This window comes from Lygodium microphyllum, chromosome 29, assembly GCF_053477565.2.
Source record: "Lygodium microphyllum isolate KBCC chromosome 29, Lygodium_microphyllum_v1.1.10, whole genome shotgun sequence".
In the NCBI taxonomy this organism is placed as follows: Eukaryota; Viridiplantae; Streptophyta; class Polypodiopsida; order Schizaeales; family Lygodiaceae; genus Lygodium; species Lygodium microphyllum.
The window spans coordinates 13,758,566-13,902,744 of NC_141163.1; the positions used below are offsets into that span (position 1 = coordinate 13,758,566).

General features: G+C 41.4%; 1 protein-coding gene across 5 annotated transcripts; it reads right to left on the reverse strand.

Moving 5' to 3' along the window:
- Window positions 1-18,821: 18,821 nt before the first annotated feature.
- Window positions 18,822-89,641, reverse strand: ABA4 (abscisic acid (aba)-deficient 4). 5 transcript variants are annotated; one of them, XM_087672079.1, is made up of 9 exons: window positions 89,429-89,641; window positions 89,289-89,346; window positions 71,213-71,414; window positions 67,599-67,711; window positions 19,670-19,798; window positions 19,458-19,546; window positions 19,262-19,367; window positions 19,099-19,179; window positions 18,822-18,970 (listed from the first exon to the last, which is right to left on the reverse strand). In XM_087672079.1, the coding sequence occupies exons 2-8, from the start codon at window positions 89,328-89,330 to the stop codon at window positions 19,123-19,125; spliced, it is 738 nt and encodes a 245-aa protein (XP_087528205.1). In that variant the 5' UTR covers window positions 89,331-89,346; window positions 89,429-89,641; the 3' UTR covers window positions 18,822-18,970; window positions 19,099-19,122. The 5 variants fall into 5 exon arrangements, with proteins under 5 accessions (XP_087528205.1, XP_087528203.1, XP_087528204.1 ...); XM_087672077.1 differs by having other exon boundaries at window positions 19,099-19,191; window positions 89,429-89,637; XM_087672078.1 differs by having other exon boundaries at window positions 18,822-19,179; window positions 89,429-89,639.
- Between the last annotated feature and the right edge of the window lie 54,538 nt (window positions 89,642-144,179).

Genomic DNA, 144,179 nt, shown 5'->3' on the forward strand with positions numbered 1-144,179 from the left:
AATATTGCCCTGTGTACCTCAATGACATGCTTAGATTGCTTATGCATTTTCTCCTCATAGAAAACAACATCATGACTACGAATAACCTTCCAAGCTTGTAGATTCCATAGGCGATAGCCCATCTCACTTGCATCTCCATAACCAAGAAAGATGTTTTTCACAAACTTAAGATTCAACTTATTGCGCTTGTCCTTGGGAACATAATAGAAAGCCTCATAACCAAAGACACAAATGAGCATGTGAGAGAGGTTTTCCAAGCCATACCTTCATTCCAACTTGATAGTCAAGAGTAGTATGTGGAGATTGATTAATCAAGTGTATGGTAGTAGTAACTCCCTTACCCCAAAAATATGATGGTAAGCTTTCCTGACTAAGCATACTATGGACTCGCTCCTAAATTGTTGTATTCATGCACTCAGCCATACCATTCTAGGGTGGGATTTACAGGGCGATCAACTGATACTTGATACCCCTCTCATCACAAAACTACTCAAAGGCTTTAGAGACATACTCACCCCCATTATCTAACCTTAGGCATTTCAACCTATACCCATACTGATTCTCAACCAAAGCAAGCCAATGTTGAAATGTACTCGACTTTCAATTTCTTCTTAATAGGGTATGCCTAGACCTTATGTGTATAGTCATCAATGAAGGCAATGAAATGCTTCGTGTCACCTAACAACTTGTAGGGCATGGGACCACATACATCCAAGTGAATAAGAGCCAAAGGCTCACCTATGCATGTCATACCATACTTTTTATGTCAATTATGTGTTTGCCTACCATATAAACAATGATCACAAGTCTCAAGACACTTATAGTCAAGGGACAAAAGATACTGCAAACAGGTAAGGATTTTCATTCCTTTTAAAGACATGTGCCTAAGGTTAGGATACCAAAGAGATGCATGTGGAATAGCATCCACTGCCAAAATATGATCAACTGATCTAGATACAAGCAAGGGGTAGAGAGTATTGGACTTAGCACCATGTGCAATGACAAAATTTCCACTGGTAATCTTCCATGAGGAATCACCATAGGACACAACATAGTTTGCATCATCCAAAGTGCCAACAAAGATAAGGCTTTTCATGAGAGTCATCACTACATGACAGACATCATGAAGAGTGAATGTGCTATTTGAACCAAAGACATCCCGAGAAGTATAACTTACCTCTAAACAATGAGTGAAGGGCTATCTAGAACTGTATTATAGAAAACTATCATAAACTATGAGTTGAACCCAGGAGCTCCAACTAATGCCCAAACTCATGCCAAAGGTATCGAGTACAATGCCAAGTGATTGCCCAAGGCCGGTTGCCCAAGGCCAAGAGCAATGCTAGGAGGTAGAGATGAGGTAGGATGAAGAAATCTGAGCACGAAGGAGAGCGACCCAGTCAATGAAAATTGCATCTATTGCCTTAGGAGCTTTGATGGTTGGGATGATGTTGTTGGGACTCAAGGGGAGCTCAATGAAGCTTTGTAACATGCCTAGATAGGTTGGGAAGTAAGTGAACCACAATACATACAACTTCAAGTTGAGCCATGGCTGCCATGAAAATTGTGAACTAAAGATATTCTCCACAAGCTTTGTGTGAAGGCAATCAACTGTCAAGACCTATGGACTGCTTATTGTTTCAAGCGTTCCAAGCTGAGCAGTAATGGCTACCTCTCACATAGCCAACGCGCTATCCATCTCCATGAGTATAGTGAGCTTACCTCCATGCCTAATCGAGCTGCTTCCTCTCTAGAGCACTCCGATAGCTCCACGATACAAGTGCAAGCTTCAAACAATCCTCAAGGTCCACACTCCAAGCTCCATTGCCGCGAGCAAGACAAGAGAAGAAAAGAGAAGAGAGGAGAAGATGGAGAGCTTCTCCACCCTCACCCTCACACACTCATGGTGGAGAAGATAGAAAGCTTCTCCACCACGGTCCCTCACCCTCACATACTCACTCTCTCACACTCTCACACTCCCTCTCTCAAGCACAAGCTCAAGCAAGCAAGCAAGCAAGAAGAAGAAGAAGAAGAAGAGAGCTACTTTTGGCCACACACAAGAATAAGCTTCTCATTCTCTTTTCAATTTTATATATAAAACCTTTCTTACATGACCTGGTTGTTGCCTAGACCCTTTTTCCCATTGTCCTCCTATCTTCCTAGCACCGCCCATCTACCTTTATAAATTGCATCGAGTCCGGTGCTCTTAAAATAAATCATGATGCGCCTTGCGCTCTTTTACAAAAGTGTTGACATGCGCTTTTTCTTATGCACCTTTGTCCTTGATTTAGGACTTTCCTGCACTTCTTGTGTTTCTAGATTCTTCTTGGCGTGCCTTCGTCTTCCGTTTCACTTTTATCTTGGCCTTGTCTTTTGTTTTAGATTTTTTGGATTTTCTACATTGTTTGTTTGAGGGTTAATATTACCCCCCTCCTAGAGGAGTGCTAGTCCCATGGCACTCACCGTTGTAGGTAGCAGGCTTGGGCATGCACTGAAGATGTGGGTGGAAGGGACTGTTGTGGTTTGCCTTGGAGGAGTTTTGGTGGTGGTGCGGATGAAGGTGGTTGGTGGAACTTTGTTGGTCTGATTGGTTGGTGATAGGGTTGTTAAAGTTGGTGATAGGGCTGGTTTTTATTGGGAGTTGCACTCATGAGTTGGCACAGGCGTTGATGTTCTAGGGATTCTGCGGGTGACGATTCTTTGATTGGCTTGCATGATGATAAAGGACAAGAGTTCAGAGTTGAGTGTTGATGAAGAGCTTAGGGTACTTTCGTTGGAGTCATCAATACATGCAATTAAAAGACCTCTCATATGTGGTCTCTCCATGGGGGTAGTGCTAGTCTTCATCGTGCACATGACATAGTTTGATTAGTTTGGGAGACAGGTCGACGAACTCGAGCTGAGCCGAGAGTAATATCCCGCACTTGAGGACCCAAACTGTGTATAGATTGTGGTGCAGATATTATGTGTGCACATGCATACTTAGATATTACGTAGTTAGAAGATTACTGGGCTGGTTCCTCGTAGCAATGTGTGGATGAAGCAAGGGTTCAATGGGGTGGAAAAATTTGGCGATGTTGAGGAGAAGTACACTCGGAGGCTTCTTAAAACACAATATTAGTGAGTTTGGGAATCTCCCAATTCCCATTTTTTAATACTAAAAAGGCGACACCCGGATAACATGCCCATAAGTTTCTCAAAACTATATGATATGACCTATCATTGGAAAGCGCTTAAAAAATGGAATCTATTGAGCTATAGAGCGCTTGATTTGGAGTTATAGTGTTCAAGTTATGACAAATCCAAAGATCTCACCACATGTCCCAAACTTATGGGAAATTCTCATATTCCCCAATATGGTGTTTTAAGACATTATTTGCAATTTTGACAACACGATGTAGCATAATTGAGCTCATTGATGCCTTAGCTTTTCATAGTTGGTGGCTACTTATATTGTTCGAAGAGTACGGTGTACTTTCCATGGTCTTTCGTGTCTTGCTTACCACTATTAATTGCAATTATACTACTAAGATGGAGTGCGAAAAAGAATTGTGCAAATAGTTCAAGGTGACAAGACTAACCATAGGTGAGACAAGATCCTTAGGTATGTCATGCCCTTGATGTGCCCTGAACCATTGTGGGGGATGTGTAAAGGGCTAGGAGCTCGGGACAGAGACAACTGACCAAGGTCAATGGACATACCTAACTTGATCGTGAGTGCTTTTTTTTTCTTTCTTTCTTTTCTGTTATTTTATTTTCTTTTTGTTTTTCTTTTTTTCTCTTGTTTTTTTTCTCTCTCTTTTTTTTGGATAAAATGAATAAAACCAATGCAACACATTGAGGCTATCAACCTTTCATTTGGACTAAGAAATGTCGAGATCCAAAGGCTGTGAAATATGGATATTACAAGGATGATTGTGTTACTAGCCTCGATGCAGAGGAACAGTTGTTGAGATGAAGAGATACATTTGAGATTTTGCAAACCTCTTTGTAACTTGTGAGACATCGGAACAATCGAGGTAGCAATTGCAATGAGCCGAATGTAGAGTCTCACTAAGAAAGGGAGAGTAGCCAATGACTATGCTTTGGGCCATGCTCAAATGCAATGTGTGTTTTTTGCAGGGGTGATTTTATCTTCCAATGGGGCTTCCTTCACAACTCTTTGTTTCTTTGTATTTCTATCGCTTTCTCCATAATGGTTCTGGTGGGGTTGGTGGTCTTGTGGTGACTTGGACATTGAACGCTTTCGTATAGAGACCTATGTCGTCTTACATTCACTTAGCAACTCATGAGAGTACGTGCTAGTCATATGCTTCGACCATAATGAATAGGTGCAGCTCAAAAAGACATCACTTATTTGAATCCCACAGTGTTGACTTCGATGCATATCACCTGCACTTGATTATCATTGCCTGTGTGTATGCTGGCTTTGTTTTTTTTTTTGGTATTATATATACATAGTCACAAAACACATTGTTTATTTATATACACGTTTATAAATCCATGTCACTTCATGAGGATAAAAACCAATTGTAGAACTCAGGATTGTACTAGAGTGTGGCACATGCATCTAGTACTCATGGTAGCCTACTTAAGAACAACAGATATTTTGCAACATTGAGTAGCATGGTACCTTGTCCGAGCCTACTAGCAACATGTAGCTCCTCCTTAGTGAGAATTTTATCAATCAGGGAGTTCTCTTGGCTAGCTCCTCCTTAGTGAGACCTTGCTAGCTCCGACTAAGTCTATACCCTGAACAGTAGTTAGTACTCGAAAGGAAGTTGGCGCCATATAGGTTGAGTCTCTTTGAGACCACCGTTTGGCCAATCGCTCCTCTGAGACTGTCATAATCTGGTGGGCTCCAAGTTCGGCCATTGTAGCATGGTTTTCAAACCAATGCTTTTCAAAATGAATTCGACCCTCTGATTGTTGCTTTAACTGCTCTATCTCAAAGAGATTTGGTTGGCAAAGCACTTCATTGAATGTCACAGTTAAGCGTAGTTCGTCAGCTTTCTCATCAAAGATGAGTTGCATGCGTTCATATAGAAGCTTGTCATAGTTCTCGTTAAGATATTCTTGCTCTTCCTAGGATAGCGGATATGGCAAATATTCCTCAAGCTACTCCCTAGGGAATGTGCCCATGTCCGCAAGGATGTAAGTATGTGCAAATAATTTGAATTTAGCCTCCAACTTGATCAAGCACTCCTCTGACACTTCTATGTTCTATGAAGGCTTTCTTGGTTGCTATCTCATGCAAGATTCTGGGAGTTTCCTAGGCTTTAGCATAGCTAGGGGCTCAGGCCCAGATGAGCAAGATTGGTCAATGCTAGGATTGCTTATGTCCTTAGAATTTTCATGTTTCTCTTAAGGCTTTGCTCCTATTGTGTCATGGTTCTCATCGGATGTGACTGGTATAGTTTTGTCAACCTGTTGTGACAATGTTGTATCCACTCTTGATTGGTCAATGTAAGTTCTGTTGTTGGTGGATTGAGTGTTACAGCAACCGTTGATGGTAATGGTTTCTTTGACTTATCAGAACACACGGATGTGTCTGAGGTTTCACCGTTGTTAGGAGAGATGGCAATGGGTTCATTCATTGGTGGACTCGATGCTTCATTCCTTAGCTCTTCAGCACTCTTGGTCTCAATCTTCTTGGTGTCTACAACCACTTGCAATTGCCATTGTTTTCGTTGTTTTCTCCTCTTTTTCTTGGGAAGTTGAGGTGTATCCTTTAAAGATTCAGGACTCTAAACTAGGTCAGCTGTTGATGTGCTTGGTCGATGGGCCTCAACATTCTCTGTTTCATGGAACATAGTCGGGATAGCCTCGCTAGGTTGTGAGGATACAACTGTCTCTCTTTTTGGAGAGACTAGCTCTTCAGCTAATTCCCCTGCATTTAGCCCCTCATCCAATTGCATTGGCAGTTGCTCCTGGTCAAGCATTTGCTTTAGACTCTTGTCCTTACTCATTGGAACATGCCTCCATTGCTTCTTATCAGAGTGGGGGTTGTGTTTAGAGCTGTTTTTCTCTTGCTCTGGAGGTTCGGGTGACTCTAGTGTAGAACCAAGAGACGGTTTAGGGTTTCTATCATGTAGGCTTGGACGAAGCCAACTGAAGAAGTCAGGGTTGTATTGATGGAAAGCATAGAGATCTAGGATTGCAGGGACTTGAGTGAGGCAAAAGACATATGCGCTGACATCAAGAACCATGCTCCCTACTCCTAGCCTGCTAGCCACATGTAAATCTTCTTCTAAAAGAAATTTATCATACAAGGGATGTTTTTAGACAGTAGTAGAAAGTTGGACCTCATGGACCACTGCCAAAACTTGTAATGAGGTTGGGGCCACATACGTGGGATCATATATTGATGTCCAAAGGGCTTTCCTTTGCTCAATGAATGTCATTATCCAGTGACCAATTTTGGCTGCCAAACTTTGATTGGAGTACCATTTTTGCACAAAGCCACCTTGTCCTTTCTCTTTTTGTTTGATTGCTTTGAGCTTTTCCTCGTTTGTCCCACATTGAGCAGTATAGAGTGAGGGTATCAAGAGCAAATCTCTAGCTGTGGCTTTTGGGATGTCCTTTATGACTTCTTTAGTGATACCTACATAGCGGGAGCAAACATGTTGTTGCTCATCCCAAGTTAGGGATTCGGCTATGAGCTTTATGTGCTCTGGTGTTGGCCTTCCGATATCCACATGGACATGCGCACGTGCGATGGCAATCAGCTTATGATCAAGCTTCATTAAGCACTTCATCTCTGGTTCATTGGTCAGATGTACCATCTACTTGGCCAAATCTTTGAGAGATTTCTCCTCAAGCCTAGGCTTTAGGTGCTTCAGAAGTGCTGGAGGTGTCAAGGATGTTGGTCATGACATCTCTTCTCTATAGTAGGTGAATTGCTAGGGACACGTTTTGCAAGGGGCATGGCTGTGACTACCGTGATTCCTAATTGGAAGTAATAGTGGATAGTTTAGTGGACTGGCTATTGTTGGTAGATTGTGGTGTCATGTCCTTCGGAAGATTGGAAGTGGTTGTGTCTTTTTTTGCCATTTGAGCATTTACTTGAGCTAGTCACGGTGGATTGCATAGGCATATCCTTAGGCTGAGAATTAGGGGTGGTGTTATGTCCCACCTCTTGGACATTTGGAAGCTTAGATGGAGATAGAGATTGGGATTGAGCAGTTGCACTTGACGACTATTGTTGTGCTTCATGTGTCCGTTTAGGGAAAGAGGGTGTAGGAGATTTGGGACTCCTATGTGGACTTGGCATTGGCTGGAAGATTTGCTCATGGTTGTTAGACGATTCTGCCATTTGCTTTGTTGAGCAATCGGCCTCATCATGAGCAGCATTGTGCCTGTGGTGCTCCTTACCCTCTTGGGAAGTCAAAGGCTCCTTGGGGACTAATGATCTTTGTGCACACCCGACAGTTACATCCGACATTTTCTTCTTAAGCATGCTAGGCTGAGGTTCTACCTTTTGAGCAGCCATGTTTGGTTTCTTGATTTCAATCATGAGAGGCTCAATCACTCCAATGTTGTTGAGTTGAGGCTTGGATTTTCATTTAGATTTCCTCATGCGCTTCTTCGCTTTTGATGCGATCTGGCCTTCAACTGATAGAGATGGTTTAGCAAGGGCCTTTGGTATCCAAATCCATTGGTTACCTACGTAATACCCTTGAGCACAGAGCAATACTTTGGATATCCATTGAGGCATTGTGCTGGCTCTCCATCGATACCTTCGTCTATAAGGCTTGGGCTTCTTTTGTGGTCTTCTACGATATTTGTAAGTCCAAAGCCTATCCTTGGTATTGTCTCTGGACCTTCTTGTTTCAAGCATGGCCTTGCTCACTGAATCTCTTTGTTCAACATGCGCTTCTATCAACTCTTTCAACAAGTCCTTGCTCTCATTGCTAGGCTTGCCTGGCATGTCAGAATGTTCCTTGTCTTTCCCCTAAGATACACTGAGGTCACCCTTACTAAAGGTTGTGATTATCCTCACACCTAACAGTGTCAAGTGTATCCTCTGAGCTACATAATCAGACTCACACTTCATCGCTCTTTTGAAGGGTCTTCCTAGGAGGGTTTTCTTTCCACAATTAGTACTATTTGGAGGAACATGGAAGAGGATAGGCAAGCTTTCCATTTTGATAGTTATAACGATTTTGCACTTCCCTATAAGTGCTTGTGAGTGTCCCCCATAAGGACTAAGAGTTGCATTAGTCTGTGTGAGCTCTGGTTGGCCTAATAGGGTCCATGATTCATAGGTAAAGATATTAAAATCAACTCCTTCATCAATGAGAGCATCGATAGTGTGCTCTATTTTTGCAGTGAGTTTGACCCTAAGATAAGCAAGCAGTACTATGTCTTCATCTTCCGAGTCTTGGCTTGTAAATTCAAGCCTTCTGATACATGCCTTTGAGTTCCCAATTGTACAACTAGATGTGGATTCTCTACTGATGTCTTGGGTCATCTGTGCAGTGTCGTTCAAGGTGCATCTATCTTCAGGATCGTCATGTCTAGTCATCCTCATAGTTGTAGCTTGATGTTATTCCATTCCGCTTTAACTAGATGCTATCCGAATGCAACCTATACATGTTTCTGTGATGTGGCCTTTTGCCCTTGTTGGCTAGATTGGCCCATTGAGGTTCTAGGGTCTCTGTTTGTGTCTTTGTTCAGGTATGGGCTTTTGATTGTTGTTTTGCAAGTGAGAATCTATGCTTGTGCAGAGCCATTACTACACTAGGATCTAATTTGGGGGACCTATCACAACGCGTGTTTTCTCTCAAGCCTACTTGGGGGAGGTGCGGAGGGTAGAGCCCCCTCTGCGGGGGTTTAGGGGGGCAGTCCCCCCCCCCTCCTCCCCGGCTCGCAAGGCCATTATACTAAATACCATGTGCGATTGGAAGGACCGTTCGTAGCCAAGTTTTGAACTACTTGCTCTAGACTTCATCCCAATGATAAGTCTATGATGTGTTTTCTTCTTGGCGTGCCTTCGTCTTCCATTTCACTTTTGACTTGGCCTTGTCTTGTGCTTTAGATTTTCTAGATTTTTCACCTTGTTCGTCTGAGGATTAACACTTGGGGTCAGGCTTGGAGCTCTCAAAGAAGATGGCTATGATACTAGTTGAAGGGAGTGATCCCTGAAGTGGAAGCAAAAGCTACAAGCAAGAGCGAGAGAGAGAGAGAGAGAGAGAGAGAGAGAGAGAGAGAGAGAGAGAGAGAGAGAGAGAGAGAGAGATGATATGGGAACTCCAACAGCCATAATGTGTGATTGGCCTTCCCTTTATTCAAATATTATTGAAAGAATGAAGGATGAAGTGACAGTGATAGGTATCTGCCACTTCTAGTGTATAGATGTGTGGGTAGCTAATACATGGTGCGGGTATTGTCAATGTAACTAATACAGGGGCAACTAGGCACATGCACCTTTACCCCCAACACCCTTCCACTCTATCAACAAATATTAGTTGTTCCATGCAGTTTTGTATTCTCTATTTCCTAAGTTTCCAACCATCACTTGTACATTCTTTTTTATGTATTCTCATGAAATCAACCACACTCTTGAAATGGAATCATGCATCCCTAAATTGCCTTATGAAGAATGGTGTGTCATATGAGCCAACTGCAATTCCTCAAATAGAGAGATCAGGATTGAGAGAGAGAGAGAGAGAGAGAGAGAGAGAGAGAGAGAGAGAGAGAGAGAGAGGAATATATAAGAGCATAAGAGCCAAAAGGAAGAATAAAGAGAGAGAAGACAAAGAAGATGTTCCTTCAATTAGCCAAAGTGATATACTATTATATTCTTTTGCAAATCAGGAGATATGATATACTATATATTCTTTTGCAAATCATGGGATATGATTGTATATATTGTGTTGTCAAAGAATTTGAGAAATATTAAATTAATAAAGCACTAGTAAACCCAAGGTTAAACTAGTTAATCATATGACACTCTTTGTTTGATACAACTAAATCTTTTGTCCCCCTTCCCCCCTCTTTGAAGGAGATAAATATTAAACCAATCACAAGAGAAATAGTTTTCAAATGACTTGAAACTCACATCCTTCAAGAGAGCGGGAAGCACAACAAAGCCCATCTATCCAAGATAAAGATGATCACATTGCACACATTTGTTATGGCATCTTTGATGCACAACAAACCCAAAACGAGGAACACATCAATCATAAGTCTTTCCAATTTACAAAAATTGATGGTAGGAAAGATGACAAGCTTTTATAGCTATAAAAGTGATGGTACAAGTATACACTCGCATCCAAAATGCCTTCCCTACTTCTCCCTTCATATTGCAACTAGCCAATCTATGGGTGAATCATTTCATCACTCTAATGATACACTCAATGAGTTTCCCTTACTCATACAATGAGAGATACACATCTATATAAACAACGCAAACATTGTGAGCTCTAAGTGCAAAACTAACCCTGGAAAACTTAGCATGGAATTTTGAGGACTCAAGTTATTCTGCATATGGATAAGGATTGCTCAACTTGGCTCTCAAGCACAAGCTCATTGTGCGTGTCAACATGTTGTATTGGAATATCCTTAATTATCATATTTTTGGCTTCACTCTTGAAGTCTTTTGCTCTTCCTTTCCATGATTTCTAAAATACATTCTTGTTGGTTGCATTTTTCTCTTTCCATTTGCATAAGGACTCAAGTGCCCTTCTTGATCTTTACTTCGATTCACTAATCATGCTCATTGATAGAGCTAGATATGACTATAGAAAAAAGTAATAAGTGTGGTATTTCCCCCCTCTAAATAGACTTGTTAATGGCTTCAATGTTGGGGTCAAATCCTCACATTAGGCACGTAGATAACATTCCTATATAAAAAAGGGTGCTTATTGGAGTATTCAAAATACAAAAGCTTCATGTAAATATAATGGTGCCCTCATTTTGCATTGGCTCCATTGGACTTTCTATCTCTTCTCGAAGTCCATCCAAATCACATTTGGCATCTCCTAATGTCACAAAGGGAGCACACTTCAAGGAGTTTGGATCATCTCCATCCATGAGGCAACTACCTTAGAAAGGGAAATACCAACTAAAGGAATATAACCCATCCCCCATGAATGAGCTTTATGATCATGGTTGGTAGAAGTTGTTGAATTGAATATAAATGAATCTCATATCCTCAAAATATGCCAAATGGTACTCCAACATATGAATGGAAGGACAAGAGGATGCTTTAGTTGCAAGCTAGCCACATTGATGACATTTCACCTAACCTAAAAGCATGATGGTGCACTCATGTCATCTACATAGAGGATCATACATGGAAAATAAGACCCCAAACTCTAGTTAAGAAATAAAAAGATGATCATATGTGGTGCGAACAACATATCTTACATGGGAAACCTTAGAGCATCACGCCATATTACATGTGGGAAGACCACTTATCAAGAACCTCTAGATAGACACTTATCAATAAAGGAATCTTTGAATTCCATTATTGAAGCAATATGTCATACTGATTAAGCTTTCTTCTCCTTCCATGATAGAAATTTCTTAGTTTTTGTTAGTCATAGACGACATTAATAGAGTATTTTATGAAGTCCTCAAAATGCACAAGAGTGCAATCTAACATTAAGATGAATCCTTTATTACTGGCATAGAGAATATTTTCCAATCCATACATAATCGAACTCACACAAACATGGTTTGTATGAACCTATCATTATTCTTGGCTGTGATGACTTTTTGGACATTCAATTGTGACCCAAGTGGATAATCTTTCTTGATCTAGGAGGTGATCATTCTCGTCTCAATTGAATGCTCCAATTGAAATGCACCTTGTGAAGGAATATGGTAGAGCTATTCAACAGTTGATGGCTTTCATGGGACTAGGCTGAGGGAGGAGTCAGAGTGTGTCATCCATTGGAGATGGATCTTGAGCGTTGTAACCACCAATTGTAGTCTCCAAATGACAATGCAACAGGTTGGAAATCAAAATATAGCAACTTGCAGAACTGGAATTGGAAAATATAGCAATGTATTGTTCATGAATGATGGCAACTGATCACTTGCAACAATTTGGAGCTGGGCAACAATTGGAAGAGGAGGATCTGACCAATGGCTAATGAGCTATAAAATGTAGAGCTGAATAGGTGTTTGATGACATTACCAAGCTAGGGCATGAAATGCAGACTATAGGGCACCTCTAAGACAAATGCAATGTGATAGATGACCTTGGCAACCACTTGGATGAAGATGATCAACAATTAGGGCAAAACCCGGGTTGTAAAGACCCCCAAAAAATGTAGGGGATAGCTGAGGATGGCCATTACAGAAGCTGGAGATGATGGTGGTAGCAAAGTAGAATGAAACATAGGCTGGAGGAGTTGTCCAACTGATGGGCACTAGTTGAGGATCACCATGGCAGCAATTGGAGGAGGTGCTTGATGGATTGAAGGTGTCAATTGATGGAAGTAATGTGCCTTTTTTAGCTTAACATGGAGCAGACCTTTTGATCATAGAGAAGGACCAAAGCCAAGAAATACCACTTGAAGGAGCAAGTAGAGGATGTGGCTATTCAGATTGAAAATTTTCAAGTTCTAGACTCTTTGAAGGTGACTTCTGTCCTCAAGGTCAAGGTGATCGTAGGGCATCCTAGGTTGTATGGTCATGTGGGTCTAGTGGATTATTATGATTTTTTAAATACAAATTTTTAAAGCAAATTGTGAGGCGAGCTGGTTATGCTAGCGTGGATGCATGAGTTTCTTGATATGCCTAAGTTCTATCCAAGGGACGACCCATGGTATTCACCTCCCGAGTATAGGGGGTCTGGTGGATTATTACTCACACTCAGTCCTTATCCATGATGCAATTTGGCACACGGTGTGGTCCTTGCACGACCTTGTTGCACCTTTGGTGGCTTTAGCTCAGCCTATGGTGGTCGATTCTAGGCCGTCTCAACAAGCTTACACCATCAAGAACAACATTCCCTTGCCACAGATAGTTGAGTTATTGGATCAGCTAGCTAGAGTGCAATGCACCAACTTTTGTAGGCTCATTGCATGGGCCTTGATCAGTGCTTGTAAAAAATCATCCTTTAGTGTATTTTTTCCACTGGGCAAGATTCTCAAAGGACTGGTTGAAATTGAAGCTCGTCTTGATGAAAATCGGCAATATTTTTAGCATATTAGTTATAAAACCAGTTATTTCCCTCGCAAAACCGGCTAAGGTTAAGCTTGTTTCTTTTTTCTAACATGTAGGGGAGTAAGTCCTCTGGAGTCTGACCTAGAGTGTGGCTGTCTGGATGTGTGACTACATTGTTGAAGAGAGATGGCTGTCTCTTCTCCTCTTCAACAAGCTGCGCGTAAGTGACAGCCTCTTGTCTTCAAGCTACGTGCAACTTATAAATGGTCTGAACAGACTGCTATCCAGGCTTTGATGATGGCTGCTGCAAATCTGGCCTCCACGGCTCTGCCAAATCCTATCACTCTGATCAAATAGAACACCATCTCATGATAGGCTTCCGAGGCCTCGCCAACTGCAGTGTAATCTGCTGCTATGTAGAGATGGAAAGCTTCTTCCAAAGCTTCCTTTATGGTAGAAGTCCTCAAGCAATGAGCTTCAACAGTAAGGCTTTGCTCTAGCAATCAGGATCTATAATTCTTTGTGCCAAGCCAGCATCAACTAGCCATGAGCAGGACCCCTCAATTGCAACATTTGGTGGCATTTGCTTTTTAGGTGGTGAACTCAGCCTGAATATTTTGAGCACAGCATATCCTCTACTTATATTGTTTAAAACCAGTTTCTTTTAGTACATTTCAGTCCTGTTGATCGTTTTGTTATTACGACAGCGAGCAACTGTCGTCGTCGCAAACTAATAGAATCAAATACCCAGAGTGGCATTCACAAGAAGGAACTGAAAATCCTTGCTTTCAGAAGTTTTTGTGTGCCCATTATGAAATTGATCCCTCCTGTGTCTGCAGGCTTTAGTTTGATTGCAGTCTTGGCTCCTTAGTGGCAAACTAGTTCATGATAATTTCAGACTCACATGGTTGTAAATGGTTGCTGTGATCAACAAGGACACCTTGGCTGTTGTGTTTTGTGTGATATCCAGAGAGCATCTTAGGTAACAAAACTATCTTGTCTGTGTCTGTATCAATAGTTCATTATTTAAGAATTGCTGAAATTGCTTGTAGTTGCTCTTTCCGTCCACATGTTTTCATTTAACATGGATCTTACTTGTCTCCTTCCAAATGACAAAGAACCACTTGTAAGTTTGGAAAAGTGTGCTCTTGCACTTATTAATTTGCTTTTTCTTATGCTTACATACATGCTGACCAGGAGAGATTAATTGACATAATCCCTGGTCTTGGGCCATTTCGTCTAGCTGATTACATGTATCACCTATTGCATCGTCCCATCACTAATCCAATTTTTCAATTTCTCCTACAACCTTCTGCATGTCCAAGCGAAGCTCAAACGGGGATTGTGCACCCAATATATGAGTTGGAGAAGAGTGTTGTTGATGCATTGCGAGTTGAGGGTCTCCCAATAGACCCCATAGGCTCCTTGCTATCTGTCAACCAAGGCTATATCAACAAGCCCACACATAAAAAGTTGACACCTACAAGTTTTCTTGATGAAGACACTGGTTGCTTGGAGTGGCTAGATTTGCAGACAAAATGCCTCTGTCATATATGCGTCTTTTGGGAGTCATACAGGAATATCTGCAGAGGAGATTCAAGAGCTAGCACTTGGTCTGGAGGACAGCCAGAAACCTTTTTTACTAGTTATACGGCCTGATTTTCCAGTCGGGGGTTCAAACACCAATGTTTTTGCCAGAGGGTTTTCAGAAGGGAACTGGCTACATTGCAACATGGGCACCACGGCTGGAAGTTCTAGCACATCCTGCAGTGGGAGGATTTCTCTCACATTGTGGTTGGAGCTCCACAGTGAGAGCCATGTGGATGGGTGTTCCTATAACAGGTTGCCCAGTCAATAGAAAGGGGGCAATCTCGGGCCAACTTGGAAAAACTCAGTGCAGACATAGTCAGCAAAATCAGCAAAGGCGTACAAGAAGCATTGCTTAGCATGCCAAAGCCCAATAAGCTCAAAATTCCGCTTGCCTTGATGCTCAAACATGCCCATGTAACTGTTTCTAGCAGGAGATGAGTTCTCTGAAATAGTACTTTCAACAGAGCAGACAGGCTTCTTCAATGGAATTCTTTGAATCACAATATAGAGAAGCAGCAAGCAGCCAACCTTGAAAACACTAGGTTCTTCCATATGAAATGATTCTCCAAGCAGGGTGTGAGCTCTTTCTGTGTGGCTTCTTCCTCCAGCGTTAAGTGGTCTCAAAATCAACATATTGGCCTTTTAATGATGCTTTGTTAGTGCTAAAACAAATGCCAGTAAGACAGACTTTTTAACGAATTGGATTAAATCAAAAGCAAGCACGTGTGCATGATGCATGTGCACACGCACATGCAAGTGTGAGATTGTGTGCGCACGCATGCGCACACGCACACGCACACGCACATGCACACAGAGAATTGGATTGCCTTGGCTCACTCAATCTTGGTTCATCCTATTGCAAAGAGTTTTTTTACAAGTGCAACTAATTCGTTGTGGAATGAAATTGAGCATAGAATGAAACTTCTCCCATATGAGGCTTTATGAGGCCATCTGACACAAAGGCATGTGTAGGTACACAAGTCAAGGTTATTCCCTTGCATGTAGCCTCACCTTGACATAATGATATTGTATCTAAATATGCTTTACAGATGCATAAAATATATTCAATTGCTAAAGCACTCTAATATATAATCGCAGGTGAAGAGTTGGGAGCCATGCTATGGTTAGAAAGGTGTCTTGCTCTCGTTGGAGTGGGCACATCTTTACAATGCTTGCTTTTGTACACATTACTTACACTGATATATTTTATATCTCGTTATGGTCTCTTCTTGTTATTTCCATCTCTACTGACCATCACTTACTATTTATAACTAATACTATTTTTCCTTACTCTTGAGAAGTATATAGCTTCTTACATATCTGCTAGTTTTTTTAATATTTTAAATTTCATCGATTGCTATTTTTTAATGATTGCTATTATTTATTGATCTTTTTTTAGTAGCCATAGAGATCTTTTTTTAGTAGTCATAGAGCTTGATAATGTTTGCCTCCTCTTACCCTAAACATGGTATACTGGGATTTAAGTGGTGGAGTTTGACAGAGAAGAAATGGTTGTTGATGTTAAGTAGTTTATGTTAAAAGACAAACAATGGACTTTCTTACTAGATGAAAGTCTTAAGGTCATGAAATTTTGAGAATGAGATATCCAACACTTCAACTAACTCACTTGAAAGGAGACAATAAGGAGATGACACGAGCAATTCATTGGAATGAGGTCACAATCAAGTAAATTGCAGTGAAAGCAAACAATCTAACAACAGTAAAAGTGATTGAGTATGTTCTAACAATTCATTTATTCAAGATCTATCCTATAAGTTATGTATCCTATATGTTCTTTGTGCATTTATATGTAAAATGGTAGATCGAGATGAAATATCCTATGCCATGTCATCTCATGATGATTTGGTCTCCATCAATAAGTAGTGATACTTTGCTGTCAAAGAGTTCCTATATATGTACTTTGTTCCTATACATAAGTACTTTATTCATGTGCAAGCACTTTGTTTGCATGCACATGTACTTTGATCTTCTACATAGTTACTTTATTTTTTGTCAAGAATTATTTAGAAGTACCTTATATAAGTACTTATTTTTTATCGACCATTATCAAGAACTACCTTTCATAGGTATTTTTATTTTGTCTAGAACTACCTACAAGGATAATTTTTTAACATCCATCTCCCCTCCCTCCCTCTTCTCCCCAAGTATAGAAGTGTACTTGCATTCACTAAGGTGGGCTCACTTCACTCACTACACCTAGGGTTTACACCTAGCCCCTCCCCCACTTCATGCTTAGGGCACATCAAGGGCAGAACTTCCACACCTGTCACCCTAAGTTTTGCACTGCACCTCCAACAACACACGAACTGGGTCCTCAACTGTAGGACATTACCAAGGGCTTACCCAAGGTTAGACCTATCTCCCAGTTCCACTACACATGCACTCACACCACACCGTGAGACAGACACACCCCTTAGGGAGTACACAACTTTCTCTTGTAGGCTATGATCGTGACTCAGTGAATGGCTACCAGCTAAAGAAGATCATCCATGACATCCGCTAATGATCGTGAATTTTTCCCTGAGTCGGACAGGACACCACTACAGTAGCTTTAGGAGCTTTAATCAATTTCTTGATTCAAGACTCTCCTGTGTGAAGTGATAGTGTATCTTGATGTGTTTGGTCTTGGCCTACAAGATAGACTGGTTAGTAAGATAGATACTTAAGAGATTACCACAAAAAACTTTAGTTGATTCTTCAAACTAGTGTAGTGATATATGTAAGCATTTTTCTCAACCATGTAATGTCACAAGTGACATTAGTTGCTCCTTTATATTCAACTTACAATTGTGGACTGCTTACTTGACCAACTAATCATGCCACTTCTCAATGAGTAGTAATATCCTAAAGTAGACCTTTCATCCTCAATATTCCCAACCCAATCAACATTTGTGTATCCAAATAACTTCAAGCCTAAAGTAGAGTCGTAATGCAATCCAAAATACGAGGTACCTTTGACATATCTAAGTATATACTTGGCTACAATGCAATGAGTTTGCTTTGGTTCATGCATGAACTGGTTAAGAACACTTGCAACAATTGCAAGGTCATGCCATGTTGTGGTTAGGTACATTAGGCAACCAACTAATTGCCTATATAGATTGGCATCTATAGGTTGAGATTCATCATCATTCACAAGCTTAAGAGGTTGACTTCCATTGGAGTAGAGGCTGGTTATTGCATGCTAAAGCTAATCAAGATATCATTAGCGTACTTATGTGACGAATAAAATTTTGATTTGTATCCCTTAAGACTTCAAGCCCAAGAAAATATTGTGATTGACCAAGCTCTTTTATAGCATATTCAATATACAATTATGTTTGATAGCATCTATACTTGCAAGACTACTACCAATAACTATGAGATCACGAATATAGAGAATGATTCATGAGGGATCCTTACCTTCCTACTTTATGTGGAGATTAGGATAAGGATTACTATTCCAAAATCCACGAGCTTGCAAGGAAACTGTCACCTACATTTGTTGCATGTAAACTTTATTTTTTGCAAATCTCCATTCAAGAGATCATTTTTTACATCCATTTGGTGTATGGGCCATCCATAACGACTAGCAAGGGTAACCACAGGTCTAACACTTATCTTTGCATTCAACTGAAGAAGAGGTTTCATCATAATCTTCACCATACATTTCAGTAAATCCTGTAGCACATAACCTCACTTTGTACCTATTGATCGTACCATTATCATTACGCTTAACTTTGTAAACCCACTTACATCCATAACCTTGCATGGTGGTAGCTTCTCCATGGATGAAGATCATTTGTTCCACTCCAATTGTGCCTCTTTGGTGAAGTGCCTTCTCTCTGATAGTAGGTTTGTGGCTTCTTAGGTTGCTTCCCAGCTGTCTCTTAGGAGTCAATCAGCCAGAAGGCAGTTTGTATCCTTCAATTTATCAATCCTCACGAAAACACACACACATATATATATATCCCACTCAGTATCCATTGAGTAAAACCTGAACAACCTGTTTCTAAAACATTGTAAGTACTTTTTTCTTTTGTTATATTTCCCTTAAAAAAAGTAAAAAATCACCACTAAGCCTATCCTTCAGCAGGCTAGACTGGATATATGTTAAACTTGTAAAAGGTTCTTTACTGGAGGATAGACGTGTAAAATTACAGTTTGTTTACACACAAAGAACTGTTTCACCTCTGCAATCCTTGCAGTAAGGGAGAGTGAGGCTGAAGCAGTCATGAATAACAGTAATATGATTTACCTTGGTTACACACAATGTGCATCGGTTCAGAAATTAAGACGAGCATGTTCACATTTACAGCATGCTCCTCACATTGCCTGATCAATAATGACATATTGACTAAGCGCATGAGAATCTGTAACACGTACAATGTGATCAACTGGCCTGCAAACTCAAGAGTAAATTGTTGCCACATCTGTCACATTCTCAGTGTTTGCTTTTCTCCAAATCTGCATTAGAACCTGAATACAACATATAAGAGCTGCGCTCTATTTTCATGCAAGACAACAATTTATAGAACAAATGCTTTACCTTGGTGATTGAATGACAGAGTATTCCAATTGGGCAGAAGAGGAGACACAAAACCAAGGAATGTCGTGTCTCCACTGCATTTTCCAAACCATCAAGAAAGACTTGTCTGTGCACATACAACATACATTGTTCAAGCATGATTGTAATGCAAATAACTGTCACTCAATCCATAAGAACCTGTGGTATAACAGTTTACCTGCCAGCAAACAGGTCAATTGCCAATAAATGTATCCATGCAGAAGCAATTGTGAATGTATTTGAAAACATTCTTGTGATACCAGGTAGCTGCAATATTTAAACTGTTAGCATCATTGATGGAAGCTCTAACCAGCCAGTTAATTCTTGCTGCAACATGCTGTCTTGAAACCTATTAAATATCTTGATGGAAAAACATCGAGCTTTATATACCTCAGGAAGCCAATGTTTGCTCGCAAACATAAGCTGTAGAGTCTCTGGGGACCATGATGCATAAAGAAGATACAGGTACACAAGCCCCAAGATCACGTATGGAATGCTGCTTTCTATGATTTTCCTAGTCTGCCCATTTGAGCAAAAGATATCAATAAAGTTTCTCAAAAGATCCAGTCATAATCAACTTCAGTTTTTGCAGCCATTTATACTTCAAGAACATTAGTAGAAAACTACCTTTTTTAACTGCAAGTCTCTCTCCTTTTTTCATGAATAAGTGTATATTAATGTATGGAAATATTTACACCCTCCTCTGCTAACTTTTCGCAGGGGTCAAGATATGACACTGAGGAGCCCCAGTAGCACGAGAGGAAGGGAGATGGAGGAGGAAAGTCCCCTTTTCACAAACCTCTCAGATGAGATTATACACTACTCTATAGATTCTCTTGGTAGGAGATTTTAACGCCAAGATGCAGAGCAGACAACGTGACACATTTTGAGCATCCAAGGAGGCTACAGGTGATGGAGGTAGAGGAGGCAAGCACAAGTAGGGTATTAGCTGATATTGGGGGAGATAGTACTCAATATTCCCAATAACTATTGGAGCTAGGGTCATGACACCATCTCATTATTTACAGCAAGATGAAGAAGTGGCCTGGATCCAGAGCACTGACTTGCTTCCAGCCCACTAGCTCTAGCACAGTCGATTATATACCAGGTCCCATTGAGATTATGGAACTAGTTAGATCCTTCCCCATCCCCCCTTGTTGATTAGAGTAGATCATACCTACTTTTCCCTCACCATATCCTCCTCCCCACACCCATAGGTACCAGCCACCGCTCATATCCAGCCCACCACTTTCTATTTCATGCATGACCTAGTTGACATATTAGCCATCACGCCTATGATGGGCTCACACAGTTCCAACATACTATCCCCCCTAGAAACACCCACCTCCCAGCTCACTTCCATCCTACATTCGGCTGTTATCTAGAGCTTCCCATACTCCACACACACTAGCAAACTCACACAACCTGAGAAAATGCCCCAAAACAGATGGTATGATAATGAGTGCAGGTAACTATACAGATACCTCTAGATCCAAAGAGGACTAGGGTCTATTACAAAGAGGGAGGCCTACAGATAGATGAGGACCTTGACTCACTGTAAATGGTCAGTATATGAGGAGGCATAGTATTGGGATCTATATCGTTCATTCATGAGCAGAGATGTAGCCATGGCATGGCATAGACTTTGAAAGCCACGCCACTCCACACCCATCAATGACCTGGAGATATATCACTCCCACACGAACCACCGATTCCTCCCCACCCAAGCCTCGCTCTACCAAATCCACCTTCTTCACATAATACGGTGAGGAGAGTGATAGAGCACCTACAACATGGATGATCAATGGATCACATAGGTATACAAGGTGAGCACTTCATTTATGCAGTGGATAATTTGACTCCTCTCCTTGGCTTTATGTTCCATGAGGCTCTAGTGGAAGGTTTCCCAGACGAGTGGACCATGCATACCATTGTACCCATCCATAAGTCCCGTGACCTCCTAGGGCTTGGTAACTACAAGACCATTATGATGGGCCACACATTGGCTAAGATATATGTAGTGATGGAGGCGGGGCTCACCGCATATGCAGAGAGGGAGATTGAGAACAGCAAGTCAGGCTAGATTCACACGGGGTTTCTCTACAATTGACTGCATCTCACCCTGAGATGCATGATTGAGCAGGTGAAAGTAAGGAAGAAGACACTCTATTGCTACTTTGTGCATTTCTACAAAAAGCCTTTGATACAGTTCCACTTTATGCATTATATGAGAGGGTGGTAGGGCGAGTGAGATGCCTAGGAGGACTCTCAAGCATGGTCTCTAGCAGCATTGGGGTGAAGTAAGGATGCACTACTTTGTGCATTTCTACAAAAAGCCTTTGATACAGTTCCACTTTATGCATTATATGAGAGGGTGGTAGGGGGAGTGAGATGCCTAGGAGGACTCTCAAGCATGGTCTCTAGCACCATTGGAGTGAAGCAAGGATGTACCCTCTCTGCTACACTCTTTGGACTCTACATAGACAAGATAAAAGACCACATCACATGAGGTGGCGGCGACGGAGTGGAGATAGCAAGTATATTGGTCTCTATTACGCTTTAACAATATTGTTCTGGTCTCTACACCATAGGAGGGTCTAGATCCATGCCCCTCATGACTTTTGCACATAGCGTGGATTAAAGGTTAATCTTGGGAAAACTAAGACCCTAATATTCCACACATCAGCCCCAATGAGGAGGAGATTAGTCTTCACCCTAGGAGTAGGACAAGTGGAGGTTGTAGACTCATATGTCTGCCCTAATGTTGGCTGGCTGGCCTCTTCAAATTCTCCCCATATTTCAGTTGGCCGTGAATTTTGAGCACTCTTCCAAGGGTGGCAGGTAAGCCCTAATTTCTGCTGTAAATTAGGGTTTAAAGCAGAAAATCTTCAATTTCAGGCAGCCTCTTGGGACTGCATTTGGCTGAGATCTCTTGAAGGAAGCTAGAAATTGGCTGAGAGAATGGAGAGGAAGCTGGAGAGAGAGATTTCAGAGCTTCATGGCCAAAATTGGCTGAAATTCAATGCTGCCCTGAAGTGAATGGCAAATTGACTGCAGCCCACCATCAACAGAAGCCCCACATGTAGTCACCTACCCTTGTGGGCCCCAAACTTGCTGTCACCTGCTTGTAGACAGCCTATAGGGGCCGTCACCTACCTACAATGGCCTCTAGATCAGCTGGGAGCAGCTTTTTGATAGTCTCCAATGGTTGGGCTGATAATGAATGACTGGAAAATTGCTACAGCAGCTCTCTCTCTTCCGCTCCTAACCTCCACCATGCTGGAATGAGGCTCCAACAGCCTTTAATAGCCCTTTCCCTCACTTGCACGGGCAAGTTTTGCTAAGTGGCAGCCTTCTAATTGCATTTTTCAACAATTTTCAGCCCAATTAAATTAATTTTTAGAATATTAACTTTGAAAAATTAATTTGATTATTAATTCTTGCACAAAAACTCAACTATACCAACCAACAATTAAATTGGCCAGGCCAATTTGCCTAGCCAATTTGACATCTAAGTATTCCTAAGCATTTATTAGCCATGAACTTGTATTAATTTAATAATTAATGCCTAGTTCCTAATGTCACCATTGACATTAATGGCTAATAAAATCTTCTAGGCCAAAATCTAACACTAGCTACCACCTAGTGCCTATCAACGATAACTTATTACAACTTTTGCCTTTGACACCCATTGATTTCTTAAGATCCTTGGATAATCATTGTGAAATAACTAACTTGCACATCACATGTGCACCTCACATTTGCACATTTGATTAACACTTAATCAAATGCTAAGTAAAGCATCAAGATTTCATGTCCTCGTCACAACCAGGCGATAGCCAAACGCCAGCTCCCAAGCAGGGAACAATCTGGCAAGTCACACAATAGTCAACGGGCAGGCGAGCAGCTGATTCATCACATTTTTTGACAGATTTTCATCAAATTTTTATAACCTTTTTTTTTTCAAGCAGCTCCCTTGCTTCTCTTACAAGCAGCCCCCTGCTCACTAACAGGGGGTTCGCACATGTAAGCACAGTTCTCAGATTTGTGAAGATTTGTGAAGATTTGTGTCCAAAAATTTGGGGCTTTTCCCAGATTTGATGTTGTTCATGCATAATGGTGACATTGGACCCAGAAATTGCAAAATTTGTGCACATTGGCTCTGAAATTTTTGGGGCATCTCATATATTAGTGAAATTTTGCTTAGCTGAGTTAGATTTTACTAACATTGGTGCACATTTGGACTTGAGAAATTTGGGGCTTTTGCAAATCTTACCCATTTTATGCTTTCGGGAACATGTATTAATGTAATCGAGGCAAGTTGGTCAGTGAAATTTTGGGGCTTTTGTCGAAATCTGTGGATTTTGGCAAAATTGATGTAACAAACGCACTTTGGAAACATTGCTGAAAGTCATCCGTTCTACTGCTATACATGTACTTGGACTGAATTTTGCTTTTACTTTCTGAAAATCTAGGTTTAAATCAGCTGAATATTCAGCTCATTGTTTGCTATCATAAATTACGGCATTGATTTTTGGTGCATTGCTGAAAAATGGCTGCAAATGCTTCTAATAGAAGTGACACTAAATCCCTCTTTGAAATCAAAAGGTCTGATGGCACTGGCTTTGATTTGTGGAAGGACAGGATGCAAAACATTCCGTTTCTCAAGGATTGTGAAGATGCTCTCTTGGAAACTAAGTTTGCAGCTATGACAGATGTGGATTGGGCTAGACCCAACAAGAAGACTATTGCATATATTACGATGGCCGTGTCTCATGATGTACTTACAAATATTAAGCGTCTTGATACAGGTTATGCTATATGGAAAATATTAGAGGACACTTATGAAAATACAACTCCAGTGAATCAAGTGTATCTTATGCGCAAGCTTGTGAACATGGAGTTGGATGAGTCTAAGCCAGCAGTTGAGCATTTGAGTACTTTCGCAGGGATTTTGAGTCAGTTACAGGACTCTGGTTTTTGCTTGCCTTCGATGATAAATTGAAGGCCATTTTCTTGTTGATGACTTTGCCTAATAGCTAGGAGTCTTTGATTGTTTCACTTAGCAACAACCCTGCTTTAACCTTTGGTGTTAGGGGCTCTATTCTCAATGAGGAGATCAGAAGAAATTTCAATGGAGAAAGCAGTGGTTCAGCCTACCACCTTAGAGGCAAGTCAAAAAAGAGGAGTAATGCAGCAAATAAAGGCAAAAGTAGGAGTAAAAGCAAGGGCAAAACAGAAGGATGTTACTTGCTACCAGTGTGGGTGTAAAGGGCATAAAAAGCCCGATTGGCGGTACTTTAAGAAAGAGCAAGAAAGAAAGAAACAGCAAGGTAAGAAAAAGAAGGATGATAGCTCTTCCTCAAAAGAAGTTGCAAAGGTAAATGTTGCATCAACTGTGGTCATTGAAGAGCTTCCTGACACTAAAGAGATACTTGTTGTAGCCTCATGTAATGTTGCAGATATTATGGCAACAGTAGGTGATATGCACATCACCAAAAGGGATGTAATTGATGCCTTACTTTCAGCTCATGATGGGCTGTCACAATCATGGATAGTGGACAACAGTGCTTCTTTTCATGTTACTCCCTCTTTGGAGTCATTTTTTGAATACACTGCAAGTTGCCTAGGCAAGGTTTACTTGGGCAACAACTGTCAGAAGTGGAGCAGCGGTGGAAGCATAAACATGTGCTGAAATAAACTGTTGAAACACAAGACAAAAAGAGAAAAGAAAAGAACACGATACAGATGAGAACTCAGATGTATGCACGGGAAATGGAATCCATATATCTGAACACGAGACAGTCGCATACAACAGTGAGTCACTGGCTGCATGGGCATTGGCACTGGCTCCTCTCTCCACAGAGTCTGCAGATGGTGAAGATGAAGTGACTGACTGAGGAGGAGCCACTGAGTATAAATAGGCTGAAAAAGTGGGGAGCAATAATGCTGGTCGGACAGCATTAAAGCTGGCCGACTGGTGCATAAAATGCTCCACTGGCACAAAATGCCACACCAGAAAAATACCTAAAATACCTAAAAAAAATGCCCAGCCCAGATCAAGCTCAGACTCACACATGAGCTGACAAATACTCTGCTAACACCCTCTCTCAGATCATGAGTAATCTGATACAATACAATAGTACAATGAAAAGGGATCAGAAACTATACAACATAGAACCACCAAGTAGAACCATGGATACCCAAGCAGTGGGTGATCAAGCCACCACCAAGGTGCCTCGGAGAGAACCTGATGTCAATGTCGATCGTACCAAACATCTGAAAATAGAGAAGATCATAGCATGTCTCTGTGTCCATCATCAATGTCTCGCAGTAGCATACAAGACCATCCTGTCAAAAATGCCTCTGAACATAGGTGACCATGGATTCCCCGCCTTTGGCCAGACCGCCAAAGTGTCCCCTCATGTGAGCTCCAGACGAAAGCCTCCCGCTCTCTGTCAGATAACCAGCTCAGCATGAACCTGGATGTCAATCCTAGCTCCAGGATTTGATTCCGCCAGACTGAAGTCGATGCGTCAGGGACGTCCCTCTCTGGAACCTATGCACCTGTATAAAAATATAGATGAGGCGTGGCTGCCCCATCTGAACACCCGCTCACACTCCCTCTCTGGCACAAGAGAGTCGTGAGGGATGACCTCATTACCACCACTATAAAGCCGCCGAGGAAGGGGCCACCAAGCCCTTCCCGCGATCCAAAGAAGAGGATCCCTTCCGCACCTTGGACTTCACTTTGGTCGGAGGATCGGAGTCGGAGTCTGATGAAGGAGAGGACTCATCGGTAGAGTCAACATCCCGCTTCGTCTTCTGCTCCTTCTTCCTGGAAGCCGCTAACTTCTTGCAGTCCTTCCGCAAATGTCCCTTCTTGCCATATTGGTAACACTGGGCCTTCGACTTCGCCTTCCCGTTACCCCTCTCTGAAGCTACATAAGCCTCACCTCCATAATGTGCTGGAAGCCGCCCTTGTAATCTCAAGGATGTCTCATGGTTGTCCTCATCAAAGTCTTCAGGAAGAGGAAAAGGACGGAGAGGAGGAGGAGTAGCTCCATAGACGATGTACCATAATTGCTTCTGCACAAACCAAGCTTTCATGACAGCACTCCATGTGAGATAATCAGGTCCACGTAACTTATCATCAATGGAAGTGCACGGAGGAGCCATATGGAGAGGATAAGAAGAGAAGTAGAGAAGAGATGGAATTTAGAGAGGAAACACAGCCAAAACACAAGCACAGACTACAGAAAATGAGAGTTCACATGCAATATAACCCAAAATCTGATCAATAGAAGACAAAATTTGCTGCAGAAAGTTAAAAAATCAGTCAAAAACTGCCAAAAACAGCAAAAACGGCCTGAAGTAACAGTCACCCAGCCACGAGAGACGTTGAATCAGCAAAACGCAGGCTGTAAACTGGAGAAAAACAGGTAGAAAACTGTCGCCAGCAGCTACAGATGAAAAATGCAGGCAGCAAAGGGTGCGTAGGCAGCAGAAGGTGCGGAGGCAGCAGGCGATGGCAAAACTGCAAAAAACGCAGGCTGAAAACAGCCCCAAAACAGGTCGCCTGGCTGCAACAGCAGTCGTCTGATCAGCAGGGGTACAAAAGAGTCCTGAAATCAGCAAGAAAACACAGCAGAAACACAAATCCTGAAAACTGATACCATGTCAGAAGTGGAGCAGCGGTGGAAGCATAAACATGTGCTGAAATAAACTGTTGAAACACAAGACAAAAAGAGAAAAGAAAAGAACACGATACAGATGAGAACTCAGATGTATGCACGGGAAATGGAATCCATATATCTGAACACGAGTCAGTCGCATACAACAGTGAGTCACTGGCTGCGTGGGCACTGGCACTGGCTCCTCTCTCCACAGAGTCTGCAGATGGTGAAGATAAAGTGACTGACTGAGGAGGAGCCACTGAGTATAAATAGGCTAAAAAAGTGGGGAGCAATAATGCTGGTCGGACAGCATTAAAGCTGGCCGACTGGTGCATAAAATGCTCCACTGGCACAAAATGCCACACCAGAAAAATACCTAAAATACCTTAAAAAAATGCCCAACCCAGATCAAGCTCAGACTCACACATGAGCTGACAAATACTCTGCTAACAACAACTATACATGTGAGATAGAGGATGTAGGTACCATTCACTGGGCTCTTGAAAATGGCGAAGAGCTGATTCTGCATTATGTTATCTCGCATAAAGAAAAGTCTACAGTCAGTTGGATAGCTTGATGCAAGAGGGTATTTTATTACCTTTGGTGGTGGATCTTGAAAGGTCCACAAAGGCTCTATGTTGATTGTTTAAGGCAGCAAAAGCGGGACTTTATATTATTTGCATTATAAATCATTACCTGGCAAGTTCTCGGCTGTGGCTGAAGTCCACTCACAAATGGAACTTTGGCACAAAAGACTTGGCCATATAAGCTAGAAAGGCCTTTAGGTTCTCTCCTCTTTAGGGAGATTTGATGTAAAAGGCTCTGGTCTCGAATTTTGTAATGATTGCATATATGGAAAACATGTGAAGTCTCCTTTTTACTCTGGTGTCATTAAGAATTCCAATGCTCTTGATTTAGTACACTCTGATGTGTGCACTAAGCCTGTTAATTCATACGGGGGTGCGTGTTACTTTGTTACATTTATTGATGATTTCGGTAGAAAGTCATGGGTGTATGTGTTAAAGAGCAAAAAGGAAGTGTTAGATGTTTTCAAAAAGTTTCATGCTTTTGTTACCACACAGAAAGGACTTAAGTTGAAAGCTATAAGAACGGATAATGGGAGTGGTTATGTCTCTAATGAAAAGATTTTGTGAGATGCATGGTATTAAGAGGGAGTTGACAGCCCCCTATAATCCTGCATCAAATGGCATGGCTAAAAGATATAATCGCACACTTTATGAGAGAGTTGGATATATGTTGTCCATAGCTAATCTCCCCACAACAATTCTAGGGAGAGGCTCTTAAAAATGCAGTTCATGTATGCAACCGCTTTCCCAATCATGCATTGGAAAATGGCATTCCTGAAGAGGTTTGGTCTGGCAAACCTGCTTCATATGCCATTTGCATGTCTTTGGTTGTAATGCCTTTGTGCATGTACCTGTAGATCAAAGGACCAAACTAGACATGAAATCCATCAAGGGCATCTTCATGGGATATGGAGATGAGGAAGAGATGGGTTATAGAGTTTGGCTCCCTCAGAGAAAGAAGATAGCATACAACCGAGACGTAGTATTTAATGAGGCAAAATTGCTGAAAAATGCTGCACATGGTGACCTTGACAAAAAGAAGGTCAAATTTCAGCATGAACAACCAGCCATTCAACGGCCATTAGCTGAAGATTCTGTTCCTTTTGATGTTGAAAATGAGCAGCAACCCATTGGGCTACAGCCAGAAGATAATGGACAACAAATAGATGCACATGATGGAATAGGACAGCAAGAAGAACATGCTGAAAACAGGTTACAACAGCAAGGAAATGCTGAAAACCAGCCACTGGGTAATGGTGTACACATACCTGAGGATGTAGGTCCATTGCCTAACAAGACAGATCACTACGCTCTGTGTTTTGTTTGCTCTCACTGCATCCTTGCATTTAGAGTTGGATCAAATGGATGTGAAGATTACTTTTCTTCATGGTGACCTGGATGAAGAGCTGTACATGAAACAGCCCGAAGGTTTTGAAATCCTGGGCAAAGAGCATTTGGTTTGTAAGCTGAAACACAGCTTATATGGGCTGAAACAAGCCCCTAGACAGTGGTACAGAAAGTTTGATACCTTCATGCTCAACCATGGATTTAAATGCAATCATGCAGATGATTTCTTATACACTAGAAAGGCTGATGATGGAAACCTTATTGTGCTGGTCTTATATGTGGATGACATGCTGATTGCAGGAAAGCATAAGAGTACTTTGAATGCTCTTAAAAGGCAGTTGAGTTCAGCCTTCTCAATGAAAGATTTGGGGGCAGCTGAACACATTTTGGGCATGTGCATTAAAAGAGATAGAGGGCAGCACTTGTTGTTTCTCTCATAGGATAAGTACATTAGCAAAGTACTTGACAAGTTTAATATGGTTGATGCTAAGCCTCTTGGTGTGCCTTTACCGCCACATACAAAGCTTAGCAAAGTTGATTTCCCAAAGGATGATGCAACTGCTAGTGCTATGAAGGGCATACCTCATGCATCAACTTGTGCATCTTTGATGTATACCATGGTTGCAACTCGCCCTGACATTGCTCATGTAGTGGGAGTTGTTAGTAGATTCATGTCTAACCCTGGCAAGCCACATTGGGAAGCGGTGAAATGTATCTTCAGATACTTAAAAGGTACACAAGAGAAGTGTATATGCTATGGAAAGGGTACACTAGAGTTGCAAGGATTTTGTGATTCAAACATGGCAGGAGATCTTGACACTCGGAAATCTACTAGTGGGTATGTCTTTGTTAGAGATCATAGCCTGTTTAGGCAGCTGCACAGTCAGCAGCAGCAGTCGGACCAGCAGCTGCAGTCGGACTGTGCAGTCGGACTGCCACGTGGCAGTCCGACTGCCTGCAGCCGTTTTTACCAGGCTGCGCCCTATTTCTGGCGCCCCGTTCTAGGTGGTTTTTCGCCTATTTATTGTTGACGACTTCAGCAGTCTACCTATTCTTCTCTGTCGCAGATTACAGACCGGTGCCGTGCAGATTTCTGTCTCTGTTCACAGATTTCAGACAGCAGACAGTGCAGACTGCAGCAGACTTCGAGGTGGACAGCAGGTCGCATCGTCGAGGTGGAGACACGCAGTCCAGCGCACTGCGCCCGTGTATATCTTTGTATTCAGCATTCTTTATACAGCAGATCTTCATTGTACACTGTCTCTTTCTCTCCCTTTTTCTCTCTGCGTTCTCTCTCTCTCAGTCCTACGCTTCCGCACCACTGCACTCTGACATGGTATCAGAGCAGTGTTTGAGGGCTGACTGAGCGCAGAATCAACCTGAAAAGGAGTTTCCATCGCGACACAAATTTGTGTTTTTTGCGTTTAAGGGCAGACAGGAGGGCTGCGCCTTGGAACAAGGCTGAAACGAGTGTGGGCGCACAGGAAAGGAGTACAGGTGGTGGATTTGCTGCTGTTTATTGCTGTTTGACGCGGAGGAAGTTTGAGTTTTCAACCTAAAAGTGCAGGTTTTGTTTTTTCATTGCCTCCGGCGGGTGAAGAAGCTTCGGGACGCGGAAGAGCCTTAGCAGGCTGAGTTTACTCAGTCAGAGGGGGCTGCTTTTGCGTTTGAGAAGGCATTGCAGGTGAAGATGTCTACAGAGATGGACTTGGAGTTCCAGGCGATTATGGACCGGAAGGTGCCTGTCTTACCGGCTCTTCCTACAGATCAGAAGCTCGACGGCGACAACTACCGCATTTGGCGTGTCATGATGTTGGCCATTCTTGAGTCATATGATTTGGCGGAGTTGGTACAGGAAGATATTGACCGGCCTTCGGTAAGAGATGAGTCCAAACTCTCTTCCGATGCTCGTGCGGAGTTGGCCAGGGCCCAGTCTCATTGGGACAAACTGAATGCCAGGATTCGATCCTTTCTCTTTCTATCATGCACTACAGCCGTGATCGCTCACATCGAGCACTTGACGGTGGCTCGTGAGATATGGCTGGAGCTTGATCAAATGTACAATCGGATGACCCTGATGAAGAGGGTTTCTTTGGAGGTACAGATGCGGACCTTGTCCGTCAATAAGTCTTCTTCGCTAAGGGAACACATTAACAAGCTAAGGCAGCTACAGATGCAGGTTCAGAATGCGGGGAAGCCAATTTCCTCCGAAGACATGGCGATCACACTCTTGTTCCAGTTGCCGCCACGATTCGGTACATTTTACTCTGCCCTTATTGCTTCGGGGCGAGAGTCTACTCTTCAGTGGGAAGAGTTGGTTCCTATGGTCTTGGACCAAGAGGAACAGGTAAAGGGACAGAATGCTTCCAAGACGGAGGCGTTGACAGGTCAAGCCTCTCAGAAGAAGGGGAAGGACCAAAAGAAGAAGAAGGGGGATAACAAGTCCAAGAAGGACAAGGAGAAGGACAAGGACAAAGACTCCACATGCCATATTTGTGGAAAGACTGGCCATTGGAAGAAGGATTGCCCTGACAAAGACTCGAAGGACACCAAGAAGAAGGAAACCAAGGATTCTGGAGTGGTGGCTGCACCCTCATCAGCTGCATTTCTACATTTAGTTGTCATTGAGGACGCTTCACCGAATGCTTCTGATGTTGCGATGGCGGCTCCCCAATCTCGAGAGTGGATTATTGATAGTGGTGCCTCACGGCACATGACTCCTTCATCAGATGGTGTTGCCTAGCTGCGACCTTCGCGTGGGCAGGTTCTCATTGGAGACAGCTCTTCAGTTTCTATTGCAGGTCGGGGTAAGATGCAGCTTATTCCAGATGGACGAGGTGGCACCCATACCTCAGAGGTTTTGCATGTACCAGGATTAGGGTACCATCTCCTTTCAGTTCATAAGATTTGCTCCCTTGGTCTTTTGGTGGAATTTGACAGTTCTACTGTGCGAGTCCTTGATCGTGAATCGAGGAAGGTTCTATCATCTGGATATGAGGAGAACGGCATTTACAAACTGAAGTCTTCCACTGCCCTCTCTTCTCTTCTTCTTACCTCACAGTCACAGTCTGAATTATGGCATGCTCGGTTTGGTCACCTGAACTATGACTATCTTCGGAAGGCGTCACGTGGACAGCTTGTTCGAGGGTTGCCGGATATAGTGGTGAGCCAGCATCCATGTGTCTCCTGCATACGGGGGAAGCAGCATCGGGATGCCATTCCCCACACAGCTTCGCGGCGGTCTACTTCACCGATGGAGCTAGTATCTACGGATCTATGTGGCCCTATGAGGAATGAGTCCCTGCGTGGGAGCTCTACTTCATGCTGATCGTGGATGACTATAGCAGGATGACATGGGCCTATTTTTTGACACTAAAATCAGAAGCTTTCTCGCACTTCAAGGATTGGCTTCTCTTTGAGGAGAACCGATCAGGCCGGAAGTTGAAGACCTTGCGATCCGACAAGGGAGGTGAATTTGTGTCTAATGAATTTGCTCGGTTTTATGCAGATAGAGGAATTCACCAGGAGTTTGCAAATACCAATACTCCTCAAGAAAATGGTATTCTAGAACGGAAGAACTGCAGTGTGATCGAGATGGCGCGCACCATGATGGAGCACCGACAGACCCCTCAGGTTCTGTGGGCCGAGGCTGTGGCTACTGCAGTCCACATCCTTAATCGATCCCCTACTTCAGCCGTGGAAGGGATGACTCCATTTGAGGCTTATTTTGGGACGAAGCCAGATGTTTCTTACTTTCGGGTCTTTGGGTGTGATGCCTATGTTCACATTCCCAAGGCTCACCGTGACAAATTTGAAGCGGCTTCCCGAAAACAGGTATTTGTTGGCTATAGCTCTCAGTCCCAAGGCTACCGACTGTATGATCCCGTCAAGCGGGATGTATATACTAGCCGTGATGTGCGGTTTGTGGAGGTTCCGACTTCTTCAACGGGTGGAGCATCCCGTTCTTGGAGATCCAGGGGAGAGTTTGGCTCCTTCTACAGTTCCACTGGAGCCTGTGCCGTTTGATTATGATTCTGTTTCTGACACAGAGTCTACTGTTCCACCGGATCCTTCTGAGGAGTTACCACCGGTGGACATTCCAGAGTCTTCTACTGATGGAGAACGACAAGGGGAGGTTCGGCCTCCTCCTCGCTGGGCCCGTGACACACTCCGTGATTCAGGGATCGAGGGGGTTCCTGAGGAGTGGGGACCGCAGGATGGTCCGCGGCGGTCACGGAGGCACCAGGCGCATTCTTCGGAGCTTGTTTGCTCCAATTATTGTTTGATGTCCCGAGTTATGCAGGATCGAGAGCCCACCTCCGTGAAGGAGGCTTTACAGTCCGCCCCATGGAAGAAAGCTATGGAAGCTGAGTTGGAGGCTATTGAGAGGAATGGCACTTGGTCACTTGTGCCACGCCCCCCGAAGAAGAAGGTGATTGGAGTCAAGTGGGTCTTCAAGACCAAATATCTCAGTGATGGTACTTTGGATAAGCACAAGGCTCGCCTTGTTGCTAAGGGTTTTGCCCAGCGCCCAGGGATTGACTGTCATGACACCTTTGCCCCTACAGCTCGTATGGCAACCATTAGAGCTGTTCTTGCTTTGGCTGGCCATAGGAGATGGCCTGTTTATCAGCTGGATGTGAAGTCGGCCTTCCTGAATGGTGATTTGAAGGAGGAGATCTACGTTGAGCAGCCTCCTGGTTTTGGTTCTTCAGATGGGAAAGTCTACAGGTTGAAGAAGGCCCTGTATGGTCTCAAGCAGGCCCCGCGAGCTTGGAACGAGAAGATTGATTCGTTCCTCCAGACTCAGTTGGGATATCGGCGGTCCAAGGCCGATCCGCAACTGTATGTTCACACTTCCGAGGATGGTTGTGTGCTGTTTGTATTATATGTTGATGATTTGATTGTCACAGGTGATGATGCACAGCAGGTCAAGGAGACAAAGTCAGCTTTACATCGGACGTTCGAGATGACGGATTTGGGGCTACTCCATTTCTTTTTAGGCCATGAGATTTATCAGTCTCAGAGGGGGATCTTTCTCTCCCAACAAAGATATGTACAGGAGCTCTTGGTGACTTTTGAGATGGAAGATTGTCGGACCCTCTCTACTCCTATGGATCCGAACTGGAAGGCCACTTCCCATTCAGCTTCTCCTTTGGCGGATGCTTCCCGCTATCGACAGTTGATAGGGTCTTTGATTTGGCTTCTCACCACGAGGGTTGATCTATGTTTTGCTGTTGGGCTCTTGGCAGGGTTCATGAGTGAACCTCAGACGGTGCATTGGCAGGCTGCTCAGAGGATACTTCGGTATCTAAGGGGGACGTCTGATTTGGGGATTCATTACCCCGCAGGGACAGATGGGTCAGATCTTGTACTTGCAGGTTGGAGCGACTCGGATTGGGCTGGTGACGTGGACCACAGACGGTCTACAACAGGTTACTGCTTTACTTTGGGTGCAGGTGTTATTTCATGGAGTAGCAAGAAGCAGCCCACGGTAGCCCTTTCGTCTACTGAGGCGGAGTATCGGGCTGCATCTTCCACCACATGCGAGGTTGTGTGGCTTCGGAGATTGTTGGAGGAGCTTGGGTGCCCCCAGACTCGTCCTACATTGCTGCGATGCGACAATGAGAGTTGCATTGCCTTGGCAAGGAATCCTGTTTTTCATGCCCGGACGAAGCACATTGAGATCCAGTACCACTTCATCCGAGAAAAGCTTCTGGATGAGACCATCACTGTGGAGTATTGCAAGACGGAGGATAATCTTGCGGATTTGTTTACGAAGGCGCTTCCTCAGGCTCTACTTCGGCAACATTCCCGATCCCTCAGGCTTCTGCCCTGTCCAGGCTCTGAGAGGGGGTGTTAGAGATCATAGCCTGTTCAGGCAGCTGCACAGTCAGCAGCAGCAGTCGGACCAGCAGCTGCAGTCGGACTGTGCAGTCGGACTGCCACGTGGCAGTCGGACTGCCTGGAGCCGTTTTTACCAGGCTGCGCCCTATTTCTGGCGCCCCGTTCTAGGTGGTTTTTCGCCTATTTATTGTCGACGACTTCAGCAGTCTACCTATTCTTCTCTGTCGCAGATTACAGACCGGTGCCGTGCAGATTTCTGTCTCTGTTCACAGATTTCAGACAGCAGACAGTGCAGACTCCAGCAGACTTCGAGGTGGACAGCAGGTCGCATCGTCGAGGTGGAGACACGCAGTCCAGCGCACTGCGCCCGTGTATATCTTTTGTATTCAGCATTCTTTATACAGCAGATCTTCATTGTACACTGTCTCTTTCTCTCCCTTTTTCTCTCTGCGTTCTCTCTCTCTCAGTCCTACGCTTCCACACCGCTGCACTCTGACAGTCTTTACATTGGCTGGTGGGGCTATCTCTTGGTGTTCAAGGTTGCAAAAAATTGTGGCACTAGTACTACAGAGGCTAAATATATTTCAGCCACTGAAGCTTCTAAGGAAGCTATTTTGGCTTGGCCGTCTGGTCAAGGATTTTGGTCTTTCTTCACGTACTCCAGTGCTTGCTTGTGATAGCCAGAGTGCAGTATGTCTAGCTAAAAATGACATGTTCCATGCATGTACCAAACACATAGATGTTTGGTACCACTTTATTCAACAGGTCTTGGATAATGGTCTAGTCATGCTGACTAAGGTCAAAACTCAAGATAACCCTGCAAATGTTCTCACTCAAATTCTTGCAAAGACTCAACATGAGCATTGCATCCGTTTAGTGGGAGTTGGTTAGCTTAAAGGTACCACTTCAAGCCTTTAAGTGGGAGGTTGTTGGGTGTAAAGTCCCTTCGTCTCTGTGTATAAAGATATATGGGTGTGAGCACAACCTTATTGTACCCTAACATATAAATACATTCTTTTATTCTTTGTGTACCATCATAATCTAGTACACCTATCTCTGCATTCACTCTCTCTCACTCTCAACACTACTGCTCTCGCTTCTATCTCGCACTCTCATTGCGCACTCTCCCCTTCACAGTACCACATGAGATCATTAGAGCTAATTTTGCTACACCCCCCATGATGATGAAGGCCCTTTTTCAGACCATCAGCTTCATACATAGAGTATATGAAATGCACCTAGATAGACTACCTGCGAGAGCCTTCAAGACCTAGGTAGCTAGCTCAGGCAGGACAGACTTCATGGTATGCACAAGTCGAGCAATGGCTCACAAGATACGGGGATCAGCATCAACCAGCTCCCCCCCCCCCCTTTTACTATGGACCGCACTTCCCCTTTAGACATCTCTTCCACACTGAGAGGAACTTGGTCATGCGACATGACCTTTGCTGCACATACGGCATACATGGACTTCACCTCAACAGCCCCTTTCCCTAAAGATGTCTTACTACAAGGATCACTTTATGAGAACTACAGTAAATGGTTTTAGCGAGAGACCTAGATACCTAGATATATACATGCCAGATGAGATGCGGGTACCAATTGGCCAACTCAGGATACTCTCTCATCAACTTGAGATCAAGACCAAGAGGGCAGCCCACATTCCCAGAGTTGAGAGCAAGCTATGCCAAGAGGAGATGGAGAGCGAGGAGCATTACATCTACAAATGCAACACCTAAAGCACAGTCTAAGGTAGATACCCCACGCTATTTGGAGGAGACGCCTCCTTCAGACTAGTCATAAGTCCTTGGACCAATGACACTTGGGCCAATTCCTATTTTAGATTCAGAAGCTCCACACATCATTACTACAAGCAGGCACTATATAGAGAGAGGGATGTCAATCACAGCTTACCGATTTCTTCTAGACAATGACCACACACACAGATCCTACATAGAAAGGGGTGACAGTCCAAAGAGTTGAGGAGATTAGAGCAACACCCAAACCATGGATGTGGGGGTACCAGACATAGATGCTACACCAGAGAGAGATGAGGAAGATCTGCCAATGATACAAGTAGCACCTGAAAGAGCTAAGGGACCAATCTAGATGCTACCCTTGTACTATTTCATCATGGATGTATGACATACTCTACCCATCAATCCTGCTTGGGTGGAACTAGATATTTGTGTATTATTCAACCACACAACTAGACATCATCCTCCTGTTGTATCTCTACATGGGCATTATTTTGTCTTGTACATCACCTTCGCTTCCTTTCATAATATATCACTGATCATCCTTTAGCACGTCACACTTTGATATCTAGCGATAATTAGAATTGTACATGGTTTTGTCTCATAGACCGATGTCAGCCTCAGAAGACATTAGTATATCTTTTTTATGGAGCTTGACGGAGCTAAGAGTGAACACGATGGATAACACACACAGAAACACACACACAAAGTAGAGAGCAGTAGAAAGGAGAGAGTGAGCACGACACCTCTGATATTTGGTACAAAAGACTAGTGTACCTATTTAGCTTTTAGATAGATACATATGAAAGTACAAATGTGCTAAGGGTGTGTTCACACCCGTGCATATATAAAAGGCACGATAGCCCTTTATTCCCCACAACCTCCCATCTAAAGGCAATGTGCCTTAAGAGGAGAAAAGAATCAACTAAGTCTAGGTATGTACAAAGCTGAAATACATATACCTATCCAACTCCCATCATCTGTCGGCAATGAGCAAACCCCTCTGCTGGAAGACCCTTCGTAAGAAGATTTGCAGGATTATCATCTATATGCACTTTGACAAGCTCAATGCTCTTGCTGTCAAGTACATCTCTAATGAAGTGATACTTCACCTGTATGTGCTTCATCTTTGCATGAAAGACAGGATTCCGTGCTAGCATGATAGCACTCTGACTATCACAATGGAGAACATGTAACTTTGTAATGCCAAGCTCTCCCACCAGATGTGAAAGCCATAAAGCCTCCTTGCATGCCTCAATGGCAGCCGCATACTCTGCCTCTGTAGTAGACAATGCAACACACTTTTGTAGCCTGGAGATCCAAGAGATTGCTCCTCTTGTGAAGGTAAACACATACCCAAAAGTGGACTTTCTGCAGTCTGCATGACCAGCATAGTCTGTATTTGTAAAGCCAACAACAGATGCCTTGTGCTTTCCAAAGAAAATGCACAAATCCTTTGTGCCTTTGAGGTATCTCATAATACCTTTCACTACTTCCCAATGCTTTTTAGAAGGGTTTGCCATGTATCTACTAACCACTCCCACTGCAAAGGCAATGTCAGGACGTGTGGCAACCATAGCATACATCAAACTGCCAATAGCTGAAGCATATGATATCTTGGCCATTTCAGCCTTCTCATCATTAGATGTAGGGCTGTCCTCTTGAGTTTCACATACGGAGGCAATGAAACCCCAATTGTTTTCCCCCCTCCATATTGAAACGTTGCAAAACCTTGGAGATATACTCCTGTTGAGATAGATAGAGTAACCCTTTTAACATATCTCTGAGAATTCACATGCCAAGAATGTGATTTGTATCACCAAGTTCCTTCATGTCAAAGCTGCCATGAAGACTTTGCTTCAGTGAGTCCAAGCCATGAGTATCCCTGCCAGCAATCACCATGTCATCAATATACAAAACCAAGATAATTAGGCTGCCATCTACTGCCTTCTTGGTGTACAAGCAGCGATCCACTTGACTTCTATGAAAACCTTGAGACTGCATAAATGTATGAAACTTATGATACCATTCTCTTAGTTTACATACCATCTTCTCTTTCCCTTTTGCCACAAACCCTTTAAGCTGCTACATATATATGTCTTCATGTAGATCACCATGTAAGAATACAATCTTTACATCCATCTGTATGAGCTCCATATCTTCAGCTGCAACCAAGCCCACAATGGTTCTCAATGTAGTAGATCTCATCAAAGTCAACTCCATGTTCCTGCTTGGACCCCTTCGAAACCAATCTTGCTTTATACTTTGGCGAGGAACCAGAAGTGACCTTCATCCTGTAAACCCATTTGCATGGAAGGGTTTTCTACCCTTTAGGCAACTGCACCAAGTCTCCAAGTGCCATTTTTCTCAAGAGATTCCATCTCCGACAACATGGCTTTATATTATTTCATGTTGTCCTATCTGTCCATTGCTTCCTTGAAGCAAGATGGTTCACCACAGTCTGTCCACATGACATAATCAACCACATTGTTTGTACCAAGAACGAATCTATTAGGTTGTCTAGTAACCCTAGTCGATCTCCTAACCCAATGATCATTGTTTGTTGGCTATTGAGCCTGCAAATTTCCATTTTCAGCTTGCTGTCCTAGCATTTCAGCCTGCAAATCAGCATTAACAGCTTGATATCCTGGCTGTTCCTATACATCCAATGGCTCATCATTATGGGCAATGGCTGACTGATCATTTCCAGCATTATTTTCTGCAATTGCAAGTTCATTTACAGCAGGTATTTGCTGTTGTACAGCGGGCATATTTTGTTGTCCAAAAGGTATTTCTTTCCGAAATACAACCCTACGGACCTCCTCAGTCTTTTTTGGCTGTTTATGCATGCGATCTTCCTACAAGATAACATCATTGCTGCGTACTATTTTCCTTTTCTTGGGATCCCATAATCTATACCCCATTTCACCCTCGTCACCATATCCTAGGGAAATGCATTTACAAGACTTTGGCTCAAGTTTGCTACGTTCTTCTTTACGAATGTGCACAAAAGCCTCATAGCCAAACACTTTTAGGTGAGCATATAAAGGTGGCTTGCCCGACCACGCTTCCTGAGGGATTCCCCCCCCCCCCCCCCAAAAGACCTGTTCGGTGACCGATTAATCAAATGAACAGCTGTCATAACAACCTCTTCCCAAAAGCCATGGGATAATGCAACATGAGATAGCATCATACGGACCTTATCCTATATGGTCCGATTCATACGCTCTGCAACTCCATTTTGGGGTGGATCATGAGGGGCAGTGAGCTCCCTCTTTATCCTTTGCTATCACAAAATGCCTGAAAGGCCTTGAACACATATTCCCCACCATTGTCAAAGCAAAGACACTTAAGTGTCTTATTAGTCTAATCTTCAACCAATGCCAAGAATTTTTTAAACTTGCACTTCGTTCTTGCTACGAATAGGATAAGCCCATACCTTCCGTGTAGCATCATTGACAAAGGTGACAAAGTATTCCCCCTAAAGATAATCCTGGCATCTAACATACATCGGAATGTACCAACTCTAGAGGAGAAAATTTTAGCAAAAGAGACTTCTTATGAGATGTCTGTGCATGTTTACCATAAACACAATGATCACAATGCTCAAAATCAGCATAACGAAGACAAGGTAAGTAACCCAAACGAGAAAGCACTTTCATTTCAGATCAACTCGTATGTCCCAACCGGCCATGCCACAAAGAAACACTTGGTTGCTCGGTCACGGCAACAACATGGTCATGCACACTAGATATATAGAGAGGATACAAGGTATCACTTTTACAACCTCTAGCAATCACTCTAGATCCCTTACAAATCTTCCATTTTCCATCACCAAAGGTGGTATGAAATCCATCGTCATCTAGCTGTCTTGTGCTAATCAAGCTCTTCTTGAGCTAAGGTACATGCCGTACATGCTGAAGTGTGAAGACAGAACCATGCTGAAATTGCAACTGCACACTGTCAATACCTACAATGTCACGTAATAGTTGTCCCCAAGATGGACAACACCATGTCAACCCCCTGTATAGTCAAAAAACCACTCATGATGAGGGATGATATGAAAGAAAGCACCTGAATCTAGAATCCAAGTATGCATGTCATCATCCGTATCTACAAGTAAAGCATGTGTACTAAAGTGTGAAGAGACAAAGAGTACGTTATTCCCACCATCACTGTCATAAGTGACTACATTCACTTCTTCAATTTGGACACTGCTCTTCTTAGGCTAACAGTCTTTCTTCTCTTCCTTGCTATCATCTGTCTTCTTGCCCTTTTCTTTCTCTTTCTTCCATTTGTAGCAATCACATTTAAAGTAACCGTTCTTGCCACAATGATGGCATTCAACATCTTTGCCACATGATTTACTGCGTCCCTTGCTATCAGATTTGCCTTTCTGCTGTGATCTGCCCCTAGTATACAAAGCACTAGAAAACTTACTAGATGCATTGTTCTGCCGATTCATTTCTTCCATGAGTAGAGCACTCTCTACATCAACATACAAAAGAATAGCATTGGAATTGCTCATAGCAGTCCTGAATGTATCCCAACTCTCTGGAAGAGCACAAAGCAAGAATGTAGCCTTAAATTCTTCATCAATCATGAACTTCAAGGAAACCAGCTGGCTGAAAATGGAGTTAAACTCGCTCAATTGAGTAGACATTGTTGTATCCTCTTTCATACACAAATCCATAAGCTTTTTCAGCCAATAAACTTTGCTTGCGGCACTCTTCTGGGCATACAGTTCTTCCAGTTGAGTCCAAATAGCATAGGCAAAATCCAAACCTTCAATGTTAAACAGCAAGGCGTCAGAAATCAAAAGCTCGATGGTTGAGCGTGCAAGTTGATTTAACTCATCTCAGTCTTCCTGTTTCATATCTACGGGCTTTGCCCCTTTGGTCTTAATCGGCCTTGCCTGCTTCTTCTGCAACTGGATATTATAGCACTGTTATTGCCAGACTGCAAAGTTATGTGCTCCTTCAAGCTTCTTAATGCGCATGAGATGACTGTTGTCACTGCTATCAGCCATGATTTTCAGCCCAAATGTGACCAAAAAATTCAGCAAATGCAAGCCCAAACTGTCACACAAGTGACCAAGGTACAAACAAGTACCAACCAGCAATAAATAACCATGTAAAAGCAGAAATTTCCAACCTGCAAATAAACTTTCAGAAGCACTGAACCTTGTGCTACAGCACTCCACAACTGATTACAGCTGTTCCAAGGACAAATACATCACATTACATGAGAAGTCCCAAAATTTAGCTGCAATTTCTGTTGTACATGTACCCACAGGCACAAAATTTGACACGCACGGTCAAAAGCCCCAAAATTTTTGTGCTCAAAGCATCAACCATACATCTCACTGTCTCTGACATGCATAGAATGGGCCAATTTTGCCAAAATAGAGCAATTTCAACAAAACCCCCAAATTTTTCCAAGTTCTAGATGTCCAAATTGCATGGAAAAAAACCCGCATGTACATAAAATGACCAAATGGCGCACAAATTTCGCCCAAACAGCAAAAGCCCCAAATTGCACAAGGTCCAATGTGCATCAATGTCGAGAAATTGGGTAAATTTCAGCCCAATTCTTGCATGTACATGAAAAGCCCCAAGATATCGGAGGCAAAATGTCACAAATTCCTGCAATTTCTGAGACAAATATCACTATTGTGTTTTGCTCGCATCAAATCTGGATAAATCCCCAAATTTTGGCTCAAATCTGCCCAAAATTCTGAACTATGCTTACACGCATGAACGCCCGCCAAGAGTAAGTGATGGCTGAAAGGATTAAGGTTGATTTTTTATCAAAAGAAAAAAAAAAACTTTGCGTGACCTGACGTGGGTCCATTGACCCGTCAGGCGCCGCATGTGCTATAGTCTCACGCGGCGCTTATCTGACTGCCCGCGCCTGTCTCACGCCGTCCTACCACACATTCCATGTGTTCAACATCACGAACATCAACCACATCAACACAGCACCCTACTGCCTTAGGCCCGGACACTCAACAACATGCCACCACATCTCCTAGTCACCGTCTCGTGTTGCCTGTAGCCTAGTCGCCTACGATTGTTTCCTACAGCCTATGACCTACCGACTACTGTTGAACCTACTGCTTGGTCTACGCGAGTTGTCGCCTGTCTGTCCAGTGAAAGAACAATGACGAGCTGACCTGCACGGACTCCGCGAAGCGTGAACACCTTAGCCACAGCTCTGATACCAGTTTGATGGAGCTTGACGGAGCTGAGAGTGAACGAGACAGATAACACACACACACAGTAGAGAGTAGTAGAAAGGAGAGAGTAAGCACAACACCTCTGATGTTCGGTACAAAAGACCAGTGTACCTCTTTAGGTTTTAGATAGATATATATGAAAGTACAAATGTGCTAAGGGTGTGTTCACACCCGTGCACATATAAAAGGCATGATGGCCCTTTATTCCCAATACTTTTTTTCTTTTATTCTCTCTTACTCACATACATTAGGCTTTAGTGCTCATGATTGTATCACTAGGACTTTCTTTTAGCTTTTAGCTCTTTATCTCTTAGCTTTCATTTATTGTTCATTTACATTTAGTGCTTTTTAAGTCAATTGTATCATCGCACAAATGGTTCTAACTCATTGTCTCATAGGTCACTTTGGCCTTTTGTAGACATTGATCTCTCTCTCTCTCTCTCTCTCTCTCTCTCTCTCTCTCTCTCTCTCTCTCTCTAAAAAATAAATAAATAAATAAAACAATGATAAAGTTTACCACTTGCAAGAAAAAGAGGAGAAAATAAAAAAGGAGGGGACCTCTTGGGTGGAAGTAATCAAGAAGACACAAAAGCAGGTAGAAGAAGATGAACAATGGATACAAGTAGCAAAGAAGCGAAAACAAGTGGCACATGCTTCCACCACTAACATCATGGGTGGAAGTACTCAAGAAGACACAAAAGCAGGTAGAAGAAGTTGAACAATGGATACAAGTAGCCAAGAAGCAAAAACAAGTGGCACATGCTTCCACCACTAACAACATTAATGACACTTTGGAGGAAGAAGAATATAGGAGAGCGCATGCTTTGTATGTGAGAGTGGTGGATCTAGACACTCATGGCACTATGGAGGAAGATGTCAAAGAAATCTATGCAAAGAAGGGTATTAAGAAAATAACACATACATCAACATGTAGGATAGGCAAGAGAGAAAATTAACAAAATGGAATAGGGGAAAGTTTGAAAGGGTCAACCCTCATCATATGCTTCCCCACACTAGAGGCTAGAAAGGATTTCCTTGCAAAACGCAGGACATTAAAGGAAACTAGAGTATTCTGAGGAGATGACCTTACCACCACCCAACTAGTCCACATCAAGGAGTGTATGCCCGAAATTCGAGCAGCTAGGGAGAAAGGTAAAATGGCTTTCTATAAGGGGTAGAATAGTGATTCTGGAGAGATGCACCAAATGATGGTGTGAGACCTATGGGACCAACCTCATAGTAGCAACCTAGAGCTATAATGGAGCTCTATGACTAGATGTGGGAGCATTTGAGGAGACATTCATAGGAAGAGACATAGCCTTCTATTTAGGGACCACATACTACACTTCCACGAGTAATAGCTTATAGATGGGAGTCTGCATACAAAGAGACATGCATAGACCAGAGTAGCAGCGGGTCAAGAGGAGAAGCAATGTCATGAGGACATCTATTTTTGAAACCTCACTTAACATGTGGATTAATTTTTAATCACATGGTTAAGTAAATGTTGCACATGTGAGGTGTAACTGGGGTTAGAGTAAATTTATGGTCTCGGGACCCAAGGAAATCATGGGATGTAAAAGACAAAAGTTGTTATCACTTATGCTACACAGGTGCTTGGTAGTATCTAGTGCCAGTTGTTGGCCTAGGTCATTTATTTGGCCGTAAGTGTTAGTTGGTGACCCTAGAGAAGTGGCGTTCAATGGTACCTAATGCTAATCTAATGGTCAAAGATGACGCAAAGACACTCGGGAATGGAAGTTACCCGGTCAATTTAATTATTGCCCAGTCTCAATATTTTTCTCAGCACCGAAATAATTATTAGATTAATTTTTAGTATAAAAGACCAAAAATAATATTTAATTATGGATAATGCTAGATAAACCATTTGGGAAGACTGCCACTTGTCAAAAATCCCCAAGCAAGACTGAAAAACGTCTTAGAGGCTAGAGAGAGGCATTTTAGTGCATTTAGCCTACAAGAGAGCGGGAGGAGATGCTATTGGTCTAATCTATAGCCATTGGAGGACCTTTCGAGGCAGCCAAGGGTAGGAAAGGACCAATCAACAATACAGGCGACAGCATCTAGAGGCTGTTGAGACAAGGCAACAGCAGTAAATGACTGATTTCCTTCAATTCTTCGCGAAGAAAGTCTGAATTTTCTCTCTCCTCAGCATTCTCTCTCATCTCCCAGCCTTTCTAGAGCCTCGCTCTGAATATTACAACATTGAGATCACCACACGCTAAGAACTTTCTGATTTCTTTGCTGCAAATCCTAATCTACAGTAAACATTAGGCTTTACCAATAGCCTCGGGAAGCCTGCCAAAATTTGGAAGCTCCAAGACTTGGATTCATCAGGGTTGAAGCTGTTTTCAGTCAAATTCAAGTGGAGGCACCAAAAAATCAATGATTTTGGATATTTTTCATCTTCATCAAAGCGAGTGAAGGTCAACTGACTGCCCGAATCAAGGGGCAAATCAGATTGAAGACTTGTCGGTCATTTTGGACAGCAAGGGGAGTTGGAATACCAAAAGGGATTGGAAAAATCCCATTGTACATCAACTTTTTCTTCAATTAAGTTAAATAAATACCGAAAGGGGTGCTAAGTTTGGGGCCAACAAGGTGACCATTGTCCAAGATTGTGAGTTAATTTGCATTTCTCAGTTTTGTAATAAATGTTGCTGTTGTAACTAAGTTGTAATCAAGGAATTACCACCCAACCACAGAAGGAAGACTAGTTTCATGGTTAAATTGTTGGGATACCATCAAATCCTTTGAAATGGTGGATCTGTGGCACTTAATTGCAGCTTGGGACTATTGCATAAGTGTTGAAATTGCACTCAACAATGAATTACAGCAAGCATGTCTTCGCATGGTGATATGGAATCAAGTGGAGAGAATGCATCACTCCTTGATCACTCACGTGATGAAGAGGGAAATGCAATGACCAATGCTGGGTATGGTTCTCACCATGGAAAGCAACCTAAAAATGCGGGAAATGACCCAAATGTTGGCCCTATAGCATAAAGAGGCTGATGACCAGCAACCGGCTCAAGAATTCAATGATAGCTTCAAGGATCGAATGCGCATGGCAACAAATCTTTTTGCTGAATTGGAAAATGATCCCCCATTTTCTTGATTTGTGAATGCCTCAAGGAAGGATGAAAAAGGCAAAGAGAAGAAAACACCTTCTATAGCTTTGGGACAACCACAAGAACCGAAGGAAATGCCTAAGCCTTCTTTGGAATAGCCCAAAATGCCTGATGAGCACAAACAATTGGTATCCGTGGGGTAGCAAGTGCAAATGCATGGCCAACTTGGTAGTACCAATCCATGGGAACATGGGCAGCAAGGTAATTATGCACATGCAAGCATGGGACAGCAAGGATACTTTGGTGATGGTATTGTTTTTCATGCTATGGTTGGACAAACACCGCATACGGGAATGTAAGGCTCAAATCCCTATGGTACGCAGCAGCCAATGCATGGCTCACAACACCCAATGTATCCGGGTAATGCAAGTGGAATGCCTAATCCCATGTATGGCAACATAGGCATGATACCTGGGGCACAAAGCGGGCCATATGGATATATATTTGCACACTCCAGGGGCTGTCGAAGCATAGGAATTTGGTGTTGGTCATGTAGGAGCATCTGATAGTGTTGGTTATCATATAAATACAGCAAATGCACCCTTCTTGCAGTAGCCTATTGACGATAACTTGACTCCCATAGGTCCACGAAGGACTATGATGAAGGTGGAAAAAGTGTAAAGTTTGAACCTTTTAGTGGTGCACAAGATAGGCTAAAAGCTCATGAGAAATAGACATGTCTCATGATAATCTGGCAATGTTTTTGGGATTCTTTGTGAGTCTTATGTTATGTTATGTTGGTAGGTAATTTTCAGCATGTGTTGGGCAACAGCGCGCAATGTTATGTTAACTATGATACCTTGTGCAAATTCTAATCTACTATTTTGCTTTTGATGCATTTGGCAATGCAATCGAGGATTGCAAGGATTTTAAGGGGAAGGGTTGTCATGAGGACATGTATTTTTGAAACCTCACTTAACATGTGGATTAGATTTTAATCGCATGGTTAAGTTAATGTTGCACATGTGAGGTGTAAACGGGTTAGAGTAAATTTACAATTCCGGGACCCGAGGAAATCACGAAATGTAAAAGGTAAAAGTTGCTATAAGTTATACTACACAAGGACTTAGTGGTATCTAGTGTCAGTTGTTGGCCTAGGTCATTCATTTGGTCGTAAGTCTCAGTTGGTGACACTAGAGAAGTGCCTTTAATGGTACCTAATGCCAATTTGATGGTTAGAGATGACATAGAGACACTCGAGAATGGAAGTTGCCCAGTCAATTTAATTATTGGCCAATCTTTTTTTTTTGCACCAAAATAATTATCAGATTAATTTTCAATATTTAAAGATCGAAAATAATATTTAATCATGGATAATGCTAGAGAAACCATTTGGGAAGGTTGCCACTTGTTGAAAATGCCCATGCAAGACTGAAAAACGTCTTTAGAGGCTGGAGAGAGGCATTTTAGTGTATATAGCCTACAAGAGAGCGGGAGGAGATGCTATTGGTTTGATCTATAGCCATTGGAGGATCTACTCAGGAAACTAGGGGTAGAAGAAGACCAATCAACAGCAGGCGACAACATCTAAAGGCTGTTGAGACAAGGTAGCAGCAGTAAATGACTGATTTTCTTCAGTTCTTCGCAAAGAAAGTCTGAATTTTCTCTCTCCTCACCATTCTCTCTCATCTCCCAATCTTTCTACAACCTTGCTCCGAAGATTACAGCATTGAGCTCACTAGAGGCTAAGAACTTTCGGATTTCTCTACTGTAAACCCTAATCTACAACAAAGATTAGGGTTTACCAACAGTCTTGAGAAGTGTGCCAGAATTTGAAAGCTCCAAGACTTGGATTCATTAGGTTTGAAGTTATTTTCAATCAAATTCAAGTGGAGGGCCTAGAAAATCAATTAAATTGGGGCATTTTCCATCTGCATCAAAGCGGGTGAAGGCCAATTGACTACCCGAATCAAGGGGCAAATCAAATTAAAGACTTGCCCGTCATTTTAGACACCAAGCAGAGTTGGAATACCGATAGGGATTGGGAAAATCCCATTGTACATCAACTTTTTCTTCAATTAAGTTAAAGAAATACCAAAAGGTGCTCCAATTTTGGAGCCAACAAGGTGTCCATTGTCCAGGATTGTGGTTCACAGAGATGAGCAAGCCAAATATATGTTGGTGAGAGTATGGGGTGAGGAGCGCGCTTTGTATATTGCTATATGTTATTTTTCCCCTATGACACCTTGCTACACCCCACCTAAGAGGTGATGACCGTATGTAGCTTTGGATGAGGATATTTGGGAGTTTTTAAGGGAGGGCAATGTCATCCTACTAGCGGAATCTAATGCTAAGACAACCTCCCATCAGGTGTCTTTCTTTGATAGATTTGAGGAGATATTACAGGAGCAAGATGTGGCAGAGTTACAAATGGAGAGGACCTCTCAAGACATGGGAGAAGTCATAGAACATGGGAGATATCTTGTGGAGATGGGCACAGCACATGGACTAGCCATCCTTGATGCCCTAGCTAGATACCCCTTATCAGGCTCCTTCACATGTTACCCCCATCGGCATGATGCTAGCATGGTAGATTATGTACTTGCTCTACCGACATTGATACCCTATATTCAAGATCTCTGTCTCACCATGTCTCCTCGAAGTTGCATAGCTTATGCTTATCTATCTTTTACTATGAATCTCCAGTTTACTAATATGCAGACCTAGTATACAATCCGCCAACACCCGAGGTACTTCTACAAGGAAGAGCTTATTGGACTATTACACGATACAAACTCTGACATTCCACTATAGGAGGTCACCCAGTAGTTTAGTGAGGCTCTACACACAACAGCAAACAGTAGCCTTTCCACAACCCAAGCCTACACAAAGAGCCTCCTTCAAGCAAATACCTTGAAATAGTTGGTATGATAAGGTGCCTCAAGACCAAAGCTCGCCTACAAAGAGAGGTAGCATTGGGATCCACTACACACACGCATGCACAATTAGTCGTTAGGTGCCTCATGTGACAAAAGAAGAGAGCATAAACTTATACCAATTGTTCTTGAATCAGGGTTCTAGAGAGACTTGGTGACGTTTTAGAGAGTATATCAGACTAGTATGGTTGGACACACATTGGCTAGGCTATATGCCTCCATTCTTGAGGAGGAGTTTAGAAGATGGACAAAGACGTGGGGACTCAGAGCACAAGGACAAGCTGGCTTTAGGAAAGGCTTCTCTACATTGGATCACATAATCATGCTCAAAGCAATCATTAAGGAGGGCAAGGTTCATGGCCAATGGATCTATTGCTGCTTTGTGGATTTTTGCAAAGCCTTTGGCACAGTGCCAAGCAATGGAAGATACACAAACTATATGCTATGGGAGTGCCTAAGAAACTCAATTGGGGAATTCTCGCACCATATGAGAGGGTTTTTGGCAGAGTATAGACCGGTCTTTTAGCTCCTGTTCACTCCACCATTGGGGTGAAGTAAGGATGTTGCCTTTCTTCGACACTATTCGGCCTATACATTGATGGGATTGCTGACTACATATTCTAGTGAGGAGATAGAGAAGCTCCACTAGCTAACACTCGGATACCTCTCCTCTTATATGCAAATGATATTGTATTGGCAATTGATTCCCCATAGGGACTATACAGACATTTGGATGCACATCACTCTTATGCATTAGATAGTGGACTCTCAATGAACCTTGATAAAACCAAGGTGATGGTGTTTAACACTACACCACAGTGGGTTAGGAGATCAAGCTTCAACACCTAAACTCACATATGGGTAGGAGGGGTTGGTGTATGTGGATTCATATACATATTTGGGGATACTATTTACATGCTCCACTTTCTCTCTATGAGAAATGCAACAGATACTAGACTGACATGAGGATATGCAACACCAAGTGGCTTGAAGAGGACGTGTTCACATGTGCAGTTTCAAGAACCGTGCACCAAGATGCGACTCTTAGATATATTGTTCATGTCCACATTACCTTACGGAGTACAAGTTGGGGCCCCTATGAAGAAATTGTGGAGTAGCTGCTAGGGTTTGCACTGAGAAAACACAAAGTGTATGACCAAGACAAAAACACAACGATACAAACACTGACGTGCAAAACTCAAACCCTAAATGCAAAATGCAAAACTCAAAACGCAAAAACACAAACACAAACAGGGAGAGAAGGAGAACTCTTGAGTGAATGAATCAATGTCGTAAATGAAGAATGTAAGAGTATACAAAATGCTCAAGGGCAGAGTAGTAGAGTGTCAAAGTGTGACATCCACCGAAGATGGCAAATCCTAAGTGCTGTAACCACTAATCAGGGATGAGAAATTGCTGAATAATAAAGGGCAGGCAGCAGGCTGGTCACCAAAACACAGCAGTTGGAGGCTGAAATTTGGAAAACACGGCAATGTATCACCAAAGAAGGCTGAAAACTAGTCCTCGGAGGCAAAGAACTGTCACGCGACAACAAGAGAGGTGTGTGCTTATGTAGGCAGCCAGCTGGACAGCAAAAACGCAGGTATTACGGTAGTCACCTAGTGGGAGAGATGGCAGCAACCTATTGTGTGGCACTAGAAGTTGAACACGCAGGCTAATCAGGTGCTATGATGATGATGCAACAAATGGAGACCTCCAAACAGCAAGACAATGGCTGAAAATAGGCCACCTAGGACTAGATAGCAATGGGTTGCAATCGTGGACAGTAAATGGTAGGTGGCTAATGGCTAAAATCTCTACAATAGAGTGAGAAACCTGCACAAAAGGATGAAGATTGAATGGGGCAGCCTATCTATTTATAAATGTGGATGGACCCTCCCAAATCAGGGTGTCACAAAAACTCTCTTGAACCGCGCACTGATGCATGTTTTGGGGATGTTTAAGAGGCTAATCAGTAGGGAATGCATTTCTTAGCTCAACACTCCCTCTCAAGCCCAAAACAAGGCTAGAAAGGAAGGCCAATCCAAGCTTACCAAAGGTGTCCCACCACAAAGTAGCCAAGGCATCGGACAAAGGGTGCACGGTGGCTCCCCAGTGGCCTACCAAGACTACAAAGGAAATGGATATCTTACCAAGGGAGTCCAAGTAGTCACCCCAAATAGGATAGGGAATCAAACAAAGGGTGCTCGTATACTGCCCACTAGCCTACCAAGTCCTGCAAAGATGAACCACAATGAATTGTGTGTTTTCTTTTTAATTTTAAATAAATAAATACAAGGGTGTTTGGAGAGATGGTTGGCAGTTGATTAAGTAATAGTATGATACGAGAGAATGAGAAGGAATGGTTAGGTGCAACCCATCACAAAACAAACAAGCTATCCATTCACTGGAGGGTATCGATAACAAGGGTGATGAAGCAGTGGTGGTGTGGTGTAAGAACCTCCAGTGGAGAGAGCTTAGGATCTGCTTGGGGGTGCTTTGCACAATGAGATACATAGTATGCTACATGCTGAGAATGCTCATGCAACAAGTGTCACTTGGACAGTGTCTCTCGTGGGGAAATCGTTCACTTACCCAAGCAGCCTTTACAAAGATGATGAAATCATGCAATGCAAGAAAAAGATACAACATGGGGGGGTTGGGGGGGGAGGCTGATATTGATGACAAGTGCCAAAACCTAGAGAATACCAAGAAGGGTAGTAACCCCCTCTCAATTGTGGATGTCGATGCCAAAGGAGAAAGAGGAGCCGGATGTCGGTCTTTGTGTGGTGCCGAGAACCATGATGTGAAAAAGCATCCCAACTGGAAAAACAAGATCGAAGTCACCACCATGATAGCATCAAGAGAGATGTTGCAAAATCCGTTGTGGGAGGGGAAGCCTCCATGCTAGTAAAAGAGCAAAACTCCTAGGATGATGAAACCTTGAATGGAATGGTGTGCATCCCAAGTCTCCGGCCTAGGCACAACCAGTGCAAATCTGCATGTTAGCCCTACACTAAAAACAAAACCTTGCAAAAGAGAGAAAGTTCTACAAGTATAGAGGTCGGTAGTGAGATGCTCCAAAAACAAAACAAAACTGAAGCGAAAAGCTAACTAAATGAACAATGCAATGATGCAAATGTATATGTGTGTGTGAGTAAATGCAACGGAAGTCTTACAAATGAAAATCTAAGAACAAAATCCTATGGGCCTAACTCAATAGCCTAAAGACCTAAGAGTATGAAAATGGAGTGAATCTAAGGATGTGGCCACCATCCCGTAAACCCACTAGCAAAGCTCTGCCAATGAAACGCCAAACAAAGTGGTGAGATAGTCCTAGATGGAGATGAATGTGAAGTGGATGCATAGAGTGCAATGGGATCGGTACTAGCAAATCAGTGAATACGTAGAGTGCAATGGGATCGGTACAAGCAAACCAATCAACTAATCCTTCACGAGTAGTGAAAGATATAGTTTGTTAAGGTTGTCCACGTGCCACATATCCAGTAGCTATTAGGGCAAATGGAGCAGATGGTGCAACAGTGGGAGGCATAGCCCCACTAGATTGGCCAACCACAGTGAAGATAGTCACAGCAATCTGTTGTGGTTTTCTAGGTGAAAGACCCTCAGCCTTGGTATGACACTCATTGTCCACATGGCCCGACCTCTCACAAGGTGTGCAAAACCTACTTTTCTTAAGGAGTTGTTGCCAGCAGATGGGCTTTATTTCTTTGGTTTCGTTTGAGGAAGAGGCATCACCCTTTGATTGCCTTGCCTTCACATCTTGCGAATTCTTGCCACTATTGGTTTTCCCTCTCGAAGAAGAGACAACCAACCCCCTCTGCTCACAATAAGGCTGTGTGGAGACTTTCTTGTGGACTTGATCATACAACTGTATATAATGCGAATTGATACTCAAACTCGTACAAGGTCAGCAATCTATGTAGTGAGATAATGTGTTGGATAAAGATGACACATCATAAGCAAAGGATGGAAATCCCTGCTTTTGAGAGGTTAAAAGAGGTGGGTGACTGGGAGTAGTGAGGGGGGTGCCCATCACAACCATCCCAACGGGAAATGATCTGCTCACTGATGAAAAGGGTGGAGGAAATTGTGGTAAAGGGTGGAATGCCCGATAATAAGGCCCCATGGTGCAAAGAGCCTTGAGGGTAAGTGGAGGGTACAGTGGTAAAGGGTGGCGTTCCCCCTGATGACATAGCATGATGTGAAGGGGTAGGAAAGTGTGAGTATGGAATGGAGAATGAGAATGTGCTAGGAACGGAAATGGAGGTTCCAACTCAAAGGGGTTATACAAACATGACACTAGGCCTGGCTGAAATGAAGAAGATGGGTCACCAGTTGTCCCAAATGCCGTATGTCCTCCATGATTGAAGAGGTAGCCAACCTCACCAAACAGTCCGGATGGTGTAGCAACACTAGTAGGAGGGGTATAAGATTGACATACGTGATGCGCAAGGGCTCTTTGAACTCCTCCTCTATCATGAGACTGAAATCTAGAATAGGAGAAAACAAAGAAGATGAAGGTGAAAGTAGGATGTCATCTTCCTTACAGAGTCCATAATGCCTCCTCAAAGCCACCAACGATGGAGAATCCTAGTAAGACGTCATGGGGTCCTGAGAAGAAGGTGAGTGAGAAATTGTGATTCAATTATCAATCATCCCTGTGCCTCGCACAAAACCTAGCACTCCACAATATCCATAGGATACTCTTTACAAAAGCACCGGCTCTTATACCGTGTGAAGAAACTATGGAGTAGCTACTAGGGTTTGCACTGAGGAAACATAGAGTGTACAACCACGACAAAAACATAGTGATACAGACATGCATGCAAAACTCAAACCCTAAATGCAAAACGCAAAACTCAAAAACTCAAAATGCAAAAACACAAACAAAAAGAGAGAGAGAAGGAGCACTCTAAAGTGAATGAATCAGTGCAATGAATGTAAAAGTGTACAAAATGCTCAAGAGCAAACAATAGTGTCGGAGTGTGATGTCCACCAAAGACAAATCCCAAGTGTTGTAACCACCAATCGAAGATGAGAGAGTAATGAATAATGAAGAACAGCAAGCTAGTCACCAAAACAGTTGGGAGACTAAAATCTAGTAAATGAAACAATGTACTACCAAAGAAGGCTAAAAACAAGTCACTAAAGGCAGAGAATTGTCAGGTGACAATAGGAGAGGTGTGTCCTGATGTAGGCAGCCAACTAGACAGCAAAAACGCAAGTACTGCAATAGTCGCCTTATAGGAGAGATGGCAACAGCCTGTTGCCTGACACCAAACCCTAAAAACACAAGCCAATCAGGTGTTATGATGACGCAACAAATGGAGATCTCCAAACAGCAGGGTGATGGCTGAACATAGGCAGCCTAGGGCTAGATAGTGATGGGCTGTAGTCGGTGATGGTTGGACAGCAAATGGTAGGTGGCTAATGGCTAAAATCTACACAGTAGAGTGAAAAACCTCCACAAAAGGATAAAGATTGAATGGGGGAAACCTATCTATTTATAGACATGGATGGATCCTCCCAAATTAGGATTTAACAAAAACTCTCTCGAACTGCGCATCGATTTTGCATTTTTCATTAAATAAGTATGTTTTGGGAATGTTTGAGAGGCTAATCAGCATGGGATGCATTTCTTAGCTCCAAAGCTCCAGCCTAAATCACTACAGTTGATCAAGTCGGGATGGAGATCGATAAAGAGGCCACTTGTATCCATGATTTCTAGGATGATCAATTGTAAGGCCTTAATACCACATGAGATTATCAAAGTTGAGCTAGTGGCCACACCAATTGCAGTAGAGACCCTTACCCAATCAATCACATACATACATAGTCTATGGGATCTACCCAAACATAGATATGCACAATTGGTGCTTGAGTCTTCTCAACCACTTCTTGTTGGAAATAAAGGCCCTTGTGCCCTTTAATATCGGGTGTGAACACACCCTTAGCACTTGTACTTACACATATATATCTATCTAAAAAACCTAAAGAGGTATACTCGTCATTGTACCCACTAATCGTACACACTCTCTACTCTGCTCTCTCTCTCTCACTCTCTACCTCGTTGCGCGTAACGAACACTGAATGCCTCAATCTTCGTGTCTCCCAGTCACTACAAACTAGTATCAAGTAACCCAAACAAGATAGCACTTTCATTCCAGTTTGACTCATGTGTCCCAACCGTCCATGCCACAAAGAAACACTTGGCTACTCAATCACGGCAACAACATGATCACTCACACTAGATACATGAAGAGGATAGTATCACTTTTACAATCTCTGGCAATCACTCTAGATCCCTTACAGATCTTCCATTTTCCATCACCAAAGGTGATATGAAAACCATCATTATCTAGCTACCCTGTGCTAATCAAGCTCTTCTTGAGCTGAGGTACATGCCGTACATGCTGAAGTGTGAAGACAAAGCCATGCTGAAATTCCAACTGCACACTGCCAATACTTGCAATGTCACATGCATAGTTGTTCCCAAGATGAACAACACCATGTCGACCTCCCGTATAGTCAGAAAACCACTCACGATGAGGGGTGACATGAAAGGAAGCACCTGAATCTAGAATCCAAGTATGCATGTCATCATCCGTATCTACAAGTAAAGCATGTGTACTAAAGTGTGAAGAGACAGAGAGTACGTCATTCCCACTATCACTGTCATAAGTGACTACATTCACTTCTTCAATTTTGACACTGCTCTTCTTAGGTTGACGCTCTTTCTTCTCTTCCTTGCTATCATCTGTCTTCTTGTCCTTTTCTTTCTCTTTCTTCCATTTATAGCAATAACGTTTAAAATGACCCTTCTTGCCACAATGATGGCATTCAACATCTTTGCCACGTGATTTACTGCGTCCCTTGCTACCAGATTTGCCTTTCTGTTGTGATCTGAGTATGCAAAGCACTAGAAGACTTACTGGATGCATTGTTCTACCGATTCATTTCTTCCATGAGTAGAACACTCTCTACATCAGCATATAAAAGAATGGCATTGGAATTGCTCATAGCAGTCCTGAATGTATCCCAACTCTCTGGAAGAGTGCAAAGCAAGAACGTAGCCTTAAATTCTTCATCAATCATGAACTTCAAGGCAACCAACTAGCTGAAAATGGAGTTAAACTCACTCAAGTGAGTAGACATTGCTATACCTTCTTTCATACGCAAATCCATAAGCTTTTTCAGCCAATAAACTTAGCTTGTGGCACTCTTCTGGGCATACAGATCTTCCAGTTGAGTCCAAATAGCATATGCAGAATCCAGACCTTCAATATTAAACAGCAAGGCATCAAAAATCAATTGCTCAATGGTTGAGCATGCAAGCTCATTTAACTCATCCCAATCTTCCTGTTCCATGTCTGCGGGCTTTGCTCCTTTGGTTTTAATTGGCTTTGCCTGCTTCTTTTGCAACAAGATATTGTAGCACTACATGTACATAAACAACTAGGACACCAAGCTGTTAATGCTGATTTGCAGGCTGAAATGCTAGGACAGCATGCTAAAAATGGAAATTTGCAAGAACAGCTAGCAAACAATGATCATTGGGTTAGGAGATCGTCTAGGGCTACTAGACAACCTGATAGATTTGTTCCTGGAGCAAACAATGTGGCTAATTATGTCATGTTGACAAACTGTGGTGAACCATCTTGCTTCAAGGAAGCAATGGACAGACAGGATAGCAAGAAATGGTATAAAGCCATGTTGTCAAAAATGGAATCTCTTGAGAAAAATGGCACTTGGGACTTGGTGCAATTGCCTAAAGGACAGAAAACCCTTCCATGCAAATGGGTTTACAAAATGAAGGTCATTTCTGGTTCCTCACCAAAGTACAAAGCAAGATTGGTTGCAAAGGGGTACAGACAGCAACATGGAATTGACTTTGATAAGATCTTCTCTCCTGTAGTCAAGATGACTACCTTGAGAACCATTTTAGGCTTGGTTGTAGCTAAAGATATGGAGCTCATATAGATGGATGTAAAGACTGCATTCTTACATGGTGATTTGCATGAAGACATATATATGCAGTAGCCTGAAGGGTTTGTGGAAAAAGGGAAAGAGAAGATAGTATGTAAACTCAAAAGGAATTTGTATGGGCTGAAATAAGCACCAAGAGAATCGTATCATAAGTTTGATACATTCATGCAATCTCAAGGTTTCCATAGAAGTCAAGTGGATCATTGCTTGTACACTAAGAAGGCAGCAGATGACATCCTAATTATCTTGGTTCTATATGTTGATGACATGCTAATTGCGGGCAGGGATACTCATGCCTTGGACTCACTGAAGCAAAGTCTTCATGGCAGCTTTAACATGAAGGATCTTGGTGATGCAAATCACATTCTTGGCATGCAAATACTTGGAGATAGGTCAAAAGGATTACTCTATCTATCTCAACAGGAGTATATCTCCAAAGTTTTGTAGCGTTTCAATATGGAGGGGGGGGAACAATTAGGGTTCCATTACCTCCATATGTGAAACTTAGTGCAGAAGACAACCCTACATCTCATGATGAGAAGGTTGAAATAGCCAAGATACCATATGCTTCAGCTCTGCTATTGGCAGTTTGATGTATGCTATGGTTGCTACACGTCCTGACATTGCCTTTGCAATGGGAGTGGTTAGCAGATACATGGCAAACCCTGGCAAAAAGCATTGGGAAGCAATGAAATGTATTATGAGATACCTCAAAGACACAAAGGAGTTGTGCATCTGCTTTGAAAAGCAGAAGGCATCTGTTGTTGCCTTTACGGATGCAAACTATGCTAGTCATGCGGATTGTAAAAAGTCCACTTCTGGGTATGTGTTTACTTTCACAGAAGTAGTCTCTTGGATCTCCAGGCTACAAAAGTGTGTTGCATTGTCTACTACAAAGGCAGAGTATGTGACTGCCACTGAGGCATGCAAGGAGGCTTTATGGCTTTCGCGTCTGGTAGGAGAGCTTGGCATCACAGAGCTACCTGTTCTCCATTGTGATAGTCAGAGTGTTATCATGTTAGCACGGAATCTTGTCTTTCATACAAAGACGAAGCACATACAGGTGAAGTACCACTTCATTAGAGATGTACTTGACAGCAAGAGCATTGAGCTTGTCCTACAGACCTTCTCACAAAGGGTCTTCCAGTGCAAAGTGGTTTGCTCTTTGCCGATAGATGATGGAAGTTGGATAGATATATTTATTTCAGCTTTGTACATACCTAGACTTAGCTGATTCTTTTCTCCTCTTAAGGCACATTGCCTTTAGGTGGGAGGTTGTTGGGAGTAAAGGCCCTCGTGCCTTTTTAATGTGCTCGGGGGTGTGAACACACCCTTAGCACTTATACTTACACATATATATCTATCTAAAAAACCTAAAGAGGTACACTCATCATTGTACCCACTAATCGTGCACACTCTCTACTATGCTCCCTCTCTCTCACTCTCTGTCTCGCTGCGCGTAACGGACACTAACTGCCTCGATCTTCGTGCTTCCCGGTCACTACACTTGCAAAAGAGAGTGACACTTTGTGCTGGTATGCACAAACGTCAACTCGATTTGACTTACATGGCTTTAGCATGGACAAGCTATCCCCCTTCCAATACTCCCTTGATGCATCATCACTTACCTTAAGCCACTCAGAGATTGGTAGGGTTATCAAGATGGATCTCACCCAACCGGATATCAAGAGGACATGACTGGCACTAGTACAAGAGCTAGGGATGAAGATGGCTTTCTATAAAGAGCATCTTCTCCATACTACAAAAGACGAATTTATTATCCACCCAAGATATATGGACACCCACCTTTCACATGGAATTAGATGTGCTATTGGTTAAGTTGTGCCTCTTCACACCAATTAGAGATTGAGACTCGCAAATACAAATCAATACCACCAAAAGAGTGCATATGTCACATATGTCAGCTAGAGCTAGAGACAGAAGAGCACCATGTCTACCGATGCCAAACATACTACGAGATCCGAGGCCACTTCCACTATTTATTCAAAGACGGATTTGGACCATTGTTTAGAGTCATGGATTTCATTGACTAGCAATGCCTTGGTCTCTTCCTCCTAGAGATATGATGGCTTCAAGAGTCGCTCCTTTGGAGAACACCATCCCTAGGACATCGACACTCCACTTATAGACAGCTTACAAACTTCTTCGTGAGAGAGACCCAGGAGGTTTCAGCATAGGCATAGCCTCAATCAGCTACACATACACGGGGGATATTGATTGATCGAGCAATCCAACTTGGCTGATCCCAACATCCCAGACCTCGATACACATATCAACAACACTTCCATAGGCAGTTACCCGGGCTAGAGCTAGGCTCTCTACATCACCATGAGATTGTATCACCTAGATCTCTTTATTTGTCAACTAGCTTTCTCCTTGCTTATAGCTCTTAGTCCTCTTGTACTATTTATTACATTTTCATTTATTGTTCTTTTTTTACAGTTGTACCGTCATATAGATTGCCAGTGTTAATGCATGTATATTATATATGTATGTGTGTGTGACACACATATACATACATACACATGTATGTATATGATGAGACATCATCATAGTTGTACTATATCCATCATCTCTGTTTGCTTCCATTATGTGTGTATTCTCACATTGCATTAATTAATGTGTTGCACATCAATGAATAGTATATAGAGTTTACCAGACAAAACCTTGGAGAAGGAGGAGAAGGACAACAATCCAAACAATTTTAAAACCCAGAACCTGGACTATGAGAAAGATGATTCTGATATTGATAAGATTGCTAAAGCCGCGATAAAAAAAAGTGCTAAGCAGGAGTAAGAGTTTGAGGTGCAAATGTGAAAGGTCATAAGAATGAAGGAAGATGAATTAGACACAGTGTTTCTTGGTCCCAAAAAATACTAAACCAATAAAGATCAGTGCCCAAATGGAGCTAGATTTCCACAAGCAACTCATCAGTTTACTAAGTTTAAGGATGTGTTTTCTTGGGAATCGTCAAAGATTAAAGGACTAGACCTAAGATTCTTTTAGCATCAAATTCCCTCAAAGCCAGATATTGTTCAAGTCTGGATATAGTGATACCAAATAAACCCTCCAAATCCCATGTTTTCTGCAGTGAGTTATACTCTAACTACATGGCCCTCTCCCACGAGTAACTATCACTTCTACGCATAGCCTCATCATAAGTAAGAGGCTCACTAGCATCTGCCACCATAATATAATCCAGAGGACTCAAACCGTGGAGGCTGTCGTCTATCTCTAGTCGACCATCTCAAAACAGGATATAGGGCACATACATCCTATGGAGCATCAAGGACCTGGGCCACTGGCGCATTAGCCACAGCTGCAGGTTGTCTAGCTGGTTGTATAATAGCAGAAGGCTCCTTCTGAAATATCACCATGCATACCTCAACAACATGCTCAAGCTGCTTATGCATTTTCTCCTCATGGAAAACATCATGGCTGTGGATAACCTTCCAAGCCTGCAAATCCCACAGGCGGTAGCCCATCTCACATGCATCTCCATAACCAATAAAGATGCATTTCCTAGACTCAAGATCCAGCTTATTGCACTTGCCCTTGGGAACATGGCAAAAAGCCTCACAACCAACAACGCGCAAATGAGCATATGAGGGAGGTTTTCTAGACCATACCTCCTTTGTAACTTGATAGTCGAGAGTAGTACATGGGAACCGATTTATCAAGTGTACGGCACTAGTAACTGCCTCAGCCCAAAAATGTTGTGGTAAGTCTACCTGGCTAAGCATATTGTGGACTTACTCCTAATTTGTCCTATTCATACGCTCAACCATACCATTCTAAGATGGGGTGTACAAGGCAGTCGACTAACACTTAATACCCCTCTTCTCACAAACCTGCTCAAAGACTTTAGAGAGATACTCACCCCCATTATCTTGGCCTTAGGCAATTTAGCCTATGCCCAGATTAGTTCTCAACCAAAGCAAGCCAACATTGAAATGTAGCCAAGACTTCTAATTTCTGCTGAATAGGGTATGCCCAAACCTTATGTGTATAGTCATCAATGAAGGTAACGAAATACTTTGTGCCACCTAATGACTTGTAGGGCATGGGACCGTATACATATCTGAATGAACAAGAGCCAAAGGCTCACCCATGCGTGTCATACCAAACTTTTTATATGTATTACGTGTCTGCCTACCATATAAACAATAATCACAAGACTGAAAGTACTTATAGCCAAGGGACAAAAGATACTCTAAACACATAAGCATTTTCATACCTTTCAAGGACATGTGCCAAAGGTGGCGATACCAAAGAGATACACAAGAAACTACATCCACTGCCAAAACATGGTGACCTAACCTAAATATGAGCAAGGAATAGAGAGTATTAGATTTAGCACCATATACAATTACCAAAAGAAACAACATAACCTACATCATCCAAAGTGCCAACAGAGATAAGGCTCTTCGTGAGAGCCAGTACATGACGTACATCATGAAGAGTGAGCACACTACCTAAACCAAACTACAACTGGACATCACCAATACCAATGATTTCTAATGCCAGATCATTATCCAAACAAACAAATTTAGTCGTACTGCGATAGGAGTGAAACCACTCTCTATGAGAGGTCACATGAAAGGAATCCCCTTAAATCTATCACTCAATATTAAGTATAAATTGGCATAGCATCCCCAAATGATCTAGCATCAAATAGACATCCTGGGAAGCGCAAGTAACCTCCAGACAATGAGTAAGTGCTGTCTTGAACTCTATGATAGCAAACTATCACAAACTGTGAGCCAATGGCTGATCCTGGGAGCTTCAAATGATGCCTAGAATCACAAGACCAATGCCAGGGAAGAGTCCACAAGGTTGTCAAGTGCCGAGAGCTTTTAAATCAAAGGCCACGATGTTAGACTACACAACATGAGAGAGAAGAAAACTCACAAGAGTAGAGGAACTATGCAAAGAGAAAACTCGCAAATATGCTCGGAAAATGGAATCCAAACACCAAACATACGTACAATAGTGAGTCAACAACTGCCTCGAGGCACAACAGACTCAGTCTCTAGCACGGTGGGCATAAAGCAAGGCTGTCCCCTCTCTCATTTGCTGTTTGGACTGTACATTGGCGAGATTTTTTATTACATGCAGAGATGGCATGGTATGGGAGCCAGCTTGGCTAGGGTACTCATACCAAATTTTGTTATATGCTGATGATATGGTGCTTATCTCAAATTCACTAGAGGGACTACAACGGCATCTAGATGCATTGCATGTGTTCTGTGAAGATAAAGGTCTCAAGGTTAATCTTGGAAAGACTAAAATCATGGTCTTTAACACCTCAACAACTTGGGTGACATGCTCAAAGCACCGCTTTATGTATGACAGTAAGTCTGTGGAAATGGTTAGACAATAGGTATACCTCGAGATCACTTTCAAGGGGCCATAGTTTTCATGTAAGGAGACTTCAGAGGCTAGGCTTGCATGGGCATATGCAGCTTTGGGTACTCTAGAGCGGCAGTATGCACACATACAATTTCAAGAGCCTCATACCAAATTGTGGCTTTTTGACACTTTAGTTATGCCCCACACTACTCTATGGGGCAGCCATTTGGGGCCCAAGCCTTTATCATACTAGACGGATGTCACTTATGGACTATGATGGACCAGAAGCACAACATTATGATGGTTGGGAACACATGGAAAGACCGTTGGTCATGATGATAGCACATTTGATAAGGGCAAAAGCCTCGATACCACAAGAGATCATCCAAGCAAAATTAGGCGTTGCACCCATGGTAGTTGAGGCATTATTCCAAGCAATTACTTTCCTCTAGAGGATATGGCAGCTCCCTAAAGACCGATATCCCAAAGTAGTGTTGGAGTCTTCAAGATAGCTTGCAGCAAAGGGAGATAGACAACGTTGGTATGCACATATGAGCACGTGGCTGAATTTACATGGCATGAGTACAGATAGACTGCCACCATTTGATTACAACCTTGATTGCCCTACTTTGAGCCTTAGTCGTGCAGAGCTGAATAGTGTGATCAGAGCAAACATCACTAAAGTGGAAACAGAAAGGACTTAGTCCGAGTCCCCCTTTTCCATTAGGCACGAAAACAACACAATACCAATGTCATTTCTTATAGCTTTCTCATGACAGTTTCATAGTGAGGCCGAGACACATGGATGCTCAACTTTCCCACAAACTCCGAGTTGCTATTGGTCAGATTCGTACCTCATCGCATCAGCTGATGATTGAGACAGGGCGATGGAGCCATATTGCAGCCATAGAGAGGATGTGCCAGCTTTGTGGATGGGAGCCAGAGACGGAGGAGCACTAAATTTGTAGATGTACTGTATACTATGATATCCGAGGCTGCTATCATTGCCTCTTTAAGAAGGGCTTTGGACCACTAAGACGGGTGATGGACTATGAGGACCAAAGATGTTTGGGCCTTTTCTTATTGGTGCTCCAACGACACAAAGCATTATTGTTACCGGATAGGAGGCGACCCCAACATCATCCACCCCTCCAGAGAGCAATTACACTCTACTTCAGCGTAGCTAAATCCCCACCCATAACCACCCCAAACACTACATCTCCTACTGATAAGCGTTGTCAAGATATAGCATCAAGAGGCATCACAGTTGTCAGAGCTTCAACGCTACGCAAAGCACGACGCCCTAGAGTACCTACTCGACAACATAGGCATGCCCATATGCACCACATTCGCATCATGATTGCTCGTTACAGAGGCAGATTGGTGCGGTGACTTAGGCGGAGGTAGTTTGCAGAGTCTTGGTGGATTCCATAGACTGAGAGGGAGATACTCTACACTCTTGATCTTTTTAAACTTAGTTTTTACCAACTTTTTCAATTTCCATACTTCTCATTCCAATCTACCATGTAAACTTACACATAAATTTTATCTCTTCTTATCTGATGAGAGATAATGACACTAGTTGTATTGGTTATGGTCTCATAGGCTACTCTGGCCTTTTCAAGACGTTAATAGATCTCTCTCTCTCTCTCGCAATACCTACTTTAGAAGACTTTGAGTGATGAATAACTGAGGAGGAGGACCCCACAAATAAATAGGTAAAATATGATGCCTAAAATACATCAGGTTGGTAAGCATCATGATGGCCTAAAAATAAAGTCAACCAACTAGAAAATGTCGGGAACCACAAAAATAGGCATTGGAAAAATGCCTAAAATAACCCACAAATACACATGCATAGACTCACTCATGAGCCAATTTACTAACACCAAACAACAAAACCTCACTAGGGGGTATGCCTCCAACTGGGAAGAGGTGGGATGAAGCTGGAAAAGAAGCAAGACAGCCAGGTGCAAATCACACTGGCTGTCCTTGCTGATGTGGCTGCTGTAGCTAATGGTATTGAAGCTCCAGAAGCACTCCGAGGTGCTCTAGTAGACCAAGCAATGCCCTGGAACAAGCCTCAAAGGGGGAGAAGAAGCCAAGTAAAAGATAGAGCTCAATGTATACCTCGAGGTGAAGAATCCATGGCTGCCCTAAATGAAGAGCCAAAGCTTTTCAAATCTGGGCTGAAGTAAGCTAAAGGTATGAGCTCCTCAAAGCTAGTGCAATGGCTCGAGCTCTCGGGAAAGATGGCTCTAATACCAGTTGAAGGGAGTGAGCCCTTAAGTGCAAGCATGGAGCGGAAGCAAGAGTTATGGTGGAAGGAGCAAGAGCAAGAGCAAGAGCAAGAGAGAGAGACACAAGATGTGGGAACTCCAACAATCACAATTTGTGACCGGATTTCCCTTTATTCAAATGTTACTGAAAGAATAAAGAATGAAGTGACAATGATGGGCACCTGCCACTTGTAGTGTACAAGTGTACGAGTAACTAATACACGGTGCGGGTACTATCAGTGTAACTAATACATGGGCAGCTAGGCACATGCACCTTCACTCCCCAACATGAACTTCGATGTTTTGACTTTGGTTTCAACTTGAGCATCAGGTCCCTTCAGGGGTGTTCTTGTATGCTAAGTCATTGTATTCAGCTTCGTGTTTGTCACGAGTGTATATGCACCATAACTTGATTGTACTTGGTTTGCATGTTGCATGTGTATTGTTTTGGCTAGTTCAAATGAGTGACAGTGTTTGTTGACATCATTTGCTCCCAAGATCCTCCCAGTGATCTAAGGTATCAATGTTTCACTACTTTCTTATTGCATATGGTCTTTATAGATGGCACTTCTATTCGATGATTTCGTGTATCATCTACCATGGCCTAATTTTGTTTCTTTGAGGTGCTCCTTGGGAGTTAAGTGTTTGCTTGAGAGAGCGCCGTCCATAGCTATAGATTTTCTTCTACCTTCTACTCCCACCACAACCTCGACTTTGCATATCTATTTTGTGTCCTTAGTGCTTTTTTGAGGTTTTCTTGGAGAACGGTGTGTTCCATTCACGGTTATTGAGGACTCTTGGTGACGCTTCTCCTATAGTGATAGTGGTGGTCTACCTATGTTATACTAATGAGGAGTTGTAGTGCTTACTCCATGATGATCATGCAACTATATCCGTGGTGGTGATCTCTTCAGAGGGGTCATTGGTTTCTCTATTGGCATGGTTAGTTCTAATTATGGATAGACTCCTATTACATCGAGCTATGACTTCTTGGCTTTGACTTGGATGCTTCTCGCTCATTGTCATTGTCTCGTGTCATGGTGGCTTTTGTGACACAGAGGTATAGCTGCTTCTCCTGTAGCATGTCTAAGTACATATGGGTTATGGAAGGTTGGTGGGACTTCAAGAGATTTTCTTTCTAGACTCTTCTATAGCAAGTTTCGACGGATTCTATGGTTAAAGGGAATGATCCTGTCCTATAGTATAGGAACACGAATCACCATCCCCTACAACCATGAGAGGGGGTGCTAGCATGGGGACGCAACTAGGATGGGAAGCTAGAAAATGGCCATCCCATGTTACTCTACCTATAGTAGTGGAGTGACACTGATGTGTTCTTAGACTAGACAAGGATATTGAGAATACTCTCAAATTCATTTAAGGCACTTTTGCCTATGGATTCATGTAGGTATCACTATCTGGCAAGTATGAAATTCTAGAGCTGGTTTGACTCTAGGTCCATGACAATCAATGACATAAGAGTGGATCTACTCATGTCTTGTATCCAAATGAGAGTACACTTTGAAAGGATGGCTCGAGGTGATGGATCTTTGCTTCATGGAAAACTGACAAGCTATGCCTGACAAGGCAGGATGAGGTTGAGCACTGCTGCTCTTCTATGATCAAAGTTGGAGTAGGATCAACATGATTTGGTGCTTATTCTGAGGCCTACCTGGCATTGGCCAATGCTCTGTTGAATATGGTGCATTTGTTGGCTTGTGTATCTATGATGTGGTCTTCTAGTGGGCATTGTGGTATGGGACATGGTGGACATTCTAGATATCTTTCTTACTTTGTTATATTAATCACCCACAATTTGAGAGGGTGTCAACATTGTGCACTATGCAAGGCTTGTATGACCCTGTACTTGGGATTGGGCTTGGGGTCTGCGTACTCACTTTGGTCACTTTTCTACATTAAGGCACCCTCTTTTCTCTCTCTATATATATGAGCCTCTCCTCTCCTGCATTAGTCACTCGTGTGGACGTTCTAGGAGAGCTTGGGGAGAGTGTGACCTTGCTTGGTATGTACTTGATATCTCTACACTTAGGATAGATTTGGTTCTCATATCTATTCTTGTTCTTGTTCATCATTCTTGTCTTGTTCATGCTCGCCTCTACTTTGCTCCCATGTCTAACGCATTTTCATAGGAGTACTAAGCAACCTGCATTAGCACTCTCTAATATACATGTAAAGTACAAAAAAGTAGCATTAGCTACACATGAGGTTTCTTGGTTCAAAAGCTCTTATAGGATTTGGGATTTCTTGTGGATAAACCAATCAAATTTTCCTATGATAACATGAACTATGCACAATTAGCAAATAATCTAGTGTACAATCCCAAGGCAAAGCACATTGAGGTACACTACAATTTACTCAAATAGATTATGTTGGCAAGCAATATTGATCTAATCCATGTGAAGCTGAAAGACCAAGCAGCAGATATCTTTACTAAAGTAACTTACTTGAGCTGAAGCAGAAGTATTAAGAGTCAAGCTCAATTTACTTGGGCATATGTAAATACACTGGGTTAACCTAACTCAGTATCAGTTAGTTGATTTCCTACTTGTATTGTTCTAATTTCATTTTCATGGCCTCTCCTATCTCTCCCAATTTTCTATCCCTTTTAAAGGTATATAGGTGGTGGAAGCTCATCTTAGTGCTATTAAGAGTCATGTTTATCTTCTAAACAAGGAAATTTTCTTTGGTATTGTTTGTCACTATTTGTTGGTGGCTACAATGGCAAGTCACAAAATCTCCACATTAGAATCTGCTGAAGATGTTTGGCTGCCAATGAGATGTGTGGTAATGTCAATTCATTTTGTCTCTAGGCTTCCAGAAAAGAGATGCAGTCATTGGGACTCTTTCTTGCAAAAAACTGCTTGAATTTTTCTGGTATGAATTTGACAACAGCCTTTTGGTAAAACTCAAAAGTAGGTGTGACTACATTTCACAAAAGTCTCAAGGTTTTTTCTGAACACTAGTAATGAAAACAAAAACCCATGTTGCTGATACATTAAAATTTAATATTTTAGGGAGATTAAGTCATGAAATTCAATGGATGGCAAGAGGCTATCATTTTATAATGCTTGCTGAATGTCCAAAAAAACACCACCATGAAGAAATTAGACCAAATCTTAATAGAGATATGACTTTTAATACGTAACACAAGCTTACCCATTTTGCATGTGGTGCGAGGATCATGACAGTGTAGAAAGGAACGACAAATGCTGTACCGAATGTAAATAATGTACCAGCAACTTGAATAGAAGGTCGTACAAGTGTATGAACTACAAAGAAAAAGTTTTGCTTAATCATTGGAAAGCCATCCATCTTTTACAAAAACATAATATTGAAGATATTTACATTTTAATTAAAGAAGGCATAATACATGGAATTTATGTTAATATAACATGGAAAAGACTCCAATCAATTAGACTCCTTATTTCTGATATATTTTTGCAATCCTATAAAGGGTGTATTTGTGATTTTAACTTGGGAAAGTTTTTTCCCTTAGTATTTAATAATAGAATTTTCTTTTCTATGATACAAAAAAGACTCAAATTGAACACACCACAAGAAACAGCCAATACTCAAACTCAGAAAAAACTGCCACATGTAGGGAATTTCACATTGGGACTGAAAAACGTTAAAGTGTTGTGGACCCACCAAAATAAAGCACAAAATGTATCATTGCATTCAATCCCTCGTGCACACATGGATTTGTGCATTTGAGGTCTTAAAATAAGTTATCAAGACCTTTAGGATTGGAGGCCTGCATTAACGGCTAAATTTGTCCACGGGGTTTATACTTATGCTGTGTCTAACATAGACAAGGTATCAGGATTTGAACAATTTGGTCTAGTTTTCATTATCTTGCAGCTTTTCATGTACAACTGTTTTTGGAAAGATGATGAGAGATGATCAAGGTGTAATATAGAAGAGGGTGGGATGGGAGGGAAGTGAGAAGTGTGTGTAATATGCTCAGATGAAACAGAAGCTGTAGATGTACCTGAATTTCGTCTACTTTATGAGCCCCTCTATTGAAGTTTACATACGCAAAGCCATCCGGATCCTGTACCTCAAAAGAAGAAACAGGCGAGGGTTTGGATTCATGCAACACAAAAGAATTGTACAAACCTAACATTGGACCTGGCGGAGCCAAATGTTCCGAATGCCGTATGTCCTCCATGATCGGAGAGGTGGTCAGCCTCACCAACTGGTCCAAATGTGGTAGCAAAACTGGTAGGAGGGGTGTAAACATCACCGTACTTGTTGCGATAGCTCCTCAAAGTCCTCCTCTGTCATGTTAGTGAAATCTGGTGAAGGTGGAGTGTCATCCTCCTCACCGAGTCCATAATGCCGTCTCAGGGCCTCCAATGATGGAGAAGCCTGATAAGACATCATAGGAACTGGAGAAGAAGGTGTCTAGGACATTGTGGTTTGGTTATGAGTCGTATTATGTGCCTTGCACAAAGACTAGCTCTCAACAATATCCGCAGGATAGTCTTTACAAGAGCACCGGCTCTGATACCATGTTAAGAAGACTGCTAGGGTTTGCACTGAGGACACACAGAGTGTACGACCACGACAGAAACACAAAGACACAGACACAGACACACAAGGAAAAACTCAAAACTCAAACACAAACAGAAGAAGGAAGAGAGAGAACACAACTCTGAAGTGAATGAATGTTGTAAATGAATGTAAGAGTGTAGAGTGTGCTCAAGGGCAGAGCAATGTCAGAGTGTGACGTCCACCGAAGACAGATCCCAAGTCTTTGACCACCAGTCGGAGTGTAGGAGTGCTGAATAGTGAATGGCAGCAGGCTGGTCACCAAAACGCAGCAGTCTGGAGGCTGGAAACTGGTAAACGCAGCAGTGTACCACCGATCGGGGGCTGGAAACTGTGCACAGTCTGCTATAAACAGCAGGCTGTAACAATGTCTGAGAGTGTCAGGGCCTGCAATGCTGAAAACACAAGCTGGCTGACCCTGGAGATGATGGACAGCAGGCTGAATAGCTATCTGGGACAGTTTGGAGCAGGCACCAGCAGCTGAGAGCTGTCGCCTACAGCAATGGACAGGCTGAAGATGATGTGGCTGCAGTCGATAATGGCTGGACAGCAGATGGAGGCGGGCTGCGGGCTAGAAACTGGGCGCCAACAGCAGCAGAGGCTGTGTGGGCTAGTGTAACCTACAAAACAAGGATAATGGCTGAATGGGGGCAACCTGTCTATTTATAGATGTGGAAGGGCGCCCCAAAAATTAGGGTTTCCACTAAACTTTCTCGAACCGCTCCCCGTTTTAGGGTTTCCACTGAACTCTCGAACCACTTCCCATTTTAGGGTTTTACTCCTAAAGAGCATTTTTAGTGTGTTTTGGGGCTGTTTAAGAGGCTAATCAGCAAGTAATGCATATTTTAGCTCAATAGCATGCAAGTACGCCATGCTGGGGAAGGCCGGAACCAATGTGCTGATGGCACTTGAAGTTGCTCGCTAGAGGAGAGGAATACATGGGAAGCCGAAGAGGGTCGGTAGAGATAGCAGTTCACAGCCAAGTAGGGCATTCTAGTCCAGAAAAGTGGAGTTCAACACGCCAGTGCCACAACAACAACATTTTGCAAAAGCAAGATGGAGTGAATGACAGTCAATACATGATTATAATGCTTATGAACATCCTTCTTTCAAGTTCAAGACTAGGAAGTACATGTATTCTGGTGGGAAAGGATAGTTCTTTTAAGAATGTTTCAAGCAGTAAAGTTATAAAAGCAAAGCTGAAGTTAATGACCCAATGAACAATCATGGGGCATCACACAATACTCATAGGTATCGCCAAAATCACAAACAAGGGATAGCTATGGAGTTTTTAATAGACTATCTCATTCAGCTCATTCTCATATTTCTTACTTCCAACGTGAAATTTGGAAGATTGCATTTAGATAGTGATTAAAGCAGATGGCTAATCCTTTTCCAGCGATATTTGGAAATCTAATAGAAGATTTCATAAGTTGTGTTGTTAAAATGGACCTATCCCAAATGCCCTCAACTGTATAACTCATAAGGAGCTCTCATGAGAATATTTGAGATAAGAGAACCTTTCAGGTCTTAGCTCACAGAGGAAATTCATAAATGTTCATAGAAGAAGTAATGCAAAAGGGTTGTCTTAACAAGATTAATGCTCTTCTTGAGAATTCTGATCATTTTTATTGCAGTCCTCATTACATTATCCCTAACAATCATTCCACAATTAACCTGTGTCATTACAAGATCAGCACTTTTCACAAGCATTCTAATCACACTCCTCTTCACCTTTAGATCAGAACATGCCTAAAGATAGTAATCCTTTTCAGATTGAAACAATTTTTAATTGTCCTATTAGTCTAACAAATCAAAGAAGACAGGAGATCTTAAATCAGAACATGCAAAAAGGTTGTACCCAACAAACAAAAGAAGAGAGAAAACCCTAACTAGCAGGCCTTGTGTGTTTGCCTCACTTTTTACTGCTTCAATGCTCAAAATGCCATCAACAAATGGTTCTTGAGTCTCCAAAAAAGTTGGGAAGCTAATAAGAGACAATAACACTTCATTTTACACAATCTGCTTTTTAAACTTGAACACAGCTTAAATAAGAGCAAACCAAAATGATTGAATTCTTGAACTCAGACCCTAGATATTCAGGCATAGAACAAACGAGTAAGAATCCCAACAAGGAAAATGCTGAAACTTTCTGGAAACTCTCACACTTAGATCAGATTTTGAATATACACAATGCAAGGAACTCTTTCACTTACTTGAAGCACTCGCCATTGTTTTGCAAGGTCTCTTGGATTTTGTCGAGAGAGAAGGAATTGCAAAAGAGTCCCTGTCTCTATATATTGGATGCCAATTCTTTTGGTAGACATTCAGTTGTTTGTGAAACAAAGCTGAGCCATAATTTTCTATGGAAACAGTTTTTACAAAAATGTGCCTTGAAAGCCTCGTGAGATGAAATGCCTGCAAAATACACAGTAAAGTTGACAAAGATCAATAACCACAAGCTTCAAGTTCTTTGAGTAAGCTCCAAAAAGCTCCTACAGACTTTGATTTTTGGCAAATTAGCATTTGGAAAGTTGCATGTTTGAAATGCCACTAAGTAGGGTAGAGGTTATAGTAGGAGAATATCAAGCACACCCCCAAATCCAAACCACTTCCTTTTTGGTAATGTTTGGGGTTTACAGCAATGGGCTACAAGGAGAGTCTCTTGTGCCAATTAGTGAAATTTCTCTTAATCTTCTTCTTCCTGTAACTTGAACATCTTGATTTAAGATGATATCTTGATTAGCATATTATGGGACATAGCTATTGCAATGCCACCGTACTAAGATGTAGGGTTGAATGTATCTTATCCACACAACATAGTCACAGGGGACGCATGCTCAGAATGCAAGGAACCCATCCCGAAACGTGGGACCCGTTCCCAATGCATCCCAAAAAGAGTGCATCTCCATGTAGTGGTCCATCACAATGGGACATGTCCCAGGACGGAGGGACATGTGGGATGGACACAAGGGATGCCATGTGTCATAGGGATTGTACTCTTGTACTGTTTCTTGTAGTCTTCTATCCACTAGTTTTCTTGTTTCTTAGCTTGTACTATTTCTTGTAGTCTTCAATCCAAGAACTCATCATTTAGTAGTTACTATTGGATTTTATTCTTTGTGGCATATGGCATTTATGATTCCTCAGTTTTAACTTTTACTACATTTAACTCATACAACATTTCTCAATCACCATTTCACATTGATAATTACTACTTTGAGACCTTAGGAAATCACGAGATGTCAAAGGCAAAAGTTGCTATAAGTTATGCCGCGTAGGTACTTAGTAGTATCTAGTGCCAATTGTTGGACTAGGTCATTCATTTGGCCAAAAGTGTTAGTCTGTGACACTAGAGAAGTGGTGTTTAATGGTATCTAACGCCAATCTAATGGTCAAAGACAGCACGGAGACACTCAGGAATGGAAGTTGCCTAGCCAATTTATTCATTGGCCATTCAGATTATTTTTCAAGGCACTGAAATAATTATTAGATTAATTTTCAGTATTTAAAAACTAAAATTTAATATTTAATTATGGATAATGCTTGAAAAACCATTAGGGAAGGCTGCCACTTGTCAAAAATGCCCATGCAAGACTGAAAAACGTCTTTAGAGGCTGGAGAGAAGCATTTTTAGGGTATTTAGCCCGCAAGAGAGAGGAAGGAGATGCTGCTGGTTTGATTTGCAGCCATTTGAGGACCTTTTGAGGCAACCACGGGCAGGAGAAAACCAATCAACAGTAGGTGATAGCATCTATAGGTTGTTCAAACAAGGCAACAGCACTAAATGACTAATTTTCTTCAGTTCTTTGCATCTACAAGCTATTGAGACAAGGCAGCAATAGTAAATGACAAATTTTCTTCAGTTCTTCACGAAGAAAGTCTAAATTTTCTCTCTCCTCAGCATTCCCTCTCATTTCCCAGCCTTTCTACAACCTTGCTCCAAAGATTACAGCATTGAGATCGCCAAAGGCTAAGAAATTTCAAATTTCTCTGTTATAAATCCTAATCTGTAGCAAAATTAGGATTTAGCAGCAACGGCCAGCCTTAGGAAGGGTGCCAAAAAATTGGAAGCTCCAAGACTTGGATTCAATAGGGTTGAAGCTGTTTTCAATCAAATTCAAATGAAGAGACCAGTAAATCAATGATTTTGGGGCATTTTTCATCTCCATCAAAGCAGGTGAATGCCAATTAACTACTCGAATCAAGGGGCAAATCAGATTGAAGACTTTCTGGTCATTTTGAACAGCAAGGGGAGTTGGAATACCGAAAGGGATTGGGAGAATCCCATTGTACATCAACTTCTTCAATTAAGTTAAATAAATACCGAAAGGGGCACCAGCACTTTTGGGGCCAACAGGGTGTCCAATGTCCAAGATTATATGGTAAAGTATACATTTTAGTTTTGTGAATTCGTTAATTGCTGTAAATAGTGCTTAATCAGGTTATTTACCACCCTATCCGAGGAGGAAGGCTGGTTTCACCGTCTCCCATCCCTAGTGACAATATGGGCCTTTTTTTCTTTTTGGGAGAAAGGCTTCAAATTTGAAAGATGCCTCAGAAGTGTACCCGAGGCTTTTTTTTTTTTTTTAAGGGGGGGGGGGGGGGGGGGAGAGAGAGGCTTGAAATTTGAAAGATACCTCAAACATGTACTCAAAGTTTGAACTCACGCACCCATGTACACACCCACACACTCAAACCACTCCAGCTACAAATCCATTGCTGATATGGGCCAATTTTGTTAGTTGCCCCGATTCTTTTTATATACAAAAACTTAAGTACTTTGTAAAAGTCCTGTGAATCAACCTAAGGAAAACAAAGATAATACATCACCGGCAATAGGGAAAAAAAGTACATATGTTTCACATACTCTATAATTTTGTAAGATAATGAGCAAAGAAACTTGCTATACATTAAGGATAATGGAGATGTTACATGCATATTCTTTTAGAAGCCCCAAAATGACACAATTGAAACAACCCTGTACAAATCTTTCATCTCAACCGACCCAAACCCAACATCAAAACTAATCATTATGTCAAGTTGTTCGCTAACATCACTTCAATCATCACTAAGAAAAAAGCTTATGCAAATACAAGCATTCCTTCTCGATTTCAAAACTACCCAAGGACCTACACAAGATCACAACGGCAATAGAATCATAGATATCTTCTTTTGAGTCACCCCAGTGAAATCAAGACATCAGATCAAGGCTGTCACAATAGACTACCAATAGGCTTGCAATGAATGCAAAAGTGATGAATGCTCCTACAGAACTTTTTCCTTTTTTTTCTCTTTTTTGATCCGGCTTTGTGATTCATAAAAAAGTCAAGCCAAAAGTGCAAAACCACAATGAGGATACTAATATAGAGATATGACAAGGTAAAGGATAAGATAAGGGTAATGATTCCATGGAGTGTGGTAGCTATTCATGGATCTTGGGTAAGGAATGCTGAAGAATGCTTCACACCATGAGGTAAAAGGGAATCATGCTACACAATATGTGGGTTTTCATTTGGAGGGATGCCAACAATCATAGGTTTTCATCCATTCCAAATAGCCAAGATATATACACAATGCAAATGCAAAGGGATAATGGATAAAGGGGCATGCTTATGCAGCAAGATGCCACTTGGATAGAGCCCTTATAAGGGAATTGTTCACTTGCCCAAGCACCCTTTTATGATGATGGAATAATGTATACAATGCGAAGGGTAGATACAATAGGGAAGGGATGCCAATATCAAAGACAAGAAGACAAAACTAAAATCTGAATGTACCATGAGAAAAGAAAACCCCTCTTAAACCATGAACATCAATGCCAAAGGAGGAGTTGATGTTGCCCCATGGTGCTGAGAACCTGATGAAGAAGATGAAGCAGAAGATGAAGCACTATTAGAGAAGCATTGATTGTGGTAGCATTAAGAAATACCTAAAGCTTTGCCTCATAAGGGGAAGCCTCCATGCTGCTTGAAAAACCATGGCTCAATCAAGGGAGAATATGGAGCCACCAAGGAACAGCCATCAAACAGTGTCTCCAGTCCAATTAGGACCACTAGATACCTTATGCATTGGTCGTTAACTGAAACATAAGCCTAGGACATGGATGTAAATACTAGAAGAGACTAAAAACTGCATAACAACACTTCATGTTGAGATGCTTTGGTGCTAAAGCTAAGAAAATAAAAGCCCGCCTAAGAGAATAAAATGCAATGGGAGCTAAAGAGAATGACAAAAATCCTAGAGGTACTTAGCCTAAGGATCATTAGCCTATGGGTCTGACGCAACTAGCCTAGAGAGCTAAGAGTAACTACTAGACTAGCCTACCACCGTACCACCAATGGTTGTGCTTGATGTCTCATGGGCATCGGGAGAAGGTCTAGGGGGATTACCCTAGACCTAGAAACGGCACTCCTCGTCTACGTGACTTGAGTGCTCACCATGAGTATAATATATATTCTTTTTGGAAGTGTTCCACCAAATTGGTCTAACAATGTCTTTGGTTCCATCTCAAGAAGGTGTGTCACCCTTTTTAGCACTCAGCTTCTAGTCTTGCAAGTTATTGCCCCCTCTAGATTTCCCCTTTGTAGAAATGGAAACCACAACCCCCTCTAAGATAGACAATAGGCAAGAGGGAGCTTTTTGTGGACTCGGTCATGCAGTTGAGCGTGCATGATAGATAACATTCCAGCCCATAGAAAGTCAGAAAATGGGACAACAAGATACCTTGCTGCATCAAAAGAAAGTACATAGGTGATAGCTTGTTTTAGAATAAATTGTTCTAATTGTCATCAAACATAGTTGAGCAAGTGGTGGCAAACCCAGTGAGTAAACGCCTATTCAGACATATTGACTTTCAAATCGTCCCCTTCCTTAAAGGAGAACTCTTGAATCTCATAATCAATATGGATATATCGTGTTAGCTCTCTTGCCTCATACCGGCCAATAAGACGAACAATCAGATGCTACAGAAAAGTTTAGTAATTGTGAGTGGAACTTACATATAACTCCTATAGTAACTCGAGATTTGTTGTGGCATTGCGAGCCTCCCATTGACAGACAAGATTATGGTGGGCAAGTTTAGGAATCATAGCCTCTAAACTAACAACTAGATCCCAAAGACTCTGGGACTCAAGAGCTTGTTGCATAAGGTTGAGAAGTTTGACCAATTAAAACAGAATTTTATGATTGAAGGAATTCTCGGTTGTAGCAACCAGGTGTTCATACTAAGTGAAGAATAGGGAGTAGGGATGGGAAATGAAGTACAATTGGGAATTGGCCCCTACATGCCCACTATGCAATGGTGAAGTATACACAATCAGTCCAACAGTAAAACTCAAGTTTGCCAAGGAGTGTGGATACAGGCACCATAAACATGGGATGGACATTCTTGCTTGTGACTGGCTGAGAATGGATGTCCAAGGGGCATGATTACCAAACACGGCAACACCAAGATAAACAAGTGTCCTCACTTGAAGGTAGATAGGAGATATAGTGTGCACAAGTGGCATTTCTGGCAGTAGAACAGAGAGGTGCAAAGTGGCAAGCACTTGTGTATATGGTGGAAAACGTGAAGAAGGGCCAAGACCTAAAGAAATAGTCTAGGGAAATAGAAAGGAGCCTAGACTTGAGATAGAAGGTTCTAAACCAATAGTGCTAGACAAAGATGGAACAGGACCTAAAGTGGAAGATGCAAGAGTTGTTAGAATTTGTCAATTCTCGGCAGCGCCCAATGTTTTAATGTGTGGTGAAGACCAACTAAGTCAATTGTATCACTATCTCTAGAGTCACTTTCCACCACCAAGTGCCTTGCAGGCGCCACCAGCATTCCTACATCTACTCTACCCCGCCCAACCATCGATGCTCTGCTAGCACCTCCTTCATCGCCCACCTACCAGCTGTGCTACCTATTGCACTGCCGCAGCTCTCTGCTTGCCATGCTAGCTCACTATGCTATCCCAACTAAGTCGCCTACATCCTGCACCACCTCTTACAGCACTTGCCCACCAGCTGTGCTGCCTCCTGCATTGCCTGTGCAGCGCCACCAGTGCCGCCTGGCTCTTCTCAACTCTGCCACCTGCTCCTCTAGTGCCACCACCATCAAGGTGCTCCAATTGTCGTCAAGGTGCTCCAAGTGCCACCTGAGGTCTGCCAACACATCTCTGACGCATCCGATGTCTTCAGCACACATCCTAGGACATGAAAATTTGAGGCTTTTGCCCGATTTGAGGTCCTTTGCTCACATCATCAACAAAATCACCAACATTGTTTCATCCACATTTGCACTACAAATTTGGGGGTTTTGCTGAAATTGACTCCGATTTGTGCTAAAATCTCAGATTTCGTCACTAACATTGACAATTAGCTATAAGTAATTCTAACTTTCTACAATTTCTCAAAATCTACATAGAAAAATTTGGGGTTTTTGCCTCAACACCTTCAAAGGCCCCACTACATGTGGCAATATAGTATTAAATTGCTGTTTTGATCAGTTTGAGCACGGAAATTGAGGCATTGATGACCATTGTTTAGCGACATAGCAGTGATTCAGCACTTGACGCTTTTGTTATAGCAAGTATACTTGTTTGCATTGGGATCCCGAAGAGAATTTTACTCATTTTATGTCTCTTCCGTGTTGGAAGCTTTGTTTATAGCTTCCATTCAGTTTTTATTCAGCAATGGCAAGAAATAACAATGATGTTCTTGGTATCCTCAACAATGAGGACAAATTGGATGGTACAAATTACTCCCTCTTGAGTTTCATGATTTAAAATCTCCTTGTAGCCAAGAATCCCTGGGATTATATTACAGGTGATAAAGTTCAACCCATAGCAATTGCTCCTGGCACACCTCCTCCTGTGCAAGGGAGACATAGAGGACAGCTGGTTGCTGTCCCCCATTGCTGTTACACCTGACCATAAGAGATGGGATTCTCAAGATACACAAGCTTTGTCATTGATCACTCTACCAGTGAAAAGCGCTATCATACCTCACCTTCCATCTTGTGAAACCTCACATAGTTTGGGTTGTCCTAGAGCAGATGTTCGTGGCCAAGAATGAGGCCTGCATCCCATTCTGGCAAAGAGAGTTGGCCAATGCTCACATTAATGAGGGTGATTCTATGACGAATCACATCACATATATTCAAGGTTTGCATGAGCAACTACTCAATCAAGTGATTCAAGATGGTAAGATGGTAAACATCACCTTCAACTCTCTTCCAAAGTCATACATTGGTTTCCACACTTCACTAAATACATCATTGAGGGGACAGATGAGCCTCTTATGAATGTGGAGTTGACCGGCCTCTTGCTTCAAGAGGAGTAGACTCAGAAGAATATGGTCGTAGCCTTCAAACAAAGGCAACAATGATGCAGATAAGTCAAAGAAGAAGGGAAAATGCCACTATTGCAAAAATCCACATTCTTACAGTGACAAATGCAGAATAAGGCTTGTAAAAGAGAAGAAAAAGGACTCCAATATGGCTGTCCAAGACACAACAACCACTCGCACAACTGATGGTGATGTTTCAACCAACCTCGCAAAGGAGGACTATGCCTTTCTTACTATAATTAGCCTTCCTCCTCGGATAGGGTGGTTAATAGCCTAATTAAGCACTATTTATAGCAATTAGCAAATTCACAAAACTGAAATGCACACTTTACCATATAATCTTGAACATTGGATACCCTATTGGCCCCAAAATTGGCACCTCTTTCGGCATTTATTTAACTTAATTGAAGAAGAAGTTCATGTACAATGGGATTCTCCCAATCCCTTTCAATATTCCAACTCCCCTTGCTGTCCAAAATGACCAGCAAGTCTTCAATCTGATTTGTCCCTTGATTCAGGCAATCAATTCGCCTTCACTTGCTTTGATGAAGATGAAAAATGCCCCAAATTCAATGATTTGCTAGTCCCTCCACTTGAATAGGCTAAAAAAAACTTCAGCCCTGTTGAATCCAAGTCTTGGAGCTTCCAATTTTTGGTACGCTTCCCAAGGCTGCTGCAAACCCTAATTTCTACTGTTGATTAGGATTTACAGCAAAGCAATCCGAAATTTCTCAGCCTCTGGTGATCTCAATGCTGTAATCTTCGGAGCAAGGTTGTAGAAAGGCTAGGAAATGAGAGAGAATGCTGAGGAGAGAGAGAATTTAGACTTTCTTCGCAAAGAACTGAAGAAAATATGTCATTTACTATTGATATCTTGTCTCAACAGCTTGTAGATGCAAAGAACTGAAGAAAAGCAGTCATTTACTGTTATTGCCCTATCTCAACAGCCTGCAAATGCTGTCACTGAATGTTGATTGGTCTTCTCCTGCCCGTGGCTGCCTCAAAAGGTCCTCAAATGGCTACAAATCAAATCAGCAACATCTCCTCCCTCTCTCTTGTGGGCTGAATACACTAAAAATGCCTCTCTAACCTCTAAAGACGTTTTTTAGTCTTGCATGGGCATTTTTGACAAGTAGCAATCTTCCCAAATGGTTTTTCCAGCATTATCTCTAGTGTCTGTGAGAGTGCGCTGCGGAAGAGGAAATATGAACACGGAGGGAGAGAGAGAGAGAGAAAGCAGAAAATAAGGAAGAGAAATCTGCACTGACTGAAATGAATGCTGAATACAAACGGGAAGGCGGAAGGAGACTGATCAATCCCTGCATGCAGCCCACAGCGTCAGTGAGGGCACCAGATCAGGCTGATGATGATGGCAGCACCACCACGAGGGAGAAGGAGTGTCGGAATCTGCAAGAAGACAAGTGACAAAGTGGGGAGGGGGGCTGCCAATAAATAGGCAAAAGACAAACCCTAACCCTAACCCTAAAATGGGCGCAAACCCTAAAATGCCCTAAAATGGGCGCCCCACAACAGTGACCAAAAAGTGGCCGGGCAGCCAGTAGTGGCTGCCCACTAAAAGAGGCCAAAAAGAAATACACATCCTAAGATAGCCAGTCAAGAGTGACTAGCCTCCCCCATCATAACACATGACAGACATGTCAGAGCTCCTAATGTCCTCGTCTGACTTAGACTGAGGCTCACAAGCAGAAGATGACAAGGCATGACAAACATGACTGCTAACACCCCCTCTCAGATCCTGGATGTGGCTGAAGGCCGAAGAGGAAATAGATCCTGGGGTGGCAAGAGAAATGCCAATGTCGATAAAGTCCGTCGATGTAGACTGCCGTTGAAGAAGCTCCTCACGATCCTGGGAATCCCCCTCTAAAACACTAGGGGCCAGGGAATCCACAGCCGCATCACCGAGATCGTCCCCCTTTGAAAGGGATGGGGGGGTACGAGGGAACCACCGGAGGAGAGGGTGGGGGATGGGAAGGAACCTGTGGAATAGAAGGTGCATAAGCGGGAACGGGTGTAGCAATAGACTGCCTCGGAGGACCCTGCATCAAAGAAGGGGAATGGAGCCTGTAAAGCCCGCTCTCCTACCAACCTGTAGATAAGACAGCTCCTGTAAAAGAATCCTCAATAACAACGACATGCTCAGTGAAGATCACTCGTGTGCCAAGCCTCGTAAGGCCATAAACTGAGAGGAGGGCAAGGCCCAAATCCGGAACATGTAGGGCCTGTGAAAAGGAGCTCGAAGGTCGGTCGGTAAACAAAGGCAATGTGCCAACACCACTAATAGGCACTGATAAAATGTCACCAACAGTGACTAAACCCTCTGATGAACAGAGATCCTGTAACAAATCACCTCGGGGAGTCGTATGACTCGAAGCACCACTGTCCACTAACCAAGGCTGCGCAAAAGACACTACAACCACGGAAGAAGGATCCTCCTCCAAAGCATGGATATGAAGGAACACTGACTCATGGGTAACAGCTGGTGTAGAGGTAGAAGAAGGCTCCGATGTAGATCCACCCTTCGCTCCCAGACAAAGGTGAGGGTACTTCTTCCAGCATTTCTCCTCGGGATGTGTCCCTTTCCCATAGTGTGGGCACTTCGGTCTCTCTGAATCTGAGTCAGAGCCTGAAGAACTATCCTTCTTCTTAGCCTTTGACTTCGTCTTCTTCTTCTTCTGTCCTCCCGAACCTGCAACAAAGGCTCTAGTGGAGTCGGATCCACTAGCACTGACCTCTCTGAGTCACTCGTCATGCTCCAAGACAAGCGGGGATAGCTCCTCCCATAGAAGCTTCTCAAGGGTCCTCGATGTAAGTAGGCTGGTGTAGAAGACATCAAACCGAGGCGATGGCAGCTGAGTCAAAAGAATCATAGCCATGTCTTCAGAAGATATCGTCCGACCGAGGGATGCAAGCTCATCCCTCATATCCTGTAATCTATTGATGTGGTCCTTCATGGAAGGACTATCATCAATAGCGAGCATCCGCAACTTCTTTTCGAGAGATATCCGGTGGGCAAACGTCTTCTGTTGATAGAGAGACGCAAGCTTTCTCCACACGTCTGCTGCAGTCTTCAACCTATGAACATGAACAAGGACAGAATCCTGCAAACTCAGAAAGAGGAAAGATCTGGCTCCGGAATTAAGCCGATCCCATAAGGCTGCACGATCCATAGATGTCCCATCTGCGGGATCCACCTTAGGCCGGGGAATAGGAACACAAACAAGCTCCCAAAGATCGAAGGAGTCCAAGATACACTCCACCTTGCAAGACCATAGAGAAAAGTTGGAGCCATCCAACGGGTCCTCTTTGGGCAGCTGAGGAAGTACGGATACCTGTACAGGGGGTACCAAAGGCTGCATCTTCGGCCCACTGGAAGAGGCTCGCCGAGATACATGAATAGAAGGGGGACGGGTAAGAGGAATAGAATCCGAACGACGGTCCTTGTGATAGAAATCACGCCTCCGTTCAGATGAGTGTCGAGACAAAAGCTCGTCATCTGAGTCATCAAAGCCCGTAAACTGATGAGAAGACATCTTTGATATCTGCAAACACCAAAACACAACAAGGGAAGGTTACCGGTGCCGAAACACAAACACCAGAAGCTCCTGAGCTGGCCGCCTTGCACAGAACACAAGGATGATGTCATATGCAAATGCTAACGATGCAATCACCACAGAAAAACAGCCTCCTGCCTCAAAACACAGCCTGGGAATAGGTCGCCAGCAGGAAAAGAGCCGCCTGAAGATGGAACAACAGCCAAAACAGCAAGGCGCAGGCTGGAGGAGTGTCGCCCAGCTGGAGGAAGGCCGCCCAGGCTGAAAACGCAAATTTGGGGATGACGCCAACAACAAACGCAAATAAGTCGACACCAAAATAGGCCGCCTTGATCAAGGAGATGGTGCTGAAGGTGACGCCTCAGCTGTTGGAGATGTCTTGACCAGCAAACGTAAAGTTGTGGGTGTTCTCCCGCGTAAATCTCAGCTCCGTGTACTCTCCTTCGGCTCTGATACCATGTGAGAGTGCGCTGCGGAAGAGGAAATACGAACACGGAGGGAGAGAGAGAGAGAGAAAGCAGAAAATAAGGAAGAGAAATCTGCACTGACTGAAATGAATGCTGAATACAAACGGGAAGGCGGAAGGAGACTGATCAGTCCCTGCATGCAGCCCACAGCGTCAGTGAGGGCACCAGATCAGGCTGATGATGATGGCAGCACCACCACGGGGGAGAAGGAGTGTCGGAATCTGCAAGAAGACAAGTGACAAAGTGGGGAGGGGGGCTGCCAATAAATAGGCAAAAGACAAACCCTAACCCTAACCCTAAAATGGGCGCAAACCCTAAAATGCCCTAAAATGGGCGCCCCACAACAGTGACCAAAAAGTGGCCGGGCAGCCAGTAGTGGCTGCCCACTAAAAGAGGCCAAAAAGAAATACACATCCTAAGATAGCCAGTCAAGAGTGACTAGCCTCCCCCATCATAACACATGACAGACATGTCAGAGCTCCTAATGTCCTCGTCTGACTTAGACTGAGGCTCACAAGCAGGAGATGACAAGGCATGACAAACATGACTGCTAACAGTGTCACCAACTAACCCATATGGCCAAATGAATAACCTAGGCCAACAACTGGCACTAAATACCACCAAGTATCTGTGCAGCATAACTTATAGTAACTTTTTCCTTTGATATCCTGTGATTTCCTCAAGTTTCAGGCTCGTAAATTTACTCTAATCCCAATTACACCTCACATGTGCAACAATTACTTAACCATGTGATTAAAAATTAATCCATATGTTAAGTGAGGTTTCAAAAATATATGTCCTCATGATAGCCCTCCCCCTTAAAATCCTTGCAATCATCCACGATTGCACTGCCAAATGCATCAAAAACAAAATAGTGGATTGGAATTTTCAAAAGGCATCATCGTTAACACAACATTGCGCACTGTTGCTCAACCATTCCATATGCCCAACATATGCTGAAAATTACCAACCAATCATAACATAACATAAGACTCATAAAGAATCTCAAAAACATTGCTAGATTATGACATGTCTATTTCTCATGAGCTCAACTCATCTGGCAAAACCAAACTATAGCATAGCATGACCAAGCATAAGCCATGGCTAAAACATCAATGGCATCGACCAAATGTAAACCATTGAAAACTCAACATAATCTGATTATAAATTGATCACTTGCTGATCTGAGAACTGATCACAAACTGCTGCAAACCTGACCCCAAACTGATCACAAACTTATTGTAAAAATTGACCAGCAATAAATGCAAAAATTGATGCAAAATTGATCCCAAAAGTAACCGTAAACAATTCTCAAGCTAATTAAGTTTCCACCCTCATCATAGTCTTTTGCTACCCCTCTAGGTGTCAACTCGTCATACACTGGTTGTTGCGAAGAGGATGCATTTGCTGAATTTACATCAAAACCAACACCAAACAGAGCATTTTCATGACCAACATTTATTCCTTGAGCCCCATAAGCATTCGGGGGTACAGATGCAGTACCAAACATGCTACTTTGTGCCCCAAGTATCAAGCCAATGCTGCCATACATAGGGTTTCGCATATTTCCAACCATACCTGAATACATTGGGCTTTCCACACCATGCATTGGTTGCTACATAACTTAGGGATTTGTGCCTTAGATTCCCGTATGCGGTTCTTGTCCAACCATAGCATGAAAAATCGTACTTCCACCAAAATATCCCAGCTGCCCCATTATAGCATGCATGCCCAGCTGTCCAAAATCCATTAGATTGGCACTTCCGTAATGGCCTTGCATTTGCATTCCTTACCCCATAGGTACGACATGTTTTATTTCATTACCATCTTTAAGAGCTTCAAATGAAAGGTTTGGCATTATTTTTTGTGCATCTTGTTATCCTGAAGGTGTAGAAGACGTCTTCTTCTTTTTGCCTTTGCTATCCTTCTTTGGAGCATTCAAAAATCAGGTAAATTGAGAATCCTTTGTCAATTTAGCAAAGAGATTTGTTGTTGTCCTCATCCGATTCTTGAACTGGTCATCAAATTCCTCTTCACTTTGCTGGTCATCAACCTCCTTATGCCCTAAAGGCCGTGCATCTTGTCCAACAGCAACATTTTCAACTTGTTGTCCCTGGTCTAAGCCTTGTCCAAGGTCAGGCATTGCATTTCCTTCATTCCCATGTGAATTTTCATACTAAGAGGCATCATCACTACTTGAGTCCATCTCACTGTATGAAGACATATTGCTATAATTTCTCAGCTGAAATTAAAAATCAGCACTAGCACAAAGCTTTGGCTTACAATCAGGTGCCTCGGGCCCACCAAATCAAGGGATTGAGTGGTGTCCCGGCAACGGAACCATGTAACCAGCCTTCTCCTCGGATAGGGTGGTAAATGACCTAATTAAGAACTATTTGCAGCAATTAACAAATTCACAAAACTGAAATGCACACTTTACCATATTATCTTAGACATTGGAAACCTTGTTGGCCCCAAAACTAGTGCCCCTTTCGGTATTTATTTAACTTAATTGAAGAAGAAGCTGAGACACAATACGATTCTCCCAATCCCTTTCGAAATTCCAACTCCCCTTGCTGTCCAAAATAACTAGCAAGTCTTCAATCTAATTTGCCCCTTGATTCGGGCGATCAATTGGCCTTTGCCCGCTTTGATAAAGATGGAAATGCCCCAAATTCAATGATTTGCTAGTCCCTCCACTTGAATAGGCTAAAAAAAGCTTCAGCCTTGGTGAATCCAAGTCTTGGAGCTTCCAATTTATGGCACGCTTCTCGAGGCTGCCTGCTAACCCTAATTTTTGCTGCCGATTAGAGTTTACAACAAAGAAATCTGAAATTTCTCAACCTTTGGCAATCTCAATGTTGTAATCTTTAGAGCAAGGCTATAGAAAGGCTAGAAGATGAGAGAGAATGCTGAGGAGAGAGAAAATTCAAACTTTCTTTGCGAAGAACTAAAGAAAATCTGCCATTTACTGTTGTTGCCCTGTCTCAACAGTTTATAGATGCAAAGAACTGAAGAAAATCAATCATTTATTGCTGTTGCCCTGTCTCAACAGCCTGTAGATGCTGTCATCTGCTGTTGATTGGTCTTCTCCTACCCCTGGCTGCCTCAAAAGGTCCTCCAATGGCTGCAAATCAAACCAGCAACATCTCCTCCCTCTCTCTTACACGCCAAATACACTAAAAATACCTCTCTCCGGTCTCATTTTTCAATCTTTCATGGGCATTTTTGACAAGTAGCAGCCTTCCCAAATGGTTTTTCCAATATTATACATAATTAAATATTAATTTTCAATCTTTAAATACTGAAAATTAATCTAATAATTATTTTGGTGCCTTGAAAAATAATCTGACTGGCCAATAATTAAATTGGCTAGGCAACTTCCATTCCCAAGTATCTCTGCACCATCTTTGACCATCAAATTGGCATCAGGTACAAATAAACGCTACTTCTCTAGTATCACCAACTGACACTTATGGCCAAATGAATGACCTGGGCCAACAACTGGCACCAAATACCACCAAGTACCTTTGCAGCATAACTTATAGCAACTTTTACCTTTGACATCCTGTAATTTTCTCCGGTCCCGAGCTCGTAAATTTACTCTAACCCCAATTACACCTCATGTGCAACATTTACTTAATCCATGTGATTAAAAATTAATCCACTTGTTAAGTGAAGTTTCAAAAATACATGTCCTCATAACACTTACATGTAGTTATGACTCTTGTATGGATGGGTCAACCTTTGATGTATCAAAGGCACAACATACTTAGTATTTTAATAGTGATGTATTACGTCACATCAATTTTATGAGGCATTTATTCTCTTCTACGTATTCATCCCCTTTTGGCAAGAAGGTCTCTTGTGCCAATAACACTTCCATGCAATTTGTGGTATTCGTGATGTGCTTTTGGATGTTTTATATGTGCAAGGGATTATCAAGAACTTTCTTGTAGCATCTACTTTCAACAGAAGTAAATTTCACATCATCTTTAAGGGTGACAATTACATTGTATCTGACAGATAGCATGATTATGCATCGAGGCTTTTTGGCACTTTTGAATGATTCTACATGAGGCTTTCTAGCACCTTTGTACAAAGGTCTCTTTCTTTTGGATGATTATGTGAAGAGATCAAACAATGCGATTTCAATTGATACACTCAATCCTACAATGAAAATGCAAAGTTATGGCATGCTAGATAGAGCAAATAAGTTTTGGCAATCTTATGACTATTCAAAGGTGTCAGATGGTTGATATTTTGCCTACTTTGGCATCTAGATACTCCATCTCTCCATGCTTGTGAGGATTGCATCCTTGGCAAAATGCATTGGTTTGCCTTTAAAAAGAATGGTGTAGTGTGTACTGTCCGAAAATTAAAGCTTATACATAGTGATGTATGTGGTCCCATGCAGACCCCTAGTCTTGGGGATTGTCTTTATTTTGTCACATTTATTTATGACTAGTCTAGATACACTTGGAGGTATGGCTCGAAGGCCAAATCGGATGTGTTTATACATTTCAAACACTTGGTTGCCAAATTGGAAACTAAAACTAGTTTGAGGGGGGAGGTGGATAATGCATCTTAAAGCGTTTGAGGCTTATCGGTGGACGACTCATTCGCATCGACACTTGAAGGAATAACCTGATTAGACACCAAGATGGAGGTGTCTAAGAATGCAAAATGCAAAACACACAATGCTAGAGTTTGCGGAGAAAATACAGGGAATGCATGAACACAACTTACACACTGAACTCAAACAAGAATGCAAAAGAAGAAGAAGACACAAAGAATGAAGGAGTGCTGAATAAATGAATTATGAAGGGAAGAGATACAATTGTGGAAGCTCACAAAGTGGAGGTTGTTCAACAACCACTCTCTCTCCTAGGAGAGTGGGCTACGGGAGTGCCGGAAAGTGTCATCCTCTGAGAATGGATCTCGAGTGCAACAAAATCAATGTCGAAAAGGAATCCTTATGTAGAGGGCTGAAAACAATAGGGCAGCAGGCTAGATGTCAAAATGCAGCAGCGTTGGAGGCTGGAATGATGAAAACACAGCAATATACTGCTTAGCAACTGACTCATGTGAAGAAGGACACAGCCGGTATCAGTGTGCAGCAAGAGGAAGCTCGCAGGAGCGAAAACACAGCAAGAAAACACATCCCATCAGAAGATAGTAGCAAACACAAGTACAAGCAATAGAATGGGAGGGTTTTTTTTTTTTCAAATTCTCATATGCCCAGCTAATACAATGGATGGATAATGACAATCCACATATGCATTCCTACAAGCTTACATGGTGATCTGGACAAATGTTGGATGTCGGAAAATGAGTGCAAAGGGTGTGAGTGCTCAACCGTTATGACTTACTGCCCATACAGTTCGACCAACTAATCGACAACCATGGTGCTCCAAGGAATATTTCCTATGCCATGCATCTAATTAACTTGGCCATGGTAACAACACCTTTATTAACCTATCCCACTTGACCTAATAGTGAAGTCTACATAGGCCATCTCATAATCAATTGATAGCAGGCTAGACCCCTTCCAATCTCAATACCAGAAACCCTACCTATGCCATGGTGTCCATCATAGCTTTTCTTCATTTAAGGGCCCTACAACATTAGTAAGGTAATTGAGAGGTTTGCATTTGAGCAACCTTAACAATGTCTTAGCTTTATGGTCCAATAATCTTGGAGATTTCATTACAACCATATCTATTCTATGTATGTTCCACAGGGTCTTCAGAATATTACATGAACAACCAGTGAGGGGTAAGTCATCCGCATAGCTTAGCTGCAGTAATTATGTGATGATGGAGAGTCTAATGCATTACATACTCTGGTACAAAAATATCAGTCATATATTCCACACTGTATTTATTATATACTATACTTCAAAAATTATTACAGCAATACTTTTATGTTTTCATAGAGTGCATGACCCTCATCGGTATCAATTATATTTGTCGTTCCTACTGATTTCGACTGAAAATTTGAAAGCAGATACCTCATACTGATTTTTTGTCAATAATTGTGAGTCGTGCCAACAAAAAGCTTGCTGTAATATGATTCAGCAATCTCAGAGTCTGTGTTGATTGAGTACCGTGAATCAATAGCCCATGCATGTATAACAATGTGATGGGTCGTTTATTTCCTTGGCTCTTGGACAGTCACTATCAACCAATTAGGTTATACTTTTTAAAAACAGCAGATTTAAATGCTCCCAAACCTACCACCAGCAGTGTTAGAGACTCAATCACTGGCTAATAAAATTAGTTCAGTTTATCAAAGCCTGCTGCATTATAGCTTCAGCCCCGGTTATCCATATGCTTTGTGCACACATACGAAAGGATAGACAGATTTTAGGTCACATGGTTCCCATAAAGCAGAAAGCGATGCTCCTAATTGGTAACCACTAAGTTCTATGATGCATGCGCATTTGTGCATCTGCAAATCGGAAATTGGTGTCAGTTATATAACTACAAGGCCCAAAGAAGTTATCAGAGAAAAGGGAAACGAGAATAAGACTGGCATGACATCTAAATCACCTTAACTAGTAAATATCCAAACATCCAAAGAGAAAATCAAAATCCAACTCCGCTTAAGCAGCTGAGCATCCTACAGTTAAAGGCCTTTCAAGGTGCAAAATTGAACAATGCTCAACTTGAAGCATTTCGCATCAAGCCATTGAGTTGAAAAAAAGTACAGCTGTAGAAAGAAGACGGCAAAGATTGACATGATGATGCTGTACAATTGCAACTGGATCAAGAATTAATGGTTTTAAAACAAGGCAAGTATATATAAAATGGAATGAAATGAAATGATTTACTAACGTCTGCAAGAGGCCAAGATGACTTATGTGACTTATGGGACCATAAGTTACGACTGTCTGTAAAAAGAGAGAGAGACAGAACCTGGGACAAGCATAGGCGTGATTGTGAGCATCTGAGAGCCATGATAGAAGAAATGCCCCTGCATCATTGCAAGTAAGAGGGATTAAAAACAAAGGTAGAAAACAATTGCCTTCAAGACAGAGCAGCTATGGAAGTCATGCCTGGAACAGAAGGCTGCGATCACTGAAATGGGCTGGGCTGCCTTGGCTCTTCCATTATTCCATGGGATGATGATGATCAAGAGTTCATAGTGAGAACACAATCAGAGAAGCCCAATCAAGTAAGTCACCCCTTGGGAGTCGGAGTGCAGATCTCAATCTCTGTCTGGAGGGCAGCCATAATCGGAGGGGACCACCATAACCTCATTGGAGAATAGATAGATGCCCCATCCATTAGCTGAGACGGGTCCCCATGTTTGCCTTTATCCGATGTGTGGGCTCACTCTGTCACCTCATCTATACTATTAGTTAAGGAAAGGTGGGGGGCGCGTGCCACGCGGCAGCCCCCACCTCCCCACAAAAAACAAAGAGAATGCAGGGGCGGGTGTCACACGTCCAGCATCCATCCCCCCCGCAGAAATCGCGCCCGCCCTTCTCGCCTGCGCGAGCCTAGGCGCGGAGCGCCTAGTCTATACTATTAGTTAAGGAAAGGTGGGGGGTGGGTACCACGTGGCAACCCCCACCTCCCCCACAAAAAACAAAGAGAACGAGGGGGCGGGTGCCACGCGTCCAACATCCGTCCCCCCCCCCCCCGCGCCAAAAATCTCGCCCGCCCGGGCGAGCCTAGGCGCGGAGCGCCTAGTTTCTATATTATGTAGAGGTTTGTCCACACTTAGTGGCTTGTTCACATGAAGTCGCAAAGTGGCAATTGGCACTTACAATACATAGTGGTTTGTCCACACATAGTGGCTTGTTCACGCATAGTAGCAAAGTGGTGATTGGCGCTTACAATACATCCAATGGCTTTGCAAGGATCTTCATAATTGTTCAAAGTCATGGTTTCATCACGACAACCAGTGGTGGAACCATTGATTTTTATATTATGTAGGGGTTTGTCCACACGTAGTGGCTTGTTCACACATAGTCGCAAAATGGCAATAGCACTTACAATACGTAGTGGTTTGTCCACACATAATGGCGTGTTCACACATAGTCACAAAGTGGCAATTAGCGCTTACGATACATCTAGTAGCTTTGCAGGGATCTTCGTAATTCTCCAAAGTCATGGTTTCGTCATGACAACTAGTGGTGGAACCATTGAAAGTGACATGGCAAGCATTCTATCAATTACAAGGTGGTGGTGGGTGCAAGTTGTGCCTCAAAGTGATCCTTAAGTGCCACCTTTGCACTCTCTCTCCTCTCACTTGCTACAGACATGTCACATTAGCTTGTAACACTATTTTAAGGTTAGGTTGAGATAAGGCTAACAGCTAGTGATTAGTCGTCTTGTCCCTGACCAAAAAGTGACATCTGGTGGGCTATGTTCAAACGGATGACACAAAGGATGGTGATTCCTTTCGTCCCCCTCCAAAGCCCTCCTGACCTAACAAGAAACTCTACGATGGCAAGGTAACAAATTTTGTTTTGGGCTTGCTCGAGTTCATTAAAGCCTAAATCTTCTTTGCAATGTTATCTTTTTTATTAAAGGTTATCCTAAACCCATGTTGCAATATATCATCCATCTCCAGTGTACCATCATTTTTTTAACATTAAAACGCGATCCTTGCTCAAAGGTTCCTTTGCATTAGGATAGATAATACTCACGAGTGGTATGATGTGGTTGATGAATATTACCACAATAGGGTGCTTGTCAATTGTGTCTCCAATGCAATGTCTACTATCTCTAACCGTGATCTGGATGCTTCAATGGGGAAGACAATTGTCAATTATCTCTAACCATGTTGTGGATGCTTCAAGGGGGGAAGACAACTATCAAGGGAGACTCCCAAGCTCATAAAAGCAAAGCTCAACAACCTTCTTCTTCATCATAGTGTACCACTCCCAAATTTAAGGATTCTTTAGCCAACATGGCCACGAGACTAGTCGCACTTGGTTGACCATCTTAAGGAGGTCTCACTTCGATAAGAGGCCATTGAAACTAGTCAATTGGGTGACCATCTTAAGGAGGTCTCACTTCGATAAGAGGCCATTGAAACTAGGTGTTTGGATATTCTTGTATAATCCCAAACTACCATGGTTGGATTCCTTGATTAAGTGAAATGAATAGAAATGACTTGTGATTTTTGAATATTTATTAGACTATGCTATTAAAATTAATTTACATTTTCAATGTGTGCTATCAAAAGAAAAAAGTACTATCAAAGTGTGCTATTCCAATTTAGCTATCAAAAGTAATTTGAATTATCTAAGTGCACTATAAAAAATAATGTATTTATTTTTGACATATTTTGTTGTATCAAAACAGTAAGACGAGTGGACAATTATGTTCACTAACATAGTCATGTGCATGTAGGTTGTAATGGCAATCTCCAAGAGGATGGCCTTCTTTTGTGCATGGTTGTGCTCCTTAACAATCATGGAGCTTCTTATGCCAAGCCACATTCACACTAATGAGGCCATGCTATAGATATGGTTGCATTTAAATCAATGCATGAACCATTCAATCGATGCTAAAAACAGAATAAGCTACATGAAGGGTCATGAGCAAGCAAAAGACTTAGATTTATCAATGCCCATGACGTTTTCTTGAACATTACCTGCTAGATTCTTACTCAATAAGTATGTTCAAGTAGCATCTTTGTATTAATAAAGATACTTTTTATTACTTAAGTGGCAAGGTTGCTTCAGAAATGGAAAACAAACTACTAATATGTGTTCCACTCTAAGCATTAGTACACATGGCTGTCTTGCTCTTCATAGATTGCCAACTAGCACAACATTGGAGGTTTTAGCAAATTTGCATGGGTGTGCCAAGGGTACAACTAGTGGTATATTTCTTTACTTTTGGTAAACCATCCTCACATTGGGCTTAATAGATTCATAGATTAAGTGGCCTTCTCCCACTTGATTCAAGAAGTTAGCTAGGGAATTTGGCCTTGAGAGGTATCCCCTACATTGTTGAAGCAGTTGATGGCTCACATATTCTTATCATTGCCCCAAAGGAAAACTGTGAGGATGACTTCAATCGCAAAGGGTTCTATTCAATCCTCTTGCAATTAAAAGTTGCAACAAAATTGTTCTATATGGAACTATGGTGTAGGATAGGCTGGACTCTTTGAACTTCACTAGAAGTGAGCTATGTCAAAGATGTGTTTCGAGCTAAGTGGGGTAATTATTGTTTGGTAGGAGATTGTGCTTATCTAGCTCGATCACATATGTTAGTACCCTTCAAATGATGTGAAGAAGGCTTATCACACATGTAGCATCATTGGAATTTCATGCAATCTAGCACAACAATGCCAGTTGAGAGCGAGGTTTATGCATGCTTAAGGCAAGGTTTTGCATATTGTTGAAGAGAGGTGACATGGATCTATATTACGTGCCAAATCTTGTGGCTATCACACATATATAATACAAGAATGCTAGTTGAGCAAGTTGTTGGCATGCTAAAGGCAAGGTTTCACAAGTTATTGATGAGATGTGACATGGATCTACATTATGGGCCAGATCCAGTGGCTACTTGTCTTGTGTTACATAACATTTGAACATGCCATGGTGACTCTTTTAACATGGGGTGGGTACATGTGGATAAGGCAAGCTTGCAACTTCAGAGATTAATTGAAGATTATCAAAGAACAATAGCAATCTCAATGGTTGAGATACATTCAATTCATCCCATCCAAGCAAAAGAGGCAATTAAGTGAGCACAAAGAGGTGATAAAGTTGGTGGACAAGCTGTGCTGAATGAATTCAATTCTAGGGTAGATAGATGCAACAATATTGCAAGAACAATGTATAAATATGCAAGGAAGAAAGTGCATCAAGTCTTTAGTGAGAACATTTCGAAAATGGAGGCATCATCTTCCACCTAAAAGAATATATATTGCATTATGTATTTTTCCATGATGGTCTTTGTCAATACATGCACCCTTTCTTCTTAATTAATCTCATGAATCATGATTAGAGTCCATTACATATCTTTGTAGTTTGAAAGTTATCATGTGGCTTGTTAAGCTTACTTTTCAATTCCTTGCCAAGTAGCACCTTATTGTCAAATGGAAAAACTTAATTTTTGAATCTTTCATTGTTGTCACATCGGTGGTGGAACATATAAAAGGTTATCTTCTTCCTTTTTGTTGTGAACTCAATGCCAATAGCATGACTACTTTTGTGGCATAGCCACTCAAAAATGGATTCCCCAACCATCAACTTCCATTGCTATCTTGTGAACCTAGCCTAAGTGAGCAACATGAAGACACATACATAAACTTAATCCCGTTTATGTTTTCAATCTGAAAAATGATTTGAGACTCACGCACTTGATCATTGTAGTGTGGATGGGGGTCTCATCACCCATTACATGATCAAACTCTGCCCTCATTCAATTTACAATGAAGGTTGGGTGGACTGAACCATGTATCTATCCACAAGTGAGTCCATGGAGTGATGCTCTGTGTGTGTGTGTGTGTGTGTGTGTGTGTGTGTGTGTGTGTGTGTGTGTGTGTGTGTGTGTGTGTGTGTGTGTGTGTGTGTGTGTGTGTGTGTGTGTGTGCGCGCGCGCGCGCGTGCGCGCGCGTGCGTGCGTGTGCGTGTGCGTGCGTGCATGCGTGTGTGCACACACAATGTGTGTGTGTGTGTGCGTGCGTGCTCTCATTTTTCCCACTTTGTCGAGCAATGGACTATTTGTGTGCATGTGCATGTGTGTGCACTCCCATTTTGTTCCACTTTGTTGAGTGATGGACTATCCTGATCAAAGATGCCTTGATCTTTTCCTTCTCAAAATTATAATGACATCAAGAAAGCTTCTATACATTGAAATAGAGGTCCCAACTACAAATTACTAGATTCGTAGGGCCACTCACTATCCCCATACTCCCATATCATCTACTCAACACCAAGGCTCATAATATAGATAGCATTAGAGATGAGCTAGCTAGCAGAACCAAACTACCTAGATGCAAGACTACCATGGGCCTATTAAGCATAAAATTCAAAAATCTAGGCACAAAAAAAAAGAAGGGTGGAGGAGATAGGAGAAACTACAATATGGTGAAGTAGATATGGGAGCACCCTTCTTAGTCCTTACCCAATCTATTACATAGTACATCCCATAACGGAGCTAGTGATGGATTGCTCTTTCCTCATTGCACATGCACGCACGTGCACACACACACACACACACACACACACACACACACACACACTCACTCACTCACTCACACACACACACACACACACACACACTCTCTCTCTCTCTCTCTCTCTCTCTCTCTCTCTCTCTCTCTCTCTCTCTCTCTCTCTCTCTCTCTCTCTCTCTCTCTCTCTCTCTCTCTCGTTATGGACCTTCATGGGACTTCTTTCTAGTGGAAACTTGAAAAGTAGCACAAATAGGTAGAGTAAAGTGGACAGAATATATCAAATAACGAATCTTCATATCATTCATATGAAAAAGGTACAACACATAAAGTAGTGCAACAAAATATACCCTCATTGTGCCTTCACATGTGAGGGTTCACCATAGAGTACGAAGATTTCTTGCAAAGTATCTTGCTTGAGTGCACCACTTTAGTCATTTAGGTGCATTTGTCTCTAAAGGCAAATCATACCAACAAAGTCCCACATGAGAAGGGAGGAGTATTCTTACACTCATGCTTGCAAAATGGATTGTTGTCCTCAATAATCTAAGGCTTCCTGCCTTGATTCATATTGAGGTCTCTATGTAGCTTATTCTATCAAGCTAGTTAGTGTCTACATGTGTACAACATGGGGATCATAGCATAGCTTTTCTCGTCAATCTAGTCAATGTCTCCCCATTGAGTGCAATCCCATTGCATGGCACCTTTCCTTTCATGCTTATCAACTTCATTTGGGGTTGAAGATCTTTGAGTAGTATAGACTAAGTTATCACACTTAGCCTAGCTTCTTGCCATTAGATGTAGAAGTATTGTTTGAGTGTTTCAAGTGAGGTCCATATTTGGAGTGCTTAAAGTGTCACAGATTCATAGGACGAGGATGGCATTGCTTGTAGTGCCTGAATCATGAAAGCCTAGATTCCAATCTTTCCCACCATTAAGTATGGTCACATCAAATTTCATAGCGCAAAGGCATTCACCTTAGGAGTGAGTTGGAGGATTCTACAAGTTGCAACTAGCAAGGTAGACCCCATGAGTTTAAGTCACCTTAATAAGATCATTTTTTGAACATTCCCTCAAGCTCACCTTTCATGGATGCTTCTTCCTCCAATTTTGTTAAGCACACAAGGCATCTCTTCAATGTCAAAGGAGTAGATGGTGACTTCATTGATAAAGCACACTTGTTTCCTTCCTTAGATCTAATTAGTTGGGACCTCCTCAAGGTCACAAGAATGATTTGTAGCCTCATTGTTGAAGTGCCTCTATTTGCTCTCTTCTTCTTATTTGATGGGTTATGGCCTTGGATTGAGCTCTTCCTTTGCTTCATTCCTAGCCATTTGGTGTGGCTTCAATTGTGGAGGCTTTCTCTTTCTCTTCTTTCAGCTTGGCCTTTGCATGTCTCTATTTCTCGGTGCTTCTTATATCTCTTTCACTTTCTTACTTTCTTCACCCCATCTTTCTTTGCCTAAATCTACCTTTTTCTCATTTTCTTCCTTAACCTTCTCCTCTAAGTTTCTCTCTTTTATTTGTTCTTCATCTTTTTTTTTAGTTCTAGCTTGACTTGCTCTTCTTCTAGCTTAACTTCCTCTTCCTTCACATCTTCTTCCTTTAGCTCTCTAGCTCTCCATACTCTATCTTCTAGGTTGGCTCTTCTCCTTTTATCTACTCTGTCTTTCTTCTTCCTAACTTTCCTCTTAATAGAATATTTGTTGACACCCTTTGGCCTCATGCTACAACATCTTACGAGACATGAGTAGAAGTTTAAATTTTCATATAAGAATTGTAGATTTATAGCATCATGGTTGTTTTATTTTTAAATCATGTTTTTATTATTTCTAATGAATTTTAAATGCATTATGTTCATATGTCAACCATTTCTCTCTCTCTCTCTCTCTCTCTCTCTCTCTCTCTCTCTCTCTCTCTCTCTCTCTCTCTCTCTCTCTCTCTCTCTCTCTCTCTCTCTCTCTCTCTCTCTCTCTCTATAAACCATCAAGTGGTGATCTAGTTCACACAAGAAAATTTATGTTGTCCAAACTTTGCAAAGCCCCATAATGATTGATTGTAATACCAAGAAAATAACATGTGCTAGCATTCATCATGTGACTAGAGGTAATGGACTAGTTATCTTAGTGTAGGTATGGCAATGTCCTACTCTCTCAGACAAAAATTTGGTGTGAGGATGTCTACCAAAATGGGCTATTGGCTACTTTAGAATAGGATATTTCAATGTTATTTTATTTGTACGCTTTAATGTATATGCAACAAGGTGATAAAATTCCCAATTACTTGCTTTTGAGGAGACCATTAAAAAGTTGTGAGAAATACTAGTAGTGTTGAGTGATTAGAATTTCAAATCCAATGCTTGGAAGAGTGAAAATGTTTTTGAACACTTATTAGAAGTCGGTTCAAAACATAAGAAGAAATATGAATTTAGTATATATGGAGATTGCCAATCACAAAACACAAATCATAAGAAGGTGATGTAATCACAAGGGCTTGCCAAGATAAGAGGGGAGTAAGGTTTGAAGACTTACTTCAGGTGAGTGAATGACCTGATTATGAACAAAAACAAATTGTAAAAACAATAATATAGTAATTTTGGAGCCAAGTGTCATATAAGTAAAGCAACAAATAATACCTTCATATAGAGTTTCAAGGCTAGCCTAACCAAACTAAACATAAAAAGACTTTCCAAATAAATTTGAATTGTGATTATAGAAGTTAAAATAGTGTCCATATTAAAATCTTTAGAATCACTCTATTTGGTTATCTTAAGGTATATGTAGTTTGGCCAAGCCAAAAAAAAAAATCTTATGAGTTAAACATGTATGAATTTTCACATGAAAATTGACATGTTTTGAATGCCAAGTATGTCTTTTAAATAGTGATTATAATGATTTTACTCAAACATGGATATACTATCAAATGAATATTACAAAGGTAATGGATGATTGATAAGCATCATAGGCTTTTGACATATGTGTATATTGTAAGGAAAATATTATTTAAGTAAAGATAGAAACACCAATTTATGTCAAGAGTTTTATTGAAGATAGATTAAATAGCGAGATGTATTGATTGTCATGAAGGAGAATAACCTAAGATTTTTATCGCAATAGATAAGAGGCAAGCCCAAAAGAGCTGTGTATTTTATAAGGACAAATCTTTTTACAAAATTGAGAGGAGGAAGGTGTTTGGTGGAAGTAAGGTATAGTTAAGGGTGGAAAGCACAATGAGTGGTTATCCTCCTCCTATACTAGATGCATGCAAAGTGAGAGAAAAGAAGAAGATCAATACCTTGACAAATGGGGAGCTCTCAAAACTTAGAAAGAAAGCAATGAAGAGATGGAGGTAGGGACATAAGCAAACCATGCTAAAGGTAAGAAGCTGGACTTGCATGTTGTTTTTCAAGAAATGGCCTTTGATCATACAAAAATTAGTTGAAGCAAAGTGACGTCTTATTGTTGTGAGCATCCAACAAATTCACAAATGTTGTGTGCCATTGCTTATGAAATCTCCATGTGATTGCTAACTTTGGTATTTCTCTTTATTTAATGGGCCAAGTCCCCACAAAGGATGAGTTCTCCAAATGGTTTAGTGGAACTTACTAGGTGCATTGTAGCTTATGTTATTGCAAGTTCATAAGAAATGTCTTTTTCAAGTGCTTGTTGGATCCTCTATCAGGAGGGATTGGATCATATCGTGTTTTAGGGGCAATAGAGGCATTTTTGTGTATGTTACTTTGACCTTGAGTCTTTTCACCAAATGTTCTTCAATGTGAGTGTCTAGTGTGGGTTTTCTTCCCCAATGTTCATGTAGTGTTTAAAGGATATATTAAAGCACTCACAAGTCTCTTAGAAAGGTGCTCCATATTTCACCACTCTCTTCTAATGCTTAAGGGAAACGTAGGATGTGTATTCTTTGGGATAGGAGGGTGGAACTACTTAAGATATTGGAAAACCAAGATGTGTATTCTTTGAGATAGGAGGGTGGAACTACTTGAGATATTGGAAAACCAAGACAATAGGGGATTGGAGATCATCTATAATGTCCATTTTCCTCCATTTTTTTACACGTGTTACCATTGTCAAGGTTAGGTCACTTTACTTCGCAATACCATAAAAAGCTAGAGAAGGAACAAAGTGGGGAGAGAATAGATGAGGAGGAAATCATGATAAAGCTAAAGTTGCTGATGACAAAAGAGATGTAGGAGGCATATGATGCGTGATGTCCACTTTTCTCTATTTTTTGACACATGCTACCACTAACATGGCCAGGTCACTTTGCTTGGCAATGCCCTAAAAAGCTAGAGAAGGAGGAAAGTGGGGAGAGAATAAATGAGGAGCAATATGAGGATAAATTTAAGAGAATAGATGAGGAATAAAATGAGGATAAGTTTAATGATATTGATGACAAAATAGATGTAGGTAGTGACTAGAGGCAAAAACCCAAGGTGGCATAATAAGGAACTTCTTCTAAATCTTATGATTTAGAGAGTTTAAGTAAGCATCAAGGCACTTCAAGGGATGTGCTTCAGGAAAAGGTAGGACCTATTGCTAACAAGAAAAATATCGATCTTAGCTATGTCAAAAAATCTTTGAGACACAGGGTAAAGAAAAAGCTCAAATTAAGATATTAATTAAAGAAATTGCTAGAAATAGAGGCCTTCACTAAGCTTTGTGCCCCTTTGGAAGAGATTTTAAAAGATGTTTGAATTTTCAACCTTCATGGAAAGATCAACAAAGAGATTACATTAATGTCGTGGAATATCCTGGGCATGTGCTTTGCTAATAAAGAAGTGCATGCATTAGAATACTAAAGCATAGGAAACCTTTAGTGCGACTTTGTAGAAAGTCTAAATTGGGAACACAAAACTCGATTATGAGTGGTGGAAAGGATATGTTTGTTTGGTGGAGGCTCTTGAATGTGATAGAGGAGGCACATTTTGCTGATCAAGGAATCTCTTTCTCCCAAGATTCTTTTCATGGTGAGGGATGTATTCTTGCAACTCATATTAAAGTGGATGGTAAACATTAGAATATTATCTCCATGTATGCTCCGAACATATCTATAAAATAGAAGAGCAAATGGGAGTGCATGAACCAACAAATTAGTGGAGAAGACACAATGTTAGCAACTAGAACATGACAAAGAAGCAAGATCAAATGGCTCAGGGTGCACGATCATAGGGGAACATGGTGCATGGAAAAGTCTTTGTGTGAACTAATAGATGGTAGATGTGACTAATTTGAGTGTTAGAGAAGGCGGCTCTCGATTCAATTAGCACAACAATCACTTGGACCACAATGGGTAGCAACACTTAATGTGCACTTTCTTTATGGAAATGGGTGGTGGATCCTCCTAGATTTGAAGTATCACCTACTTAGACCCACTCCTTGATAGAGTAGGGTGTGCATCCCAACCCCTTAGGAGGACAAATATGACACCGCCATAATTTCCCCTTGAGTAATCACTTTTTATGAATGATGCAAGTGAAGAAATGAGGAATATTGCACTATAGTGACCTATAGATACATATACGAACATCTTCACATAGGGAATGCTTAATTTTGAGAGAGAAAAGCATACATACAAAAGACCCATTATGACAATGGGGTAATTTCTATACATATATGGGATTGAGCCATAAGATTATACTAGGAACCCTTCCTAAAGTGCATTATAGACCATTGAATCATACTTGAGAGGGTGTCCATATTGAGTTATGACAAAGCCTAAAGAGACAGAAGAATACAAATAAAAGGGCAATCTTCACATCATTGTTTGAGGCCCATAAGGAGTTTTACAAAGATTGCGGGAAAGAGGTGCAAGAGGCTCTATTGGTGCTCGTTTCATATAAATTTTAATACATCTTGACCAGTCCTCAATAACAAAATGCAATAGTAGTCTCTCGAATACCTCCATAGAAAGTACAATAAAGGCTAATGCAAAAAGGTGTGAAAGGGTGTACTGATGCTTATCTCATATTGATATATCTTGACCAATCCTCAATAAAACTAGTCTCCCAAATACCCCCATAGAAAGTACAATAGAAGACTCTCAAATACCTCTTTAATTGATACAATAGAAGTTTTTGAAATATGTATTGATAGAAATTAAGGATGTCTCTCATATACCACCATAGCAAGTAGCAATGAAGCAAAATGGAATATGAAAACTACCTCCCAATTCAATAGTATAAGAAGAGGTGACTAGCCCATTAAAAGCCTAGTTTGGAGGAAAAAGTGATGGTTTAACATCATAATTAATTAAGGATGAGGATAGAGGATCATTGTCATTAACCAACAAATATATGTGAGATAGAGGCATAACATTGTTATTTCATAGGAGATCCAAGCATAGAATTTATGGGTGCATGCAAGACAAAATAAACAAGACTAGAATTCCTTGTGCGCTTCTCGTGCATAAGAAATGCTAGGTAGGTTCATGGCAGCTTCATGCTAAGCTACATTGCTTCCCCACTTACTCAAGTTTGATATCTTAGGACTCTCTCTCTCTCTCTCTCTCTCTCTCTCTCTCTCTCTCTCTCTCTCTCTAGCATTCCTTGTGCGCTTCTCGTGCGTAAGAAATGCTAGGTAGGTTCATGGCAGCTTCATGCTAAGCTACATTGCTTCCCCACATTCAAATTTGGCATCTTAGGACTCTCTCTCTCTCTCTCTCTCACACACATATTTTCTACTCCATCTAACCTTCTTACTCTTCTTTTCTCTCTTCTATTATTTTTTCTTTCCAATCACTCTCCTCTCTCTCTCTCTCCATTTTCTCTACTCTCTCTTATGTTTTTCTCCTCTTCCCCTCCCCCTCCCCCTCCCCCTCTCCCTCTCTAACCTTCTTACTCTTATTTTTCTCTCTCTTCTTTTTTCTCTTCTTTTTTCTTTTTTTTATCTCTCTCCTTTTTTCTCTCTCCATCTCTCTCTTCTTTTTTCTCTTTTTTCTCATATCTCCTTTGTATCTATCCTCTTTCCTTTTTACTCTCTCCTCTTTCTTCTTCTCCATAATTCTCTCTCCCCCCATTTTCTTTGGTGTAGCTTTCTTTTTTCTCTTGCCTCTCTCTCTCTCTCTCATCTTTTTTAATCACTCCCTCTCTCTCTCTCTCTCTCTCTCTCTCTCTCTCTCTCTCTCTCTCTCTCTCTCTCTCTCTCTCTCTCTCTCTCTCTCTCTCTCTCTCTCTCTGTCTGTGGCTATCAACAAAGAGAGGGAGGTGCCATGCAATGGATCCATTTTTTTGCAAAATATATATATCTCCCCCCCCCCCCCCCCCCCCATGTACCCCCATACAATCACTTGTCCCCCCTAGTTATGCACAAGTGCCCTGCTCATTAAATTTCCTCTCCCTAGATCTCACACGAATTTTTGTAGCTCAGTACGACTGGCATGACCCTCCTTTTCCTTAAGGCACACATATAGGAAGTTTAGGAAAAAGATAAAGATTATGGTTTTAAAAAAAACCTTGTCATCAAAAAGGAAGAGAAGAGAAGTAATTGGTGGGGGGATGGCTTGTTTAGGCCACCATTACAATGCCCCACTAAAAATATGATTTTAAAAATTTTCTCATTAATTTAATAATCAGCCACCCCCCACCCCTCTGACCTATTGCACTACCATTCTCTCTCTCTCTCTCTCTCTCTCCCCCTCACATCGAATTTATAACCCCCCCAAAATTTCAAAATTACTTTTATATATACACGTGTGTGTGTGTGTGTGTATCCTCCTCCATTTTTATTTCAAAATTTTAAGGGTACCCCCATCCATTTTGACAATTGAATATAAAACCCCCTTCTTCCCTCACCCCCTTCGGTCCAAATTTTTTCTTTATATATATATATATATATATATATATATAACCCACCCTCTCTCAAGCATATTTTTACCCTCCCTCCCCCTCCCTTTTTTTTAATTTTTACCCCCCTCCCCTAGTATATTTTGAAGGATAAAAGTGTGAATTTCAATGTGACCACTCCTCACTCCTTCAATAAAGGAAATCCTAAAAATAACGTGGATTTTTTTTCTCTCTCTCTCTCCATGCTGATATGCCAACCCCTTCACCGATTTTTGGAATTAAAAAAATCTAGAAATTCAAACAACTCTTCCTCTCTCCCTTAAATTTAAAAATCCACAAACTTCCCTTGTGCCAACACACTCCTACCCCCTTAAAAATATCAAGATATTTATCCACACACGGTAATTTTTGGCTAACACAAAAATTAGAAAATTTCTAGTAAATTGAAACATTAGTCCCCCTAGGCCCCCCAAAAAAATTCATCTCGCCCTTGCCACCACATGAATCCTCATTATTCCATGACACTGGTAGTGATATGCCCCGCCCCCCCCCCCTCCCTTCAACTATAAATAGAAGGCAAAATGTGAAGAATAGGAAATGAGAGGCAATCAACGATAGATCCAAGCTAGTGCAAGAGGAGTAAATAAAAATGAGAGTATGACTGTGTGAAGATGAAGAGGGCAAAGCCAGTAACTCTTATGATTTAGCACATCCCAAGATGAACGATTGCAACATGCATCCCAAGGTGAACATCTGCCACGACTTCTTCTAATCCAATTTTTTCTCTTATTGGATCGTCCAATGAAGTGTGAAGTGGGACCATTAGATGTGGTTGGCCCATCAAATGAAGTAGGGCCTTCCCACATAGTGGACCCATCTTCAACGATCCTTAACGTGGGCATGAACACCACCAATAATGCCAATATGTCCAATGCTCATAACTAGGTATTTCCCTTCATTATCCAACCATCACATTCTCAAAGATGAAAAGAAAAATGGGAAATATTTAAATCCATTAAAATAATGCATGAAAGGATAGATTCACTACTATTAGTAATTTTGAGAATATCTTTTAAATAAAATTTTAAAAAATAAACATGAGTGTTAATCTTCTTTTAATTTTTTTCATTTAGAAATATATATTATAAAACACATTGATCATTGGGTTAGGCAAAAGCCATGGGATAAACATATAAAGATTGGTTGCATCTCCAAAATTAAGTTCTAGATTCTCTTTTAATTTGGAAAGTCATGGGATCTGTGCATAGTTAAGATACTTATTTAATTCCTTATTAAAATTAGAACACATTTGTTTCAATGAACGATGACTAGGATAGATATTAGCTCTTGCTTTTTGTGAATTGATAATTAAATATATTGATTTACTCATGGGTTGCAAATTAAAGAAAGATCACCCATAAACACTACATCATTAAATTGATTTTATCAAATAGCTACCACATGGGTCTTCATGATACTTCTTTTCTAAGGCTTGTACGTACATGTGATCGCATGATCAATTTATTGCATTAGATGCAACCTTATGTATGCCATAATTTTGCATTGCACATGAACAACCATGCCATATGGAACCTAGGAGTACAAATAGAAAGCCACCTAATTTTCATAATTAGAATCATATTGAACAAAGTGGACAAATAGTTTCCACCATCCATTCGTGAGGCCTAAATATTTATAATTACCCTTATACTAGACATAATCGACAAAAAATCAGAAATCTTCACACATGACAAGGTGTGTATGATGGTAAAAGCATGTAATTCTAGCCAATAGGACACATTGATTTTATCTAACATATTGAGTATTGGAATTTTTATTGGCTGACTTGCAATTGCTAAACTAGAAATGCAGAGGCTTACAAAAATGGTATAATGCGCATTTAGTAGAGTAGATAAGTAAAATACTATTTGAGATGGATTGATTGATCACTACTTTGGAATTAAAATTGGTTTGCAAAATATATCTAGAAGTTTGTAAAAGCTTTCATTTATGCCTATATGATTGGTAGGATTGACTACTTTGCACTTCACTAAGGGTAACTGCTAGGACTCAAATTAAGTTCTTTTTTTTTCACCCACAAGTGCTTGACCAATATCTAGGTAGAAAATTTCCATATAGAAGGTTCCCTCCTATGGCAACATGAAACCATGGGGACTCCGTTCGAAAAAGGTAATTGTGTAGTTGGTCGTGTGATGGAGAAGAAATCCATAAGAGAGCATCAAGAGCCTGAGAATTAGGGGTTAGTTATTTCTCTGAAGAAGAGATCGAATTCTTATACCTAGCTCTATGAGCAGAAATCCATTGTAACATTTATAAATAACAATATAAATGTTTTGAAAGGACTGTCTTCATTGCTTTTGTGCTATGTTTTGAGAAGATGTAAAACAAACCTAGTGATAAGAAATTATTAAGGAAGCTACTTGTAAATGTCAAATAATGTTTTAGCATATTATATTTAGAAAACTAAAGAAAACCGCATTCGAATGGAAATCATGTGATTTGTCTTTTTCTTATGGAAAACGATTGATGGCTAGGTGGGCTCGATAAATTGAGTGCTTTCCTAATATAGAAAATATAGGACAAGGCTAAACACTGACGTTCCTAGGGTTCAATCTTAGATCCTAGTCACACATCATTTTAGGAGAACAAAGGTGAGATTTCACCTTAGGAATAGTGGGATAGAGTTTAACTCACTCTTATCTCTTACTCAATATGGACCAAATGTGGCAATTGACTTGCTCTTGGTCTTGATAGATTATAAAGTGATTGTCCTGATTAAGTGTTAGATTGTTGTTAGAGACTAGGTCTTTAGTAACCTTGAGGTCAATCTTGGTGGGTTGAGGCCGACGAGCACCTAGTTGATTATTCATGTGGAGTGTAGATGGCGATGGCAACTTGGATAGACCTTGGATGACTACCAAGTGTCACCTTTCACAATTAAGTGGTAGGTACATTACATGTGATATCAGAGCATGATCAATTGTTCTTATGATAAAGCATCGACAAAAGGAAAATCAAGAAACCAAGCGATTCACCTAGAAATTATGGTACCGCTAAAAGTCTATTGGACAACCAATAGGATTCATGTCCTTGGACTTGATCTTGGAAGTAATACACAATGTACACTATTACAAGAGTGATTCTTTATGCACAAATAGGATTAAGGGAAGGACCGATGGAATAATAACTCAAGGCTAAATGATCATTGATTAATAAATTAGTTATTGGCCTTGTATTGAGTATCTCAAAAGAATCATATTGCTTATTGTGGAAAGTGTGTATAGGTGGAATTGAAGTGATTTTGAGAGCTATTTCTTGTAGTCTACCAAGCAAGAAATCAGTGCAACATCTTCTTAAGGAGGAAATTTTCCACACTATGGAAAAGATCTTTATGCGTTGAGCTTATCGGTTTGCGACCTTGAATGTTGGACTTTATACCAAGGTTAGGGGGATGGTCACCTCGGGTAAGTTACTCATGAATATATGTGTGCATCACATGGGTTCAAAATAAGGTATTTTTAAAATATAATTTTATACATTTTTAATACAAAAGGGTGTAATACAAAGGGGTTATTTACAGATTGAATAGAAAAGAGTTATGATTTATTCAAGAAAAATTCACAGATAAGGATATTTATAAATAGGCCATGAACGCAGGTGATGTAGAGGATATACACATAGTAACTTCCCCGAGATGGTCACCAACTTATTTCTCCATTTGTGTTAACTGAACAAGTAGACTAGAGTATAATTTATGGAGGCTGCACTAGGTAGAGAGGCTTAATTTAGTTAGAATTTACATGTTTCATAGAAGCACCAACTTCCTATTTGGTTTTGTATGAGATATCTTCATAAAAATTTGTACAGCCAATGGCACAATAATATGTGAGTATACAACTCTCTTTTTGGAGCAATTTCTACCATGTTGGCAATATGGTGTATGTAGGATTAAATCAAAATAGTTGATATGTATAATGAAGCTTTGCAAATAAAAGTGAACACCTTCATTTATAAGTCTTATTTCTAATGCTATGATCTTGCAATTAGTTTAGTTATTTTAAATGTGTTGCTAAGCCAATAATAGATGGAATCACAAATGGTGCTGATGTAAAATGTAATAAAATTCTTTCAAGTTCCTTCAATTGGAACACCCTCAATGGTTGCTGCAACTATCACTAACCTAACAAATGAGAAAGATAGGAAGTTCCTACTCAAACAACAAGACAAGTTGTCACAATTTAACGGTGAAGGAATAAAGATTGAGATAAGGGCCAAATCCTAGATCAAGTAAATGAAAGATTACTTCTCTATTGTTAGAACCAGTTTAGCAAATCAAGTAATGATAGCATGCTTAAGGCTTATAGGAGAAGCATGACTTTGGTGAAAATAATGGTGCCATGATAAGGCTATATCTAAGTTTGTTTTATGACATGGAGCCAAATCAAGGTGATAGTCCAAAGCCAATACTTGTCTCCTACCTACTATTAGGCTCTCAAAATGAAAAAGTTTATAAACCTCAAGCACCAAGGGTTGACTCTTCAAGGATATTATTCTTGCTTTGTTACACTACATAAGTATGTGCCTCACATGTCCATGAGTCAGCGAGGTAGCAGCTTTTGTCAAGGCTTGAATCTATCTCTTAATGGTTAGTTGGAGGCAATGAGACCCATTAACTTAAGATGCCTTAATGAGGGTACAATAGCTGGTAGCCATTCTTCCTAGGCAATATAACAGGTTCAGTAGATTTTCTTATACAAAAGAGCTCGAATGAATTGCCAACAAGGAAGCTATAAGCATGGCTATGCAAATCTTGCCAATACTCCCTAGAAGCTTTGAGGGCTATACCAAAAGAGCTCAAATGAATTATCAACAGGGAATAATGAGCCACATTGCTTTAAGTGCAGCCAACCAAGTGACTTTTATGCTCAATGTCCCAACAACAAAATGAATGCCAATGTTAACACTCCTCATTATCCTCCAAGAGAGTGAAACTTCAATAATCGAGGCATGGATGTGGGGCAAGGCGTGGAGTTGGACCAAGGGCTGGAGAGGGAGCAAGGCAAGGAGCAGGACATGGAGCTAGAGCATGTGTCTGCTATTGCAACCAATAAATTAGATCTATCTCTGTTGAAGAAGTCAAAAGAGAGTCTATTCATGCATCAATCCACAACCAACAGGGTGTTGGGTGATAAATTTTTATAATCTAAATTCCAATGGAATATCAATGTTTTTCTTTCCAAATCCTAATCAATTGTGGAGCTACTCATTTATTTATTTTCCCTAAGTGTACAAAAGGTCGAAGTTAAATTTCACATCCTTTAGGAAACTCATCATAGAACTAGCAAATGGAAGGGAAACAATGTAACCCAATCCATTAGCAATGCCCAATTTTACTTTAGGGAAGAGACCACAACATCAATTTTTTGAGTCATGCCTTTAGGGATCTATGAGTGCATGTTAGGAATCGATTGGTTAGTACCCAATCAAGTAAACATACATTGTGGGAAATGTTAGGTCACATTTAAAAATCTTTTTTGAAAAATGATCCAATCATAGGGGAAAGCTAACAAATCTTAGATTCAGTTAGCCAAGGTTAGTTGAATCCTAAAGGAATTAAGGAAATGACTTCTTGTCTACCTAGTCAAACTCAAAAAAGTCAAAGATACTAAGGATGAGGATGAGTGATCATGGTTAAGTGAGTTCACCGATGTCTTTTTTTAGGAATTAATAGAATGACCTCCTAAAAGGGAAGTGGACCATGAAATCAAGCTGGTCCTTGAAAATAAACTAGTTGTAAGAAGACCCTATAAAATATCCATCCTTGAGGCCATAGAATTGAAGGAGTAATTAAAGAAACTACTTGATCAAGGGTTTATTCATCCCAACAACTCTCCCTAGGGTGCTCCTATACTATTTCGAAAGAACAAGGATGGGACTCTCAGACTATGCATCGATTACATGGGATTACATCAAGTCATCATTAAGAATGAGTAACCCATTCCACGGATCGATGAACTGCTACATTGATTGTAAGGGGTAGTGATATTTTTTGAGATTGATTTAAGGTCTACATATTATCAAATTTAGATAAAGGATGAAGACATACCAAAGATGGGCTTAAGGAGTAATTACAGAAACTACTTGATCAAGGGTTTATTCATCCCAACAACTCTCCCTAGGGTGCTCCTATACTATTTCAAAAGAACAAGGATGGGACTCTCAGACTATGTATCGATTACATGGGATTACATCAAGTCATCATCAAGAATAAGTAATCCATTCAACGGATCGATGAACTGCTACATTGATTGTAAGGGGTAGTGATATTTTTTGAGATTGATTTAAGGTCTAGATATTATCAAATTTAGATAAAGGATGAAGACATACCAAAGATGGGCTTCAATACTAGGTATGGCCATTTTGAATTTACTGCAATATCTTTTGGGCTAACCAATGCTCTTGCTACTTTTAATAGGCTAGTCTGAGATATTTTTTAGCCATGCCTAGATGAATTTTTCCTCACGTTTTTTGATGACTACATTCCAACTATACGAAATTTGGCATGCACATTTATACTTAGTTATGATATGATGGATTCCAATATGTAACATGGAGCTTCAACATGATGCTTAGCATGCTAATCTTGGTTCATTGTCTCACAACCCCTTTCAAACCTTAGCTAGGACATTCTTTAGATCATTGCCTCACAACCCCTTTAAAACATCACATTGGCTACTAAATATCTTTGCATCAAACCAAGAAAAAACAAGTTATTTAGGTGCCCATATTACACATAGTTCAACATGCAACTAAAGCTCACATGCAGTTAACATTGTCAAATCTTTTGCAACCATAGCTCGCATACACTTGTGCTAATGCATGTGTAGACTTTCAAAATTTACACAATTTTGTGGTGATGCATAACTCACATGCACTCATGGTGATGCATGTGTAGACTTTCAAAATTTATACAACCCCATGGTTACTTAGAATATGTACTACTTCAAAGATCCCCTTGTAGTTGGCAAGGTACTTTCAAATAATTCTCTAGACGTGTGATCCTCTTAATAGTTGGCATGCTACTTTCAAATACTTCGTTAGACATGTGATCTTATAACAATAACACTCCAACTCGTTTTGAACTATCTTGCTATTCAAAATAGGTATGGGTCGTATATCACATTTCTATTTCAACCAAAAATCTATACTCAAAATGAGAACACCATCCATGCACATACATTTAGGACTAATATCCACTTTGCTTGGATGCCTAATACGCCCTTCTTCTTTGCACTTTGCTAGTTATCCTCTTCTTCAAAGAGAAACACATAATGAAAAAGGGCATTGAAAGTTGCCTTGTTTGCCTCAACATCCACATTTGTTATGGCTTCAAAATTGACACACCAAGGGTTCTTGCATTCACATCTTCTTCCCCTTCACTAATGTCCTCATGTTGATTAGCATCCACATGTTGATAGCCTTTGCCACCATAACACCTTTGTTCCCTAGATAGACGACCTTTGTCTGTGTTTGTGGGTTTGCAATTACCATTGATATATTCTACCAAAACATGTATGATTATGTGAATCTTGGTGAGACTTTTGGGGTTGTGGCTAGCCTCTTTGCGAATGGTATAGTTTTTGAGAACTTGGGTACATGCCTTTGAGGTGTAGGAGAATGGGGGCCTCATCCATGTGTGATACAAGGGGAAAGAAGTAACCTTGGACAGCTTAAGGGTCTCCCTCTCTTACTATCTAGGAGAGTGTTCCCATGATTCCTTTGCTCAATCCCAACCAACATCACCAAGTCATAGGATGATCATGTTGTTACAAGACATGTCACAGACACAGACCATGCAGCTAAAAAGAACCAGAGGAAGACTAAGGAAGCCCAAGTCAAAAAGTGAATGAAGAAGCTCATTCTACCCAGGCAAGACAAGTGGAGGAGAAAGCAAGCTTAGAAAGAATGTGGGAGAGCATCGAATATTCTAGCAAGGCCCTCTTAAGGATGAAGGATGCTCTCTCAAGGATGAAGGAGAACCTCTGAGGGCTCTCATAAGGAAAGCATGGGGCGCAATGTAATTCATTTTATAAGAGTGACAAGCTCCCTCCTATGTAAGTTGTAGAGTCTAAATGTACATGGGTGAAGGGATGAGGAAACCAGAAGGGAAGAGGGAAAGAGGACCTTGGCAAGATGCCCGATCACGTAAAAAAGGGGATGGGTGCCCAAGGGATTTAGGGCTTGTATATAAACCTGAAAAGTGAATGAGAAGTTCATTCTTTGGTGTGTGGCAAAAGTGGTTTTTTCTTCTTCTCTTCTTCTCTCCTTCTTGCTTGCTTGTGTGTGCTTGAGAGAGGGAGTGCGAGGGAATGAGTGTGTGAGGGTGAGGGATCTTGGAGAAGAAGCTCTCCATCATCTCCTCTCTTCTTCTTCTTCTTCTCTTGTCTCGTGCGTGCGGCTATGGAGGATGGAGCTCGAAGGAGGAGGCTTGATCTCACATCTCAAATCGTGGAGCTAATGGCTTGCTCAAGGGAGGAGGCTACTCATTTGGGCATCAAGGTAAGCTCACTACACCCCTGTAAGATCGCAGGTATGTTGACTAGGTGAGAGATAGCCATTTGTGCTCACTTGAAATGCTTGAAGCAATAAGCAGTCTGTGGGTCTTGGCGGTGAGCATGATCTCCCACTACATTTTGGTTCCATTGTTGGGACCAATGGATTCAAGCTTGAGCACTTGCACGTCTCAAATTGAGCATTGAAGTAGGGTTGCATCCCCGAACTAGTGCTTGATATAGGTAGGAGTTTTGGGGTCTTAGGATCAAGAAATTGAAGCGAATCGTTTTAGGGTTTTTGCTGTAAACATGCCCAAAACAAGGCAAAACCAAGGGAAAAATGGGCTTGCAATCCATTGGCAAGACATAAGCACTGACGAGGGAGCACTCGACCATTAGAACAAAGGTTTAAGACCTAAGAAAGGGGGTGAAAGGCTCATTTTTAGCTTCTACAGTAGAGAGAGAGAGAGAGAGAGAGAGAGAGAGAGAGAGAACTTGTGAAAGAAGAGAGAGTCTAGGGCCAAACAAACGAATCAATCGACGTACTGGAGTTTTTTGGCCATTCTAGGTATATACAAACCTTGCCCCTTGTCTATTTTTGCATTTTGGAAGGTTGTGTGGCCTAGCATGCCCAAAATTGTTGCCATTGATTTGATTTGAGCCTTGACTAGAACCACGGCCATCAGAATCGGATGCGACTGATAGAGTCTGATTTCTAGAATTGGACTCCGATTGCCCAATTCTAGATAATCAGATTGTCCGATTTTGGAAATCGAATCACTCCGACACCACCCAACCGTTCGATCGAACACATGGCCCGTTCGATTTGGATAATCGAGCACTCAGACAATCTGATTCATGCAAATCGGGCACCCAAAATCGGACCACATGGGAATCAAACGCAGACAAACGGACCATCAATCACTCGAACCTATCTAAATTGGATGTAGAACAATCGAATGCCAGAATTGAACTAGTTTGGATCAGATGCATGGAAATCAGACAATTTTAAGGATCGGATGCTGCAGAATCAAACATTGTCAAATTGGACTAAAATTCTAAGAGGAGAGACTGCCAAATCTAGCGCATCCTGGGAAAGGCAGAATACCTTCCGCAATCGGGAAAAGCTCTGAAAGCCTTAGAGGCGCAATTGACCTTAGAAATCACAATCGGACAGCTAGACACGGCTGCTAACAGTCACGTCAACTTTTAGTCCCTTTTAGAGCTATAAACTGATCCCTGGACCCCCATTTGACCTTGATCGAGCTGAGCAGAGTAGCACAGACCCTAGAGAATAGAGAGAGTGGCCAATGACTGAGTATAAAGTCCTATTTAGCTGAGAACTTAGACCGTAGTGTGGAAAATGCATTCATTATCTTGTGTTTGCACCCACATTGTCTTCAACACTTGAAGTGCACTTAGGAAAATTGAAAACCTGGTTTTGCATAGTGCACGAAAAAGAGCACCATACACACACTGAGTGAATGTAAATTGACGATTGTCTATAAATAAAAAGGAACACGCTCAAGCTTAAGGAACAGAAAGAATCCACCAATAGGAGACAACCCTCAAACCTAGATGGGTGATTAAGCAACCCCAATTGGTAGGACCAAGTGACAGATACAACATGGAAGGCCAAATGCATCGAATGAGCAACACCATTGGGAGTGCAAAGCTGCCCGACTTGATCAACCTCATTGACAATTTAATGGAGTAGGAGACCGCATATATGGTAGAACCTAGTATAAATTGCGAAAACAAAGAGCTCGATTTGGGAGATTTCCTAATCGAAATCCAATGAATGGTGTACAAATACGATGCACAACCCAGGCTGGGATCACCATGGCTGATTGTCAGAAGACATCATATCAGACCTTGAGGAGGAAAGAAAACGGGCGCAAAGAGTCTTAAAAAGCATAGCAGCATACAACCATCAGCAGCAGGCTAGGAGATTGTGACATGACATTGAAATGCAAGAAGTCCAGTGCGTGCTAGCCTTAACAAATAGAAACCAAACATGACCGAACGCAGAGAGGAAAAGAGCGTTAGAGGCAGACTTAACAGTGAGTGAGCTTCTCATGAAGTGAATAATAGACAACATGTTGGTAGAGCAAAGCACAACAGCACTAACAACATCGTTGCTTGCAGGATTAGGAGTTATCCATGGCTCCAAGAGCCAATCAAGGATCCCCACAGATGCAAAACAACTAGACAATTACAAGGTGAGCAACGAGTAACAACCCATACAGTTTTGTAGAGGAGTTTGAGCAGGTCTGCGAGGATAATGGCCTCTTAGATCTCGTTCAATGCTCACAAGCTTTTGGCCTACGCTTAGGTGATAAGGGTAGAACATGGTATACAAGCCTAGACGCTACGGAGTGCAACAGTTTCAATTACCTCAAGAGTCTCTTCATTAAGAGATTCTCGGAGGCCGAGTACTCAGATAATCTTATCATGTGGCTAATGAATGTCAAGTAGGGGGAGAAGGAGGACATCAGGGATTACATTACTCATGTGCGGAGTCTCTATAAGAGAATCCCCACTAATGAGTGACCCACTGAGAGAGCGGTGTCCGCAATGTTCATCAACGAAATACGCAGTGAGAAACCCTACAAGGCCTTGGCAGGTAACTCAAGCTTGCAGAGAGATGCCCTAGCTAGGGTCTTTGAAGAGGCCATACAGGTGGATGACTAGCTTAAAGAGAGAAGCTCCAAGAGCTTGAATCAAGACGAAGCCGACTCTAGAACCCTAGAAAGGGCAACGACATCTAGCGAATGGTCAGGCCCAAGCAACCAATGTAAAGGGAAGGGCGCTAGCCCAAGCCTGGAGCTAGCAAAGATGAAAATGGAGCTAGCGAGACTACAAGAAATGATGAGGAGTCCTATGCGGTCACATGTCCAATGTGTGTATTGTGGCGGAAACCACCTTCCAGGTGAGTGTCAAGACCCTAGATCCCGACCTTGAGGAAATTGTGGTAGGTTTGGCCATGATGCCATGCACTGCGCAGACTGTCGAGGAGGCTCCCATACTCATAGCCTTACAAGCAACCTTACCTAGGGAATAGGCCTCCAAATTTCTTTGGGAGAGGAGCCTTATTGGCCCTTCCGACACCTAATGATACAAAGCTAGCCATCCCTAGGATGGAGATCAATCCCACAGGCATACCTAGGCCACCTGGAACTTATGTAACCCATTCACCAAGCGACGCACCAGTCCACTACATGGAGGAATCGAACAATGAGGAGCCTTGTGTGAACTCCTACATCTTGTATAACGAAGAGGGCAATCTAGTTCTCATGGATTATTGACCAGTGTTGGTGATGGTGTTAGGAAGAGGGAGAGGTAGAGGCTTAGGAGGGCAAACCCAAGAGCCCATTTCTTGGTTGAGTTGTGGTCACCCAAGACATATCTCTTTGTGCTGCCCTGAGAGGGAGCAAGCTAATCAAGACAAGGCTGATCTCAGATGCACTGACTGTGGAATCACCCACTTGTTTGTCAACACTACCCTAGGTGGAGACTATCCTCTAGTTTGGCAATGGTACCATCAATTCTATTGGGATTGTTTGGGATCGAGACACTTGCTGGGGAGGCCACACCCATCACATTGCATGTTATGACCTGCACGTAGAGAAAACAAGCCCACATATCATTGCTAGGGCCTAGTAACTTAGATGCAGTCTCAATCAAAAAGAAAAGTTGTGGGCGAAGAAAGAAGAAAAGTGAAGCAAAGGTCACGTTGAAAATTGAGAGTGCAACAACACTGTCTACCAGAAAGAAAGTCCCAGATGTTGAGGCAGAAACATTCGATCCAAAGATGGCTGAAAAAGGAAGTGCCAAGGCAGGGGAATATCCCAACCCGAAGCACCAACTCGAAGCCATAGAAAAGGACAAGGAGTAGGTGAGAGAAGCCCAGGAACACCTAAAGGATGCTAAGTCCATTTTGGAGGATGAGATCAATGATCTCTCTAATGTGAGTGCACCAGTCTCTCCCACACGACCGAGAGCATGCGTACCTCAAATCGTGCGGCCTAGACAGAGCTTGAATGCCACAAGCTAATAAACCAGTCGAGGCCATTGGCCAAGAAGTGTAGAATTAGGAGACAAGCAAGCGGCTAGCAATCTTCTCACAATGCTAGTGACCACCCTCGTAACTCTGAGGCTAGGAAACTTGCTTAGGCAGCATCCAACACTATGGCAGGAGCTAAAGCAATGGGTGGAAGGATTGATGGAGTAAGTTGCCATTGACTTGCAAGACCACGATAAAGTAACACAAATACTAGGCCTGATGCTACACTTAGTACCCAAGTCTTTGCATGTTAATGCTTTCTGGGAAGGCATTGAAATGCCCACAGTCTTGCCAGTGCTAGCTCTAGGTGTGATACCACAAAGGAAGGGATTGTAGACATGGGGGTAGGAGTCAGTGTACTTAGCCATGTAGTACTTTAGGCTTGGGGTAACCCACCTATCGAGGATGCTAGGTTCAATGTCACACTGACTAACAGAATGAAAGTGAAGCCATCTAGAGTGTTGAGAAATTGGCCATTGAAGATTGCAGGAGTCTAATTCTCTGTGGACTTTATAGTCATGAAAGGAGTGGACTACGATATCTTGTTAGGCCGACCTTGGATGCGCAATGTATGTCATAAAAGGCTAGGGTAACGGTCTGAACTTCCTAGGCAATTGAACGGAAGTGGTAAGAGTGGAGATGGATACTTGGAAGACAATACCAATCAACCTAGACACCATCTCAGATATGCTCAAGGGTGACGCTTAGATTAAGAAATCTTACGGGCCACTAACTAAGTATATCCCTTGCCCTGAAGATGAGCAAGATTGGATGGATGTGCTAGCCATAATCGATTTGCCATTCTTAGATAGTGAGGAATATGAGCAAGCCACTAAGGTAGTCAATAATCCCAGAGACACACCCTCAGTGCTAATCTGCATGATGGCTAGGAGATCACATGGGCGATCCACCTCTATCACATTCCACATCCCGAACAACAAACGAGACCTCCACGAGAGCTTAAAGCACCTGATGGACAAATTGGCTGGTAACCTAGTCGCAAATCTTAAACCGCTCAAGGATCTCTTGGATGAACCCAAGTCGCAATGGACCAAGGTGCACGATCTCAACTTGATGAGAAAGAAATGGAGCATTAAGGCTTAGAAGATGACAAGAAGTTAGATGAGGACAATTCAAACGATGAGTATGAAGACTGCTAGTCCATGAATGAAGACAATACAAAGGAGAACAATAAAGAGAAGACTGGCAATGTGGAACTCAAGACCCTAGATGGAGAGGGCATAGGCTTCTTCAATGGGAGCCGCATAAAGAAGTACTATCATCCCATGCATCCACTGCATGAGCCTCCTATGTTAGAGCCCCCTGTGAAAGTTCGAGTCGCCACAATAATAGAATTTGAGGAGGAAGATGAGGAGACAGTAGCGCACGCTTACTTGCACATGATGGTCTTTGCCTAACAGACACATACCTTCGATGCATTGATCGATGAGGGAGCTGATTTCAATATCTTAACTCATGATCATTGGACTCAAATTGGCCACCCACAACTACAACCTACCAATGCCAAACTTAGCCCATTTGGGGGCCGATTGTATACCCTCTTAAGAAGGTGCAAAGTAGTAGCCTCTATTGAGCATACACATAATCTTTTATGTGTTGCCCAATGTAAACGATGCCGGTCAAGAATCGCTATTAGGATGCTCATTTAAAAAGCAAGCACACTATAATGTCAACTACGACTCATAGCAAATTCACCTTGCTATTAGGAATGTACGAATAGTCATGACTTTTAGCAAGGGCAGTGTGGCTCCATCCAAGCTCATGAGGCCGATAGAGAAGCCCACCACCAAGTCTAAGGAGGGGGGTCAAAACTTATCACAACCTACTATGCCACACCGTCAGCACACCATTGAGATCAAGGCTAAGGCCCCTGAACCAAAGTTCAAGTGGGTGCCTAAACATCAAGGACTACCACCTAGGAGCATACAATCACAACCTTGCAAGTGTAGGAACTCAGACTTGAAGCCCACGAGGCAACGGAGAAACTATAGGCATAGACGGACAATCAACCTGAGATGGGTCTCCAAAATTTTACTGCAAGCGCAAGGCTATTACAAGGGAAATGCCTGGATTTGGGTGCCTAAAACTAGAAGGATGAGTGGCTCTCTTCAAATGCCACCCTCAAAGCTGTGGCTATATAGAGCCACACGACAGATTAGGTGCTAAAATTGCAAAAAGCTCAAGCTGCAAAGCCCCTAGAGACCAACAGTGTTAAGCCTATAGAACCTCAATGAGTATTTCACCTGAAACTGCAGCTTGCTGATTCCGAACCATCCTGATCCAGCAATCTTAGTGCTACTCAAGCCTCACACACATTCGGTAGCACAAAATCAGAATCTCAGACCAAGCTTAGTGCACGAGAGGCCAAACCGCACACTCTGGAGTAGCTGCAACCGTAGACCTCACCTGCTGAGTTGTGGAGTCAGTCAAACCCCAGCCCCCAGCAGGCCTTAAACCTTCTTACAAACGACGATCGATTCTTACCTTGGCCATAGAATTAGTTGAAAATATAGGGGATGACTTAGTTGGTTGTCTTTGGCATTTGCATGCCACATTTACCACACTTACTAAAAGCTATGATCGATTAGACCTAGGTCTCTTAGACAAGCCTTTAGTAATAGAGGCATGCATGCTACCTTGCTCATGGGAACAATCAAAATTTGTATTCATTAAGGCTCCCCAGGCAGCTGAGAAACTCATACACACTGGGATTCCCCGTGAACAAGCATGCAAGCAACGCTTCATTACATCTTACGCCAAGGGCATGGTCCTTGCTACCAACCAGAAAATTGCGAAGCTGAACCAACTGGCTGCTAATGACTTCTCTTTCTTGTGCCAATGGTATCTTCTCAGACTCCAATGGGAGTAAGAAGGCTACCAAATCATGACTAATGCTGAGTAGAGACGTGCAATCAAGACCTCGGAATACGACCCAACTTATGTAGCCCCAACCTCTTATAGAGTATTGACCACCATTTGCAACTAGCCCCTCGAAGAGCAAATTATGACTCACCCTACTTAGATCATATGTTGACTGAGGAGGAGCTACACATTGCCAACCGAATGGACTTTGGTGATTTCCTCACAGATGTCCTCACTTGCCTCACCCATGTAAGCATCTGACCTATCGACATGGCCCATTATGCTCAAATGGAGTACAACCCAAACTTCTACACTTGGCTCATGCGAAGGTGAAACACAGTGAGCATGCGTTAAATGGTCTCCACCCTTCAACCCCTAATCCTAGGAAGGATTCTTCTCATCTCTAAGGGGGAAGGACGTGAATGATAAAAGGTGTGGAATATAAAAACAAACCCTAAAACCTTAATCAACATTAAAAAATGGAAAAGAATACGTAAAAATCAACGATGGCATTGGCCTAACTGACATCCCCGACCTTGAAGTCCAACTACAGGAAAAAATGGTGCACGCCTTGTTCTCCAACCAAAGGTACAATGCATTGATGAGTAGAATCAATGTCCCAATGCTAGAAAGGATTGTTGCTAAGTCCTTCGATGAGGTTAACCTAAACGGCTTCGTGCAGAAGGCGATAGAAACATCGACAAAAGCATTGGCCACAAGTGGAAGATCCACTGGGGGAGAATCCCCAGCCTTCAAAGCTAGGAAGAAGTCGTTGTCAAAAGCCTCTACCATTAGCTTTGGAGGGGTCTTGATGGCCATCATCAGAGAGGCCTTAGGGGAAGAGCAAGAAGATGAGGAAGTCGGTGAGATGCAAGACAGGTCCCCTCCGCACCAAGAACAAGAGCATTCCAATGAGAGGATGGTGAGTGACGAAGAAGGAGAGTGTGAAGCACAATCTAGCCGAGGAGGGGCCAAGAAGTCAAAGAAAAAGACTCCACAGAAGAAGGCCAAAGAAGAGAGCAAGAAGAAAGAAAAAGAAAATCTATTAAGACCCCAAAGTGAGTCGAAAAGCGCCGAAGAAAGAAGAGAAGAGAAGAGAAAAGAAGGAGGCGAAGAGAATAAAATAGGAATCCATGAAAGCTGAAGATGAGAGGAGGAGGAAAGTAGAGCAAGAGGCCGAGGAGTTATGGATGAAGGAAGAAGAAGACATAGCCCTAGCCATCCACCTCTTTGTGGAGCAGCCTTCAAGGGAAGAAGAGTTGGCAGCCATGAGCCCTCACGAAGAAGAATGCCCTAGCACAAGCTCCCAAGCACCCAAAAACATGCCACCCGCAATAGTCGAGGGCAAGGGAAAGGGTCTAATTAACCCCATCCCACCTGTCCTAGTGCCCACCACCCTAGTCTCTGCACCCACCCAAGCCTCTTTTACCACAGTGGATGCTAGCAACCTTGTGGTGTGGGTGCAGTTCTTGGTCAATAAAGAGACAACTCAAGGTGCAAGTGGAGAAAATCTAGTGATTGAAGCAAAAATACTTGCAATTGCAAATGTGGAGTCCAGATAGGACCCCAAAAGGTAGAAGATAGAAGTATCTATGACCACTACCCCCAATGCACTGTCGTTGTCTGTAAACTACGATGATTATGTTTAGGAACTCCTGTCACAGTCGGAAAGAGTGAAAGAGGAAAATAAGGTGGTAGTTGCCTAGCTAGAAGCAGAGAAAGATGCGTTAGCAGCTTTTCCAGCTCGAGAAAGCCCACCAAGTAGCTGGGTATCAATGCATAATAAGTGAGCTAAAGGAGGCAGTTAGGGCTAAGGAGGAGTAGGAGGACAATTGGCAAAGAAAACTTGAAGATGAAAATCAAGAGCTAATGGGGCCTCAAAGGGAGTACAAGCTCTTGATCCTACAACAAGAAGAGCTACAAGGACAGATGAAGAGGGTCCAAGATGCCATGGAGGATCCCACACTGAGGAAGAAGAGAGAGCCCAAAGGTATTGAGAAAACATGGACAAGTTGGAGAAGAGGGTGGATGTGGAGCTAGAAGAGCAGAAAAGACTAGAAAGAGAAATCAAGGAGCAAGAGCGAAGAATAAGGGCCTTAGCCCAAAGATATAATGAAAGCTTGGAAGAGATGAAAAGAAGAGAAGAAAAATGGGTAGGAAGTAAAGCTTGCCGATAAGAAAGATGGATCATGCTATTTTAGAGTATACTTAATTTGCAAACAAAAATAGGTTGGCCAAGCATAAAGTTATGGGATGCCTTGCTTGGTTGCCATCATATGTTTCTCACAAACTCTAGATTATTCAAAGCTTACTATGGTGCACATCGAGTAAAAGCCATCATGCACCTTTCACTCTCTATAGTTTCAAAATCCCTACCTTGTAGTAAACCCATGCTCATAACCTTCAAGGCACGCCAAGGCCCTCTTTCATTCCCTCTCCATTAGTACAATTGTCCCTCAAAACTTCCACATTAGATCAAATATGTGCTTGACTAAGGAGCCTAAAGCTAGGAAGAAATCGTAGATATTGCAAGAAAGACTAAAGCTGAAATCCTTGGGTTGAGGTATAAGGCAAGTAGTAGCTATATCATATAATCCATTAAGAAGGGAGACAAATAGAGAAAGTACAAGGTGTTGTGTTGTTAGCACCTACATTTGGAACAATTTTGCAAGGTCCTCTTTCTTTCCCTCTCCATTGATACAATTGTCCCTCATCAATTCCACATTAAATCAATGTGTGCTTGAGTGAGGAGAAAAAAGTTGTAAAGAACCCATAGATATTGCAAGAAAGACTAAAGTTGAAATCCTTGGGTTGAGGTACATGGCAAGTAGTAGCCATATTATGTAATCCATTAAGAGGGGAGACAAATAGCGAAAGATGTTCAATTTGTTGTGTTGTCAACCCCTACATTTAGAAAAATGTTGCAAGGGAGTCTTGTTGTGTCAAATGTTGAGAAGAATGTGAATGTATAAGGTGTATGTATGATAAATATGCATAAAACTAAAATATAATGGTATGGACTTTGAAGAGAGTGTATACGTCAGGTCGGAACAAGTTAGTGCAATGAGAGAGAGAGAGAGAGAGAGAGAGAGAGAGAGAGAGAGAGAGAGAGAGAGAGAGAGAGAGAGAGAGAGAGAGAGAGAGAGAGAGAGAGAGAGAGAGAGAGAGAGAGAGAGAGAGAGAGAGAGAGAGAGAGAGAGAGAGAGAGAGAGAGAGAAAGTTATATTAACGTCTTCTAAAGACCAAAACTAGCCTATGAGACAAACTGTGATACAACTGATGAGGTCCAGCTATCCAAAATAAAAGTGCTGAATGAAAAGCTAAAAATTGAAAATTGAAAATACGGTGCTGTGAGTGTGATAAGTGTCGTGTATGTGTATGTGCGTATGTAGCTCTGGTACTCCAGATAATGGCTACAAAAGGGGAACAAATGTCGGCTGTGATAGGGGAACAACTGTCGGCTGTGATAAAGTGGTGCGATGTGTATATGTAACAGATGCAGGGAGATATACTATCCTGGGATGTAGTAGTAGTTGTCGAAGTCGCTAATAGCAGGCGATCCCTCCTAGATGTAGGATGTGGTACATCGGCGGTGGAGAAAGAGCAAACTGGAGGTCTGAGATCCAATGTGTCGAGTGTCGTCGGATCTCAGTCTGCTGTCGATGTAGATCAAGAATCCTCCGGATCTCCTGTCAGTGTGGCTGTGGGGTCCGAAACCCACGGATCCTCGTGTGGCATCGGGTACGCTGGTCCTCAGCCTGCTGTAGTGTGAGCCCGGAGGTCTGGCTGGAGGCTGGTACAGTAGCTCTCACTCTGTCTGTCTGAAAGAACTGTGTAATAGTCGTCTGGGTGGGCCCCTCTCTGACTGGGACCCGCTGTGTGCTCTGCTCTCTGATGTGCCATGCCTCTCCCAGAAAATGGCCAAATGATCTTTGATCCATATTAGTCATACATCCCTGAAGTGAGCTGCTCAATGTGTATCTAGATCTCAACTGTGAGTATGCCGGGCATCTGAGAACAAAATGCTCCTCACTCTCCACCTCTGATCTGCAAAGGGGGCATATCCTCTCCTCCCGTGGGATGCCACTGGCTCTGCCACTCTCAATCATAAGCTGATGTGATGATACCCTGAGCTGTCCAATAAGAACTCTCAATCAATGTGGCATATAGATCTGCATATATCTCGGAATCTCTATGAATCCCTGCTCTGATATGCTCAAGAACTGTGTATAATAATATGCCATCTTCGATGGCAGTGGGCTGTGCAGGGCTGTCCCATGTCCTCTGTATATAAATATGCCATATCTCCTGTCTGATGACTCTGTTCCTCTGAGAGAGAGAGAGGGTGTAAGTGGGAGCCTGAGTATCATATAGAAGAGGTGGGAGTCTATCAATGTCCAGCCCATGTCTGTCAAACCAAGCTCTAGTCTGTGCATACCATGATGTGGTATCCCCCACTCGAGCCATCTCCTGAGATGCCATATATGCTTTGTATGCAATGTGATCTCTGTCCATATCCTGAAATCTGTGTAGGAAGCAGACTGTCTGAAATAATGCCTCAACTAGCATGGGCGGTGTGGCAAGCTCTGCTCGCACAATGTCATGTGGGACTGAGGCCTTGTTGCGAATCAATCTAGATATCATGATCACCTGAGGTCTCTCCATCAATGTCCATACATAATCGGCAAGGCTTGGCTCCCATATAGCTGCTCCATACATCAGTGCTGGAGTGACTAGAGTATCAAAGAGCCACCCCTTGGTGCGGGGCTCCTGGAAATGTGCCTGATGACACTGCCGCTCCATAAGAGCCAATGCTGAGTATCCTCTAGTGAGGCGGTCACGAGCTGCCTGTGTCATTGAGAAAATTCCTGGAGCTGCTGTAAAGGTGACTCCCAAATATACATATGATCCAGTGACCTCAATACTCCCTCCTGCTGCCATGAAAATACTCTGTCTGCGTATCTGAGCTGATGTATGGAATATAAGAACATTGGTTTTACCAAGGTTCACTGTCATGCCTCTCTGTATGCAAAAATCATCCAATGCTAATAAATGCTGCTGTAATCCCTGAGCTGAATCTGAGACTAACACAATGTCATCTGCATATAGTAAGATATGAACTGTGGCTCCACTGAGATCTATACCTCCACCAGCTCGCTGTTGAATAAACTCTGCTATCTCATCAATATATAGCCCAAATAGAGTCGGTGAGAGTGGGCATCCTTGTTTCACACCAATGGTGCTCACAAGGGGATCTGATATACCTCCCGGACATCTGACTCTACCAGTAACCCGCTCATATAGTGCATAAATACCCCACATCATGTCATCATCCCCCCCAGATCAAGTAGGCGTCTGAAAAGCTTCTCTCTTGGAACCGTGTCGAGAGAGAGAGAGAGAGAGAGAGAGAGAGAGAGAGAGAGAGAGAGAGAGAGAGAGAGAGAGAGAGAGAGAGAGAGAGAGAGAGAGAGAGAGAGTGTGTGTGTGTGTGTGTGTGTACATGTGTATATGTGTTGATGTTTTAGCCAATAGTTTTTTATCATATACGAGCCAAATGCATACGAGAAAGATAGCCCCTCTTGAAATACTTCTAAAAAACTATGTATGTAGATTTTTTAATCCCTAGGCATTGAGCTAGAGAAATCAATCACGTCTAACCCTTGATCCCCTTTTTTCATTCTAGCCAATACCAATTGTATGCAAGTTTTTAAATCACATACATGTCTTTGTGTGCGCTTTTTCCTTTGCCTCTCCTCTTATTGTTTGTGTGTGTGTGTGTATGTGTGGAGAGAGAGAGAGAGAGAAGAAGAAGAAGAAGAAGAAGAAGAAGAAGAAGAAGAAGAAGAAGAAGAAGAAGAAAGGAGAGAAGAGAGAGAAAAAGCAAAAGGGAGGAAAAACCAAACAAATGGATATATGCATATAAGTCACATACACATCTACACATAATTGGTTTCTTTATCTCAACCATCTGTGAACCTTCTTGCTACATGAAACATGCATTAAGACACAAAATCCCCTAATTGTTATTAACGCTGGTCCTTTGAAACCTAGTGCAAAGCACCAAAAGGACACCAATATGAAGCACTAGGAGAATCTAAGCGTGAAGTGCCTAGAATGGAACTTATTGATTGTGTCATTTTGTTCAACCACATTATGATTTGTTTTATGTTTTTGGCATGGCCAATGCAAACCAAAACTATTTTCCTTTTCACCTAGTAAAACCAATTTCTTATTCATCAATGGTCATAGTGTTTCTTATTTTTAGATGTAGACATTTTAGATGGTTATTTATACATTTGGATTAAAAACATAAATATATAACAAAAAGCACATGTACACGTCATTTGTTTCTCATTTCACATTGACAAAAAGGAAAAGATGGACACTTCTAATGGTATGGAAATATTTTTTACATCTCCATTATGAAGAAGATTTGCTTTTAGCTCATAGTAAGCATTATAGCTAAAGTGCACAATGTAAACAATTAAGGTTGTGAAAGTGAGATCAAAAGTAAGGAATTGACATTTTACAATTATTATTATTCTCGATACTAATCATATTTAAAAGCCAATTCAATAATATTTGGCATGTAAAAAATATTGATTATTAAGAAAATGTTTTGCTTGAGTACTTCTTGCAATGTCCTTAAAGGATTAGATTCACATTTGTGAACTTGGGGTTTGAATCAATGTGCAAGGCACAATCCATAAAAAGAGAGAACGTTTGCAAAAAGTGAAGAGTTCTAGGCGTATGACTCTAATAAAGAATAATCAAGCAACAATAAGACAAATCCCCAAAAAAGGTAGATCCTTTCAATCAACCTCTCCATTTTCAAATCCCCAAAAAAGGTAGATCCTTTCAATCAACCTCTCCATTTTCAAATTGCCAATGTGATTTTTTTGGAGATACATGGCCTAATTTTTTAAATTGTGAAGAATCGATCATCATAACTCACATAGGTGATGGATTGTTCAAATAGAACTCTCTCTTCTTTCCCTTCTCCTACTCTCTCATACACACAAAATACACTAAAAGCAAAAAAAAAGCATGACATAGCATTGGCTAAAATCTTTCCCATTTAAGGAGACCTCTTACTTTAAAATACAATCGATTATTAATTGATTCTTATCCGACAAGGGAGCCCTTTACAAGAATATAATAGCAAGCCTACAAAACATGGCTTGTAGCCTTATCTCTTGATGCTAGTGGCCTTATCTTTGATTGCTAATGTGTGAAACACATGAGAGGATGCTACTAAATATAGTGAATTGATACACTTATGTATACAACTAAGGAATAACATTGCCTAGAAAGGTTAAGCATCCCCATCAACTATATGCTAAAGAGAGAACCATTTAGGATGTTATCCTCATTAGAAATCATTTAGGGGTTTCATCCTATTCACAACAAAAGAGAACCATTTAAGGCCATCATCCTTGTAACCCACATAGGAGAAACTAGTTAAGGCTATCATTTTGGTTATCAATGCCACTTGGAAACATACCCTAGAGTGTGAAAAAGATACGTTCTTAGTTATGCTAATAGAAAGACATGGAGATAATAATGAATACAAAGTTGAATCAGTCATCCAATAGGGGAAACTAGATTTTACAAGATAATACATATGTTCTTAGTTATTGCTAGTAGAAAGACATGGAGATAATAAAGAATACAAAGCTGAATCAACCATCCAATAGGGGAAACTAGATTTTACGAGATAATATATATTACTAGTTCTAGCAGTCATATATGTTGTGTGCTCTCAAGCTTGTTCTTCTTCAAGCTATGTGTGTGCATATTTACAACCCAAAATCTAACATTTGGTATCAAAGTGAGCTTCGAATCCTCAACAGAGTTGTAAAAACCCTCTAGTTGTTGGCCTACCCCTTGTGTTTTTTCATGCCTTGAATCTATCAGGGGCTAGGGTGAGAGCTGTTATGGTGCCTTGTTAAGAATATTTTTTGTGGCAGCTTGATGCTTTCTCTGGTTTTTGTTTTGTGCGGATCAGTTTGTGGGATTCGAACGGGCTGAGTCACCCTATCCCATGGTGGGTTCATTTTAGACTCTATATGCACTACTATAAATATCACACAAGTTATTTTTTGGGATTGTGCAAAATTTTTGACAATGTTCATTTCTATAGGTAAGGTCTTGTGTAATCCATTTTCCGCTATACTATATAATATAGGTTGGTTCTGTGCAAATTTTCCTACATACAAGTAACTTTTGGATCAAGTGTAGTAAATAACCTTAGCTAGCAACAATGATATATCCCTTATGTTGACTATTGAGGACAATTTGAATGAAACCAACTATCCACCATGGCATTATATGATGTGTCATGTATTTAATGCAAGAGATTGGGGAGCTCTCTCAAGGCAAGGATCTTGAGTAGACAAATCTAGAGGAAATCTTGACCACCGTAATGCCAATAGCAAGTAATAGGCTATCACACTAACACATTGATGAGGTTAAGGAGTCAAGGAATAGCATAAATTAGGGTATAAGATGCCAAGAGATGAGCACAAATATATATAGGCCAAAGGGTCAAAGGCGATTCACATGAATAAACTCACTAAATGTCATGCTGAATATAGATCCATAGATCTACCTAAGGATACCAGTGTGGTACTAAAACATGTTATTGGCTTGTCAAGTGGTTGGGAGGTTAACTAAGCTTCTTTGAACTTATGTGCTTGTAATACGAGGCTATGGCTTCCATGCATGCATGACATTATGTCAAAGTGAGGTCACAACAAAAGATTAGGAAGTGCATGAGAACATCTATGAGACCAAACAATGCCTAAACTACACTCCCCCCATAATCAACTTGGACCGCACAACAGTGATTCTCTTGCAACTAGTGACTAAGGTAGCAACCAAGACATAGTCTATTGGGATAAATGCCATAGTGGACACCCCTTTTATAAGATTATACCATCATATATAAGTGAATATAATAAAGAATAAGGGTACCATTCATTGTACCCACTAGACTCTTTTGTGTGCCTCTCTCTTTCTCAACCCTCTTCCACTCCGTAACTTCGATCTTGCATTCCATCATTACTTCCCTCTCAAGTTGTATTAGAGTGATATGAGGAGTCAAACTTTCTCATCACAAAGTTGAGGATTCAATCTTCTCTTATTGTTATAAGATCCGAGATACACGCTCGACTTTCTTATATACTTAAAAGGTATATGGTGAATATTATGCTAGCACGCAGAGAGAGAACAGATGAGAGAAAAGAAAGATGTAGAGAGATAGAGGGAGATAGAGAGATTGACAACACAATAGGGATTGGAAGATGGGCCAGTCCCCCCCCCTCCCCCCCTCCCCCCCCCCTTTGTGGAGTTATATTATTGACAAGGAGCAAGCTCCTCTGTTACATGTAAACTAGTTCTTAACTTGTAGATATTGGGAACAAGATCACGGTTCCTTGCATGGTATACAACTGGCTAACACTTGCACAACTTGGAATTTGGCACCTTTTGATCCTTCTTGAGTCTGTCCTTTCTCTCCTACACAATATGTTTAGGGCTCTCCTCTTAGAGCTTGATTTCAGCAGAGCTTTCGCAGCACTTGCACCTTCTCTCCTACACATATTGTGTAGGGATCTTCTCTTGGAGCTTGATTTTAGTAGAGCTTCTGTAGCACTTGCACCTTCTCTTCTCCTCTTGGAACTTGATTTCAACAGAGCTTCCGCAGCACTTGCACCTTCTCTTCTCCTCTTGGATGCATGCAAAGTGATGCTTCATTCACCTCTCCCGCACCCAAGGAGAGCCTCCTCTTTTATAAGCTTCAAGAGCTTCTCTTCTTGGAGAGAGACTTGAGTGCCAAGATTGGAAAGGTTGATCTTCATGCAAGATGTGGATGTTCCAGGACTTACTTTGCAGCACTAATTTCAAAATATCTCTCTGTGCATTGCTCGGATGGAAAAATGTTCAACATGAAAATTGTAGATCTTGTCGTTTTCAATAACCGATGTGGGCCATTTTTAGAGATTGGCTTTGTATCACGAGATATTTTTAAAATGAATTCACCATGTCTATTTTAAGAAAAGCAGATTTTTAAACTCTACTCTTAACTTATGGTCCATGGAGCCACCTTGAGCCATAGATAAGGAGATTTCATTAGATTGCCTTGGGCCTCAACCTTAAGATTGACTTCCCACAAAAGCTTGTGACATCTTAGACCTTAGAAAGAGAAAATCACATCTCTCCTCACCTCCAAAGGATCATGTCTCTTATCTTTCTTGGTGAGAGAATTACCTATCTTGTTTTTTCTCGGTGAAAGAATTACTTCTCTTCTTAATTCATTAAGAGAGAAAAGACCTTAAACCTTGACTTGTAGGGGAGAGGATGACCCCAAATGAATGCAATGTTCATTACACACAAGTAAACATTCCCAGACGTCCCTGGATGCACACATAAATACATATACACAATCCTAATGGACTTCCTCTTCTTAGAACTCAATCCATCTTCATTTATGTGTAACTCCTTGGTTCTTGTGTACACTCTTACACTTGACAGACACTTCCTTCCCACTTCATAAGTTGTAATGCTTGTAAACCAGATATCCTCGTTAGAGTGCTCTGATCACCCCATTAAGTGATGCACTAGGAATACTAGTCTCTTAATGGTCTCATAGCAATGCTAGATCATCATCAACACTTAAAGAAAAGTGAGTCATTAGTTTATTGATATAAATTTACTAAATAGAGAATGTGTAATAAGCAATCAATTTAGTGACATCCCTCTGGCTTCTAAACAATTGGCCTCAACTGTAGAGGGGATACATAGTCCTTAAGAAGATTTGGAAAGTCTTGTAGTCCTCTCTCAGTCATAAACTGAGCATCCAATGGGGGATAATTCTTAAACTTAACTAGATACTTCCATAATACCTTACTTGATCTTAGAGTATTGTCATGATGGTGTAAAATTCTTTCAGGCGCACAAGGAACTCTTTTGTTTCTTCTATGTCAGGTAAACCTTCCTTGATTGGTTCCATTGGAGGTTCTCTAATATAGGGACATAGCAAACTTATATGGAAAGAATTATGAATGTTCCAATGACTTGGTAGATCCAAACAAAAAGTCACATAGTTTATCTTATTTGTGATCTTGAAAGGGCCATAATAGCGATTAGAAAGCTTAACCACTTTACCCTTTTGACCTTTTTGCTTCTTTAAGCGAGCCTTCTCAAACTTAAGAAGAACATGCTATCCCAATTTGAGACGATGCTTATCAGCTTTGCATTTATGCTTCTCTTGTGTCCTTTGGATAACAGCTTTTACTTGAGTGAAAGCTATATCAATGTCTCTAACAAACTCATCAGCTGCAAAGATCTTATCCTTTGTAAGAAGAATGGGTAGTAAATGAGGCTTACCATAGATGATCTCAAAGGGTGCCTTACCAATATTAGAGTGCACCGTGTTATTGTATGCAAACTCTACTAAATGCAAATGCTTTTCCATTCTCTTTGATTATCAAAGACATAGGATTTCAAAAGGTCAAGAACAATAGATAGAATTAGCACTTTCACTTTGCCCATCCGTTTGAGGATGATAAGAGGATGAAAAATTTAGCTGAGTCCTGAGGTACTTGAAAAGAGCTTGCCAAAAGAGGCTAGTCATGCAGGGATCTCGATCACTTATAATGGACTTATGCATGCCATGATGCTTGAAAATATGAGCAATGAATAGCTTAGCCATATGATTGACTTTGATTCTCTTTCACACAGGTATAAAGTGAGCTTGCTTACTAAATCTATCAATGATAGTCCAGATTGCATCGTTTCGTGCTTGTGTGCGAGGAAGCTCCATGATAAAGTCCGTGGTTATACTTTCCCAAGGCTCATTGGGAATAGGTAATGCCTTTAGTAGTAGACCAGGTGGTTTATGCTTGTCATACTTTACTTTTTGGCATATCTTGCGCTCGCGAACATATATTTCAATGTTAGCTCTAAAAGTGGGCCAAAAGAAATATCTTTCCAATGCTTGAGTAGTGAGTAGAATACCCCTACGTCCAGCATATGGAGATGCATGTGCTTAATCCATTACCTTGTGTCGCAATGGTAATGCTACACAAATTGCTTGATGATGATACAAATAACGATCTTGAATCGACTAAGGTGTAATCGGCTGACCTGTGATCCCATATGGTTGAGAAGTCAAAATTAGTCACATACATTTTGGGTAAATCCATGAACTCGATATGGTAAATAGTTGTGATTGCATTCACTCGAGGTCACTGTGATAGAGCATCTGCTATCACATTCTTAGTTCCAGATGTGTAAAGGATTTGGAAGTGAAATGTAGATAAGAAATTTTCCCAATGGATCTATTTCTCTGAGATCTTCTTCTGAGTGAGGAAATATCTTAGACTTTGGTGATTTGTTTTAATAACAAAATCTACACCAAGTAAATAGCGTTTCCATACTTAAAGAGCATGTACCACCTCCATAAACTCTTTCTCATATACTGGAGCATGTAGCTCATGGTCCTTGAGACGTCGGCTCTCAAATGCTACTGCATGATGCTCTTAGTCCAATGCAATCCCTAGAAGCATGGTAGTGAACTTCAAAAGGTTTTTGAAGATTCGGAACTATGAGAATTGGTTCTTGAGTCACAAGAAACTTAATTCTTTCAAAGGCTTCTAGTTGATCCCCAGCGAAGAGACATTCTCTTCTTAGTAAGGTCATGTAGAGGAGATGCAACATATACAAAACCTCATATGAACGTTTTGTAGTATGAACATAGGCCCAAGAAACTTCTAACTTCATGTACATAAGTAGGTGTAGGCCATTCAACAATGGCTCGAATATTCTCAGGATCCATTGTCACCAAATTTTGAGAAACAATATGGCTCGAGTAATGAATTTCCGAAAGGAAAAATTCACTCTTCTTAGCATTGACCTGTGTCTATGCTTGCGAATCTCTTGAAAAATAATAGATAAATGTTTTATATGCTCTTCTTTAGACCGTGAAAATATTAGAATGTCATCAAAGAAGACACCTCTGAACTTTGTGTAATATTTCCACACAATAAAAGTTAGTTGTTTAGTTCAAAAGTTAGTTAGTAAATTAATAAGCTAGTAAGATTACTAACTAAAGACTAACTAAGGTAAAAACTAACTAACATTAATTATTAATAATTTTTATTTAATTTAAAATATTTTATTTAAAAAAATCAAGAGTCGTAAATTTGATATTTTTTTCGAATTGGCAAGGACCGTGGCCACCCTTCACATAAATTACAACTTGACCGAAACTTATGAGTTATATTAATCACTAGGATAATGTGTATAGTTTGGATGGTCTAAAAATATTAGACTTTTGGACAAGACTAGAATATTTTAGATATTTTAGAGATTATCTTAATCTTAAAAAAAAAAAAGAGATATGGAGATTTCTAGAACTAGATATCATTTAAAAGAAAAAAACAAGTGATCTGTTAGTTAGTTTGAAGATTTTATAAAAAGAAAAATAAAGAAAAGTGACTGGCGAAATCGCGCGCGCCGCGATCGCAGTTTACAGGCAGTAGACAGCACTTCCAATAGAGAACAGAAGGAGTGAACTGAGAGCTTTCTAATCAAGTGTCTTGGGGTTTTACCCCTCTTTCAGAGCCAATGGAACCATCAGATTTATGATCTGAGCATCAGATCACTGATCTTTCCAAGATCCCCCTCCACAAAGAGCTCCACTTCTCAACCACAAGCCCTCTTCTCCAATTCACTATAAATAAGAGGCATGGGGGGCACTTAGAGGGACATAAGGAGACCCCGAGAGGCTGCGAGAGAGAAGAAGAGAGAAATAAGAATACTCCTTCAAGAGGCTGCGAGAAGCTAGAGAGAGAGAGAGAGAGAGAGAGAGAGAGAGAGAGAGAGAGAGAGAGAGAGAGAGAGAGAGAGAGAGAGAGAGAGAGAGAGAGAGAGAGAGGAAGAGAGTTAGCTCAAATCCCTTGTCTCGACCTTTAACAAAGCCATATTCTCTTACCCTCTCTCATCTAAAATCTATCCCACCTTCCCTATCTCTCAAACTCCTAGTGGACAATGGCTCCAAAGCAACGAAGTGAAAAAAACATGGAGATCAACGCAACTAGTCAAGCAATGGGTATTACCAATGATACGGGAGTGCCCGAGGTTGCGGGAGTTGCCACTACAAATGGAATATCAGGTGTGGCTAATGTGAGCGCAAGTAAAGATGAAGTTCCTAATGTTGCCATGCTGCCAAACTAGGTTATTCATTACTAGATTATCATTTTTCAATATAAGATAATTACATAAGATATTAGCTTCCATATTCTTCACTTACACATTAAACTGATAACTCATCTAGAAAGACATATTAGTTCAAGTATAAAACAATTAATCACTATGATTTGTAGCTAGAATAGTTGGGATACTAAGGCATAGAATCATGATAGAATTAATTGCCAAAGGTTATTGTACATATGTATTTATGCGCATTCAATATAGTTATGATCAAATGCGACGAGGTTAAGAATTGATTAGTGAAGGTTATAGAAACTGATTATCTATTTAGGAATCCTATAGATCATCTCGTTGGGTTATTGACACAATATATTTCCTTAAGGGATTTTGCTTATGTTGGATAAGTAAATCCAAATGGAAAACTCATGCCCTGCTTAACATGTTATAAGAGGTGTACTCAAGACTTCTTTATGGGGAGAAGAATCCTCATTAGAATGAAAGGTTACCTTAAGATAAGGTCTACCTTGGCTATGTGAAACTGTGATTTACATGTTGGGATGATTGTCATTGCATTATTTGATACATATTTGAAAGGACTGTTTGTGTTTGCTAGAATTTAGACTTTTGATTGAAATTATTGCCAAACAGATAAAAGGAAGGATCACGCTAGGCTACCCCCAAGTTAGCGGCGAGACCTTACTCCAAGGGGGTCATGATTATCGCTACGAGAGGCTTGGACCGACTCCGTAGGCGAAAGGTCTGTCATCAGTAGGGATAGTCTTGGGCAGCAGGAATTGTAGGTGCCAGAGGGGGCCTTGGCTGTAAATCCTGCATTGTTCCAAGAATTTGACAAGCCCCTTCATGACCCAGGATGGGATCCTGGAACCCTAAATACTAGTTATGAGGGTGAAATCTTGGTGGGCAGAATGTCCTTATGGAGTTCTGTGTATCTTCCGCTGGGATGGAATGATGAAAATTGTAATAAACTTCCAATATAATAAAGAAGTTTGCTTTACTGTTCGAATTGTATGCGTGTTAGTGAGATAAATTATGTGAAGGAACATGTGACTTAATGGACTAATTAAGGAAGTTGGTTGTATATGTTCCAATAAATGTGTTGTAGGTAATTAAAAAACTAAAGATGACCCATCATCAGAGGAAAGCGGGTGGGCGTAACCCTGACGGGTCCATCCAATGGTAGGGCGGTCCCGGTTAGGTGGGAGCTTTTCTACATCGGATATAGAAATAGGAAGACGATAAATTGACCAAGTAGTCATTAGGTAGAACCGACTTGCATTGTTTTAGGGGGCCGGAATGGGATTTTGCCTTATGGGCAGGAGGGTTGACGTACCGCACTCCCCTCCGTCTCCCATTCTCTTTGAACCAAGTGCAATGGCAAGTCCGCTTCAGATCGAGTAATACTCTAAAAAGTGGAACTCGAAATTACTGACGCTAGCTGTCTGCTAGGAGACCCATCCAATTTTAGGAACCCAAATCTTCAGGTCGATCCTAGTGGGTTTGGCCGGAACTCTCCTGTTGTGAAGTAGACTCGGTAGGGCTTAAGTGACAATCCTGTGATGTTCCAAGGGAGCACCGGGCGGCATCATTTACGGGAAAACCTACTGATGGACTACTAAAAGGTGTACCGTGGGTTGAGACTAGCGGACACCTTATAGTTAGTATCAGAGCGCGCGTTAGTATAGATTACGATGTAAGCTTAATAAAAATATTATTTTTTCTAAGCATAGCCTAGGACATGTTTTCTTCTCTTTATTAACGTATATTTATTGAACTATGGCAGAGTAATGAATCTTGGAAGCGATTCTTGATCTTTCAAGTAATGTTTATGTCAGCTATGCATTCATCCAGTTTTTCCTAGAGAATTCAGATGATGCGAGTACTAGATCAGTTGTATAACCCGTCGCCTCTATATCGTGAAAGATGGTGGATGATTAGTGGAGGATACTGCTATATCGATGCAAGCCGTCTAGCTTATCTTCAGAATAATCTGAAAAGGGTAAAATGGATGGAAGATCTTAAAGTTGTTAAGATCTATCTATTTCATGAGGCCACTGTAAACTCAACCCTATATACTAGAGGCAAGAAGATCAAACTAAACCAATATATCTATGGGGAAGTTACAAAGATTCTTCCGACTGACAGAATAAAAGTCATAGGTCGCTCTAGCCGCCGCAACTACAAAAAAGACGGATTTCCTGAACTCCCTCAAAAATATAGATTCCTAGATATTTACTCTCCGAATCCAAGTTACTACATAAAGGATGTATCAGAGTGTCATACTTAGATTGTAGTAGGGAATCCTTTCTTGAGAGAAAATAAGATAAGCCTGCGAGCCATCTGAATAATGTATTTCCTTCCATCTGATTACCTTGTACATCCGTTGTAATAAAATATTGATTGATACTTTATCAATCAAAGAAATAATGCAATCCTATTTTATTATTTTTTGTCTTGAAACCTCTGAAATTGCAATTTAACTTTAGCATGGGAAGAGAGTTGATTTGAGAGTTGTTTCAGTAAACTAAGCGAGAGATATTTTGAGTATAGAGTTGTAAAATTTAACTTACGAATTGCTAAAAATTTCCCAGAATCTCGCACCCACAACAATTCCCAACGAAGCTCAACAGAAAAGGAATCTTTTGAAGCAAGTCAAACCTCTAGAGTTTGATGGGAAAGGCAAAAATGTGGAAGCTGATGCAGAAATTTGGATTGAATCGATGGAAGATTATTTTACTGCTGCTGGAACTATCCCAGCCAACCAAGCCATGATAGCTAAGCTAAAATTAATTGGCGAAGCTCGACTTTGGTGGAAGCAGTGGTGCCGAGATCAAGGTGTCCCTGAAAATACCATTACTTGGGACTTGCTGAAAGAAGCTGTGAGAGGAAGGTATTTACCTCCAGCTTATCGCACCCAAAAGATGAACGAGTTCTTCAATTTGAAGCAAATGGGACTGACCTTGGAAGCATACTACTCCAAGTTTGTTTCTCTTCTTAAATATGCACCCCCCATGGATACTGTTCAACAAGTGTCCAAGTTTTGCAATGGGCTAAATTATCCTCTGAACACTCGTTTAGAATCAATGCGCCCCATAGTCTTCCAGGATGCTTTGATTCGAGCTGCTCCTATTGTGCGGGAAGTACAATCAAAGCCTAATAACAATAAGTTCTGGAGCTACAATAACCAGAACAAAGGAGGATTCAAAGGTCAAGCAAAAAAAAACCCAAGGACAATTTTTCCAAGGACAAAAGAAGAAGGCAAAATCCAACGCAGTTGGAAATTTTGTTCCTACCCAGGGAAACAGGGATGGTCTTAGGTGCTTCCACTGTAATGAGACAGGACATTTTAGGAGAGATTGTCCAAAGCTTGGTAGAAACCATCACCAAGGCCAATTTCGAGGTCAAGGCAGAGCTGCCCAAGGTCGTGGTCATGTAGCTATGGCAAGAGGAAGAACGTCAAACATTACCCTAAAAGAGATTAATAAGGAGGAAGACCCTACTATGGAAGAAGATATTGAAAGAGCAACTGTTCATGCTGCATTCCACAGGAAAGGATCAAATCGTCAATATTCGGTAATACAGACACCGGCTAGTCACCAAGGTAAATCATTTAAAGCTTTAATTGACTATGGAAGTACACACTCATTTATTTCACCCAAGTGTGCTAAGAAGATAGGTATAGATACGGTAAATGCATCAAAGCTGCTTGTGGAATTAGCAAATGGAAAGGAAATACTTTTCACATAGCAAACTGCCAAGGTAGAGTTTAACCTAGGAGAAAACCTTTCAAGTATGAGGTTCAAAGTAATGAACCTAGGAGCCTATGAATGTTTACTAGGAATGGATTGGCTGATTCCCAATGATGCTCATATCCATTGTGGAAAAGGTCAAGTCACATTTCAGGATTTGAATGGTGAAATAGCAACTACACAAGGTGAAATAGGGAAACCAAAAGTTCAATTAGCAAAAGCTTCTTGAATTGTGAAAGGCTTGAAGAAAGGATTACCTGTTTACTTGATCAAGCTTAACAAGATAAATCAAGATGATCATGCAGAAGAAGAACCATCCTGGTTAAAAGAGTATGCTGACATATTTCCTGAAGAGCTAATTGAGTTACCTCTGGAAAGAGAAGTTGATCATGAGATCAAACTTGTTCCAGGAGCCGCTCCAGTGGCAAAAGGACCTTACAAAATGTCTATTCCTGAAGCCATCGAACTAAAAGAGCAACTCAAGCAACTGCTAGAACAAGGGTATATCCGGCCAAGTAGTTCACCATGGAGAGCCCCAGTATTATTCCAAAAGAAGAAAGATGGAACTCTCCATCTTTGTATTGACTACCGAGGGATAAACCAGGTGACAGTAAAGAATAAGTACCCAATCCCAAGGATTGATGAGCTTCTTGATCGTCTACAAGGAGCAAATATCTTTTCTAAGATTGATCTTCGGTCAGGATATTATCAGATTAGAGTAAAGAATGAAGATATTCCAAAGACCGCCTTCAACACAAGATATGGCCATTCAAATTCATCGTGATGTCATTTGGGTTGACAAATGCTCCAGCTACCTTCAACAGGTTAATGTAGGACATTTTTAGACCCCATCTTGATGACTTTGTCCTTGTATTCTTTGATGACGTCCTAACTTATTCTCAGGAGGAAGAGGATCATGAACCGCATCTTCGCATGGTCCTGGATACAATGAGAACACACAAGTTGTATGCCAAGAAGAAGAAGTGTGCATTCTTCAAAAGAAAGATTGAATACTTGGGATTCATAGTGTCTGTTGAGGGTATATCACTATATCCTACCAAGGTCAAGGATGTTCAAGATTGGCCACCCCCAACCGCTATCAAGGAAGTGAGAAGTTTTCTAGGTCTAACAAGATGGTATAGGGTATTCATTAGAAACTATGCTCAAATTGCAGCACCTCTTACAAATTTACTTAAGAAGCAAGTTGCCATTAATTGGATGCCAATCGAATAGTCTAGCTTTGAGCAACTAAAGCATAGTCTGGTAATTGCTCCTATCCTAAAGCTACCTGACTTAAGCAAGGAATTTGAAGTTGTCACAGATGCCAGCTCTCTTGCATTGGGATGTGTACTAATGCAGGAAGGACATCCTATAGCTTACTCTTCAAGAAAATTGAAAATCCATTAGCAGAAATATGCTACTCATGACCTGGAGTTATTAGCTGTGATTCATGCTCTCAAATTATGGAGACATTACTTGCTTGGAAATAAGTTTTCCATGGTCACAGATCATAAAAGTCTTAAGTGGATTTTTACTCAGCCTGATCTTAATATGAGGCAACGACGTTGGATCAAGGTTCTACAGGAATATGACTTTGAAATTAAGTTCAGACCCGGTAAAGAAAATGTAGTAGCAGATGCCCTTAGCCGTAAAGCCTTCCTTAATGCTCTTATCACTGAAGAACCATCTAGGTCAGAAACTCTGGCTACAATGGTATCGATGCCGACTAATCCTATCATCGAGTTGACCAAGGATGAAGCAAATAAGGACCCAGACTATCAACAATTGTTTTGGGAAGTTCAGAATAAGGAACAAGATCCCAAACTCAAGACTAAGTATCAGGAATTCTCTATAGATGAAGATGAAGGACTTGTTTATTTCAGAATGAGACTATGCATTCCTTCAAGTCAGACTCTCAAGAGAAGGATACTTTGGGAAGCACATGATTCTCCTTTTTCAGGATACCCAGGATATGCAAAAGCTCTTAATGCTGTTAGGAAAAGTTATTATTGGCAAAAACTCAAGGTGATGTACTTAAGTATGTCATTGAATGTCTAAATTGCCAAAGGGTAAAATCTGAACGTGTCAAGTTACCAGGAAAATTCCAGCCACTTGACATTCCCCAGATGAAATGGGAATTTATTAGCATGGACTTTGTAGTTGGGTTACCTTCTGTACAAGGAGGATATAACTCAATAATGGTAATAGTAGACATGCTAACAAAGGTACCTCATCTTCTCCCAACAAAAACCAATTACAAAGCTTCAGATATTGCTAGAATTTTTGTAAAAGAGATTTTTAGGTTACATGGGTTACCTAAAAGGATCATCAGTGATCGTGATTCTCTTTTCACATCACACTTCTGGAAGAGTTTATTTGAAGCCATTGGAACCCAACTTTGTTTCAGTACTGCTTATCATCTACAAACTGATGGGGCAGACAGAATGAGTTAATCAAGTAATTGAGGATATTCTGCGTGCATATTGCAGCAAGGAACCTAAAAGGTGGATTCAATATCTATCCTTAGTGGAATTTGCCTATAATGCCTCCTATCATCGAAGTATTCAGATGAATCCATTTCAGGCACTATATGGTCAAGATTGTCGTATGCCACTTAATTTTTTTGATCCTACTCTAAGGATAGAAGCCTCGAGAAAAATGTTAGAAGAAATGGATGATCAAATCAAGATCATCAAACAGGATATTCAAGCTGCCAAGGATCGACAAAGGCCATATGATGATCTAAAAAGGCAAGAACGAATCTTCAAAGCGGGAGACATGGTCTTCATCCGCGTCCATCCAAAGAAGAGTTCTTTGTCTTTAGGAGAGTTTAAGAAGCTAAGTCCAAGATATTGTGGACCCTATAAGATTCTCAAGTGCCTAGGACCAAGCGCTTACAAGATACAACTCCCTGAGAATATAAAAATCCACAATGTATTTCATGTTAGCTTATTGAAAGCATACGTAGCTAACCCTAACCATATCCTTGATGATGAACAAGTTGTAATACCTAGCCAAGGAGTCATTGAACTACAACCTGACAGAGTAATTAATGTAAGGGAGAGAAAATTGAGGAGTAGAACTCTTAGAGAATACCTTGTCCAATGGAAGGATTATCCTGAAGAAGATGCTTCATGGATAGATGAGGATGCTCTTCATCAACAATACCCACAGTTTCTCTCGAGATGAGGACATCTCAATTTCTCTAAGGGGAGAAGGATGTAATATTTCCACACAATAAAAGTTAGTTGGTTAGTTCAAAAGTTAGTTAGTTAATTAATAAGTTAGTAAGATTATTAACTAAAGACTAACTAAGGTAAAAACTAACTAACATTAATTATTAATAATTTATATTTAATTTAAAATATTTTATTTAGAAAAATCAAGAGTCGTAAATTCGATATTTTTTCCGAATTGGCAAGGACCGTGGCCACTCTTCACGTAAATTACAACGTGAATGAAACTTATGAGTTATATTAATCACTAGGATAATGTGTATAGTTTGGATGGTCTAAAAATATTAGACTTTTGGACAAGACTAGAATATTTTAGATATTTTAGAGATTATCTTAATCTTTAAAAAAAAAAGAGATATGGAGATTTCTAGAACTAGATGTCATTTAAAAGAAAAAAACAAGTGATGTATTAGTTAGTTTGAAGATTTTATAAAAAGAAAAATAAAGAAAAGTGATTGGAGAAATTGCGTGCACCACGATTGCAGTTTACAGGCAATAGACAGCACTTCGAACAGAGAAAAGAAGAAGGAGTGAACTGAGAGCTTTCTAACCAAGTGTCTTGGTGTTCTATCCCCCTTTCGGAGCCAATGGAACCATCAGATTTATGATCTGAGCATCAGATCACTGATCTTTCCAAGATTCCCCTCCACAAAGAGCTCCACTTCTCAACCACAAGCCCTCTTCTCCAATTCACTATAAATAAGAGGCATGGGGGGCACTTAGAGGGACATAAGGAGACCCCGAGAGGCTATGAGAGAGAAGAAGAGAGAAAGAAGAATACTCCTTCAAGAGGCTGTGAAAGCTAGAGAGAGAGAGAGAGAGAGAGAGAGAGAGAGAGAGAGAGAGAGAGAGAGAGAGAGAGAGAGAGAGAGAGAGAGAGAGAGAGAGAGAGAAAGAGAAAGAGGAAGAGAGTTAGCTCAAATCCCTTGTCTCGACCTTTAACTAAGCCATATTCTCTTACCCTCTCTCATCTAAAATCTATCCCACCTTCCCTATCTCTCAAACTCCTCGTGGACGATGGCTCCAAAGCGACGAAGTAAAAAAACCATGGAGATCAACGCAACCGGTCAAGCAACGGGTATTACTAATGATACGGGAGTGCCCGAGGTTGCGGGAGTTGCCACTACAAATGGAATATCGGGTGTGGCTAATGCGAGCGCGAGTAAAGATGAAGTTCCTAATGTCGCCATGCTGCCAAACCAGGTTATTCATTACTAGATTATCATTTTTCAATATAAGATAATTGCATAAGATATTAGCTTCCATATTCTTCACTTACACATTAAACTGATAACTCATCTAGAAAGACATATTAGTTCAAGTATAAAACGATTAATCACTATGATTTGTAGCTAGAATAGTTGGGATACTAAGGCATAGAATCATGATAGAATTAATTGCCAAAGGTTATTGTACATATGTCTTTATGCGCATTCAATATAGTTATGATCAAATGTGATGAGGTTAAGAATTGATTATGATTATCTATTTAGGAATCCTATAGATCATCTCGTTGAGTTATTGACACAATATATTTCCTTAAGAGATTTTGCTTATGTTGGATAAGTGAATGCAAATGGAAAACTCATGCCCTGCTTAACATGTTATAAGAGGTGTACTCAAGACTTCTTTATGGGGAGAAGAATCCTCATTAGAATGAAAGGTTACCTTAAGATAAGGTCTACCTTGGCTATGTGAAACTGTGATTTACATGTTGGGATGATTGTCATTGCATTATTTGATACATATTTGAAAGGACTGTTTGTGTTTGCTAGAATTTAGATTTTTGATTGAAATTATTGCCAAACAGAATAAAAGAAAGGATCACGCTAGGCTACCCCCAAGCTAGCGGCGAGACCCTACTCCAAGGGGGTCATGATTATCGCTACGAGAGGCTTGGACCGACTCCGTAGGCGAAAGGTCTGTCAGTAGGGATAGTCTTGGGTAGTAGGAATTGTAGGTGCTAGAGGGGGCCCTGGTTGTAAATCCTACATTGTTCCAAGAATCTGACGAGCCCCTTCGTGACCCAGGATGGGATCCTGGAACCCTAAATACTAGTTATGAGGGTGGAATCTTGGTGGACAGAATGTCCTTATGGAATTCTGTGTATCTTCCGCTGGGACGAAATGATGGAAATTGTAATAAACTTCCAATATAATAAAGAAGTTTGCTTTACTGTTCGAATTGTATGCGTGTTAGTGAGATAAATTATGTGAAGAAACATGTGACTTAATGGACTAATTAAGGAATCTGGTTGTATATGTTCCAATAAATGTGTTGTAGGTAATTAAAAAACTAAAGATGGCCCATCATAAGGGGAAAGCGGGTGGGCGTAACCCCCGACGGGTCCGTCCAATGGTAGGGCGGTCCCGGTTAGCTAGGATCTTTTCTACATCCGATATAGAAATATGAAGACGATAAATTGACCAAGTAGTCATTAGATAGAACCGACTTGCATTGTTTTAGGGGGCCGGAATGGGATTTTGCCTTATGGGTAGGAGGGTTGACGTACCGCATTCCCCTCCGTCTCCCATTCTCTTTGAACCAAGTGCAATGGCAAGTCCACTTCAGATCGAATAATATTCTAAAAAGTGGAACTCAAAATTACTGACGCTAGCCTGCTAGGAGACCCATCCGATTTTAGGAACCCAAATCTTCAGGTCGATCCTAGTGGGTTCAGGCCGGAACTCTCCCGTTGCGAAGTAGACTCCCTACAAGTGACAACCCCGTGATGTTCCAAGGGAGCACTGGGCGGCATCATTTACGGGAAAACCTACTGATGGACTACTAAAAGGTGTACCGTGGGTTGAGACTAGCGGACACCTTACACTTTGAGTGAGGTCTGAAAATTCTCCTCATCATTTGATTGAATTTGGTGGGTGCATTAGTCAAATCAAATGGCATGAGTAAAAACTTGTATAGTCCAAACGTTGTACGAAAAGCTTTCTTATGAACATCTTCAGGTGCTATCCGTATCTGGTGATAGCCACTCTTGAGATCAATGAGACTAAATATACTAGCCCCTTGCAACTTATCCAATATATCATCTATCCTTGGGATAGGAAAATGATTCTTGATTGTGATCTTGTTCAAAGATATGTCGTCTATGTACATACAGAAAGAACCGTCTTTCTTTTGAACAAGTAAGACTGGAGAGTAGTATGGAGAAGAGCTAGGTTGAACTAACCCTTTTTCCAACATTTCATTTACTTGTTTTAGGATCTCCTCTTGCTAACTTGCACTTACTCGGTAAGGTGGTTGGTTAGTGGTGAACTGCCTGGGATAAGATCAATTGTGTTGATCTTTCGGGCGCTTGTGAATCGCTAAAACAATCTTCATATTGTTTAACAAAATCATGTCTAGCTTGATCAATTAAAGAGAGGGGTTCTTTTAAAGTCTAAGACTTAGAAGTATTAGTTGGTATTGTGTGTTCATTAGAAGCATCAAGTGCCCTTGAATCATTAACTTCTTTTGACTCTCTCACAAAAATCATGTACACAGAAATAACTTTCTTCATTTCTTTAGAAATACTAACATGACTAACCATTGGCACACGCCAATCTCTAGCATCAACAATGCATACTATGTTCCGAACCTTGAATTGAAATGCAAGGGTGTTATTAACAAAATCAGGAAGAGGTCTAATCTTGTAATGCCAAGGCATGCCTAAGATAACATCACAATTACCAATGGGTGCAAGTGGAAAAGATTATTGGTCAATGTAATCCCCAATTCTAAGATTCAACTTCCCTTGGATAGGAGTAGAATTGGTTGTAAGTCTTTCAAATGCTGAACCTAATCCAACTGGTGTTCCCAATTAATATGGTGGAATTTGTAGCCTTTCAGTAGTGTATGTTGACACAAAATTATATGTGGACCTTGGATCAAAGAGTATCAAAACTCGTTGATTGTCGAGTGTCCCTCAACCCTTTAAGAGTTGTCTCTTCTTCTCATTTGAATGAGTGTTAGCTTGCACATCCAGAATATAATTTAAGAATGGCAGAGGAGGATTTTTAACCACATTTGCTTCCTTCCTTTTGTGAGGACAATCAAGCTTCATATGCCTTGACTCACCACAAAGAAAGCACCTTCTTTCTCTTTGTACTTTTGTTTCTCAGAGGGTGAGAGATACTTGGGATTCTTCTTGTTACCCTCTGGCTTTGAATATTGGTCATGGTAAAGATAGGTCTTCTTCAATTAATCCTGTCTCTTGGTTCATAGAGTTGCTCTTGTCTAGCTCTATAGGAACTCATTTTCAACTTTCGAGATGTACCAAGTGTATGCAAACTTTCAACTAGGATAGCAAAATCCATCATGCGAGATAAGGCTTCATGTGGATACACCTTCATGGTTCTATGTAAATGAGGGAGTAGACCAGCTTCAAACTTCCTTTTCTTCGCTTCATCGCTGATCTCCATGAAAGGAGTAACCTTGAGAAGAGTAAACCAAAACTTGTCCACATAACTAGTGACCTTCTCACGCTCTTTCTTGCCTAGCCAATCCCACTCCTTCTTGACATCATTCTCAAAATCAAGAGGCAAGAACTGAGCATAAAACTTATTCTTGAACTTTTCCCAAGTCTTAGGTTTCCTTCCCTCCAAAATGAGAGTCAACCACCAATTTCTAGCGCTGTCTTTCAAGTGCATGCCTACATGCATGATCTTGGACTTTTATGAGAAATTACCATTGGAAAAAGCAACTTCAAATTGCCTGACAAAGGCTAACGCCTTAGCAGGATCTCTCTTATTGGAGTAAGAGTCAAACTTTATGTCCTTATCCCTAGACTTGAAAGTCTTAGTTTTCTTAAGCTTGCTCCTCTTATGGTCCCTCTTTGTTAGTTTGTGGATTGCACGAGACTTAGAACCAAGAGAGTAGGAACTAGAAGATGATGATGAGGAGGAGGAACTTGAATAATCAGGGGAGTAGCTTCTTACTGAGGGAGATGACTCCCTCCTTATCCACCTCACTTGAGGTGAGGTCTTTTTACTCTTCTTGACCCAAGAGTCCTTCTTCCTTCTAGGAAGCTTCTCAACAATTGGATGCTTTGCACCTGCACCACCAATTGGTGCAATGGTGTTTCCTCCAATATCACCATCTTTTGGAGGATTCAATCCTTCATAA

Excerpts from the sequence above, each read along its gene's own strand:
- ABA4 (XM_087672077.1), bottom strand. The coding sequence starts at position 89,330 with ATGGCTCTCAGATGCTCACAATCACGCCTATGCTTGTCCCAG. Across the intron at positions 71,415-89,288 it reads CACGCCTATGCTTGTCCCAG|GCATTTCATCTCACGAGGCT; the intron begins GTTCTGTCTCTC and ends TGTATTTTGCAG. Across the intron at positions 67,712-71,212 it reads AACAATGGCGAGTGCTTCAA|TTCATACACTTGTACGACCT; the intron begins GTAAGTGAAAGA and ends TTTTCTTTGTAG.